This window comes from Vulpes lagopus, chromosome 1, assembly GCF_018345385.1.
Source record: "Vulpes lagopus strain Blue_001 chromosome 1, ASM1834538v1, whole genome shotgun sequence".
NCBI lineage: Eukaryota > Metazoa > Chordata > Mammalia > Carnivora > Canidae > Vulpes > Vulpes lagopus.
In genome coordinates, this window is record NC_054824.1 from 169832884 (window position 1) to 169956159 (window position 123276).

The window sequence follows — 123276 nt, forward strand, 5'->3', positions numbered from 1 at the left end:
TTCTTCAAAAAGAGCTTAAAAAACAAAAGCAGGACACAGAACAAGTATCAGGGAGTCAGTACGCACACTGTCAAAGTTTGAAGATTTACCAGAATGTCACGTTTGTGGTTAAAGAAGTGTTAGACCAGAGAGAGATGTGTCTGAGCTTGTCTGCTAGCAAGGTGGTGTGTGGTGTGATGGTGTGATCCTGAGTCAGGACGGGAGCAGCCTGGGCCTAAGGCTTCAGGCTTCACCTGGCTCTTTGGATTGGAACCCTTACACGGCCCCAAAGCTCTCCAGTGCCCTCCTCTGGCAAAAATGAAGAGTTACCTGCTTCCAAGAGAGCCTGCTCCTGTCTGGTCCCACCAGAGTATTTGCTGACAAAGTTAAGGTCAAAGAGTCAAGGAAGAGGGAAAAATGTGTGTTCTAAGAGAGGAAGAATTAAAGTTCTCAGCAATAAATTGCTGACTTATTACTTATAAGTAATAAGTATACTTATTTACTTATTTATTCAATTGAGAAAACCAAGCGGAGAAACAAATAGAGCAGCAGTACACAGAATCCTACCCAAAACGTTAGAAACCAATCTCCACCATACAAAACTTCTAAAATTCCTAAACCCCCAGATGTACTCATTTAGTGCTTTCTGACCCATGTGAGCCTTACTTAAATGCTTATCATGTAAGGAAATGTGAAAATAATATGCTAGTAGTATTATGGACTTTCTAAAACTGCAGTTGTTCCTTATTTACCTGAGTTCCTTTTATCTGAATTGTCCTCTGGAAATAACTGGATGATAGGAAAAAGTTTATTTCCCTTGCACTGTCAAAATCAAGATTTTCCTCTTGACTCCCTTTAGATCTTTACTCATTCAAATGTCCTCTATGGGATCCCTGGGTGGCTCAGCGGTTTGGTGCCTGCCTTTGGCCCAGGGCGCGATCCTGGAGTCCCACGTCAGGCTCCCGGCATGGAGCCTACTTCTCCCTCCTCCTGTGTCTCTGCCTCTCTCTCTCTCTCTATGTCTATCATAAATAAATAAATAAATCTTTAAAAAAAATGTCCTCAAAAAAAAAAAAATGTCCTCTATGGGTAGGACTACCCCCACCCCATGTAAAATCTGTATCACCAGCCCTACCCTCCAAAAACTCCCCCATCTCTATTCCCTGTCATATTTTTATCATTCTCATAACACTTACCAGTATAAATTTTACTTTTTCTTTTCTTTTTTTAAAGATTTATTTATTTGTTTGTTTGTTTGTTTATTTTAGAGAGAGCCCGGGTGCACACACCCATGAGTGCCAGGGGCAGAGAGAGAGAGGGAAAGAATCCCAAGCAGACTCCCCACTGAACACAGAGACTGATGTGGGACTCAATATCACAACCTTGAGATCATGACCTGAGCCAAAATCTAGAGTCAGTTGCTTCACTGACTGAGCCACCCAGGTACCCCTAAATTTTACTTTCTCAAATTGTCTTTAATTCACATACCACACAATTCACCCATTTAACACCTATAACTAAATGATTTTTGGTGATTCTCAAAGTTGTGCAACCTTCATTACAATCAATTATAGTAGGGTCTCATCACCCCTAAAAAAATCGGGGACCCAGTAGCATTTAGCAGGACTTCTTTCCCCTCAAGCCATCCCACTGCCTCTAATCCTAGGCAATCAGTAATCTGCTTCCTGTCTTTATAGATTTGCCTATTCAGGATATTTCATACGAATGGAATCATATGCTCTGTGGGCTTTCATGACTGACATCATTCGCTTAGCATGTTTTCAAGGTTCTTCCATGTTGTGGTATCAGTACATTATTTCTTTGTGTGTGTTTTTTTTAAAGATCTTATTTATTTATTCATGAGAGACACAGAGAGAGAGGCAGAGACACAGGCAGAGTGAGAAGCAGGCTCCATGCAGGGAGCCCGACTTTGGACTCCATCCCGGATCCTGGGATCACACCCTGAGCCAAAGGCAGGCACTCAACCACTGAGCCACCCAGGTGCCCCAGTATGTCATTCTTTTAATAGCCAAATAATATCCATTGTATGGATTATACCACATTTCCTTTTTCTGTTTATCGACTGATGGATGTTTGAGTTCTTTTCATTTTTTAGCTATCATAATGCTCTGAACATTCTTGTGCAAGTTTTCCTGTGGATGTGTTTTTTGTTTCTCTTGGGAATTCTACTTTAAAAATGTTTATTGTCTATCTCCCCATCCAGAAAGCAAGCTCAGAGATTTTGGTATATTTTGTTACATCCCCAGCACCTAACACCATGCCAGCACAAAGTAGGTGGATGACTCATATCTGTCAAGTGAAAAACTGTTCTCCTCTTTTCTCTTTGCTACATGAAGTCCCTCAGGTCCTCTTAATTCCCAACTCTTCCCCTAAATTTAGGTTACTTATCACTAGGAGAAAACGAAGGTGTATCCTCCTGGTATCTGCTGTCTCTCCCGTACATCTGCCCAGTCCCAGAGCTGGTTTTATTACACTCCAGCCCCTATTTCATCTCTGTACTTTTATTGAATAGACGTGTCTGCTCCTGACCCAAAGTCCCTACTCCAGAAAATAATGAAAGCTCAAGGAAACTCTGAGTCTGGGTAGATCTCTGAAATGTCAGTGACTCTTACTTATTCTTTTTTTTTAGATTTTATTTATCCATTTGAGAGAGAAGAGAGAGAGAGAGAGAGGCTGAGCAAGCTCAGGAGCAGGGGGCGGGGCAAAGGGAGAGGCGGACTCCTTGCTGGGCAGGAAGCCGAAGCAGAGCTCCATCCCAGGACCCTGAGATCCTGACTTGAGCTGAAGGCAGGCGCTTAACTGGCTGAGCCACCCAGGTGCCCCGAGTCTTATCTATTCTTGCTTTGTCTATGGCCAGGTGTTGTTACTCATCAGTGCTTTGCTCTTTCCCTCTAAGAGCAAAAGAGGAGGAAAAAAAAATCCCAACGACTTAATTAATGTTCAGGGATTGGAAGACTGAGTTTATAAGCTTACTTTCTGCTTCACAGTGACCTAGGAAGAAAAGAAATTTTAATCAGAAATATTTTTCAGATAGACAATAATGAGTTCTAATTTTTAAATAAGCTGCTGTAATTTAAATCTTGTGTGTATTGGAGACAGCCTCTGGATTTAACTTAGAGCTCCCCAGATAGCCCCACCTGAGGAGAATAAAAGCCTGTGAATATTCACATTAATTTGCAGAATTTAACCCATGTGCTAAATAAGTTCTGCAATGGCCATAAAAATGAGTAGACCTGATCCTGGGTGAGCATCAAGGAAGGAGCATCCTAGGGGACAAGGAGAACAGATACACATTTCAAATTAGAAAGTGGAAAAAATATTTATTACACTCCTATAGTGATACAAGTTACTAGTTATGTGCCAAGGACTGTGCTAAGTACTGGGGTTAAAATATATCTGTCCCTACACATGAAGTGTTTTCAGTGTTTATAATACTGTGCAGGAAGTACTCTGAGAACACAGGGGAGAAAAAGGTTAGTTCTGATGAGGGATGTATATTGGAATCTGGCCCAGGAGATTGTTGACAGAGACAAGCAAGAAGGACATTTTAGGTGAAGAAAACAGCATGAGCAAGGGAGGACAATGGCTACTGGTCATTGTATCCCTGGAAACAAGAGATAAAGATACCCAGGACATCAGATTTCTCAAGTTCAATTCTGCAATAGCCAGGCATCCTCTTCAAGGTCTTTGTGAGAAATAAGACAAGGCCAGCAGGTTTTGGCCACAAAACCCAATGTGGAAACTAGCCTGTGTATGCAGGAACCACAGACTCTCGTGTACCACTGAGGCAGGCCTGAGTCCTCCTAGTGCCCACACTGCCAGGCAGCAGCCTGCCCTCTGCCTGGGGCCCTGCTCAACAATCAACCTCAAGTATTTTACTGCTTCAAACGGAAGGAAGAGCCAATTCAAGGAAAAGCCTCCAAAGGAAAAAGAGGGAAGATGAGTTTTTCCACCCCAAGAAACAGAAGAGAGCTGGCCTCATTTAACACCCAGGACGTGCTAATTAGAATCACTAATCAAATGCAAGAATTGTTTTAACTGCTGTGAGCTAGCAGAAGCTGATTTAACACTGATGGGGTGTGCCTCAGGCGCTACTTAAATAGCAAAACACCGAGGGCCCAGAAACTCCTTACCACAAACTGTTATTTAAGTCCCATTTTACTGGCTAGGAAAAGACCTTAAGGAGGGGGAGACATTTACATCATAGTCAAGCCATAGAGCCCAGGCAGTCTGGCCAGAGTCCATGCTCTTGACCTTTCATTTTACAACATGACTTCACCAAAGAAATGAATGGAGAGAAAGTGCTGGAGGAAAAGAAGGCTCAAAGACAGGAGCCTTGTGAGATCAGCTACTATGACATTCAGAAACTTCTCAAGTTCTCTGCCTATCTCCATTTCTCAAGTCCCTTGAGTTCCAGCCTTGGGGAGAGGTGGTTAACACTTTGTATGGTTTCCCATCAATACCCAGGGCTAACACCGATGGACTTCTAGACAATAATCTCAAATGCTAGACTCACACTGTGTTCTAGGCCAAGGGCTCTGGTGAGTCAGCAGCAAGTCCACTTTGGTAGAGTTCTGTTCTAGCTTAAATGGCAGTCTGAGAACTGTGTGTAGTGGATACTATGGTTTGCTGCCTTAATCCTCTTTTTGGAACCAGGACATTCATTCTCCTGGATGCTGGGAGTGTTGGCTGCTGAAAACTCACATTTAAATCCCTCTGTGGGAGTCACTCTCAGCCAAAATGTGCTGCTGCTACTACACGTTGATTAGAATGGCCATAACACCAACACCACCAAATGCTCGTGAGGATATAGAGCAACAGGAACACTCATTCTTTGCTGGGGGAAACGCAAACTGGTACAGCCACTTTGGAAGACAGTCTGGCAGTTTCTTACAAAGGGAGTTGCCGCGTCAAGGTAAGGCCTCTCTCTGTGGGCAACTCACTTCCAATGACTGGAGGATGCATGAATGTACAAAGGCCCACCCATTGCCATAACTCTAAAGGGCCACCCTAGTCCAGAGCTTCCAGTAGGAATGGCTGAGAACTGTGCTATAAACACATCACAGTTCGTAGTTCTCTTTGCCCATTCCTGATTCCCTCATTCCCTTATAGATGATGTTCCCAAAAGCACCTCCCCCACAAAATTCTCTTTATGCAAATCACTGCCTCAGGTCCTATTTCCCAGGAGACCCAACCTAAGACAAATGGTATGGAAGCAGATCATAAAATGACAGGTTGGAGCCGAATCATCTTCAAGCCAGCTATCGATGAGGACGCTGTCATTGGTGGTGAGTGGAATCCTAATAGTTCCCAGCAGGCTATGCCGGTGCAATTGTCAAAACTTCCACTGTGGGTGAAAGGGAAGAGAATGCACTGGTGGTGCAATGTCAGGAGTTTGAGAAGTTTGGTGGACATAGTAATTATAAGGCCTGTGGACTCAATTGTGTCTTGCTGAGCATTATGTATTTACTGGCACAAGACAAAGACATGCCGAGGTAACCAATTTAAGGTGAAGTGTCAAAGCCAGGAGGCCTCCATTGCAGCACATAAAGAGATTTGTTTCCAGCTGAAGGGCAGAAAAAACTCCAGGTTTTTTACAAGAGTAAGGAAGTTCTAGGGGTGCCAGGGTGGCTCATTCAGTTAAGTGTCTGCCTTCAGCCCAAGTCAGATCTCAGGGTCCTGGATTGAGCCCCACATTGGGCTCCATGCTCAGCAAGGAGTCTACTTGACATTCTCTCTCCTCCCCTCCCACCACTTGGGCGCGCTCTCTCTCTCTCTCTGTCTGTCTCAAATAATAAAATCTTAAAAAAAAAAAAAAAAAAGGGAGTTCCAGAGAAGATTGAGTTCTCAGGTGCAGGATTACTAAACCAGTCAGGCTCTGATTGGGAAGGAGAGATCCTGAGATCTGGCATGAAGACATCCTGTTTGATGCACTGGGAGATACTGAACCCCCAGAATCCCCTGAACCCCCTGAGCTCACTACTCTGCATTAAAGGCTAGAGTCCCCCATGCTTACAGATGATACATAGGTTTCTGCCTTGGAAGACTACAGGCAACACCCCTGAAGACCTACCCGCATCCCCTCCTGGCCACCAATCCAATAAATAGCGTTAAGAGACAACATAACCCAGCCAGAGATGCACTGGGTCCCCTAAGGGAGAACGAGGACTGGCCAACCTGTACTGGCATGACCTGGGAAAGTTTCTGCGGGAATCGATACTGAGGGTGTTAGATCAGAGAGTAGAATATAAAGTTGGGTAAGGAAGCATTTCTCAATACGGTTAGAATTCAACTCATTCACATAACATATATGACCCTCCGTGAGGCAGCTTTTTGAGATTTTGTCCCAGTTTGCTCCTTCTTTTTTCAGTCATAACAAGCTACCTAGACCAAGTTATTTTACCCTTCTGTAAAATCACTAACGACTCTCTCTGCCCGGAGTGTTTATCCTATTCTATCTCCTATCCCATCCCTGCCTTAGGTGCCTATAGTCTACTTGTATTTCATAACACAGCCCATCTGGAAATTATATCTGCTAATGGAAGTAGAAACTCATGCACATCCTTTTTGGGAAACAACTTGGCAATACTAGCAGCCTAAAAATGTTTACACATCCTGACTTGAGAATCCCACTTTTTGCTGGGGATGAGGGTGGGGGATACAAAATACAGGCAAAACTTATGCACAAATATATAAAAATGGCATATTATTATAAAAATTAATGTACCCCCAACATCTGAAAGTATGGGTTTATGGAAATTATATCCATACAAAGGAACTGTATGCAGCTATTGAAAATAACATATTTAAATAATTTGTAATATGAAAACGTTTATCCTAAATAAAAGACTACACTAAAAAGTTAATATGATATAAACTATGTAATAATGTGATAGGAAGAAACATCGAAAGGAAATGTTCCAAAATCTAACAGGATTTAGAAACAGCATTTCTAAATCCAAAATGCTTATTGCCAAGCATTGGAAGTACAATTGTTTTAAATTTTCTTCTGTTTCAAAACAGCACAGATATTGCTTTCATAATCCAGACTCAGCTTATGTATCACTTCTGGTAAGAAAGGTCTCTTTTTCCCCATAAGAGGGTTAAAGTACATGTATACGCTCGCAATATATAAATATTAAGTCAGAGTCCCTACCAAACACAATCATCTATCGACCTATCTGCAGTCTTCACCAAGATTATGAGAATAAGAATTATTTGTATTTCTAGAACTTTAGCACCTGTGCACTGCCTAGCACATACCAGGTTCCTACCTGTTTTTGTTTTTGTTTTTGTTTGGGAAAGAGGCTGTTGGTTGCAAACTTTCAACTAGGACAAATGGTCTCTGTTAATTCTGAATCTAAGAACAAGAAACCCCCACACTTTATTTAAACACACACACACACACACACACAACTTTTTGAAGAAATGCTAGACTAAATAGATTTTACTTTCGGTGAGTGAAATCTGTGGCTAGCACAATTTTAAACAAAATCCAGGACTCCTGACCAAAGGCATAAACTTAGGGTCAAAACGTGATAAATGTCGTAATTATTCCCTGACATTGAAATGAAGACTAATATTTTCCTCAAAATAAACTCAAAATGTAACACAGTGTCCTTCCAGAGGGCTGTGAAGGGAGGCAGGTGTTTTCCCAGCGCTGCTCTGTGGCAGCTGGGGGCTCCCACGCAGCAGTCACAGCTGGGGTGTAAACAGAATTCATCCCAACTGGCTCCGCGCACACTTAATAGTCATCCAACAGACACCAGGGGGCTCATTTCTTCTCCAAAATGTGTTATCTTGAGCCGACCTCTACGGTGAGGGAATTCGTAGTTTGCACACAGTACGCCCAGCTGGAAATCTGAGTCCAGTTGAGAAGTTACATAAATCAGAGTCTTTAAGGGGAATTCTGAGCAGCACAACAGGGACCTGAATGTAGACTCACCTACCGTTTTTGGCACAAAGTGGCGTGTTCAAAATGGAAAGGAGGTTTTATACTGGGAGCCGTGTGGACAGGCTGGGGGAAATCTAGGTGGCCGCACCTGTTCCTGGGGGTCCCTGGTCCGGAGCAGGGGTGCCAGCCGCCGGCTCCAGGGGCAACCCAAGGTTCTCTCCGATGGCGTCTGTGGGTGCGCGCGTCAACAGTGGCAGGCGGCGCAGGAGTGCGGCACGGCCACCTGAGGGCGCCCCACAGCCCCCTGGGGACCTCGGGGCCCCGGGGCAGAATAGAATTGTCTCCAGGGGGTGCCCAGGGCAGCGGCGGGGCGTTCTGGCCGGCGCCCTGCCCGTGCGCGCCACCTAGTGGGTGCGCCGCTCTGAGCGCCACACGCCCCCGCCCCGCCCCGCGCCCCCCACCCCTCGCCCCCCAGCGCCCCCACCCCCCTCACCCCGCCAGCGCCCCCATCCCCTCGTCCCCCAGCGCTCCCACTCCCTCGTCCCCCAGCGCCCTCCATCCCCTCGCCCCCCCAGCGCCCCCACCGCCTCGCCCCCAAGCGCCCCCATCCCCTCGTCCCCCCAGCGCCCCCACCCCCTCTCCCCCCAGCGCCCTCCATCCCCTCGCCCCCTCCAGCGCCCCCACCGCCTCTACCGCAGCGCCCTCCATCCCCTCTCCCCCCAGCGCCCTCCATCCCCTCGCCCCCCAGCGCCCCCACCCCCTCGTCCCCCCAGCGCCCCCATCCCCTCGTCCCCCCAGCGCCCTCCACCCCCTCGTCCCCCCAGCGCCCCCACCCCCTCTCCCCCCAGCGCCCTCCATCCCCTCGCCCCCCCAGCGCCCCCATCCCTCGCCCCCCAGCGCCCCCACCCCCTCGTCCCCCCAGCGCCCCCATCCCCTCGTCCCCCCAGCGCCCTCCGCCCCCTCGCCCCCCAGCGCCCCCACCCCCTCTCCCCCCAGCGCCCTCCATCCCCTCGCCCCCTCCAGCGCCCCCACCGCCTCTACCGCAGCGCCCTCCATCCCCTCGCCCCCCCAGCGCCCCCATCCCTCGCCCCCCAGCGCCCCCACCGCCTCGCCTCCCAGCGCCCCCACCGCCTCGCCCCCCAGCGCCCCCATCCCCTCGTCCCCCCAGCGCCCCCACCCCCTCACCAGCGCCATCCATTCCCTCGCCCCCCAGCGCCCTCCAGCGCCCTCCATTCCCTCGCCCCTCAGTGCCCTCCATCCCCTGTCCCCCCAGCGCCCCCACCCCCTCACCAGCGCCATCCATTCCCTCGCCCCCCCAGCGCCGCCACCCCCCTCGCCCCCCAGCGCCCTCCAGCGCCCTCCATCCCCTGTCCCCCCAGCGCCCCCATCCCCTCGCCCCCCAGCGCCCCCATCCCCTCATCCCCCCAGCGTCCCCCACCCCCTCGCCCCCCAGCGCCCTCCATCCCCCTCGTCCCCCAGCGCCCCCACCCCCTCGCCCCCCAGCGTCCCCACCCCCTCGCCCCCAGCGCCCCCACCCCCTCGCCCCCCCAGCGCCCTCCATCCCCTGTCCCCCCAGCGCCCCCACCCCTCGCCCACCCCAGCGCCCCCCGCCCCCGCTCCCCAGCGTCCCCCACCCCCTCGTCCCCCAGCGCCCCCCCCTCCCCAGCGTCCCCCACCCCCTCGCCCTCCTCCCCAGCGCCCTCCGCCCCTCGCCGCCCCCAGCGCCCTCCATCCCCTCGTCCCCAGCGCCCCCACCCCCTCGCCCCCCCAGCGTCCCCCACCCCCTCGCCCCCCAGCGCCCCCACCCCCTCGCCCCCCAGCGCCCCCACCCCCCCGCCCCCCCCCCTCCCCGCCCCTCCCCCCCCCCCCCGCCCCCCCCCCTCCCCCCCCCACCCGGCCCCCCCCCCCTCCCCCCCCCCCCCCCCCCCACCCACCCCCCCCCCCCCCCCCCCCCCCCCCCCCCCCCCCCCCCCCCCCCCCCCCCCCCCCCCCCCCCCCCCCCCCCCCCCCCCCCCCCCCCCCCCCCCCCCCCCCCCCCCCCCCCCCCCCCCCCCCCCCCCCCCCCCCCCCCCCCCCCCCCCCCCCCCCCCCCCCCCCCCCCCCCCCCCCCCCCCCCCCCCCCCACCCCCCCCCCCCCCCCCCCCCCCCCCCCCCCCCCCCCCCCCCCCCCCCCCCCCCCCCCCCCCCCCCCCCCCCCCCCCCCCCCCCCCCCCCCCCCCCCCCCCCCCCCCCCCCCCCCCCCCCCCCCCCCCCCCCCCCCCCCCCCCCCCCCCCCCCCCCCCCCCCCCCCCCCCCCCCCCCCCCCCCCCCCCCCCCCCCCCCCCCCCCCCCCCCCCCCCCCCCCCCCCCCCCCCCCCCCCCCCCCCCCCCCCCCCCCCCCCCCCCCCCCCCCCCCCCCCCCCCCCCCCCCCCCCCCCCCCCCCCCCCCCCCCCCCCCCCCCCCCCCCCCCCCCCCCCTCTCCCTGCCTGTCCCTGCTTCTCTGTGTCTCCTGAATAAATAAATAAATAAATAAATAAATAAATAAATAAATAAATATCTTTAAAAAAATTAGAAACTAAATTTCTGACTGTGGGGGTAGTAAAGAATGTGTGGTGGCAGCATATAGTGGAGAGACCCAGGCAGAGTAAAAATGAGGTTTTCAAGAACGTTAGTTATGCTTATCCTTTAAGGTTAAAAAACATGCCCCAGGAGACAAAACCAAACACGATTTATATGTATGGATGAATACATACATAGAAAAGTGACTGGAAGGAAGTAGCAGCAATGGTTATTTTGGCTGTCAGGATCAGAAGTGGTTTTGGTTTTCCTTACATTTTCTGCATTTCCTTACATTTTCTGCAGGTGAACTGTATTTTATAATTGGACGAAAAATTTTTTAAGAACACAGTTACCATAAAACTAGGACAGTATTAATGGCCAACTTATATCTGATACTGAGAGTTGGAGGAGATGAAGTCTCCAAAAGGCAACTGAAAAACGTTTATGTAAATTTTTGTGCCATTAATCAGACAGGCTCTTAAGGACTGTGTTTCACAATAGCTTACATTATTATCCTTGAGGTAGCTGGATTTAAATTTTAAAAATCAAATGGGCAGTATTTGTTGAATGCTTAGCATGCTCATTTGCTTTATACAATGAGGTGCTATTTTAAATTTTTATGTAGTGTCTTATTTTTTTTATTTTTTATGTACTGTTTTAAATAGTTATCTTTAAAGTTCAGAAAAAATAATTGCTGTTTTTAAATATTATAATTACCATTTTTTAATGTATAATTACAGTTCTTTCTCCTCAGTGGATTAATAAAACAAATTACTTAAATATAAATAAGTACATGTCTTAGCACTGAATTACTCTGTTGAGTGAATGGATCTCTTTTAAGTTTTTAATGTTTATGATATTTTCCAGCAAACATAGATTCAATTTATAAAAGTATATAATTTTATACAACTTACCTATATTTTTTTCTTTTGCTAGGCAGAAGATGCTGATGAGGCTATGAGTAAATATCTATCAGAAAAATTAAAGTTGAAAGACAGATGGCTTGGAGTCTGGAAGACTAACCCTGAGTTATTCTTTGTGAAATATGAAGAAGCTTCTATCCCTTTTGTTGCTATACTGGTTGAGGTAAATAATTTTTACCTGATCTTTGTTCTTTTGAGTGAAATTACCAGTTCTTTTTAACACTAAAATATGGCATTACTGATTTGGGGCTTTGACTCTTAAACGGAGATTGATTGACAAAAGGTTATGTCTATTTTAAGTTTCTAAGCAAATTAATAGTGTAAAAAGAAGGGATATTAGCATCCATTTACCTGTGCACAGTTAATTATTAAATGGAATCTAGTGTATCAGACAGTATTTATTAGTTTAATTTTAGTTGCTCAAATAACAGAAGTATATTTCTTTAAAATTAGTAACTTAGGCTTTAACAGACTTGGGGCTTCTTTTTCTATCACTTTAATCTTCATTTATCTGTGAAGATAAATTACCAGGTTTAGTTAGATTAAGACAGAAAAAGTGGATCAGAAAACTATTGGTGGGTGCCTGGGTGGCTAAGCAACTAAGTGTTTGTCTTTGGGTCAGGTCATGATCCTGGGGTCCTGGGTTGAGTCCCACATCAGGCTCCTGCTCTGTGGGGAGCCTGCTTGTTCCTCTGCCTCTCCGTCTCATGAATAAATAAATAAAATCTTAAAAAAAAAAAGAAGAAGAAAACTATTATTTTCTTTCCATGAAAATATCCTTTTAGTATAATACATCAACTTTCAAGCATTCATCCTATAACATTTTACTTTTTTAGGTCTATAGGTTAAATGTGGCATATTTAATGTCATAAATTTGATTCCCTTAAAGATTAATTATCCTTGTGTATACATTAATATCTATAATCACAAATGGTATCCCTGCCACAGATATCTCAAATCTGGTCACAAGAAAAATTTGAAGTTTTGGTCACAAGAAAAATTTGAAGTTCATTACATTGCACACTACCTGAAAACAATTCAGTTCCATTTCCGTGGAAAAGTAAGTTAGTGGTATTTTTACAGATAAAAATTGGCATATTTTTGATCATAGAGACTATACAAAAAATATAATAGAGACTTGAGATTAGTTTTTCAATAATATTCTGTGTTTAGTGTTTCTTTGAGGTTTGCTCAATTTCAGGTTTTGAGTAGCCTTTCCCTGGAACTTTCATAACTTCTCTGGACCTTTTTTCATGTAAGAGGAGGTGTAGTATGTGGGTATCTTTAACATTTGGGGGGGGGATTTTTTTAGTCAAGTTTTATGTGGAAGCCTGACAGACATAATACGTTAAAGCAGGACATTTCTGACTGAAATGAAGGGAATGGGTTTTCTCCCAATACCTCATGATAGCCCCTATACTCCATAAAACATTAAAAGATCCTTAAAGTTGTGTGAAAACTCACTGGATTAGATTATCTAGAAATTCTACCAAGTTCTAAGATTTAATATGCAACATATTGATTATTTGCTCTTTCTTACTCCTAAAATAACAAGATTACAGATAGATTGCTTTAGAATCCTCTAGAGATTGCCAATGTTCTTTAAACACTAGAAAGGTAGGAAGAAAAGGGGTGAACAGAGGGAAAATAGTATATTGGTAGATTCTAATACTTTGAATTATGTGGCAGTCAAACTAGCTCTTTGGACCTCTGAAGGTAGCACTGCACAATTCAGACATTGTTTTGTCTGCCTCTGCTTCTGAAGTCTTACTTGGATTAAAGTATCAGCAGTTGCTATATGATGCTCCTTGTTCTGAAGTCACAATAATTTATTTCTATGGACCTCATTCTCTTTTTATTTAGGTCCTCAATTAGTTTTCTATTGCTGTTGAAAGAATTTACCATAAGGTTTGGTGGCTTAAGCAATACAAAATTTATTATCTTACAATTCTATAGAAAAAAATCTGACATGGGCCCAGTGAGCTAATATCAAGATGCAGACAAGGCTGCATTCCCTTCTGGAGGCTCTAGGGGAAAATCTCTTTCTTTGCCTTTTCTACATTCTGGCCCCCTTCCTCCATCTTCAAAGTCTGTCTTTCTTTCTTCTTTCTTTTCTTTCTTTCTTTCTTTTTAAGATTTTATTTGTTCACGAGAGACACACAGAGAGAGAGAGAGAGAGAGAGAGAGGCAGAGACACAAGCAGGCTCTACGCAGGGAGCCTGACATGGGACTGGATCCTGGGTCTCCAGGATCACACCCTGGGCCGAAGGCAGGGGCTAAACTGCTGAGCCACCCAGGCTGCCCCAAAGTCTTTCTTAGACTATCTGTCTGGTTCTTTGCAGGCTGGAAAAGTACATGTCTTTTAAGATTCATGATTAGAATGGGCCCAACTGGGTAATTCAGGATAACTTCCCATCTCAACTCCTTAACCTTAATCACATCAGCAGAGTTCCTTTTACCATGTCAAATAATATTAATATATTCACAGGTTCCAAGGCTAAAGGCATGAATATATTTGAGGGCCATTATTCTGCCTGCTGCAGGTTCACAACAATAACAAAGAAAAATTTGGAAATATTTATTTGGAAGGAAATCTAGCATATCCTTAATCTTGGTTACAAAGTGGTCCAGAAATTAAGGAAACTTTTTATAACCTCCGTAGAAAGCAGTTTGCCAAAATACATTAGGAATTTTAATGTAGTTCACTCATTTTATGTCAGTTATCTCAAGTAAAGCTTGGAAAAAAAATAAAAATAACAAAAATAGACTCCCCTGCACAGAATAATAAATGAAAATGGAAAAGTTCACTTAATTTCTAGAAATTTATTCTACAGAAATCAGAAATGCAGAAAAAGATTTATATATTGAATGTTCACAGTGATATTTATAAAATTAAATATTGATAATACCATACAGCTTTTTTTTTTTTAATTTTTATTTATTTATGATAGTCACAGAGAGAGAGAGAGAGAGAGAGAGGCGCAGAGACACAGGCAGAGGGAGAAGCAGGCTCCATGCACCGGGAGCCTGATGTGGGATTCGATCCCGGGTCTCCAGGATCGCGCCCTGGGCCAAAGGCAGGCGCCAAACCGCTGCGCCACCCAGGGATCCCACCATACAGCTTTAATAATGAGATGCTGGTCAAATAAATGATGATATATCCAGAAAATAGAATATTATATAGTCATAAAACTTATGTTAAAAAAACTTTTCATGATTAAGAAAGTGCTCATTGGGGCAGCCCCAGTGGCGCAGCGGTTTAGTGCCGCCTGAAGCCCAGGGTGTGATCCTGGAGTCCCGGGATCGAGTCCCACGTCGGGCTTCCTGTGTGGAGCCTGCTTCTCCCTCTTCCTGTGTCTCTGCCTCTCTCTCACTCTCTCTGAATAAATAAATAAATAAATCTTTTTTAAAAAAAAGGAAAGTGCTCATTGTGTATGTATTTAATAAAAGATTATAGAACTAGATATGCAGTATGATCCAATTATGTAAATTATATAAGTACATAGGAATAAAACTGGAAGATAAAAAGGTTAAGGTTAATGGTGGTTGGCTATTCTGTTGATAAGATTATGGTTGATTTTTAAACATTTTTAAACAAAGAGCATGTTTAGTTACTATCAATAAACTTAGAGAATCTATTTTTTTTAGTTTTATTCAAATTCTAGTTAGTTAACATTTAGTGTAATATTAGTTTCAAATGTACAATGTGGTGATTCAACACCTCCATACAGTACCCAATGCTCACTACAGTGCACTCTTTAATCCCCATCACCTATTTAACTCATCCCCCCAGCTACCTATCCTCAGTAACCATCAGTTTGTTCTCTATAGTTAAGAGTCTGTTTCTTAGTTTGCCTCCCTCCATCTTCCCCCACCTCCTTTGCTTGTTTTGTTTGTTAAATTCCAAATATAAGTGAAATCATATGGTGTCTTTCTCTAACTTATTTTACTTAGCATTGTGCTCTCTAGCTTCATTCATGTCCTTGCAAAATGGCAAGATTTTGTTCTTTCTTATGGCCAATGTGTCATTGTGTATATATACCACATCATTTTTATCCATTCATCAATTGATGGATGCTTGGGCTATTTCTATAATTTGGCTATTATAGATAATGCTGCTGTAAACATCGGAGTTCGTGTATCCCTTTGAATTAGTATTTTTGTATTCTTTTGGGTACTTAGTATTATTTACTAAATTACCCAGCAATTGCTGGATCATAGAGTAGTTCTATTTTTAACTTTTTTGAGGAAACTCCATACTGTTTTCTAGAGAGGCTGCGCCAGTTTGCATTCCTACCAACAGTGCACAAGGATTTCCCTTTCTCCATATCCTCACTAACACCTGTTATTTCTTGTGTTGTTGATTTTAGCCCTTCTGACAGGTGTGAGGTGATATCTCACTGTAGTTTTGATTTACATTTCCCTGATGATCAGTGATATTGATGAAAAGACACATCTTTTCTGTTGGCCATCTGGATATCATCTTTGGAAAAACGTCTATTCATGTCTTCAGCCCGCCCCCCCCCCTTTTTAAAAAGATTTTATTAGTCATGAGAGAGAGAGAGGGGCAGAGACACAGGCAGAGGGAGAAGCAGGCTCCATGTAGGGAGCCCGACAGGGGACTCCATCCTGCCTTCTGCCCAGGGTGTGATCCTGGAGACCCGGGATCAAGTCCCATGTCGGGCTCCCTGCATGGAGCCTGCTTCTCCCTCTGCCTCTGTGTGTGTGTGTGTATCTGTCATGAGTAAATAAATAAATCTTAAAAAAAAATTTTTTTAATAAATAAAAAATAAATAAAAAGTCCCCCACTCCTAAAGGCCTGCTTTCTCTAGTCAAAGGACCAGGAAAGGGGCAACACCACAGGAAAAAAAAAAAACCAAACCTGCTGTCCCTCTTTCCCCACTGCAGGAAAAGACCAAGTGAAGAACCTAGGCTTCCACTCTTGTTAAGTTGTAACAAGGCACACTAACCCCAATGCCAAAGTGGTGTTAGAGAAGACCTAGTGGGGAGAAAATGGGGAGCTGAGTGATAAAGAACTTCTCCCACCCCCCTGTTATCAATGTAGACTACATGGGAAGACTGGACTACCACCCCCACCAGTAAGGGGAGACTCCTTCCACTTCCTGGAGCAGTGGTGTCAGAAAAGATCTAGTAGAGAATCAGGACTCCACCCTACTGTGATGTCAATGGAAACAACATGGGGAGCAGAAATGAGATGCTCCTCTCTCTCCAAGCTAGGGGGAAGTATCAGTAGAGATCTCATGTTGAACCTGAACTCCTACCCCAGAATAGCAGTAAAGAAGAAATACCTCTCCCCATTCCTACAGTCAACAGACACTGGAGAATCTGGACTTCACTCCCCATCTGGCAGTAACAGGGTGGGAACTTCCTTTTTATGCCATATTGGTGTCAGAAGAGGACTGATGAAATAAAAGATTTAAATAAGGTCAAGAATCTCATGACATAATATTCAAAATGTCTAGATTTAAATAGAAAATCACTTGTTATCTCTTCTCAATCCCTTGTAAGAGTTAGAATAACCTCAACTTGAATGAGATAAAACAATAGACACCAACACTGAGGTAACCTAGATGTTAGATTTACCTGACAAGGACTTTATTATTTTTTTTAAGATTTTATTTATTTATTCATGAGAGACACAGAGACAGAGAAAGGCAGAGAGACACAGGCAGAGGGAGAAGCAGGCTCCATGCAGAGAGTCCGACATGGGACTCCATCCCAGGTCTCCAGGATCACACCCTGGGCTGAAGGGGGTGCTAAACCGCTGAGCCACCCGGGCTGCCCACTGACAAGGACTTTAAAGCAACCACTATAAAAATGCATTACTGAGCATTTATGAGTGCATGTGAAACAAATGAAAAAATAGGAAGTCTCAGCAAAAACAAAGTTTTAGAACTAGAATAATACAGTAACTGAAAAAAACTCAAAAGGATGTGCTGAACAACAGAATGAAGACAGAGGGAACAATCAGCAAACTTGACAATAGAAAGTTAGAAATTATCTAATTGAACACCAGAAGGAATAGACTGGAAAACAAAATGAACAGAGCTGCAGGGACATGTTGGGCTATAACAAAAGACCCAACATTCATGTCTTCTGAGTCCCAGAAAAAGAGAAGAAAAGATGTGGCTGAAAAAAACTTTTGAATAAAATAATGGCTGAAATATCCTGAATTTGGCAAAAAGACATAAAATGTACAGATTTAAGAAGCTGAATGGTAGTATCCTACTGAGCAGGGAGTAAGTCAAAGTTTACTGGTACTGAATGTTAGGATCCTCTTCCTTCTATTCTGACTCTGCTTCTAGCATACAGGCAGTTAAGGCATATCCCTTTAGGCATGAGATTTGGAAGATTTTTCTATGTTCAGCTCAAAAGAAAAGACCTAAAGATAATTGGCATATTGAGTTCCCATGGAAAGAGCCAGTGCAGAATATCCTGCATTTACAGATAGAACATCCATACTTGTTCCACCCATATACACAGACCTCTTTTTTTTTTTTTTAAGATTTTATTTATTCATGAGAGAGAGAGAGAGAGAGAGAGAGAGAGAGAGGCATAGAGAGAAGCAGGCTCCATGCAGGGAGGCCAATGTGGGACTCGATCCCGGGATTCTAGGATCACGCTCTGGGCCGAAGGCAGGCGCTAAACCATTGAGCCACCCAGGGATCCCCAGACCTCTTTTTTAATGCTCCACCTTTTAATATGAGCAGACAGCCAAGGATCACCAGATATCTAAAGAAACTCTAATAAAAAAAATAGTTAAAACAGCAGAAAAGGGATCCCTGGGTGGCGCAGCGGTTTGGCGCCTGCCTTTGGCCCAGGGCGCGATCCTGGAGACCCCGGATCAAATCCCACGTCGGGCTCCCGGTGCATGGAGCCTGCTTCTCCCTCTGCCTGTGTCTCTGCCTCTCTCTCTCTCTCTCTGTGTGACTATCATAAATAAATAAAAATAAAAAAAAATAAAATAAAAATAAAACAGCAGAAAAGACATTTTGAAGAAACAAATGATAAGGAGAAGGAAATGTGTATATATATATATATATATACACACACACACATATATTAAAAACCTATTAATATTCTCAGAAGTAAAAGACAAGTCATCCATGAACTGGGACCTATTCTAAAAAAATAGAAGGAGAAGGAAAGCTTTCAAATTCGTTCTATGAGGCCAGCATTACTCCAATACTAAAACCAGCTACCAAAACACTGCCAAAAAAGAGAGGGAGAGAACTGTAGGCCAATATCTCTGATGAGCATAGATGCAAAAATACTCAACAAAATTTTAGCAAACTGAATCCAACAGTACATTAAGAAAATTACTCACCATAACCAAGTGGGACTTATTCTTGGGATGCAAAGGTAGTTGAGTATTCACAAATCAATTAATGTGATACATAACATCAACAAGACAAAGGATAAAAACCATATGATCATTTCAGTAGATGCAGAAAAAAAGCATTTGACAAAGCACAACATCCATTCCTGATTTTTAAAAAATACCCTCAACAAAGTAGGTTTGGAGGGAATATCCTGTAACACAATAAAAGCTATATATGAAAAACCCAGAGCTAATATCATACTCACTGGTGAAAAACAGCCTTTCCCAACTAAGGTCAGGAGCAAGACAAGAATGTCCACTGTCACCACTTTTATTCAACATAGTACTGGAAGCCCTAGCCACAGCAGTCAGACAAGAAAAAGAAATAAAAGGCATCCTGGGGATCCCTGGGTGGCTCAGCAGTTTGGTGCCTGCCTTTGGCCCAAGGCACGATCCTGGAGTCCCGGGATCAAGACCCACATCGGGCTCCCTGCATGGAGCCTGCTTCTCCCTATGCCTGTGTCTCTGCCTCTCTCTCTATGTCTATCATAAATAAATAAATAAATCTTTTAAAAAAATAAAATAAAAGGCATCCAGATAGGTAAGAAAGAAGTAAAACTTTCACTATTTGCAAATACTGTGTATAGAAAATCCTAAAGATTTCACCAAAATACTAAAACTGGTAAATGAATTCAGTAAAGTTGCAGGATACAAAATCTGTATGCAGAAATTCATTGCATTTCTATACACTACTTAGCAGAAAGAGAAATTAAGAAACCCCTTCATTTCAATTACACCAAAAATAATAAATTCCTTAGGAATAAACTTAACCAAGGAGGTGAAATACCTGTACTCTGAAAACTATAAAACACTGATGAAAGAAATTGAAGACAACACAAAGAAATGGAAACATATTCCATGTTTAGGGATTGGGAGGACAAATATTGTTAAAATGTCCACACTATCCAAAGCAATCTGCAGATTTATTGCAATCCCTATCAAAATACCAATAACATTTTTCACAGAACTAGAACAAATCATCCTAAAATTTGTATGAAACCACAAAATAACCCAAATAGCCAAAGCAGTCTTGAAAAGGAAGAACAGAACTGGAAGTATGACAATCTAAGATTTCAAGATATACTACAAAACAGTAGTAATCAAAACAATGTGGTACTGGCACAATAACAGACACATAGATCAGTGGAACAGAATAGAAAACCCAGAAATAAATCCATAACCATCTGGCCAATTTATCTTCAACAAAGGAGGCAAGAATATGCAACAGGAAAGAGACAGTCTCTTTAATGAATGGTATTGGAAAAACTGGACAGCCACATGCAAAAGAGTGGAACCAGGCCACATTCTTACAGCATACACAAAAAGAAATTCAAAATGAATTAAAGATCTAAATGTGAAACCTGAAATCATAAAAATCCTAAAAGAGAATACAGGCAGAAATTTATCTGCTATCGCCATAGCAACATTTTTCTAGATATGTCTCCTGAGACAAGAGAAACAAAAGCAAGAATAGGCAACTAGGACTAAATCAAGATCAAAAACTTCAGCACAGAAAAGGAAACAAGCAACTAAAATACAACTTGTAGAATGGGAGAAGATATTTGCCAATGATATATCTGATAAAAGGTTAGTATCCAAAATAGAAAAGAAATTATACAACTCAACAGCTCAAAACAATCAAATTTAAAAACGGGCAGAAGACATGAACAGACATTTCTCCAAAGAAGACATCCAGATGGCCAACGGACACATGAATAGTTGCTCAAACTGATCATCAGGGAAATGCAAATCAAAACTACAATGAGATATCACCTCACCTTGGCTAATGGCTAAAATGTCAAATGGCTAAAATAAAAAACACAAGAAACAATAGGTGTTAGTGAGGATATGGAGAAAGGGAAACCCTTGTACACTCTTGGTAGGAATGCAAACTGGTACAGCCATTAGAAGACTGTATGGAGGTTCCTCAAAAAATTAAAAATAGAACTAGTGATCTAGCAGTCACACTACTGGGTATTTACTCAAAGAATACAAAAATACTAATTTGAAAAGGATACATGCACCCTATGTGTATTGCAGAATTATTTACAATAACTATAGAAGTAGTCCAAGTATGCAGTGATAGATGAATGGATTAAGACAATGTGGTATATATATTTACAATGGAATATTGTTCAGCCACAAAAAAGAATGAAATCTTATTTGCAACAACATGGATGGATTTAGAGAGTATAATGCTAAGTGAAATAAGTCAGAGAAAGACGAATACTACATGATTTTACTCATATGTGGAATTTAAGAAAGAAAACAAAAGAGACAAACCAAAAAACAAACTTTCAAGTATAAAGAATAAACAGATGGTTACCAGAAGGGAGTTTGGGTGGGTGAAATAGGTGGAGAGGATTAAGACTTATCGTGATGAACTCTGAGTAATATATGGAATTGTTGAATCACTGTACTGTACAGTGATATAATGTTAGTAACTACACTGGAACTTAAAAAAAAGGAAGATAGAAATAAGGTTTGAAAAAATTGTGTTATTTTAATTAATATTGATCTATAATTACTTTGTGGTAAAGAGATCTTCAAATTTAAAAGAAGAAACTTTGTAGATCATGTGTGAGGAAAATATCTTTGTCGTTCATTTTGATTTGTAATTACAAATTTTATAATATTTATCTTAGGTAACTTGTAAACCACGCCAAAGCTCATCATCTTGTTTCAAAGTTAGTGTATCTCTTGCTGAGCCTTTTTCTTCTAACATTGCAAATATTCCAAGGGGTTTGGTCAATGAGATTTTGGAAGAACTGGAGCATAGTGTGCCTCTCTTGGAAGTGTATCCTGTTGAAGGACAAGATTCCGATATACATGATATTGCTTTGGCCTTGGAAGTTGTAAGGTATTAGACCTTTTCACCTCTTAAAGTTATAATATTCAAAAAGTTAATATGTAAGTATACAAGCACTTTATAAATAGTTATAGATTTAATTTTTCTCACTGCTGAATTCAATTTGTCCTTTTTTAAGTTTATTTATTTATTTTAAGTAATCTCTACACCTAACATGGGGCTCGAACTCATGACTGAGATCAAGAGTCACATATTCCACTGACTGAGCCAGCTAGGTGTCGATTTTAATGAACATATTTATAACTCTTAACATTCTCCTGCAGAAGTATTATATATGGGCAATGAAAAGTTTGCCATTTTTTGATCTTGCATTTTCAAAAATTGATTTAAAAAGTTCTAGAGATAAGTAACACTAAATTTTGTTCATATTTAAGCATCTTAAATATATTACATTTTATGTTTCACATGTAAGGACATTACAAATACTAGATGTCATCATCCACATTATGATTGCTTCTTAAGGTGATACAATTTGAGAGAAGTTATCCATAAACATAATTCAGAATTTTAGGGGCATCTTTTTTTCTTTTTCTTTTCCTTTTCTTTCTTTCTTTTTTTTTTTTTTTTTTTTTTTTTAAGATTTTACTTATTCATGAGAGACACACAGAGAGAAGCAGGAGACATAGGCAGAGGGAGAAGCTGGCTCCCTATGGGGAGCCTGTTGTGGGACTTGATCCCCAGGCCCCAGGATCATGCCCTGAGCCAAAGGCAGACACTCAACCACTGAGCCTCCCAGGAATGCCCATATTTTTGTTTTTCTAATACTTCCCCAGAATATACAAATTTGATTATACCTGAAGTATTATTTCTGGGGTGCCTGGGTGGCTCAGTCGGTTAAGCATCTGCCTTTGGTTAGATCATGATCCCAGTGTCCTGGAATTGAGCCCCACTTCAGGCTCTTTGCTCAGTAGGGAGCCTGCTTCTCCCTCTTCTCCCTCTGTTCGTCCCCCACCTCATCTCTCTCTCTCAAATAAATAAATAAAATTTTAAGTATTATTTCTTTGTTGAACAAAACAGCCAAATCTATGAAATTTGGAACCTGCATTTTACATTCCCACTTCAAGAAACATGATCTGTAGCAACCTTCAATAGAATGTAGGTCATCTTGGGATGCCTGGGTGGCTCAGCCATTAAGCATCTGCCTTTAGCTCAGGCCATGATCCTGAAGCCCCAGGATCAAGTCCCATGTCGGGCTCCCTGTGAGGGAGCCTGCTTCTCCCTCTACCTGTATCTCTCTGGGTCTCTCATAAATAAATACACAAAATCTTAAAAAAAAAAAAAAAAAGAATGTAGATCACCCAATTTTTAAAGGTTTGATTTTAATATTAGTTCACTGAAAGGTCATTTACAAATATTTTTCTTAGAATTCATATAAAGAATTCTGACATGAGAATGTCTTTAATTATATACATATTATTGGCTCTTTTTGATCACTTTTACATTATTTTCATTCATCATAGGTTTTTTTATGACTTTCTTTGGAGAGACTGGGATGATGAAGAAAGTTGTGAGAATTACACTGCTTTAATTGAAGAAAGAATTAATTTGTAAGTATAGTTAAAAGCTAATTTAGCACATTTTATAAGATAAACATGGTAATTATATTGATACTTTTCAGGTGGTGTGATATACAAGATGGAACCATACCTGGTCCTATTGCACAACGTTTCAAAAAAACTTTGGAGAAATATAAGAACAAGCGTGTTGAGCTCATTGAGTATCAGAGTAATATTACAGAAGATCCATCTGCAGCAGAGGCCGTTGAATGCTGGAAAAAATACTATGAGATAGTAATGCTCTGTGGATTATTGAAAATGTGGGAAGATTTACGTCTCCGGTAATAATACTCTATTTTAAACAAAAAAATTACATGGTTATTTTTTTATCATATTACTTAACTTAGGATATATGTTACCCTGACTGAAGTAGATTATAAAAATAGATGTCCAATTTTTGAGATAAGAACAAAGTGCAACTATCAGTATTAGAAAATCATTTTTATATAACTGAATTCAATGAAATCATTGGCTTTTTGGATTAAAAAATATTATCAATCTAGTTCTTTCCTTATCTTTCATTTTTACATTCTTGATTTTGGCCAAAGCCTAAGAAAAGAGGAGGGAGAGCTCCACCACATATAATATACAAAGTAAAGAGAAAGTTGAATAATTTGGCTGCCTCTTAATTTCTTTTTTTCTCACAGATATTGATAAGTTGTTTTTATAATAAATAAAACAATGTGGATTTAACCAGCATCATTCTCCATAATACTTCAAAATGTCTTAAAATGTTTTTACATTACTATGCAGTAAAGTATATATTTCTGTCTTTGTTTTAGATAGAGAGGAAACAGGAATTCTTGCCCATGGTTTCAAAATTAAAGGAAAATTTTGAATGGAGCCAAAGGACATCTGACTATTTCATACTAGATTGTTAAACCTCTTTATGTTCCACCTATACACGTTCTTTGCCTTAGGAATTCTGAGCCACATTTTATTTGTCCAACAATTAACTGTTAGCCTAAATCTTTTCTTTTTGTATTTTCTTTCAAATTTCACTTATTTTTTTAATCATTAAGAATCTCATTTCAGTGCCTATTTTTGATGTTACTGGGATTCTTGTGTAATGAAGCCTTGGGATTACTTTGGGAAATCGGTATAGATAAGATTTTTGAAATCTATTTATCTAGAAATTCAGAGTCAACAAAAGTTGAATTTGAATACAACTTATCATTATTAGACTTCAGATTCTAATAGCATGGGACAACGTGGGGTTCTCTCATCTTAAAAGTTAAATCACAGAGAATCTAGGTCTGGGAGTAGTAGAGTAAGGTAACTGGTCAAACCTTTGCATAGATAACAATTATAAAATTTGAACAAAAATATATTAAAAGCATCCAGCTATTTGAAGGCACTGTAAAATAACCAAAGTAGGCAACAAGCCTTGAAATATATCCTTGGGTAAGAAATGGGAATTTGTGGCTTTTCAGTATGAGAGTGATCACCAGGTTTTATAGCTTTGGTAGCAAAAAATGCAGTCCAACTATTTCAAGATGGCAAAGCACAGAGTTCAAAGCTGGCAGAACAGCTGGAAATATAGGCGGGGTATCCTGAAAGAAGACAGTTGCAAAAAGGGCCAGATCCAGAATTTGAGCATAAACTCTGCTCAAATTCTTGACTGACCACTAAACTATACTAGCATTGGTGGGGGGGGGAGAAATTGGGGAACGATGCTTTTTTAAAAAGTCTGTAGTTGAAGCGTGGAAGTTGAGAGAACTAAACAGATATATCAGCTGATTTTGAGCCCAGACAAGTTACCTGCCTGCTAGAATACAAGACTAACAATCCTTAGAAGAACACAACACAATCTAAAGTTATGAGAATGTATTTTCCAAAGTCTCCAGTGTTCAACCAAAAAATTTATGGGCATGGAAAGAAACCAGAAAATTAGATCCATTCCCAGGGAAAAAGATAGTTAATATAATCTGACTCTGAGTGGGCTCAGATGTTAAGATTTCAGACAAGACTTCAAAGCAGCTATTATAAATATGTTCAACAAATTATAGGAAAATTTGGAATTAATAAATGGACAGAGAATCTCAACAGAGAAATGGAAACTAAAAAACAAATACTTTCAGATGCAGCTCTGACATGTAAACAGCTTGTTAGTTATCACTCACATCCTTAAGACAAGAAAAAAGGTGAACAAAACTTAAAATGATGTTCTTGGACCCATAAGAAAACTAAGGTCATAGGGCAAACTGCCACCTTGAAATCTGGAGAGAGAAGTAAATTCAGAATCACAGCCAGGATCTCCTTACCTGGAACAGATAATCCCCTAGAGCCATAAACTGTAAGAACACAAATGGTAATTTTGATAAACTGCTGGAGGTTGAGTATGGACTAGTATGCAAGTGAGAAATTCCTGGAGGGATGCATTTCCTAGCGAGACACCCCACATCTCTGTGGGGTTTTTGCCTCCAGGAATCTCTCTAGGTTCTCTGGTGAGAGCCAAGAAAAATCCCATTATGCCTCTAGTTGGGGATGGGAAAAGTTAATATTGTGAAATATACCCAGAGCATCTCCATGACAAAGATTCATTCACTAGAGGAAAAGATTACCATAGCATCTTCCCATCTAGGGGAGAAGGGTATTTCCTTGACTCCAGCCTCTTCTAGCCTTCCTTCCTATCTGGGAAGAGGAGGGCACTACGAAACTTGTAAAGATCACAGTCCAGGGACATAGACGCACTAAAAGACTAATAAGAACAATTCCTCTCCATTATACCTTCCAACCACACCAGTTAGGCTCCAGTATAATAACTGGATTATAGCTAAAAGAACAAGACACAAAAGGAGGAGTTTTTAGGGAAGCTCAAAGGCAACAGAGGAGACACAAATAATGGAAACCATAGGAATGTGAGGTGTCTGACACCTACAGCTATAACAAACATTAAACACAGTTTACTTCCTGGCTAGATTAATATAAAACCTCACTCTAAAAGCCTGTTTACTTTAGTTTCTAGTCAATGCGTCATGGTTGGCTTTCCACAAAATATTATAAAACATACTTGAAGGCAAGAAAAAAACTAAGCTTAAAGAGAGAAAGTAAGCATCAGAACCAGACTCAATTATGATTCTGGAATTAGATGGAATTTAAAATACCTAACTGATGTTAGTCTAATGAAAATGGGACACAAAATGTAAGAACAGATCATGTAAACATAAGATGGAAACTCTAAGGATGAATTAAAAGAAACTGCTAGCGGGATGCCTGAGCGGCTCACCAGTTGAGCCTCTGCATTTGGCTCAGGGCGTGATCCTTGGGTCCTGAGATAAAGTTCCACATTGGACTTCCTGCAGGAAGCCAGCTTCTCCCTCTGCCTATGTCTCTGCCTCTCTCTCTCTGTCTCTCATGAATAAATAAATAAATAATAATAAATGCTAGAAATAAAAAACACTAAATAAAAATGATACTTTTGATGGGTTAACTAATAGATGGAATGAAACTGAGGAAAGAATCAGTGAGCTTGAAGGTATGTCAGCAGGATCTTTTCAAACTGAAATGCAAAGAAAAAAAAGAATGAAAAAACAAAACATCCAAGGACTGTGGGACCATTTCAAAAGGTGCAGCATATGTGTAATTGGAATGCCAAGAAGAGAAAAAGAGCAAATGCAGCCGAAGAAATATTTGAATTAATAATGGTGAGAATTTTCCACAATTAAACGCAGACAACAAACCATAGATCTATGAAGCTCAGAGCACACCAAGCAGGATAAATACCAAAAAATTCTATACATTAGCATATCATATTCAAACTGAAGACAACTATAAAAAAGGAGCGGGGGGGGGGGGAGGAAATGCTTATCTATAGGTGAACAAAAATAAGAATTACAACAGACTTCTTATAAGAAACTATGCAAACAAGATGAAAGGAGTGAAATATTCAAAGTGTTGAAAGAAAACTACCAACCTGGAATTCTATGTATGCAGTGAAAATATTTTTCAAAAGTGAAAGGGTAATAACTATTTTAGACAAAAAGGAAAAAAAATAAGGGAATTTATCACCTTGCAAGAAAAATGAAAAATTCTTTAGAGGAAAATTGTTAAAAGTCAGAAACTCCGATATGTGTATAGGAAGGAAGAGCTTTGGATAAAGAATAAACAAAGGTAAATTAAAATATTTTATTTTTATTTATCTCAATTGATTAAAAATAGCTGTTTAATAGTATTTGTGATGGTATTGGTTGATAATGTATGGATTGGTAAATTAAGTGACAGTAATATCATACTGAGAAATGGGAATACTCTGTTAAAAAGTGCCTGCACTATATATGAAATATGATAGTGTTATTTGAAGGTGAACTAAGATTAACTTTAAATGTATATTGCAAGACTCTAGCCACTAAGCATGTGCCATGCAACTGATTTTCTGGGATAGAATGGTACCCACCCAGCTGCAAGTCTCTCCTCTGTGGGAGGGAAGCAGTCCTTGCCTTGCCAGGTCCTTTAAGATTTGGAATTTTGAATCTCAGCCATATGACAGAGATGAATACACAAGAGAACTGGGGTGTCAAGCATGCTGGCGGCTGGTCACAGGTTGAGAACAGTATTCTGACAAAAGCCTGGGACATAGAAGAGGAGATTGTTTGCTTTTCTGTGAGTGCCTCCTGAATAGCTGTGGCCACAGGTTCCCCTCCCTGAAGACAAGGGGGGCAGGATGATGCCATCTCTCCCCCCACCCTACAGCATGGTTGGACTTCAAAGAGAAGCACAGCACCTCCAGTGGAGGGTGGAGCTGCTTGCACAAAACCCTGCCTCCTTTGTGCCCAGGAAGGGCATCTTTGCAAAGGCAGGTCTGACTGTGAATGAGCTCAGAACACCTCCATCAACCTTCCCACCCTCGCATATATAGATCTGCTGATCATAGAGTGCTCCAAAGTGTCAGTTTCAGTTCTCATGGAACTGGGACCAGGCTTGCTTGCTTGCTTTTTATTTTATAACTTTATTTTTTTATTTTAATTTTTTAAATAATTTTTTCCTTTGGTATCAGACTTATAGGTTTTTTATTCATTTGTTCGTTTCTTTTTCTCCTTTTTCTTTTCTTTCTTTCTTTTTTCTTTTTTTTTTAAATCAGGATTTTTTTTTTCCTTTCTTTTTTCCTTCTTGTATTTTTTGGAATTGGGCTTATAGTTTTTTGTTTTTCTGTTTGCTTTCTTTGTTCCTTTTCTTTTTCTCTTTTCTTGCTTCAAGTTTCTTTAAAAAAAAAATTTTTTTTAATCAAGCTTATCTCAACAAATCAAAACATACCTAGTTAAAGGTCTGAACACTCCCTACTGCAAGCAAAGAGGAACTCTGTGGAGGACTGACCTGTGGGAAAGAGCAGCCAAAACACAACAGCAGAGAGCACACAACATACACAGAAACACTTCTTGAAGCACTGGGTTCTGGACAGTGTATGACCCCTTCTTAATATAGTATCATTCTCAAAAGCAGAAACGTAAAAAGCTTTCATAATGTGCAAAAGATAGAAACCTCAACATAATAAGATGGAAGAATTCTCCCCAAAAAGAAAGATCAAAAAGAAACCAAAGCTAGGGATTTGCTCAAAACCAATATAAGCAAAAAACAAACAAACAAACAAACAAAAAACAATATAAGCAATATAAGTGAACAAGAATTTAAAACAGTCATAAAAATACTAGCTGGGCTTGAGAGAAGCACAGAAGACACCAGAGAAACCTTAGCTGCAGAGATAAGACCTAAAAATTAGGCAAAATAAAAAATGCTTTAACTGAGATGCAAAACCAACTGGATGTAATCACAAGAATGGAAGAAGCAGAGGAACAAATAGGTAATACAGAATATAAAATTATGGAAAATGATGAAACTAAAAAGAAAAGGGAAAGAAAACTATTAGATTATAAATATAGACTTAGGGAACTCAGTGATTCCACAAAGCACAATAACATCTGTATCGTAGGGGTCCCAAAAGAGAGAAAAGGGGGCAGAAGGTTTATTTGAACAAATTACAGCTGATAATTTCTCTAATTTGGGGAAAGAATTAGGCATTCAAGTCCAAGAGGCAAAGAGAACTCCCCTCAAAATCAATGAAAACAGGTCAATACCAAGACATATTCTGGTGAAACTTGCAAAATACGAAGATAGAGAATTCTGAAAGCAGCTAGGGACAAAAAATCCTTAACCTACAAGGGTAGACACACAATGTTAGCAGCAGATCTGTCTACAGAAACTTGCAGGCCAGAAAGAAGTGGCATGATATATTTAAAGTGCTGTATGGGAAAAATATGCAGCCAAGAATACTTTATCCAGCAAGGCTGTCATTCAGAATAGAAGGAGAGATAAAGAGTATCCAAGACAAGCAAAGACTAAAGAAGTTTGTGAACACTAAACCAGGTCTGCAAAAAATATTAAAGGAGACCCTTTGACTAGGAAAGAGTAACCAAAAGCAATAAAGACTAGAAAGAAATGAGACAATCTTTAGGAAGAGTGACTTTACAGATAATACAATGGCACTAAATTTGTATCAGTAATTACTCTGAATGTAAATGGACTCAATACTCCAACCAAAAGACATAGGGTATCAAAATGTATTTTAAAAAATCCATCGATATGCTGCTTACAGGAGTCATTTTTAGACCCAAAGACACCTCCAGATTAAAAGTGAGGGGGTAGAGAACCATCTATCATACTAATGGACATCAAAAGAAAGAGGAAGTAGTCATACTTAGATAAACTAGAGTTTTAGAAAAGACTGTATAAGAGATGAAGAAGGACTCTATATCATTTTAAAGGGGTCTGTCCTCAAGAAGACCTAACAGATGTAAATATGTATGCCCTCAACTTGGGAGCAGCCAAATATATAAATCAATTATTAACAAACTTAAACTAATTGATAATAGTACAATAGTAGGGACTTTAACATCCCATTCGCAGCAATGGACAGATATCTAAGGTCAACAAGGAAACAATGCCTTTGTTTTTTTGTTTTTTAAAGATTTTATTTATTCATGAGAGACAGAGAGAGGCAGAGACACAGGCAGAGGGAGAAGCAGGCTCCATGCAGGGATGTGAGACTCGATCCCGGGTCTCCAGGATCACACCCTGGGCTGAAGGTGGCGCTAAACCACTGGGCTCGCAAGCTGCCTGGAAACAACGCCTTTGAATGACACTCTGGACCAGAGGAACTTCATAGGCATATTTAGAGCATTTTTTCATCCTAACCCATCAGAATATACATTATTTTTTAATGCACATGGAACATTCTCCAGAATAGATCACGTACTGGGTCACAAATCAGGACTCAACAAATACAAAAGGATTGAGATCATACCATGCATATTTTCAGACCACAGTGCTATGAAACTTGAAGTCAACCATAAGAAGAAATTTGAAAAGACCACAAATACATGGAGGTTAAAGAACAGCCTACTAAAGAATGAATGGGTTTCTCATGAAATTAAAGAAGAAATAAAAAAAATACATGGAAGCAAATGAAAATGAAAATATGACAGTCAAAAACCTTCTGGAGGCAGTAATGGCGATCATAATAAGGAAGTATATAGCAATATAGGCCTTCCTCAAGAAGCAAGAAAAGTTTGAAATACACAACCTAATCTTATACATAAAGGAGGTGGAAAAAGAACAGCAAATAAAGTCTAAAACCAACAGAAGGAAATAGTTAAGATTAGAGCAGAAATAAATGATACAGAAACTGAAAAAATAGTAGAGCAAATCAATGAAACCAGGATCTGGTTCTGTGAAAGAATTAACAAAATTGATAAACCCCTAACTATACTTATCAAAAAGAAAAGAGAAAGGACTCAATAAAATTAGGAATGGAAGAGGAGAGATCACAACCACACCACAGAAATACAATTAGAATATTATGAGCAATTATATGCCAAGAAATTGGGAAATCTGGAAGAAATGGGTATATTCCTAGAAGCATATAAAGTACCAAAACTTAAACAGGAAGAAATAGAATATTTGAACAGACCTATAACCAGCAAAGAAATTGAATCATTAATTAAAAAGTCTCCCAACAAACAGGAGTCCAGGGCCAGATGGCTTTCCAGGGGAATTCTACCAAACATTAAAGAAGGATTAATACCTATTCTCCTGAAGCTGTTCCAAAAACTAGAAATGGAAGGAAAACTTCCAAACTCATTCTATGAGGCCAGCATTATCTTGATCCCAAAACAAGACAAAAGACCCCACTAAAAAGGAGTATTATAGACCAATATTCCTGATGAACATGGATGCAAAAATTCTCAACAAGATATTAGCTAATTGAATCTAACAGTAAAAAGGATTATTTACCATGATCAAGTGGGGTTTATTCCTGGGCTGCAGGGGTGGTTCAACGTCCACAAATCAATGTGATACATACCTTATATTAGTGTGTTTACACTAACATTAATAAAAGAAAGGCTAAGAGCCATATGATCCTCTGAATAGAAGCAGAAAAAGCATTTGACAAAACATAACATCCTTTCATGATAAAAACCCTAAGGAAAGTAGAGATAGAAGGAACATACCTCAATATTATAAGCCCTATATGAAAGACCCACAGTTAATATCCTCTGAGAGTTTTCCGCCTAAAGTCAGGAATACAGGGATGTTCACTCTTACCACTGTTTTTCAACACAGTACTAGAAGTCCTAGCCTCAGCAATCAGACAACAACAATACATGCAAAAAATGCATCCAAGTTAGCAAGGAAGAAGTAAAATTTTCACTATTTTCAGATGACATTATACTCTATATAGAAAACCCCAAAGACTCCACCAAAAAACTGATACATTAATTCAGCAAGTTGCAGGATATAAAATCAACGTACCAAAATCTGTTGCTGTTCTATATACCAATAATGAAGCAGAAGAAAGAGAAACCAAGGAATCAATCCCATTTACAATTGCACCTAAAACCCTAAGATACCTAGTGATAAACCTAACCGAAGAGGTGAAATATCTGTACATTGCAAACCATAAAAAACTATGGAAGTAATTGAAGAAAACACAAAGAAATGGGAAGACATTCCTTGTTCATGGATTGGAAGAACAAATATTGTTAAAATATCTGTACTATCCAAAGCAATCTACACATTCAATACAATCCCTATTAAAATAATACACAGCATTTTTCACAGAGCTAGAACAAATAATTCTAAAATTTGTATGGAACAACAAAACCCCCAAATATCCAAAGTAATTTTGAAAAGTAATGGCAAAGTGGGAGGCATCACAATTCTAGACTTATAGCTGTATTAACAAAGCTGTAATCAAGACAGTAGGTACTGGCCCAAAAACAGACACATAGGTAAGGAGGAGGATAGAGAACCCAGAAGGGGACTCACAACTGTATGGCCAACTAATCTTCGACAGAGCTGGAAAGAATATCCAGTGGAAAAAAGATAGCCTCTTCAACAAATAATGTTGTGAAAACTGGGCAGTGACATGTAGAAGAATAAAACTGGACCACTTTCTTACACTATACACAAAAATAAATTTAAAATGGATGGAAAGGGCAGCCTGGGTGGCTCAGCGGTTTAGCGCTGCCTTCGGCCCAGGGCATGATCCTGGAGACCCGGGATCGAGTCCCGCATCAGGCTCCCTGCGTGGAGCCTGCTTCTCCCTCTGCCTGTGTCTCTGCCTCTCTCTCTCTCTCTCAAATAAATAAATAAAATATTTTTAAAAAATAAAATGGATGGAAGACTTAAATATAAAAGACAAGAAACCATCAAAATCCTAGAGCAGAAAATAGGCAGCAACCTCTTTGACTTTGGCTGCAGCAACTTCTTACTAGACAGGTTTCCTGCCTGTGCCAAGGGAAACAAAAGCAAAAGTGATTAGGACCTCATCAAGATAAAAAGCTTCTGCATAGTGAAGGAAACAATCAACAAAACTAAAAGGCAACTGACAGAAGGGAGAAGATATTTGCAAAGGACATATTGTATAAAGGGCTAGTATGCAAAATGTATAAAGAACTTCTCAAACTCAGGGCACCTGGGTGGCTCAGTCAGTTGAACATCCAACTCTTAGTTTTGCCTCAGGTTATGATCTCATGAGTCATGGGATCAAGCTGCAGATCAGGCGGCTCCATGCTCAGTGGGGAGTCTGCTTGAGGATTTGTCTCGGTCTCCCTCTCTCCCTTCTCAGATAAATAAATCTTAAACACACGCACATACACACACACACATCAAATTCAACACCCAAGGAACAATTCAATTAGGAAATGGACATGAATAGACACTTTTCCAAAAATGGATAAACATTCTGAACAAACATCTCAACAGAGAAGATATACAGATGGTTAAAAAGTCTATAAAAAGATGCTCAACATCACTGTCATTAGGTAATTGCAAATTGAAGGAATGAGATATCATTACTTATCTATTAGAATGGTTAAAATCCAAAAACAAAACAAAAGCAGAAATAAACAAACAACCCCCCCCCCCCCGCCCCAACAATACCAATTGTTGGCAGGGGTGTGGAAAAACAAGAACTTTCATTTATTCTTGATTGGAATGCAAACCAGTGCAGCTTCTTTGGAAGATAGTTTGGCAGTTTCTCAAAAGCTAAATGTAGTCTGAGCATATGAATCAGTAGTAGTGCTCCTAGTTGGCATTTACTCACCTAAGTTGAAAATTTACATCCACATAAAAACCTACACAGAAATAAAAAAAAGAGGGCAGCCCCGGTGGCTCAGCGGTTTAGCGCCGCCTGCAGCCCAGGGCGTGATCCTGGAGACCTGGGATTGAGTCCCACGTGGGGCTCCCTGCATGGAGACTGCTTCTCCCTCTGCCTGTGTCTCTGCCTCTGTGTGTGTGTGTGTGTGTGTGTCTCTCATGAATAAATAAAAAAAAATTACTAAGGAATACTCCAAGCAATTATATACCAGAAAATTAGATCACCAGATCAAATGGGCAAAATTCCTGAAAAGAAACTGACTAAAGCCAAAACAGAAAACCTGAGTGAACCTATAGCAAGTAAGGGGATTGAATTAGCAAATTAAAAACTATCCACAAGGGATCCCTGGGTGGTGCAGCGGTTTAGCGCCTGCCTTTGGCCCAGGGCGTGATCCTGGAGACCCGGGATCGAGTCTCCTATCAGGCTCCCTGCATGGAGCCTGCGTCTCCCTCTGCCTGTGTCTCTGCCTCTCTCTCTCTCTCTCTCTCTCTCTCTCTCTCTCTCTCTCTCTGTGTGTGTGACTATCATAAATAAATAAAAATTAAAGAAAACAAAACTATCCACAAAGAAAAGCCAGAGACCAGAATCTTCCCTGGTGAATTCTACCAGACATTTAAAGGATTAACATCATTTCTTTACACACTTCAAAAAAATCAAAGGAAACGCTTACCCAATTCATTCAGTAAGGCCACTATTGTTACCCTCATATTGAAACCACAAAGACATAACAAGAAAAGAAAACTACAGAATAATGTCCCTTATGAATATAGATGCAAAAATTTTCAATTATATACTACAAACCTGAGTCTAGCAGCATATTAAAAGGATCAGACCCTATGACTAAGTGGGATTTGTCCCAGGGTTGTAAGGTTGGTTTAACATATGAAAATGAGTCAATATAATACACCATATTAATAAATAAAAGACAAAAGCCACACCTCAATAGAAAAAGAATTTGGCAAAATTCAATGCTTTAATGATAAAAATTTTCAAAACTTTTGGAATAGAAGGGATATTTCTCAGCCTGTTTAAAGCCATCTATGGAAAACCTTTAAATCCTACTTAGTGAAGGAAAGGGTGTTTCCCCACTAAGATCAGGAAGAGGATAAGGATGTCCATTGTTACCACTTCTACTCAAATTGTACTAGAGGTTCCAGCTGGAGCAACAGGTAAGTAAAAGAAAAGCCATCCGGAGGGAAAAGAAGAAGTAATAAAATTGTCTCTGTTTGCAGAAGAGAGGATTTTGTTGTATACAGAAAATTCAGTAAAGGAATACTGCTCAGCAATATAAACAAAATGCTGATACACAAAATACCATGATGGATCTCAAAATAGACTGAATTTAAAAAGCTAGACACAAAAGAGTACCTCATATTATTTCACTTTAAAGTTTCATTTTAAAAATCCAAGAAAGGGAAATCTATGACAAAAAGTAGATCAGTGGTTGCATGGGAATAGTTTTGGAGGACTGACTGCAAAGATACATGAAGGAACCTATCAATGTGATGGGAATGTTCTATATCTTGATCATTGTGATTGAGTAAAATGGGTATACACATTTGTAAAACCTTATGGAATGGTTTACTTAAAATGAATGTTATGTAAATTATACCTTAATAAATTTGATTTTTAAAAAAACACTGATATATACTTTTGATTTTAAAACTAGGATTGCTTGATAAACTGTATTTCCTGAATTTAGGATGCTGTACTCTTTGAGCAGCTACTGATAAAGTATATGGTGAAGAAATGTGTGAGTAGTTCTCTTTCTCAAGATCATAACCACTTGCTTAAATAGGTATAAAAAATGCTGAATGGGTTTACTTTTGAAATGTTCAGTGGAAAAAAAAAAGAAAAAGAAATGTTCAGTGGAACTTTTGAAGCTGAAAAACATTGGTAGTAAAGCTGCATCTTATTAGCATCAAGAAATAAAGTGCTACAGAGAACCCAAAATATGACACCTAAGGAGATTATTAGTAAAGCTACATCAGTTGGTAAAGGAATCCCTTTCAGCTGATAATAATGATAAAATTTATACTCAAACTTTCTTTCTTTTGTTGACACATGATTAAGAGATAGGAAACAGGGATTGTAAGGAAGAGCAGAAAGAACAGAAAGAGTGGAATTAATTAGAAGTGCTCAACAGCAAACAATAATAATAAAAAAAACACAAGTCAGAGAGAAGCTAGAATTGTTCTGTTGGGAGGCCACAGCCAACATATCTATGGATACCATATCCTTTGAAACAAAACACTATTAGTTGAACACAGTATCTAAAATTGGCATGTCCCTAAACATTTTTAAGCCTCAGTATCATAGGCATAACCCACCTTTGCTTTGTTGTGAGTTCACAAGGCAATGGACTATGAAAGCACAATTAAGAAAATTTCCTACTGTATTTGAACAGTTGATGTGACAGGTATTGATTGTAATGGTTATGTATATAGATTTTCAGGTACAAACAATGAAAATGAAAAGATTTTAGAGTTTAAGGATTTAAACACATGGTCATCTAAAAGATTTTATTTTATTATTTTTTTTTAAATTTTTATTTATTTTATTACAGTCACAGAGAGAGAGAGAGAGGCAGAGACATAGGCAGAGGGAGAGAAGCAGGCTCCATGCACCGGGAGCCTGACGTGGGATTCGATCCCGGGTCTCCAGGATCGCGCCCTGGGCCAAAGGCAGGCGCCAAACCGCTGCGCCACCCAGGGATCCCCCATCTAAAAGATTTTAATCATTTCATTGCTCTCAAGTTGCTCATTGATCTCAAAGAGCTTAAAATTAGTGAAACCTACTTCTCAAAGATGGTTGGTGCCAAGTTTTATTTTCTAAGTAAGTATAGTTTGCGTCTTTTCCAGTTAACTTAATCATAATCAATGTTTTCAACTCTAGAGTTCATGGACCTTTCTTTCCAAGAATTCTGAGGCGCAGGAAGGGAAAAAGAGACTTTGGAAAGACTATAACACATATTGTGGCAAAAGTCATGACTACTGACATGGTAAGAAATACACTTTATCTCTATTTGTTCATTTAAGTTGCAGTTGTTTATAATAAAAAAGGAAGCTCTTTGAGGGCAGGGTTCTTGTCTGATATTAATGTCTTATTTCTCCTATTACATCCACTTCAGTGATTAACATAGAATAGATACTAAATAATAAATGTCAACAACTATTTATTGAGTACAAACCTTGTTGCTAGGTACTATGCTAGTAGTATGGGAAGGATAGGAGACAAATATGAGAAAGACTGCATTTGAAGGGGATATAATTTTGAAACAGATCCACAGTCTTGCTGCTTCATAGATTTGAGAAGTTTGAATTATGGTGGAGATATGGACATGGAAATAGGCAGTTACAGACAACACAGAATGATAAAAGTATGACAGGAATATGTACAGAATGCACATAGGACAGGTATATAAGTCAGAATGAGGAATTATGGTAATGCTAGAAGGAAGAAATAACTCAGCAGAAACCTGAAAGATGAGAACATAAACCAGCCCAAGAGGGAAGAATGTTTTAAGTCAAAAAGTAAATATTTCCATCTCACTTGATGGCTCATTAGTATTTCACAGCTCTCTCCTTGAAACATTCTTTTCTGTTGTCTTCTATTACTGTACTTTTCCTGATTTTCATTCTCTGTAATTTTTTTTTCTTCTTCTTTCTTCTAAATGCTTGGTACTTACTTTTTTTCTTTACACTGTATTACCCTTAAGTGATCTGATCTGATCTCTTCCCATTACTTTGATTATATATACTGATAATCTAAAATGTGTATCCACAGCCCAGATTTTTGTTCTTTTTTTTTTTTTAAGATTTTATTTATTTGAGGGAGAAAGAGCATGAGTGGGTGGTGGGATGGAGGTGGGGCGGAGGGAGAGGGGTAGGGAGAAGCAGACTCCCCGCTGAGCAGGGATTCCCTTGACAGGGCTCCATCCCAGGACCTTGGGATCATGACCTGAGCTGAAGGGAGATGCTTAACTGAGCCACCAAGGTGCACCTAGATTTTTGTTCTTAGCCCAAAACGTTCATGTCCCGCTGCCTATTGGTCATCACCACTTAATTATCTCACAAGTACATCCTCTTCATGCTAGTAGTATATTACATTCTTTGTTGTTTTTTTTTTTTTGTTAAACTACCCCTGAATTCCTAGAATAAATCCCACTTGATCAGAGTATGTAACTATTTTAGTATGCTGTTGAGTTTGTTTGCTAGAATTTGTGTTGTTCAAGACCTCTATTTCTTTATTGACCTACTGTCTAGATGTTCTAGTTATTACCTAAAGAGGAGTGCAGAAATCTCCAACTAATTGCTGTTGAATTGTTTCTCCCTTTAATTCTGTTTGCTTCATATATGTTGAGGCCTCATTGTTTGGTGCATTTATGTTTGTTATATATTTTTGATAAATTTTTTTGTCAATAAATAATGTCCCTTTTAGTCTCTGGTAACAGTTGTTAAGTTAAAATAAGTCTGTTTTGCTTAATATTAGTAAAGTCACCATAGTTTTGTTGTTGTTGTTGTTGTTTATTGTTTGTATGGAATATATTTTTCTATTCTGTCAGTACTAACCTGTTTGCATCTTGGGTTCCAAAGTAGATTCCCTTGTAGAAATCATATAGTTGGATCATATTTCTTTAGCCATTCTATCAGTCTCTGTCTTTTAATGATAATCCATTTACATTTGAAGTGACTACTGATATGGAAGATATAATACTGATATAAATACTCTGCTCTTATATAGCTTCATTTCCCCCATTGCTGTTGTCATAAATTACATCTTTATACATCATCTGTTCATTAACATATATTTATGTTTATTATTTAATGCATTGCTTTTTTAAATCACTAGGAGGGACACCTGGGTGGCTCAGCAGTTGAGCATCTACCTTTGGCCCAGGGTGTGATCCTGGCGTTCTGGTATCAAGTCCCACATCTGGCTCCCTGCGAGGAGCCTGCTTCTCCCTCTGCCTATGTCTCCACCTTCTCTCTGTCTCTCTCATGAATAAATACAATCTTTAAAATAAAGTAAAATAATCTAGGAAACAAAAAGAGGAGTTATAAGCCAAGATTACAATATTTCTGGCTTCGTATTTACCAATGTAATTACCTTTACTGGAGTTATTTCTTCCTATGATTCTGAGTTACTATCTAATGTCCTTTTCCTTCAGTCTGAGGAACTCCCTTTAATATATCTTATAGAGAATATCCAGTCTTCTTTTTATCTGGCAATGTCTTAATTATTCTTCATTTTCGAAGGATAGTTTTGCTAGATATAAAATTCCTGATTGATAATACCTACATACCCTTAAACATGCCATCCCACTGCTTTCTGACTTCCATGGCTTCTGTTGAGAAATCAGCCATTAATCTTACTGCCAATTGTTTGAATATACTGAACTGCTTCTTTCTCACTGCTTTCAAGATTCATTCTTTGTCTTGACTTTGAACAGTTTGATTATATGTGGTTTGGTTCTCTTTGTGTTTATCTTACTTGATGCGGATTAAGCTTCTTGGATGTGTGGATTAACATCTTTCAACAAATTTGGAATGTTTCAGCTATTATTTCTTCAAATATCCTTTTTGTTCCTTACTCTCTTCTCCTTCTAGGACTCCTATAATACATGTTGTATTCTTGATGGTATGCCACTGGTCCCTTCAACATTGTTCATTTTTCTTTATGCTTCTTTCTTTATGCTCTTCAGACTGGATATTTTATTTGTCCTATCTTCAAGTTTGTTGATTCTTTCTTCTCCCACTCAAACCTGATATCTAACCTCTCTAGTGAGAGGTTTATTTCAGCTATTGTAATTTTCAACAATAGAATATCTATTTGGTTCCTTTTTGTGATTTTTATTTCTTTATTGATAGTCTCAATTTGTTCATTCATTGTCCTTTTGGTTTCTTTAGTTCTTTGTCCATGGTTTCTTTTATCCCTTTGAGGATATTTAAGACAGTTGATTTAAAGCTTTTGTTTGATAAATCCAAAGGCTTGTCTGGGCTTCCTCAGAGATGGTTTCTGTCAATTTTTTTTCCCTGTAAATGGGCCACAGTTTCCTGTTTCCTTGAATGTCTGGTAATTTTTTTGTTGTTAACTGGTTATTTTCAATATTATAATCTAATAACTTTGGAAAGTAGAGTCTACCCTATACCCAGGGTTTGCTGTATTAGTTGTTGAGGACTGCAGTTGTACATTGGGTTAGCAAATTCTCCAAACTATTTTTGCAAAAGCTGTATTTCTTTTTGTGTGTGGCTACTGAAGTTCCATTATGTTATCTCAGCAGGTAGCCAGTGACCTGACAAATTTCCATAAACACCTATAGCTAGAAAACAAAAACAAAAATCTCTGTTTTTGCAGATTAGCTTTGAGCTGAGGCACTCCTTCAACATTAAGCCAGGCTCCTACAACTGTGCCTTGGCCCTCACCTCTTGCTTGCATAGGGCCCAATTATCAGTGGGAAGCAAAGCCTAGAGTCCTTTCAGATCTCTTCCAAGCATGCATCCAGCCCTGGGCCTGTGCATTTCACTCTAGATGTCCTAGTTTATGAGGTAGCCCTTATTCTTCCAAGAATCTTCCTTCTAACCCTGCTCCATCGTGGACTTTTTCTCTGTCCCAGATAGCTATGTGTATTGTATGTCTTTAAATGCTTTCATCAAGTGATACCTATACTGCCACTAAATTCTGAGGGAGGTGTGAGAAAAAGGTAGCTTTGTCAGTCCTTCCTGTGAGATACTGACAGGTCAAAATGTACAACCACATTTTTTTCTTTTTCCTGAAAGAGAGCAAAGGAGGGGCAGAAGGAAAGGGAGAGAGAATTCTTTTTTTTTTTTCCTTCAAGATTTTATTTATTTATTCATGAGAGACACACAGAGAGAGGCAGAGACATAGGCAGAGGGAAAGGCAGGCTACTTGCAGGGATCGCAAAGTGGGATTCGATTCCAGGACTCTGGGATCTTGCCCTATGCTGAAGGCAGATGCTCAACCACTGAGCCACCCAGGCATCCTGGAAGAGAGAGAATCTTAAGCTCCACTGTGGAGCTTGGTGTGGGGCTCAATCTCACCACCCTGAGATCATGACCTGAGACAAAATTCAGAGTCGGATGCTTAACTGGCTGAGTCACCCAAGGGCCCCTCACAACCACACTTTTTTTTTTTTTTTTTTTAAGAATAAGGTTCATGGGATGCCTGGGTGGCTCAGCGGTTGAGCACCTGCCTTTGGCCCAGGGCCTAATCCCAGGGTCCCCGGATTGAGTCCCACACTGGGTTCCCTGTGGGGAGCCTGCTTCTTCGTCTGCCTTTGTCTCTGCCTCTCTCTCTCTCTGTCTCTCATGAATAAATAAAATCTTAAAAAAAAAAAAAAGGTTCATATTGCCACCACCCCATGCCTGCTCCAGCACCAGCAAGCCACAGAAACATGGGCTGTTCTTTCCACAGCTTCTGCCAAGCTGGGGAATAGGAAATGGTAGGCAGGTAGGCAAAAACAACACTTTTTTTTTGAAACCAAATTTTAACAACTTCTTCATTAAGCACTTCCTTGGTTGGTGTGTTTAATTAGGTTTCAGAGTTCCAAAAATGTTGATTATGGAGTGCCAGGGTGGCTCAGTCAGTTAAGCCATCTGCCTTTGGTTAGGTCATGGTCCCAGGGTCCTGGGATCAAGCCCTGCATCAGGCTCTAAGCTCAACCTGTTTTTCCCTCTCCCTCTGCCTGCTGCTTTGCCTACTTATGCTCTCTCTGTCAAATAAAATCTATTTTTTTAAATGCTGATTCTGTCATTTTTTCCAACTTATTATTTGCTTCAGTGGAAGAACCAATTTTTGGAGCTCTTTACTCCACCATTTCCATGACATTACCTCTCTTTTGTATCATTCTCTCTTCTATTTCCTTCTTAAATGCATTGAGATGTATTCAGTTGTTTTAAATAACAAAACAATGTATCCTAAATACCATACCTCCATCTCTTCTTTTGCACAGCAAAACCTCTTGAGATATTTATCTGTACTTGTCTCTTATTTCTTCCCAATCATACCTCTACTCACAGTGATCTTATTTCTGCCTCCAGAATACCAGTGAAAATGCTCTTGTAGCCAATGTGGGATCAAACTATGGCTAAATGCAGCAAGCACAACACAAAGATTACCACCATCTCCTTTAACCTTTCAGCATCTGACATTATCAACTACTTCTTCCTTTCATGACATCTTGGTCTCCTGATTTTCTCACTACCTCTCTGGTTACTCCTCAGCTTTAAGTTTGTGTTTTTTTTTTTTTTTTAAGATTTTATTTATTCACTCATGAGAGACACAGAGAGAGTGAGAGGCAGAGACACAGGCAGAGGGAGAAGCAGGCTCCATGCAGGGAGCCCAATGTGGGACTCAATCCCGGGTCTCCAGGACCACACTCTGGGCTGAAGGTGGCGCTAAACCACTGACCCATCCAGGGATCCCTGAGATATTCTTTTATTTCTATTCTATACATGTTCTTCAGCTTTTTCTCCTAGAGTGCTATCTTTCCTTCTTTATATAATCTTATAGCTAATCTTACCCGTTCCTATTTTATATGTAAACAACTCCAAGATCTTTATGCTTCGTCAAACCTCAGTCCCATATTCTAAGATTGTATTTATTTGACAGTGAGAGCAAGTGAGCACAAGCTGGGGGAATGGCAGAGGGAGAGTTCGGAAAAGCAGGCTCCTTACTGAGCAGGAAGACCAACATAGGGCTGATTGTAGGACCCTGGGATGAGCCAAAGGCAGATGCTTAACCAACTGAACCACCCAGGCACCTTCAGTCCTATATTCTAGACTCTAATGTACAGTCTACTAGATACGTTTACATAGAGACTCCACCAGTATTTTAAAATAAATGGCACCAAAACTAAATCCATGCTCTCCATCAAACTCCTCTATTGGGTTTCCTATTTTCATGAATAAGGAAAATGAGATGGATTCTAGAGTTCTTCCAAATTATTTATTTGCAGAGGGTAATTCTGGTAACCTCCGCCACCAAAGTGTTTAGAACACACACATGAATGAATATAGAGTTTGCTGATTTTTTAAAAATTTTATTTATTTATTCATGAGAGAGAGAGGCAGAGACACAGGCAGAGGGAGAAGCAGGCTCCATGCAGGGAACCCGACGTGGGACTTGATCCTGGGTCTCCAGGATCTCACCCTGGTCCAAAGGCAGGCGCTAAAGCACTGAGCCACCGGGGCTGCCCGGTTTGTTGATTTAATAAGGATTGAGTTTCAAATATATCTGGGAAAAATGTTCATTCTTGGTTATCAAAGGGAATTTAAATGAGGCAGTGAGGATTTTTGCCTATTAAGGTGGTAAACATTTTATAAAGTTATTATTTTTTAATAATAAATTTATTTTTTATTGGTGTTCAATTTGCCAACATACAGAATAACACCCAGTGCTCATCCCGTCAAGTGCCCACCTCAGTGCCCGCCACCCAGTCCTCCTCCCCTTCCACCACCCCCTAGTTCGTTTCCCAGAGTTAGTAGTCTTCTATGTTCTGTCTCCCTTTCTGATATTTCCCACTTTTTTCTCCTTTCCCCTTTATTCCCTTTCACTATTATTTATATTCCCCAAATGAATGAGACCATATAATGTTTGTCCTTCTCCGATTGACTTATTTCACTCAGCATAATCCCCTCCAGTTCCATCCATGTCGAAGCAAATTGTGGGTATTTGTCATTTCTAATGGCTGAGGAATATTCCATTGTATACATAAACCACATCTTCTTTATCCATTCATCTTTCGATGGACACCAAAAGATACCCCACACTGATGAGTTTGCAGCAAAATGAGGTCTCAAACCCAATGTTAATTGGTTAAACTTTTCTGGCAACTTAGCAATATGTATCCAAGAAACTTAGTCTTTTATACTTTTGACACAGTAATTCCCCATCTAATAATTTATCCTAAAGAAATAACTAGAGATATGTGTAAGGATTTATTTGGTGTAGTATTTTCATTTTGAAAAACTGTAAAGCATCTAAAGAGTAATGCAATCAATTATATTATGATATGTCCATATAATACATTTTATGTAATCATTAAAAATTAGGCTTTGAAAAATATTTAAAGACATGGGAAAATATGATGTAATGAAGAGTCAGGGTTCAGGGGTACCTCGTGGTGCAGTTGGTTAAGCATCTGACTTGGTTTCAGCTTAGGTCATGATCTCAGGGTTGTAAGATCTAGCCCCACATTGGGCTCTGCACTCGGTATGGAGTCTACTTAAGATTCTCTCTCCCTCCCTCTAAAATAAACTTTTTTTTTTTTTTAAGTCATGATTCAAAGCCATGTTCATGTATGGTATGATATGTTGGTATTACAACGAAGATATGCATGGGAAAAAGACTAAAAGGAAATATCTATATAAATACATATTTAGGTTCAGATTTCCACTTTTGTTATCTTTTCGTTTTTTATGTTTTTCTTATAACCACTTTTATAAGAAAAAGGATATATGAATGATAATGCCATTTGTATTTGAACAAAATAGTAGATATTTTCTCAGGATATATTTTTAGTTTTCAAATTTAATTTGAAAGGTCCTCACTCTTCCTAATAATGAAGTTCTTCTCCCCCCCCCCTTTTTAAAGATTTTATTTATTTATTCATGAGACACACACACACACAGAGAGAGAGAGGCAGAGACATACCCAGGCAGAGGGAGGAGAAGAAGGCTCTCCACCAGGAGCCCGATGTGGGACTCGATCCCAGATCCTGGTATCACACCCTGAGCCAAAGGCAGGAGCTCAACCACTGAGCCACCCAGGCATCCCTCTCTCCTCTTTTCTATTATCAGTGCAGACTCTTGGTATCTTTTTAGTTATACAATATTTAATATATAAAGTTGTATTGATTTACTAAAATTATAGGATTAGCTCGAGTTAAAGAAAATAAAGTAGTAGACTGGAAAGAGACCTGGTGTCATAAAGATCTGGATCTAAAAATTTGCTTAAGCACTCACCAATTCTATGTCCTTGGGCAAATCATTTCATCTCACTGAGTTTCAGTGTCCTTCACCTGATAACGGGATACTACTACTTCCCCTCCAAGAACTATTGTGAGGCTTGGGAGGTAATATGCTAAGTTCAAATTCTGCCTTCTGGCACACAGTCTTTAAAATTAAAAATTTTTAGTGTCTGTAAAATTATTAGTGATTGTAAAGAAAATCCCATATCACCATTTCCTTAGTTGATGGACTGAAGATATTTGGAACATTTAATGAACACAAATACATACAGTATTTACAGTGTATTACAGTGTAATAAACAAGGTAATTCTTTGAGAAAAGCACGTTACTGATAACTCAACTGATTAAAACGACCTGTTTCAGTTTAATTCATTGTTAAAAATGTACTATTTCTTCTTTTCAGGTAAAGGACTTATCTTCAGACACACTTCTCCAACAGCATGATGATTTAGATTTGGCTTTGGATAGTTGTTATAGTGGAGATACAGTAGTTATTTTTCCAGGAGAATATCAAGCTGTAAATCTTGCTTTACTGACTGATGACATCATTATAAAGGGTTAGCAGGGCATTTTTTGCAATCTTTTTATAGCAATGTATACGGGAAAAAATGTGCATTAGAAACATGATTTACCTAACACAAAAATCCCTACGTATCTTTTAAATTAAGATTTTCTCACCTGTTCATGAATACTATCTGTACAGGTGACCTCATTAGGACATAATGTACCAGAGTGAATCAATGAGATGACTACTTCCCCATGATAATGTAGCAGTATAAGCAGATTCTAAAAAGATCAAAACCAGAAAAAAAAAAAAAAAACTCTATTGGTAACATTTTTAATTTACTCCATCTATATTTTTATCCAAACTACTTTTTCTATCTCTATTGCACTTACCACTTTAGTAAGAAAACCCAAATGTAAGGCTATATTAAAATGTATTCAAACATTTTCTCCGGTCAATTCACACGCAAATTTGCTAAAATAGAAGAGTTTACTAAATTTCTTTTAGGTTCTGAACCTCTTTAGTAATTTTAATCCTGCCCTTTGACATTGAAGTTAGGATATTCCCACTGTCAGGCCAAAAGAAAAGAACCAGGTAACTTAGGCTTTTTTGCCCATCAATTCAAAAATTGAGCAAAAATTCACTAGATCTTGATAACTAACCAGTAGTATTTGCTGAACTGCATAGGTAATAAGGACTATCCTTGTCATTTTCAAATTTCATAGCTTTCTGGAAGATTCAATCCTTATTTTTGGGTTGATTTTATATTTAGATGATTGCTTTGGCTACTCTAGATCAAAATTGTGGATATGATTAATCTTGTAACCTCTAATTCACAAGTCTCTGACAATCTTTTTTAGTTATGGTAATTTACTATGGTTTTGAAATCAGGTTATGGTTAAGACAATTTTTATATCTTAGACATTTTGTAAATGACTGCTGATTATGTAATAGGAAATTGAGAAAAATATATTATGGAATGAGTATGTTGACTAAATACATAGGTACATTTGTATTGACAATAAACCCAGATTCTTCCATCATGGCATCAAAATATGGACAAAAGATTAAAGTATCTAATTAGTTAACAGGTAGATAATTACATATATTACTTATTAAAAATATGTGAAAAGGACAATTAGTAATAGCAAGTATTATTGCATGACTGAGGGACTTTAAACTTTGGGATTACTGACTCGTTTTTGTCTCTATGAATCAGGAGTTGGAAAGAGAGAGGAAATTATGATTACTTCTGAACCGTCTCATGACAGTTTCGTGGTGTCTAAAGCTGATAATGTGAAGCTAATGCATCTATCTTTGATACAACAAGGGACAGTTGATGGTATTGTGGTAGTGGAGTCTGGCCACATGACTCTAGAAAACTGTATATTAAAATGTGAAGGAACAGGAGTGTGTGTTCTTACAGGGGCTGCTTTGACAATTACAGACAGTGAAATAACTGGTGCCCAGGTATTTCATTTTATAAAAACAGCTTTACACGATAGTAGATAACTATGAGTGATCTTAATGTGCAAAGGACAACAATTACTTTATCTTTGTATGGAGTTACAATCAAGCTTAGAATCTGGTAAAGGACAAGTACAGAGCATCATAGCACATGTAGGAAAAATGAACTAAGTCCAAAGTAAAGAATCATTAGCTTTAAGTGTGATTTTTTTATAATCTAGGAATTGGCAGCTACAAAACAGATCATGAGTCAGTTAACTTGTTAACAGATTAGTTAAAAATAAAAGAGTTCAAGTCTTCAGATAAGAATCACAGAGCATTAAAAGATTAGAAAATTGAGGGATGCCTGGGTGGCTCTGTGGTCAAGCATTTGCCTTTGGCTCAGATCATGATCCTGGGGTCCTGGGATCAAGTCCCAGTATCAGGCTCCCTGTGGGGAATGGAAAGATTAAAGAATGAAAATAATAGTATCCTTTTATAGAATGAATTTCCACTAAATTGAGGAAGTAGATGTTAGCAGCATTAAGGGATTTAGAATACATATAAATACATTTTTATAACTATTTGAAAGAATTGCTTAAAGAGATTTTTGTCTCCCTTCTGGAGATTTCACTTGGGTGGGAGAGCAACGTGACTCAATGAGACTATGTGACCTAACACTCCTTCTAGGCCCAATGATCTTCTAACACAGATAATACTAGTTTTCAACATTTTTAAACATTATTTCTACAATAAATCATTACCTGAATTATATTTTTGTGTAACTTAGTGTTTTGTGAGTACTAATATAGAATTACAATGTTTGTATCTAAAGAAAATTTTGGAGAGGTACATGTGTGTTTTGAGATTGTTTTATTTGCTTTTAATTTACAGGGTGCTGGTGTTGAACTGTATCCTGGGAGCATAGCCGTTTTAGAAAGGAATGAAATTCATCATTGTAATAACCTCAGAACCAGTGACAATTCAAAAAGCACCTTAGGTGGAGTTAATATGAAGGTATTCTCATATTTCTTAATATACAGTTGTTATAAGAATTAGAATTATCACAAAAATACTAAAGTATTACTTTTAGACAAAGTTTAGTTTAAATGTTATCATTGATTTGGAAAATAGTAAAGATAATTAAAATATGGTTTAAATGATGGCTGCTATAAAACAAGTTTAACCTTCTAATTTAATAGTTTCAACTTAAATTCTTAGTGAATAGTTTTGCTTTTATAAAAATGTTTTAGATTTTTCATTGGGTGGATCTGTGTATTATGTTTTGGGAAGTAAGGCAAATAAAAAAATAATGAATATATTAAGAAATATTTGTCTTACTTTCAAAGATTATAAGCTAGCCAGTTAAAACAACCAATTATAATAGCAATAATTTATAAGTGAAGTGCCTTCCAATTCCTTTCTACTTCTGTAAGTTCTACCTTTCTAGATTCCTTTCTAGACTTAATGTAGTTAATGAAGTTTTTCCCTAGAACTGTAGGTTACATATAATTATTTGAAATTACTTTTGAGATGCAGTTGTTTTAAATGTGTAAACCCAAGAATTCTAGAGTTCATATCTTATTTTTATAGAAATTATTGAAAAACTAATTTCCTTGAATAATTTAACAGGTTCTTCCAGCACCAAAATTGAAGATGACTAATAATCATATTTACAACAACAATGGCTATGGTGTAAGCATTCTTCAACCAACTGAACAATTTTTTATCGTAGCAGAAGAAGCCCTCAACAAAGGGGCAGCTTCAGGGGATAAAAAAGAGGACAGTATGCTCTCCAGGGTAATGCAGAATCTGAACCTAGAGATGAACAACAATAAGATAGAAGCAAACTTGAAGGGGGATATCAGAATAGTCACAAGTTAAAGCATCTGGATTTATGTTATGTTTTATATTTCAGATATTTGTTTAGTAAATAATTCTCATATCCCACAGAAATGGTAGCTTTAATTAAATTCAAACCCTATTAAAACTATTAAGCATTCTAAAGCTTTCATTGGATGATTCATTTTAACTTTTTAATATAAGTTTTGAGATATAATTCACACACTACAAAATTCACCCTTTTAAAGTATATAGTTTAACAGTATTTACTGTTTTTAGTTATATAGACCCCACCATCATCACTATTTAATTCCAAAACAAATGTGGTCTTATTTTTTTTCAAATGTGGTTTTAAACATTGTTTTTGATACTCAGTCCAGTAAGAAGCATTAGGTGTTCTATGCAGATAATAGGAAAAAATTAAATTTATAGCCAATTCCTGATTCATTCCCATTTATCTGTGTTAGGAACTGGAATTAGGTAAGAAAGCACTGTAGCACTCACTGTATTTATGCAGAATTAGGTTCAACTGTAGGAAACAAGGAAATCCAAAGAGAGTTAAAGAATATAGAAACAGATTTCTTCCTCATATTCAAGAAGGCCAGAGGTAATCAGTATAGGGTAAATAGATGTTCTGTGTTTGTACTTAGTGTAGGTAGCTGTCCATGTTAGAAATTAAAATGTTTTCTATCTTGTTTTACCACTGTAGGGTTTCCCATTCAAAATCACCACATGGGCCAAGATGGCAATTGTTGCTCAAGCCATTATGTTTAAATTCCAGCCAAGCAGAAGGGATAGGACCTTCCTACAAAGTTACATTATTCCAACTTTCATGCCTCCCTCCCGCCATGAGCTAATTACATGGCTTCACCTAATTGCTAAGAATTTTTTTTGAGTCTTTTAATTGGACTGCTGTGGGTCCTCTAAAATAGGGTGTTTGTTTTCTAAGATAAAACCAATGGTCTTTTTCACAAAGAACTCATATACTGATTTTAGCACACAAAAGGAAATAAGCACTCAGGCTCACTTATTTTCCTTCCTCAATTTGCCTTTTACGTCATGTGATCCGTAGCTTAGCAACATGTAACTCAGGTAACACAACCTAACATGTCATGTTATCTAAGTTGCAGGTCACTCTGTGTTGCCATAGAGAATCTGTTGAGGCTGGGTTGAATGGTTGTTTTTCAGTTTCATCAGTGGCCTTTTCATGTATTTTTTACACAAGGTCTTGTTAACATGAGATAATTTTACTTATTGTCATGGAGGCTTTAACAAGAGTAGTCTTTCTATAATGAGTTTAATGAACTGTAAGAGGGGGGATTTTCCTTTCCAGTCTTCTCCACCTCCCTGTTTTTGGCTTCAGGAAGAGGCCATAGACAAAAATAGGATCTTTTGAGAGGGAGCAGAAAGAGCAAGAGCTTTGCATGAGCATACTGCTCACTCACAAGTCATTTGCCTTTTTATCTGTTGCCACCGTTGTTTCCGATTTCTCTTTTTCCAAGGCTCTCTTCAGAGCAGGTTTTTTTCTTTCCTATTCTCTCGAGAATGAAAAAGCATTTTTTAGATTTTCTAAGAAATTTGATCTGTTTTCTCCCTCCCTCACCTTCCATCTCTACTTTCCCCTCCAGTGTACCAAATTATCACAACTTTAAAGATGTAACACCAATTTATTATCACACAATTCTGTAGGCTGAAGTTTGACATGGCTTCCATGGGGCTAAAATCAGGCTGTTGACAGGAATTTTCTTTCTGGAGACTTCAGGGGAGGAGCTGTTTTCCTGTGCATTTGGGTGGCTGGCAGGATTGCTTTCTGCAGTTGTAGGATTGAGATGTTTCCTTGATGGTTGTCAGGCAGGGACTGCTCTCCCAGCTTCTAGTGGCCAGCTACATTCCCTGGGTTATGGCTTCCTTCCTCTGTCTTCTGAGGCATTAACAACTGAGTCCCTCTCCTGCCTTTTTCAGTCTCACTGCTCTGACCTACTCTTTTACTTTTAAGGACTTGGCGGTTAGATATAGCCCACCTGGATAATCCATAAATTCATCTCAAGGTCTTCAACTTTAATCACACTTGCAAAGTCCATTTTGCCATGAAAGATACATGTACATAGTCCCTGGTTCTGGGGATTAGGATATGGACATATTCAGTGAGGGGCCATTATTCTGCTTACCACTTATTTTAACCCATTTTCTAGGTCAGGGGAAGACAAATCCAAATTCTATTCCTCAAATGGGATTTAAAATGTTTCCTCCACCAGGATTAACTAATCCATGCATAGCTTGCGTTTCCCTATTTCCGTTCTGTCCTTCCCTTTTATTCTTAAGAGTATTGGCAATGGGTTTTAGGAACATTACATCCCACACTGTATGTGCATTCCAAGTAATAACTGCTAGTTTTAAAGTGATACTAAGGGGTCTCTGCCTATGCTAAAGACTGAAATGAGATTTACAATCCAGGATTTTTAAGGACATCTCATCACAGTTGCTGGAAATGGAAACATTAGAATTCGGAAGGTGAAAACTGTACAAATCAAGATTAGAAGAGTGGACTCTGATGGTAAACAAAAAGGGATGAATTTTAATCCTTTTTTGCTTTTTTATAAGACTGGCAGTGGGAATGGACTTTCTTTGTTCCGTTACTCTGCCAGCAGCAGCTAGGAAAGAGCTTCAACTGAAGAGAAGAATGGGACCCACAATGCTAGTGCATGTTTTCAGTTTATGAAGTAAAAGCAGTGAAAGTAGCAGGTGGCTACAAATCAAAGGACTGAAAGGCATTCCTCTGGCAGCACAGGGCACAGAAAAGCTGCTCTGATTATTGGAGCAAGTTGCCATTCTTGGTGAGACACCCACCTGAAGTGCCTAAGTATTATCTTCTAGACTGAACAGTTACAACCAAAGGCATTGCATTTGAGGAGAGGGGTCTAATTTTTCTAAATTATTAAGGTGAAAAATGAGAAAACTAAATATACTGTATACTTTCAGGGACTAAACCAAATTAAGTTTCTTAAACAAATCTATATATAGACAGGTTTCAAGAGTCTGTGAAGTACTGAAAAAATAAAAAAATAAAAAAAACCTTATCAATGAGAGAGAGGCGCAAAGACACAGGCAGAGGGAGAAGCAGACTCCATGCAGGGTGCCTAATGCGGGACTTGATACCAGAACTCCAGGATCACACCCTGGGCCAAAGGCAGGCACTAAACCGCTGAGCCACCCAGGGATCCCCAGTACTGAAATTTTAAGTAAATTTTGTGTACATGCCTTTTGGTGGACAGTCCACAGCTTTCAATTTATTCTCAAAGGAGCCTCTTAGCCAAAAAGAAGCTTACGCCCACTGATTTGGGTAATATTTAAGCTTCCTTTCACATATTCTTCATTGTTTGGTCAAAGCCTTAAACACTTGTTTTTAACCAAATGTTTTTTTCTACAAAACACTGACAGAAAACTCAGGCAACTTTATAATCTAAATAAAAAATTTAGATTTTATTTAGATTAGGTTAAACAAATCCTATTATTTTAAAAAGAGCTTTACATTTTCAATCATTTGAATAATTACTAAAATATTAAAAATATAGTTATTTTACAATTTTATAGGTTAACATGGAAAACACAGGTGTTTACCAGCTAAAATGAGAAGTGTTAAACACTGGATTATGTAGACAATTTCCTTTATTGCCTCTCTACTTAAAATTTAGTTCTAGTTTGAAGGAAATACGCAGTTTCAAAGTTTGGAGATTCCTGAATGATCGCCCATTAAGATTAATTCTAGGGTGACCAACTTGTTCCAGTTGGCCACCCTAATTAGTTCCCAGGAAGAGATTCTTTCCTAAAAGCTAAATTATTACTGAAGTAATCTGATAACCTCAGTTAGCTCTGAAAGATTCAATAGTAAATTTTCCCCACAGGAGTCAGCTTTTACACTATACCTAGTAGGACAGTCCACTAATATCTAAGGCACGCAAACACACTTTTAATAAATTTTCCTGTCTCCCGGCCAAATCTTTCAGGTAAATCCAGTGGAATTCAGAAACCTTATTTTCAATCAAAACCAAAACCCGTCAGTTTCAGTGCAATTCAGAATTCCATTTTTAGTGTCCTTACTGTCCTACAATCCAACTCTGCTTCTAGAATTAGAAGCAGGGAAACTAGCTTTCAAATAGGTGCTTTAGGGCAGCCCGGGTGGCTCAGCTGTTTAGTGCCGCCTTCAGTCCAGGGCGTGATCCCGGAGACCAGGGATTGAGTCCCACGTCAGCCTCCCTGCATAGAGCCTGCTTCTCCTTCTGCCTGTGTCTCTGCCTTTCTATCTCTATGAATAAATAAATAAAATCTTAAAAAATAAAGCTCTTTAAAAACAAACAAAAATAGGTGCTTTGCCACAGCTGATGTCCTTCCTAGCTGTCTGTGCTGACCCTAAGCTGATCCACTGTTTATGTTGTCCTGGTCTGTTCCTTTGGCATAGGTGATGTCCAGAGGGTTTTGTATGTGCAGCTCCATAACATGGGAGATTCCATCAAATTGTAGCTGTTACTTAACACAGTGCCAACAGTTTCCTGACTGACAGCTCTTCGGCACGGCTTCCAACAGATTCCCCCGGTTACCTTTTTGGCCTTGCTCTGGGCCCAGCAGAGTTTTATAATTCCCTTCTACATCACCCTCAGTCTCAGAGAAAGCTGCTGAGTCATAACTGCTACAATCTTCCAGCTTCTACACAGTAAAGATGTCATCATAGACAGAAAAGGTCTATTCTCTCATTCCTGCCTAAATTTCTAGAAGGGCAGACTCAATTTGGTCAGTGCCAACTCTCATACTTCCAAACCCTTATGTATGTGTGTGGTGGTCTACATATTCTCTCTCTCCAAATTCTCTCCTCCTTACTGTGTCTAGCTACTTTCCATCTCCTGAATGGGAAAGGGGTTCAATCAGCTCTCATTTTGGAAACACTTTCCAGTCACCTTGCACCTGCTGCAACATCCCTTATACTGAATATTCTCTTTGGTCTAGGCAGACTGTAGAAGGATGCTTGAGAAAGGAAACATAACACATTGGTTGCAATCTCCACACGTCTGATAATTTTTTCAAAGAAGTTACTTCTGGATATGATGTTATAATGGACTGACAATTAAAATGGACTTGACTTTCACCTACAGCTATGACAGTCTGACAGTTGATTTTCCTTCCCACTCCCATGGAAACAACTAGAAAACCAAATGATCTATTTTTTAAAAACAATCTCCACACAGTTATACGTATCTCTGCATGTATATATATATATATATATACCTGAATCAACAGCTTTCACCCCTCAGACAAGCAATGCAGAACTGTATAATCACCAAAATAAGGGAAACAAATGAGCCCTAAGATCACTCTGCCTTTCTGTGTGGAGGCACTTTGGTAGATCATGGCAGAGGAAGAAAGAACCAAGCAAAGCACACACAGTCTCACAGAAAAGAAGAGACAAAGGCCGGTTTAGGGAGGATAGCTACAATTTATAGGGCAGAATACAGACAGGAGGCAGCCACAAAGAGAAGGGTTCTAGAAATCTGCATAGGCATTTACTTTGGTTTTTAGTTAAAGACTAAAAGATTATTAAAGGTCTTGAAGTGGTTCTTTCAACCTTTAGGGGATGTAATTTGACATCTCAGTCATTCTTGATCATCTTGATTTCTCGTTTGTGGTTGAAGTTTGTGGAGAAATTAGTACCAGTTAAGCGAGGCACTGAATTTATACATTCTGTGGTACAAGATTTCACAACACGTGCAAAAGGCAAGAGAAAGCATGGTCCAATGACAAGGCTAGAAGTTCAGTATGGTCGGTAAGGAGGACTGAGGCTAGAGTAGAAGAGGTGAGAAGTTTAGCCTCTACTCTCAAGGCTCTAGGAATCACTGGTTAAAGGTGGGAGTGGGTGGTAGTGGTATTACATTTGAATGGGAATGTTTATTCTGGCTGTAGTATGGAGAATGGATTGTAGACAGCAGGAGGACTTCCAACAGGAAGATCAGTTAAGAGGTTGCTGCATCACTGTACATCCAAGTTATCGATAGCCTGAATAGAAGAGGTAGTTGGGCTTACAAAAGTACAAATGGAAGGTGTTTTGGGAGAACTAACTACATGTGGCAATTTATAAAGTTTTGAAAATTAAGTAGCTGAAACTCCTGAGACTTAAACAAACAAACAGGGAAGAGAGTATAGGATAGGGCACAGGGTGAATTAGGTGGTTTTCTTCAGTCTGGTAAAGTGCTGGGTGAATTAGGTGGTTTTCTTCAGTCTGGTAAAGTGCTGAGTTCTTTATTTCTGTGGGATACCTAAGCAGCAATGTATGTCAAACTGCAAACAGTTGTTAGTATGATCTGATGCCCAGAAAGGAAATCTCAGCTGGATACAGAGTTGAGACTCTAAATAGATAGGAGTCATCAGATAATCAACAGCAGGTGATCTAAAGCACATAAATAGAGGGGATTCCTGGGTGGCTCAGTGGTTTAGCGCCTGCCTTTGGCCCAGGGCGTGATCCTGGAGACCCAAGGATCAAGTCCCGCATCAGGTTCCCTGTATGGACCCTGCTTCTCCCTCTGCCCGTGTCTCTGCCTCTCTGTCTCTCAAGAATAAATAAAATCTTACAAAAAAAAGGGACATAGAGAAGATTTTGAAAAGGGTACTAATGTAAAATATAACCTGCCCAAGATCACTCATGGGCCCTAGAGCAGCTTTAAGATAGGAGTCCAGTTCTATTTAATCCAAAGCCTTTGTGATCTCTACTGTACTGTGCTATATCTCAAATAAGCGATGTAAAAATTTATTGAAAACCTAATATGTTAAAAACATAAATATCTCTATGAAAATAAACTTGATGCATGGGTGAAGCTTTACTTACTTCATTCTTTGACTAAATACAACCTTAATTCAAGAATTTTGTAGATTAATTTTAAATTCTAATTAAAATTAATTTTTACACTGCAAACTAACTTAGAAAAGAGAATGTGGATCTTGGTCTCAGATTATTTCAAAGACAAAACTGGGGAAAAAGTCAAAATGTTCAGCCCTAGGTCCAAAGTTTTATTCAGGGATCAGAGGCTCATGTAAAATTGTGCACTGACCAGTATTTACTAGAAGAACAACAATTCCATTTCAAGGCTATTTATTCTAAATACAAGTAACAGTATCACTTGGTATACTTTGAAAAACAATACAATTCTTCCTGTGATGCATAAAACTAAGATGTAACTGGCATTGCATAATTATTCTAATGTGTAATGTCAACAATGAACTACATGACCAGTATTTGGTATAATACTTTATTTTCTATTGTATTAAACTAAAGCCAAGAAAATATCAAGTTAATTTTAAAGGCAAATCTTTACTCCTTAAAGAAAAGAATACAAACTGGTAGTTTCAGAATCAGTATATTTTACATAATATAAACAAAACCACTAATGTATCCATATGCTTGGTTTCCTTAAACTATAATGAACCACAAAATGGGTGGAAAATGGGTTTACTTACTGGCATCAAATAAACAACTTGGGAAAACAGGTTGCATGCATTTTTTAACTGTCTATGCATAGGCACTGACATAACAAGTTTTAATAGCCACCACCTCCTCTTCCTTGTCCAAAGTAACCACTCCCATAGCCCTCTCTGACACCTCCTCGCTGGAATCCCCCAGAACCTCTGTAGCCTCCTCCACCAGATCCTCTATAGTCTCCCCCAGAACCACCTCTATAGCCACCACCGACAGCTCCTCTATAGCCTCCGCCATAGCCTCCCCGATAGGAGTTGGAGCCACCAGCATAGCCACCGCCACTGTAGCCTCCGCCACCGACATAGCCTCCACCACCTCCATAGCCTCCGCTGCCATAGCCTCCACCACCATAACTAGAACCTCCTCGTCTATATCCACCTCCATTGTCATATCGAGCCATCTTGGGAGGACGTGGACCATCTCCATACCTAGGAAAAGTACAAAATCACCACTTTAGCAAAGCATCCTTAATACATCTCAACTAGTCACAAAGCATAAACATTTAGTCATATTTGAAAATTTAATACATAAAGGAGATGAAGCCAAGTGCACAAATACAAAAAGAAATAAAATCTGACTAAAAATAAATTCTCCACAGAAGAATGCATCGACTGTAACCATCTGTTTTTCTAAAATTCTTTTTGGTTCATTCTCAAAGATCTTACATTTTGACAGTAGGTCCTTACAGCTTTAGATGGTACCGAGGCTTTTAACTTACCGAGCCTCAGCTATATAGCATTCTACAAAAGCAGTAATATGTAAGAGGCTCCTGGAGTTGGCAGTTTGATCTTTATCACCAAGTACTTTTTTGCATTAACTCTGAAATATGTTTTTGAAAAATGCCTGTGATTTATTTACACCTAAATCTGATTCATGTGGCAAACAAAAAAATGAGGTGTAATGAAAAACTGCATAAATCAAGATGTCTCACTTGTTAACAACTCCAATTCAGCATACCCTTATTCTTCCTATGCAGCTTTTCTTATAGACTAACACTATGAAATTCACAGCTTTTCAAGTCAGAAATATAGCTGGGATCTAACTTCACTCCTTCACCGCTCCTCTGTTCCCACCCTCCCATTTCAATCCATTACCCATTCCTCCCAATTGTCCTACAAACCTGTCTAATCTACTCCTCCCCATTTCAATTCTCCCTACTGTACATTCAAGCCACCATTATATTCATGCATCCTAAACTCTGATATTTATCCCATCCTTTGTAGGTTCTGGAATTTTGTCCTTCAGGGATTATATGTGAAGCTTCCTTAATCACCATCCTTCCTGCTGAAAGTAATCTCTCCTATTCTAAACACCTACAATTGTTATCTACCCATGACACTTCTTTATCTTTCTTTTTGAAGACTCTCCTCAATAATTCTATATATCTGACCCACTGAGAGAAGAAAGTATACACAATAAATAAGTGCGCTGTTTTAGAAGCTATTTACTGCCTTAGTTTCAAATCCAGTTCTACCATTCACTGGCTGTATAGCCTTGGCTCTTAATGTCTCTGTGTTAGTTTCCTTACTCATATTAAAGGGGAAAAAGATCTACCTACATCACAGATAAAATGTTAAAATGAGTTAATATCAGAAAAGCACTTGGCACAGTGCCTGGTACACACTGAATACTATGTGTATGATTAATAAATTTAAAAAAAGTAAACTAGTTATAGCAAAATGGGACTCAGAATTCACACAGGACACAGTTCTATATAATAAAATTATTAACAGTTTATAACCAAATGCAGTAAGTGATCATTGAAAGGAAGATCAAAGAATTATTCTTGGATGATTAGAAAAATTTTAGTATGTTTGTAATATTAGATAGGTTAATATTTAAAATTTTGGGGTGTGATCATGGTATTGCTATGTGCTTAAAAGATGCATGAAGTATACTGATGTAAAATGTCCTAAGCTCTGCAACTTAGTCACAAATGATTAAGCAAAAGTAGGTGTGTGCACACACAAATGTATAAAAGCAGGTGTCACAGAACGCTGACAATTAGTGAGTTTAGGTTCTAAGACTTTATTGGTGTTCACTGTACTATTCTTCTGCCTTCTCGGCAGATATCAAATATTTCCAAATAAAAAGTTGTAAGCAAAGAAAGATTAAAAAGGTGGGAAAAGTCAACCAAATAAGACATTTTAAGAATTAAGAGAAATTTCACACTTAAGATATTTGCATTCTTGCATTCCCCTACTAAGATGAACCTTGAGGCTTTTCATTTGAAGAAGCTCCAATTTAACCCCTCAATCAACACTTTTTCATTGGAGAAAGCAAAAGAGTACCGTGGAAAGAGAATGGTTTGGGCTCTGTCACTTTCCTGTCATGTGACCGACCCTGGACTTTCTCTGACATGCACTGATACAATATACTATTAACACAGACAAAAGTTAGTAACATCCTTTTTTCTGAATGTGTTAACCCGCATTAAATCTCATATTCAGTGTTTGTCTAGAATTTTAACGTAAATAAACAAGGCCTCTATTAGCTAACTGTGAATTTTAGGCCAGTATAAGATTACTGTCTTCTGCTTGGTTCAAAGAGAAGTTACTGTGGTACTCACCGTGTACTGCCAATCATGAGGTTGATACCAGCAGCTGAGGGCCTAGAGATTTGGCGAATCATGTTTAGCATATGTTCATTAACAGGGTCCAACTGGCTAATGATATTAGGCTGTTTGGTTACTTCAACAACCAGAGCTTCCATGGCTGCCCGGAGAGCAGTGATACAGGCAGCAGCTTCATGAGATATTTGCAGTCTGATCCTAAAGCAAAGAAAAACGGTAAGGTAAAAGAAGGGTATATATAGCAAAGACTACTATCTCTCAATTTCACACATGGTTAAGTGATAGAATAAATTTAACTTCTTACTAAGTACCAATACTTTCAACTCCTGCAATGAACCCTACACTTAGGCAAACACAGGTATGAAGAATGGTAACAGTTTTTAAGATCCACTGCAGGCTACTGGCAGGTATTGTAAACCAAGAAGTCTATCAAGCAAAATACTGTAAGCAATATAGATCATTCATTTCCAATAAAAGAATGAAAGAGACTCACATTGCTGGAGTTGTCAAGAATATGACTGAGCCTACTGACTTGTCAACTAAGATCTATTCCCTTTTCGTCAAGTGCTTACTACATGTTTACCAGTAGTCTTTAACCAACATACAGAGTACATGAAAAGGTACCCAAGTTTCAAGTAGATTCCAATTCCCTAGGGTAATATTCATGCGGGGCAGATGTAGCTTCAATGTCTATGCAATTGCTTCCACTGGTATGACTATCAAGTATGAACTGTACTACCAAGATATACCACTCTCCAAGAAGAGACAATGTTATAAAACACTTCATTTTTGCCATGAAATTTTGTCATGTTTATTCCACAAATAAAGTTAGATTAGCAGCTAAATCCCATTACACCTCAATTCTAAGAATGTGGTTTGAAGTTCACATCTGAAAATCCATACCAGTCATCTACGAGCACGATCTGCCCATCAGACTGGACCTTCTTGGAGGCAAAGAGAAGCAACTGCAAGGGAGTGACTAAGGTCATGCCCTTAGCAGAGATGGCTCGGGTTCGAATCTGCAGATGGAAAAGGAGGCAAGAGGAAACAGATGACATTCCAGGTTGTCAAATGCCATATAATTTATTGAATTATGCTTTAAAAATAAAAACTCACGTTCCCACTGCGCATTAATAAGTAATGACAACGTAGATTTCTAATGTAAATTTTTTTTTTTGAGGTTGGGGGAGAGAGAGGAAGAGTGTGCTGGGCAGAGGGAAAGGGAAAGAATCTTAAGCAGGCTCCATGCTCAGCAAAGAGCCCGACACAGAGCCCTGAGATCATGACCTGAGCTGAAATCAAGAATTGGACACTTAACATACTGAGCCCCACGCAGGCGCCCCTCAATGCAAATTTTTCTAAACTAATCTTTTCTTACCTTTTCACCAAATACAAAGAAGGGAGATGGGTACTTCATGTCTTGGCTGCTAAAAGGACAATTAACAGACGACTTGTGGATAAGGGCATTACGCCCTTCAGTGGTGAGAATCTTTCTTTTTTCCTTATGATAGCACACATTAGGGTACACACCAAAAGCCAGAAGAGAGATAACAACATCCAAATTATTATCTGGTCCAGTGTTAGTAAACACTTGGGTCAACAAGCAATCTGTTAAGAGGAATGGGGTAAAAACATCAGATTATCTGGCTAATCCTCGGATTGCATGTAAACTTGTTAAGAAAATTAGGACTGACTCCTTCCCACCTCTTTTTTCAGATTTCCTGTCTTCTCAGAACTTTTGCACCCACATTTTAAGTTCAAGGAGAAATTCTGAGTCTCCACAACAAAAAACTAAAATACTTACATTCTCTTATAGACTCAACCATAAGAGTTGAGTGATTACTTAAAGACAAAAGCCAACTCCTCACTCTCAGGTTATCATCTACTTGCTAAAAGTGAGCCAGACCTAACAGGTGAGTAAAGTGGAACATCTACTGTTCCTCAATAGCTGTTTTTTTTAGAGAAGAAGGACAGTTCAAGGGGAGCCCACTGGAATGAGGGCTGATGTTTCCACCCACACTATGCTTTAGAAGTACTTCCTCATGGTTGAGAAGCATGACAGTGACCACTAAGAACATGGAAATATTCTGTGCTGGACAAACCTAAGTTCTAGTCTCATCACTTAACTGAATGAGTTTATTTTATTTTTTTTTAAATTTTTATTTATTTATTTATGATAGTCGCAGACTATCGCAAATAAAGTCACAGACTTATTTATTTATGATAGAGGCAGAAACACAGGCAGAGGGAGAAGCAGGCTCCATGCACCGGGAGCCCGACGTGGGACTCGATCCGGGGTCTCCAGGATCGCGCCCTGGGCCAAAGGCAGGCGCCAAACCGCTGCGCCACCCAGGGATCCCATTAACTGAATGAGTTTAGACAAGTAATTTAAACCTCTGTGTTTCCTCTTCTATAAAACAGAGTAATATCTGTATCTTGGGATTATTGTGAGGATTCTATCATATAAGATATGTTCTTCCTTTTTTCCTTTGATTTTGACTTAAAAAATTACAAATTCAGTCCACTTACAACAGAGGAAAACATTTGTCTAGTTACTTAGATTATATCCTTTTGAAATTTGCCATCTTGCCCAACTATGTTCTCTGTCTCTCAACTATAATACAGCTATGTCCAGTTGTGTGCTTCAATTCCCAACTTTAGGAAATGATGCTCTTTTAATATAGTTGGAGAACAAAAGTTTAAAAGCTCAACTAATATAAGAAATAAACAGCTAAATTACTCTCTCTCCATTAAATATCGAAGCCTCCTTACTCTCCAGCACACTTAAAGGCACTTAAAATTTAACATGGTAAATTTCATGTCTAAACACAAATGTGGGCAGAATGATCAATCACTTCACAAAACACTATTTGAGGTTATTCAACGAGCACAGGGTCTAAAGTCTGAAGCTAAAAGATACTGCACTGTCAATGTGCACATGCTACATAAATGTCACTTTAGATAGATCCTTAGAATTTGAGAGTCATACCTTCTGGAAATCCAGAATTAATCAGAATCTCTTTGAGCTGAACTTTGGCTTCCCAGGTCATTCTTAGTGTAGCCATATTGAGTCTCTTGTGCTCACAAAAACGTATCTCTGCTTCTTCTCCACCCATTCTAAAATAGATAAGAGTCATTCTTTTTTTAAGAGTCATTCTCAAAGCCCCAAAACACATTAGAAACTAAAGAGAGTTCTCACAGCTTTACAACTTTCTGCTTTCAAATGCATACCTAGCATCATCCCAAGCTTGGAAGACCGATAAAAGGGCCACATGATCAGAAAATCTGTTTCCAGCAAAATTTCGATGAATATAACCCAGTCGCTTTCCTTCACTAATGAAAGGCTCCGGAAAGCAGGTTGCAGCAGAGATGGTACAGACGGCGTCTCCCACACTGAAATAGACAGGAGAATTCAGTCTCATACTTTCTTTCCAGCAGTTCACGAGCCGTACTGTCACTGTGGGTCAGTCTTTACTGGCTGTGATACTGCTTTATCAGCACCAAGACTGGCTTAACAAAGAACTTTTACAGTTGTTCCCTCCAGAAGCAGAAAGAGAAAAAAAATGAAGGAGCCCTGATATTAATGGATGAATATTTACCATAAATTATGACCAAGTATTTTATTTTTCCTTTCCTTATTCTCTTCCCCATCTTCTCAAATCTCTTAATTAATCTTCAATATTTCCTGATAAAGTATACCTGTTTTCCTAGTTCCATTTCTCTTTTAAAGACAACCACTATGCTCCTCAGAGGAACTGCGCTTCCCTTCTGAGAACCTTGTGCTCTTTCCCCTAAAAAGCTGGGCCCTGGTACCCATCTACTGCTATCATGCATTCTCATTTCATACTTTGCTTAATATCTGAAGTATGCCACTTCTAAGAATTTAATTTTTTCTTCTGAGCCCATCCTGTTTTTTATGGTAAGGGGAATAAGATCCTGAAATTGTTTTTCTACCATTTAAGTATCAGCAATAAAACAAAGCACTTACTAGAAAATACATCCCATTATCATCATTTTGCCAAAACGAGGCTCAATGGGGAGTTTAGCCAGGATTCGTCCCAGAGGAGTCAACTCATCATTGGCATCTAACGCATCAAGTTCTGTGGGGAAATATTTCTTTATGAGCAGAAACAGTAATGAACACTCCTTTAACTGAGGCAAAGATGAAAAATTTAAGGTTAATTGAGTTTTTAATATTTGTCAAGTCAACTGCCAGCACCATGCCCATAGCCAATAATTCTCTTCACTCAAAAATAGAAAAAAACCAAATTCTGGAGCACCTAATAGGAAGAAGGTACTAGAATTAGGTCCTGTAAGCTGTAAAGCTTGAATACAGCCCATGCAAACTCTATAGATAAAATAAAAACTAAAATAACAGCATAAGTACATATGCCCTAAACAAGTCTCATGCCATCTACAGGTAATTTTTAGAGAGAAATGAGATGCGAAGAGCCAAAGTCTAAAGTTCATATAGCAGATGAGTACTGGATTCAAAATCAGATTCCCTTGGCCAATGTTCTTAGTTTTTCCCATGATACTACACCACTTCTATGACATGATTAGAAAATACAAATAGATATTTTAACAGATATACATAAAATACTAAATAGTGAGTAATTCATATTTTAATTGTTAAATACTGGTGAAGAGTTTTGTGGGGTTTTTTTTTTGTTTTTTTTTTCTTTTTTCTTTTTCTTTTTTTTTTTTTTTTTTACCAAAAGAAGACTCATGTTACCCCTTTCTTACCCCATGTTGCTCATTTTATAAAACTGACCACACTAAATACATAAGGTAGCACTGGAAGTCTTACCACAGCCTGCCAAAAATGTATCTTGATTCATCTGTTACATGTTAGTTGCCAGGACAAGACAAATGGCATAATTAACATGTGTTAGGTAGGTTCTGTGTTTATAGGTACCTCTAAGGGTATGCTCTGCTTCGATCACAGCATCCAAAGGTGGAGGTTCAATCGCCTTGGCCAGAAACTGGCCAATTCCTCCCAGACGCAGAAGTTTTATGCTCAAAGCAATTTCGTGTAATGGTGTTCGGAACATCTCAGGTGTCATATGGGTTTCAAGTCTAAGTGAAGAAAAGCATAAAATAACCATCCATTCTTGTATATACACGTCTGTTTAACAAAATCTTTGCAGAGAGATAATCAGGTTTATAGAGCTCTCCTTCCCTCACCCTTTTATAATTAACAAAAAATGTTTTGTATTTACCACAAAGACTCTCTGGACAAGACCCTTTTAACTGCTTGAGCAGTGGTTTACCACTTACAGCTTGATAGCATTTTTGTCTGAAGAGTGAAGGAGGATGAAAAAAAGAATTCTTAATGTTTTTACCCATACCTATGACTTCAGATCTTGCCTGCTGACAAACCTGAGTTATAAACAATGGCTAAGAAGGGAGAGGGTGAGGAGACAGGCAAAAATGGGTGAAGGGGAGTGGGAGATACAGGCTTCCAGTTATTGAATGAATAAATCACAAGGGTGAAAGGTACACCCCAAAGAATATAGTCAATTATATTGTAAAAGTGTTATATGGTGACGGATGGCAATTACACTTGTGGGAAGCACAGCATAATGTATAGAGTTGTTGAATCACTATGTTGTACACCTGAAACTAATGTAATATCAGTTATCAACAATACTCAAAAACAAACACCTCTCACCCCCTCATACCCCTAAATGGTAATAAGACTTTCTGTGGAGACTTGGGCTAATATTAACATTTCCCCACGATCACCTTCCCTTTCTGGTTCATAAAATTTAGTGCCACCAGAAAGTATTTTACAGATCATCTAACCCTTAAAATTTTAGTAATATGTTACTATTACAAATTAATATTAACAATGATAATAGCTAACATTTACTGAGAGCTTACCATGTGCCAAGCACTGTTCTCAGTATTTTACATTAACTCATTTAGTTCTCAAATCTTGTGGGTTAGGTATTATCTATCTTCCTCTTTCAACTGAAGAAACAAAGTTAAGCAACTTGATCTCACTTTACAAAATGGGAAAAAAGGTCTACAAGACTGTAAATATTTAGGTTTATGTGATATAATAGGTATAAATGGTATTAAAATCCAGGTCTCAAATTTTTTTTTTTTTTTAAACTAGGGTCTATGCCTAGCAGGAGCTCAACATGATGGGGCTTGAACTCACAACTCTTGAGATTGAGACTTGAGCTAACATTAAAAGTTGGCTGCTTAACCAACTGAGCCATGACTCAGGGGCCCTCAGTTCTCTACATTTCTAATTCACTTCTTGGCTACTATTCACTGTTCATGATGAAAATTCATGGAACAATTTACAGATGATTCCAACACTGCTGGCAAGACACTTAAGTCAGCTTAAATAAAGTTTACATAAATGTAGATAGCAAAAAGAAAAAAAAAAGCATACAGTGTTATCTGTTTCTTATCCTATAGAGAAAAGAACAAAAATTTTTATTATGGGTTCATGCCATTGCTAATTAGTAGGTGATTTTCACTAAGATGTTCAAGTATGGCACTTGTTTCTTCAGTTCAAAGGACAATTTAGGGCAGCCTGGGTGGCTCAGCGGTTTAGTGCTGCCTTCCGCCCAGGGCATGATCCTGGAGACCCGGGATCGAGTCCCATGTCGGGCTCCCTGCATAGAGCCTGCTTCTCCCTCTGCCTGTGTCCCTGCCTCTTTCTCGCTCTGTGATCTTAAAAAAAAAAAAAAATTTCAAAGGGCAATCTAACCTTTAAAAAGTAGGTATCTTCCAAATGTTGCAGCCAGTCTCCTGAGCCAACTTCTGATGCTCAAATAAACCCACATTTACAATTTACCAGGGAGCCATTTAAGTTACCAGGACAAAAACAAGTCAAAGTTTCCTTGGTTTCTCTTCAGTGCATTATATACACATTTGGCCACCTAAATTAAATCTGTCCCGCAATTCTTTATTGTGATAAATATACACATGTAGAAAAGCCCTAACTCTATCTTATGGTTAATCAGTTAAAGCTAATGCACACACACACAGATCTTCAGAAACATATAACTATGCATCTTATTTAAATCTGGAGTTCAGGGCAGCCCGAGTGGCTCAGTGGTTTAGCGCCTGCCTTTGACCCAGGGGGTGATCCTGGAGTCCCGGGATTAAGTCCCACATCAGGCTCCCTGCATGGAGCCTGCTTCTCCCTCTGCCTGTGTCTCTGCCTCTCTCTGTCTCTCATGAATAAATAAATAAAACATTAAAAAATAAATAAATAAATAAACCTGGAGTTCAGAGATAAGGATTTTTTTTAAATCAACAAGTCCCAACCACAAACATTCCCCAAATGGCATACAGTATTTTTTAAATGTACAATAAGTTAACCATTCCGTAAGTATCAGTAATCCTAAAGTGACCTATGTGGAGCCAAAATAATGATTTGTAGTAAGGAGGAAACAGTATCAAACATGCAAATCACTGACAATCTCATTCTTGGACAATCTTGTTTTTTTTTTTTTTTTTTGACAATCTTGTTTTTTAAGCCAAGTATCTATCCTCTAATATATATAACCAAAAGCATTTATGTGCTGAGTTTATTAAGTTCATAGTTGGTAGAGTGGGGGGATATATTATATGAAGGGGTAAAAAAAAAAAATCTGTAATCTTGATTCAAGAATTAGTCTTACCTCTCAAAACGAGCTCGGCTACAGAGGTGAAAGCAGAATCCAGGCCGCACGCGGCCAGCTCGTCCTTTCCGCTGCTCAAGGTTTGTTTTGGATGCCCATACTGTAGCGTAGTTGGTCATATTGTTGTGAGCAGTGAACAGCTTCACTTTCTGCCTAAATAGGGAACAGTGGCTAATTCTAAGATTCACATGTATCACCCGTACATAACTATGGTATTTCCACTAGAGGATGGATACTTTTCAGGTAGCTATGCTGACATGAAGCCTGAGCAACAGCAGGAAGAATGGGACTGCACTCTGAGCGGTCAACCTCCTAAGAAGCAGTTACAACACGTCTGTGCCACTTACCAGCTGGACAGGTCCTGGACAAGTTATGAGTTTCTGTGCCTCATTTTCCTCATCTGAAAATGGCTAACATACTCTTACTGACCTCATAGGGTTTTTATTTATAAACATTAAGTGAGTTAATGAATGGAAAGCAAATAGGATTTAGCGCATATATTTAAGTAATCAGTAATTACTCAAGCAAAATTTATTTCAAAATTTCGTATAACCTCCAGCATATCTATGATCTAAAAGTTAGGTGATAAACCTGAGTATGTGGCACTTCTGATGACCTCACCAACCAGTGCTCACACAGTTATGCTGAACCCCTAAGGCAACCTCAGAATCCTTCAACGTTCCACATAGGCAGCTGGCACTAAATGACTGGAATTGGCACAGACGAGCTGCCTGCTATTCACCATTCCCTATAGTGGGCACTGGTAGATCTTTCTCAATTACCCCGGGAGGCTGAGGTACTATGTAGAAAGACACAGGGCACAAGCTGGCCAGACAGAACAAAGTTCTGACTTTTCTGTCCTCTCGGTGTATCAATTACCATGTAATTGTGTACTTTTTATCCCTACATAATGCATCCGTGTGTATTTCCCCAGCTCATTGCATTATCGAATATGAATCCTTTTAATTCTTGAGTGAATGTCCCATAGGTGGGATATTTGCCATAAGATAAATATTGATCTTTATACACTGAACAGTATACTACCATATGGCTGTGATCAATGGAAACACCCAATGAGAAATGAGCAAATATCCACTAACAAGAGCAGTGAGAAAGCTCAAAAGTTAGTGTTAAGCTTGGTCACTTTCTATGATAGCTGATTTGTGATAAATCAACACCAAGTATTAGTAATTAGCCTATAACCAAGTATATATAGTCATAGTAATATAGACACTACAGAACACAGGATTTCAAAAAAAAAGGTGTGATTTTTGAATGGAACATTCTAAAGATTTATTCTAGGCAAATAGGTTCCTTGGAAACTTACTTGCAAGAGTCAATGACATAAACAACATCATTTATGGTAATGCTAGTCTCAGCAATATTTGTGGACAAAATAACCTGTGAAGACATATTAAGAAAAATTATACCTCAGAAAATATTTTCCTCTTACGCACTTAAAAGAATCATTTGCTCATGTAACAAATGATGAGAATTCCAGGAGCATTAAAAAAAAAATTCACCCACTGCCTAATAAAAAACTTAATTATTATTAGTAAGCTCAGGAAGAGAAGACCCTTTCTTTCCCTCCTCAATTTAGATGAATTACAATTTTGAGGGAGGTAGCTCTCTGAAGGCCTCTAATACCTGCTTAATATCAATGTAACTTCTAACCCCGTAAGTGTAAATGTTTATACTTACCTTGGTAACTCCCGCTGGTACTGGGTCAAATACTTTGCGCTGTTCCTCGCGAGGAATCTGAGAATGCAGAGGTAGAATCTGATACCTGTGGCTTCCTATAACAATAAGGAAAGGTAAAGGCCAAAAAATAATAGTCTATTTGAAAACTGCTCTACATTATGCACATTTTAATTCAAATATTGACACAACACTACATTTTTTCACATGCTGCCTAGGGCACAAGCAAAAATACTCATACCAAAATCTGGATTCATCTCCAAATGCTTCTGCATAGTATAAATCAAATTCCAGCCAGGCAGAAAAACCAACACAGCTCCAGGAACATTAAGGGTCTCAATGTACTTAAGTAGAGCTTCAATGAGTTCAAAAGGAGTTTCCTTTTCATTCAACTGAGCCATGCTCGTCTTTGTTTCTGGACCATATTCATCACCACATATCAGGTTGCAATTTGCCTGCAAATAAACAGGAGGACATATTTTGAATTGTTTTAATTACTACAGCTCACGAGATGTCTCTAGATTTGTTCTTAACATTCAAATAACACCTAATGCTCTTATTAATTCTGCTGATTAGTCATATCTGGCATATAGAAGAAACAATTTCCAAAAATGTAGAACCTACTACATGTTGAGATACTGAATTTTTCTCATGACCAGTATTTCCCATAAGCAATGTCTAAAATTCAAGCACAAACTTTTAAATTTGACTCTGAAACTTCTAATGGCTTCTTCTACCAAGTCCATTTCTCTTATGACCATACTCCACTGGTTTCTCAAAAATATTCTTCTGATTAATGAACTGCTCCTATAAATCCTGCCTGTGTATCAATTAACTGCTTTATCTATACACAAAACCTGTGTAATTCCCAGGTTCATCACATACCAAATATGAAGTCCTTTAATTCTATTTTTTTTCTTTTAAAGATTTTATTTATTCATGAGAGACACAGAGAGAGAGAGAGAGAGAGAGAGAGAGAGAGAGAGAGGCAGAGACACAGGTAGAGGGAGAAGCAGGCTCCATGCAGGGAGCCTGATGTGGGACTTGATCCCGGGATTCCAGGATCATGCCCTCGGCTGAAGGCAGGCACTAAACCGCTGAGCCACCCAGGTGTCCCAAGTCCTTTAATTCTTAAATCACTGTCCTGTTGGCAGCTTCATTTGATCATCTATTTCCAAAATAATGTGGTCTGTATTTTCTAAAAAGTCTGCCTTAGGGGCAGCCCAGGTGGCTTAATGGTTTGGCGCTGTCTTCGGTCCAGGACGTGATCCTGGAGACTCGGGGTCGAGTCTCACGTCGGGCCTTCTGCGTGGAGCCTGCTTCTCCCTCTGCTTGTGTCTCTGCCTCTCTGTGTCTCTCATGAATAAATAAAATCTTTAATAGCTAAATAATAAAAACATGCCAGGTTCTTTCCTATCAAATTCTGCATTGCTGTCTCATGGTCTGTTCAAATTTCCATATACAAGATGTCTTTTTATATTATTATTGGTCCACATCTCAAAGTAAGTGTCATTTTCCTTTATGGTCTTCTTAGGAAATCCCTCATGACTCCCTGGTTTAATACTCTCCATCTGATGCCACCACTACACAGGCTCTATAACCTAGGAGGGGAACTGCTGCTTCGAAAACTTTATTGTACATATCAATCAAGTGGAGATTTTGTTAAAATGTACAGTGATACAGTAGATCTAGGGTGGAGCATAAAATTTTACTTTTCTACCAGCTTGTTAGGTACTGTGACCCATGGAAAACAAACCCTTGTAAAATTGGGAGTTATTTCTAACCACATGTGGCCTTTAAACATCTCTTTCTTCCTTCTTCTTCTGACTTTTATCTAGAGAGGATTTAACTTATAATATGAAAAAAGCTTATCACCCGACATGGACTCCTTTGGAGTAAAATATATCAATTAAAAAAAGACACGATAGTCACTTTTTAGAGAAGTTTTTTAAAAAAGATTTTACTTATTTATTCATAAGAGACATAGAGGGGCAAAGATATAGGCAGAGGGAGAAGCAGGCTTCCTGCAGGGAACCTGATGCAGGACTAGATCCCAGGACCCCGGGATCACGAGCTGAGTAAAAGGCAGATGCTCAACCACTGAGCCACCCAGGTGCCCCAAAAAAGTTTTCTATAATGCTAACTCACTGCATGTTTTTACTAAAATCATTGTTTGTGATAATATCAATTTGTCACTAACAAAAATTTTCAATGAAGATTCACTTACATCATCATCCTCACCACCATCGTCTTCTTTATCTTTCTTCTTTTTGTCCTTTGGTGGAGGAATAAAGTGGGTCATCTGAATACAGTCTTCCAAAAAATATTCTGCCAAGACAATCCAGTAGGTAAATATCATTCAAAATCAAAATTACCTTAAAACCCTTCAATCTGATTCTTCATAAATAGCAAAAAATTCCAGTCATAATAAAAAACCTTTTTTTCCAAACTCAGTGTTCCAATAACTTGGGCTTTGAAAGAAGGTGAGATATCTGTCCTACATGGTCCCCCTAAGCCAGATAAGGTACCGTCTGTATACAACACTCAATCATTTGTGGAATGTCTACAAGGTATACACTATGTATACACTGTATACACTATGCCAATACACTCCCATGGTATGGCAGTTAGGCAAGGAAACAATGTGTATATGGTAACATACTGTAACCCATCCTTCCTCTATCAGGATGCACAAATAAAATGGGTTCCTTTTAGTCACTACTATAAAAAAGGACATCAGCAAAGCTGGAATATCTGATCAATTTTATTCCTGTGGTTCTCTGCTGGGCCCAGAAATGTCTCATATCTATAAACAATACTCCTCTATATGCAAAGAGCCCCACAAAGTGCTACTCATCACATTATATCAAGGGTACACACAACCAATATGACTCATCACTGATGATGTTAAACTTGTTCACTTGAGGTAGTGACTGTCAAGTTACTCCAAGTTACTGCAAATAGTATATACGAGAGTATACAAACATACTCCAAGTCACTGTGAAGTTATTATTGTTTCTCTTTCCATACTTTACTCTGTGGAAGCAAATCATTAAACACAAGACACTCCAGAACAGGGAGGTAAGCCTCACTTTTCTGAGGTATGAAGGAGAATATCTACATAATTTTTTTGAAATTATTCCATATGAGAGATCTGTATTACCCGTTTATTTATTCAACCACCATATAGACTCATGGGTATTTATTTTATCCCTAGGGTTATAGTCCAGTACTATGTTTTATTTTTGCTCAAATTATTCCAGCTCTTTCAGGTTGGCTCCTGTGTCCATCTCCATCACTGTGGTCAGCAGACAGAGCTAAGAAATATACACATGCACTCTTACCCATGTATTCATACATATCTGTAATGATTTCTGTATCTATTCCCTGGTATTGGAACTTGGACTTCTTACTGACGTTTCCACATGTAATTATATACCACATGGTTCATTCAAGCTTTCCCTCCTACTTACCTACAGCCTCTCAATCCAACAGTAAACGTGGCTCCCCCATCTGCCATCCACTTATTTTATCAATCTCAATATACATGTAAACAGTTTTAAAACTGTCAACCTATACCCTCATAAGATACAACTGCAGTTGGCTTTTACTGTACAGCTAGAGCTGACCTTACTTCTGAATTTCAAAAATAGCACCCCCATGTAGCCAATATTTATAATTTCATATGCACACAGAGAATTTTTTAGCTCATTTTCATGCCCTCAATTTGACTGCTAGATAGAATATATTTTTTTAACCAAGCTATTAGAGGACTGTCCTTAAAAAATGGTGAAGGTAAAGAAAGTAAAGGAACAGGCTGCCTGGGTAGTTTAGTCACTTAAGTGTCCTATTCTTGGTTTTGGTTCAGGTCATTATCCTTGGGGGAGATCAAGCCCTCCGTCCTTAGGCTCCTAAGGCTCCACGCTAAGTGGGGAGCATACTTCTCCTAGCCCCCTGCTCTCTCTCTAAAGTAAATAAGAAGAAGAAGAAAAAAAAAAGAAAGTAAAAAAGCTAAAAAATACCCTTATCAGAAATACTTATCGTGAAACACCCATCTTAATGTCATTTTAAAACATGCCTGCTCCAACTCTAAGAAAGATTCTCTTATAATTTGACTCTGGCTGCTTAAACTTTCTAGTAGTATTTCCCATAAACATCTACATGCTATTATGATTTACACTTGACAGTATGTAATTCTGAAAGTTATCTTTAGCTGTAAGGAAAAGGCAAGAAATCTATTGGATATGCCAACTCCTCAAGTAGTGAATGAAACTTGTTCTTGTTCCTGAGACTATACTCATTACTGCTGGACCAAAAAGCCTGAGAATGCTATAATGTATTTGATATTCTACTCTGGCCTGTATTTTAAATATCTTTTGAACTATGACTCCAACCTCTGGGATTAAGAAAATCCAAACACAATGAAATAAAAGTTGTTCACCTTCCCATTCCACCTCCAAACTATTTACCTTGAACAGGATAAGTTCTCCCATAAACTTCAATGATGGGGCAATTGAAGAAATATTCACAGAACATACTGGTGTCAATAGTAGCAGACATGAGAACAATGCGAACTTCAGGATAAGCCTGAACCACGTCACGCAACACTACCAAGAGGAAGTCAGTCTATTAAAATACAAATGAAAAAACTGCGTTAAGAAATTCATGCTAATCAACACCTAAGAGATTTCTTGTGTTAGGCAGACATCAGTGAAATTCTTTGGTGGCTTGTAGAAGTAGAAGATAAAGGGTTATGGTGGGATTCAATTGTATTTTTTTTTTTTGGCGGGGGGGGGGGGGATAGTATTTTTAAGAACAGCTGTAGCCTAACAGCTATGGGAATTAGAAATAAGTGCTATCTGGGTAGGAGAAGGGAAGAGAAAAAAAAATTAATGACAGCAAAGAATTCATCTCAAAATTTTCATTGAACTTTATTATCTGTACACATACATACTTTAGGAAAGAGGGAAAAGTCATGATAAGCCAAAACGCAGTTATCCGATCACCTGCAAAACTAATCTCTAAAATGCTGAAAAGGTCTTATTTCTGGACAGTGCTGTCTAGATGCTTATTTATATTTTTTACTTAAGATTTTTTAAATTGCTTTGGCACTTAAGTCTTTATCTATCTGGATATGATTTTTGTATCTGGACAGAAGGCAAGGATACAAATGCAACTATTTCCTTATGATGACCATTTGTTTATAGCTCAATTTATTGAAGAACCTTCACCTTTCCCAATGACCCAACATATATCACCCTCTTATACCAAAGCTCCATTCAACACACCACCTATTTCTACACTCTGAATAATTCAATGCTCAAACTGTCAATCCATGTACTATTTCAATTATTATGATTTTGAATTAAGTCCTGATATCTGTCAAGCCAAGACAATACATTCTGCTCTTCTCTAGAAACCCTGGTTATTTTTGGCCATAAATCATCTCCATACATATTCATAATCACCTTACTAAAAGTCTATGAAAAATTCTGATGGGAATTTGATTAGACCTGCATTCAAACTGGCTCAATTTGGGGAGAATTAACATCTACAGGATTGACTTATTCTTAAGTATTTGACATTCTGATTATTGCAATAGGATCTTTTGAGTGGTTTCCTAGCTGTGTTTTTTTTTTTTGTAATACATAAAACACAACTACTGACTTTATGAAATTCTAGTTTCTTCCTAATTTGTCATGATTATCATTAATATTGGAAAAGATCAGAGCTGCAAACATCCAAAAAGACATTACTAATCATATTGAATTTATAACTTACAAAATTTATCCCAGATAAATCTCCAGTTCAAAGAAAAACTAATTATTACAATTCTATGAATGATTCAATCATCAACTGTTCAGCTGCTGAATTATGCTACCTCTCACTGTAATGATACTTAATGAGAGGACTTTATTTTCAGAATTCTGGGCTAACAAAGAAAAAAAGGTTTATCTGCTTGCTAAAAACAAGTATCCATTATCTTAGTGACTGAAGTTCCTGATTTTGATAAAAGATGTAAAAAGTGGGAAAAGGGAAAGAAAACATTGTTTTGATTTTTTTTTATTCAGAATATTAGGGGTTTGCTATAACTTTCAATTTACTTACGTTTATGTCCCTTTCGTGTATTTCATCTACAATTACGTGACTGATTCCTCGAATGCCTGCTTCTAATTTTCTTAGGAGCACACCTGGAAAAAGAAATGAGCCCACTAACTGGGGTTGCATTTCTATGTTAATTAAAGTAGGGAGGTATAAAAAAGTGCAAAGGAACAAACTTCTAGACAATTAACTATGCTTCAGTTAATATAACCCCAGCATTATTTTAGGGAAGAAATAGTAACCTGCTGTTATTATTAAAAAGGTAACAGCGTGCTCTGAAACACATTTGAAATAGAGTATTAAAAGACATAACTCTAGTAACTTAAGCAGATTTAATCTTCTCTAAGCTGCAACAATCAATGGGTAACATCATGCTCTCATCATGAGAGAAAAGTGCCAAAAGTTCTACTGAAATTAGAATTCTGAGACTGGCTCCTTGCCTTTTTATTTCTTGTCACTCTGCACTGTTACCAAGTTTCTTCATAAATAATACTATATAAATCCCAAGTGAAAGAACAAAATAAAACATACTACTGACCGACAGTACAAAACATTATACTGGCATAAGGACGAGGAAGGACAGACTCAAATCGAACACTATAGCCACAGCTTTTTCCAGGTTCTTCTCCTCTCTCATAGGCAACTCGCTCAGCCACAGAAACTGCACTTATTCTCCTGGGCTGAGACAAGAAAAAAGAAAGTGATTCAAGACACAAAATTAGTTACACTTATTAGGGTTATTAAATTACTATAGTAAATCTGTCCTACTCCCAGCTTGTCAATCAACACCAACAATAGTAACGATCTTTTTTAGCAAGCTCTATAATTTATTAGAATACATCAAAACAAAAAAACTACCACTTAATTCTATGGTACAGTCTTAAAAAGTTTTTCATTTTGTATATTAAAATAATTCTTACTTTTTTTTTTAATTCTTACATTTTTATAGAAAATAAACTCTTCACCATTGGCCAAAACTCTTAATATTCAGAGTAATTTTCCAGTAAACAGATTATGTATTCGGAGCTTGTTCTTATAACTGCCTACCAAAGTAAAGGCACATGTTTAAAAAATTATTTAACTGAGCTGTATAGGTATTAGGAAAGTTAGCTTCTTCTTTGCCATATCTACTATGGCCACCTTTCATTTAATCATTTTATTAACTCATAAAGTAACTCTTCATGCATATTTATATCAGGTGCTATAGATAGTGCTAGAGACAGAAAATTGAATGAAATCACTCTTGTTCTTGATGAGCTTACATAGCGAGGAAAATAGAGTGTTTATTACTATTTCCAGCAATAAAGACGTCAAGCCCAAGGAGAATGTCATGTTAATGTTTTAAGTGTTGGACTTTAATTTTTCTGAAAATAAAATTTTCTAAATTATTTCACATTCTTATAGGTATACAAACAATACTTATGTGGTGGATATGATGGCTATTATTATGTCCTAAAGGTAAAGATACAGAGGTAGATGGAGATTTATAAACACTGAATGTTAAGTTGCCTTGAATTTGATTTTGTAAAAAGTTCTTGATAACAGGTTGTACTTTAGTTCCTTGCTTAGAGAAAACTTTTCTGAGTTTCATAATTAAATACCAATGTTATTCCAGGTTAGGACATGACTAGGAAATCTAAGACTAATAATAATCTTTAAAGAAAAAAAAAGTCCAAAACAAAACCTCAGTGACTTCACTAAAGCTATTAATTATCTTTAAATCAAAATAAGACATGATCTATTCATTTCCATAACCCTAATTTAAGAGTCCTTTAGGGAAGGGATTAAAAGATACCCCCTCGAACATGGTGTTGGGTTTTCTCGAGCTTATTTTTTTCGTTTTTTGCACCTTGACTTGCCAAGTTATGCTAGCTTTTACTACTGACCTGTACTCTGCACCTAACTATGAATAAGTGTTACATGAAGAATTGAGCTCTGTATGTATCCTGTAAGAGAAGAGTTTGACTATATACTTACATCAGGAAATGTAAAAATGATATTCCACAAAAGGTACAAAAATACATTGTTTTCTGGGACCTTTCAAGTTCACAGCTTTCTATAATCAGGTAAATTCTTGACCCCATTATTGTCTCCTTGCTCCATTTTGGTCTTTCCTAAAGTTTTCAACATTCCTACTAAATAGATAGCTTCTAGAAGAACTTCAAATCTATTAGGTTATTTGACTCTTCAGAGGAAGTTACTACTGGGTACTCAGGGGTTGCTTTTATCTCCTTGGGGCTACATTCAGGTCTACTATCTTTATGTTTCCAGCCTTCTAAAATAACCATGGACAGCAGATAGCCTATTCCCTAAGCAGTACTTACTACAGTTCTTAAGTATATGGCCTCCAAATACAATGGTCTTAAGAGACTCAAGAAAGGGGCACTAACTAGGTGGCTCAGTTAAGCATCTACCTTCAGCTCAGGTCATGATCTCAGGGTTCTGGAATCGAGCCCCACGTCAGGCGGGAGCCTGCCTCACTTCTCCCTCTGCAACTTCCCCTGCTTGGGGCACTCTGTCAAATAAATAAAAATCTTAAAAAAAAAAAAAAAAAAAAAAGAGAGAGACTCAAGAAAGCCATCCATGGGCGAGGTTAAAAATTAACATAAGAGGTTCTAAAACCATTTTCAGAAGCACTACGGGCCACATTTCCTTGAATATGCACACAAATCAGCATCAAGATGACTATTCATTCAAACAGCTAAAGAAACAAATGACTCTGCAATCTTCCCATATTTTTGTATGCTTCTCTGACTTTTCAGCTTCTAGTATCCTTAACAGCTCTGATTTTAAAACAAAAAACCCCTTTAGCTACATACTGAAAAGAAACATTTCTTTTATTCATAAATAATTTGATGGGATTTTTCCTAAGGTGAGTATAGAGCCAAGTGCATTAAGAGTTAAAATATAGGGGCAGCCCGGGTGGCTCAGCGGTTTAGCGCCGCCTTCAGCCCAGGACATGATCCCAGTTGGGCTCCCTGCATGGAGCCTGCTTCTCCCTCTGCCTGTGTCTCTGCCTCTCTCTATCTCTCTGTGACTATCATAAATAAATTAAAATTAAAAAAAAAAATTAAAAGAAAGTTAAAATATGTATACCATCTGACCCAAAAATTCCATGTTTGTGAATTTATTTCAATGGAATAATCAAAGGAATACATAAAGATTTAGGTGCAAGTATGTTCATCTCAGTATATATAATACCAAAATGTTAGAAACAGTCTTTAAAAATCTCCATCCTTTAAGAATAACAGCATGTGCATAAAATGGAAAATTATTTTTAAAGATTTTACTTGTCAGACAAAGAAAGAGAGAGCACACACAAGTGGGGGTAGGAGGGAGTGAAGGGAGGGCAAGCAGAGGCAGAATCAGACTACCCAGTAAGCAAGGAGCCTGATGCAGGACTCAATCCTGGACCCTGGGATCACCCTTGAGCCAAAGGCAGAGACACTCAACCACTAAGTCACCCAGGCATCCCACAGATGGAAATTTTCAAGCTTAAGTTAAGTGACCATCTATAATAAACATTCCACCCAGAGAAAAAGATGGAATAATTCTCCAAAGTATCTTTCAACTTTATGATTCTATCACTTTATGAAAGAATAAAAGAGGACTAATAGAAGTGAAAGCTGTGTGTTCCTATGCAAAGGAGAATACCATTCTGTAACTCATTACTTAACATTTGTTATAGCCTATATATTAAAACCTGTGCATTTCACAGATAAAACCAGTGGAAATGACCAAATTATTTGGGAAAGGACACAACCTAGTGAAAGTTAAAAAGTGTTTATACAAAAGCCATTTTTGGCTAGATCAACTTGGCTTTGATATCTATTAGATGGCTAGTGAAAAAAACAGCTTCTCACTTCAACAGGAAATGACTTTTATTTTACTCATGACATGTGATCAACTTCTGAGTGAGAAGACAAGTTTTCAGCTCATCTGCTGAATTCTGCATCTCCTTCTATATGACTGAACTGTTTTTTGAGATGAAAAGGGTGAGTGGCAGTAAGGAAGGAGGGCAGAGCAGAGTTCAAGACTCCTCTTCTAAACAATACGCCTTCCTGAAAAATATACCTCCTATAAGACAGGTAAGCATTAAGAGCAAAGATATTAACAAAACAAACAACAAAACATTTTATTGGTCACAGTACTGGGTGCTGGAAATTTCACTATCAGGCAAAGGATTCATAGCCAGTTTTGGGAATGGGAAGGGCATTTTTTAAAAGATTTTTAATTTTTTTATTCATGAGAGATACATAGAGAGAGAGAGGCAGAGACACAGGCAGAGGGAGAAGCAGGCTCCATGCAGGGAGCCTGATATGAGACTCGATCCCGGAACTCCAGGATCATGCCCTAGGCTGAATGCAGGCACTAACCCGCTGAGCTACCCAGGGATCCCATGCAATCAAACATTTTAAGAAGAAAGTTAAGAGTCCTTTCCCAGGGGATCCCTGGGTGCTCAGCGGTTTAGCGCCTGCCTTCGGCCTAGGGCGTGATCCTGGAGTCCCGGGATCAAGTCCCACGTCGGGGTTCCTGCATGGAGCCTGCTTCTTCTTCTGCCTGTGTCTCTGCCTCTGTGTGTGTGTGTGTGTGTGTGTCTCTCATGAATAAATAAATAAATAAAATATTTTTTTTAAAAAAAGAGTCCTTTCCCAGAACAATGTAGACCTATGATACTTTTTAAGCCTAAAATGTCATTGATTTAAATGCAACATCCATTCTTTCAATAATTTAGTAATTTTTTAAGTCAAAAAGCTCAATTCTTTTTTTTTTAAAGGTTTTTAATTTATTTATTCATGAGAGACAGAGAGAGAGGCAGAGACATAGGCAAAGGGAGAAGCAGGCTCCATGCAGGGAGACTGACGTGGGACTTGATCCCAGGACTCTGGGATCACACCCTGAGCCAAAGGCAGATGCTTAACCAATGAGTCACCCAAGTGTCCCAAAAAACCCAACTCTTATATCAAACATAAGACAACAATCAAGATCTACATCAATTTCAAAAATTTTAAAAAATACGGTGTGTACATACACATAAATGCATAGGTATAAACAATTTTTGCTATTTTGAGGTTCACAACTCCTCCCCAAGTATCAGTTATGTGTCCCAGGTTAAGAGTCCCTAAGTCAAGGTCTGAGGCTGCCTACGAGGTGGTATCTGGCTTCTTTCTATACAGTGTTCTCCTTCTAAGTGCCAGAAGTACAGGGTTAGAATGGACGGGAACTGCTTCAACCCAAGGCTTGAAAGGGCTAATTAGTTCTTCCCTAAGCTCTGGGACAAACTCACAGGCATCACTTATTGCTGGTAAGGTAATACAATGTAGTAGTTAAATGAAGAATCCTGAAGGCAAATCGTTTGGTTTTGAATCCTAGTTCCACTACTTCCTGTGTTAATAACTTGGGCAATTTATTTAGTTCTTTGTGCCTTAGTTTAATGAAGGAGAAATACTAAATAAGATAATATGTATGTACATCTTAGAGTCATAATAAACTTCAAATGAGTTTAAAAAAATACCAACTGTTTCAAATAGAACCTGGCATACATAAAGCATTCAGTTAGAGTCAACCATTACCTGTTTTGTTGGCTTGCCTACTCTTGCTCTGAGTAGTAAGGTGGATCTTAAGATGGAGAGGACCAACATTTACATATTAACTTAAGGAGAAAATATTCTCAGTCTTGTCTGATTCTAGGACCAAAGATTACCTCTAGCCCAGACAAGAATGATTTACATGGTTCAGTTCAGTTTATCAGTGAAGGAGATTAGAACCAGACTTCTTTTTTTAAAAAAATAATTTTAAAGAGCCTAATGTGGCTACAAAGGGGAGTTACAAAGTAACTAGAAATAGCCTGGCCTCTAGGTGTTTCCACCTCTCAAACTCTATCAACACCAGACACCCCCCTTGTAAGCTGGCTCACTACTTACCTGAGTTACTACAATGTTACACTCTGCTGCTCGGTCATTCTGGATGAAGTCATCTAGAATAAACTGTGGAACCTGTGTGGTTTTACCACATCCAGTAGCACCTCGGATAATGACAACCGAATTTTGACTAATTGCTTCCAGGATTTCACTTTCAAATTTCTTCACAGGCAGCAACTCTCTCTCCTGTAAGATCTTTTTTTTTTTTTTGGGGGGGGGGGAGTGAGAGAAAGAGAAGAGAGAGAAGAGAGTGAGAGAGAGAGTGTGTGTGTAGGTGTGGGGCTGGGGAGAGGGCAGGGCAAGGGGAGAGAATCTTAAGTAGACTCCGTGCTGAGCACATAGCCCAACATGGGGCTCAGTCTCATGGCCCTGAGACTGTAACTTGGGCTAAAACCAAGAGTCAGGACACCCAACCAGGTAAGCCACCCAGGCACTCCCCTAAGATCTGTTTCAGAAAAGCTCCACAGCAGTCGAAGTTTATATACATTAGAAGCGACTGTCTTAATCCTAAGAAAAGTTTCCCATCTCTATGAAAACATTCCTTCCCACTGGCTTCATACTCAAAAATATATATTTTCATAAAACAATGTATATATTTATATCTCTAACAGAATATATGCTCCTCTTCACTGAATTTGTGAAGACTCTCTTTTGTGGCTTTGTCCACATCCTTATTTTCCTCCTTTCTCCCTGGACATTCCATACATTCCCCTTCTTACAACATTTTAATATTGTTTTACCTTAAAAATAGTGAAAAACACCAAAAAAACTTATCTGAATCTCCATTACATTAAGAATCCCAGGCCCTTAACTCAAAAGCAATTATCTTCAGAGGTACCTACAATTAGAAGTTTGGTAAATACCTTTGATCTACCTCCCTAGAAAGGGCAAAATGTATTTTTCACTATTATTTTGCCCATACCTAGAAAGTTCTGAACTCTGGGGACCTTATGTCTAAATACTTCAGTGACTTACTGCTGGCAAATCATGATCCTGTTCCAGCTGGTACATTAACTCATTCTTGAGGTCCATGCTTATTTGTTCTGGAGTAGCCTATAAAATCGTAAGGCAACAGTAAAACAAAAGCACATAACAGCTTCAAATTGAAAACATTTTTAAAAATCTAGAGATCTTAATGAAATATATTCAAAAGTAAAACACAAGGAGTCTGAGCTCAAAAACAATGATGGACTTACATAAGCCAGGGGCCCCTCATCAATGTTGCTACTAGTCCAAGGATTCCAATTAGACTGTGGAGGTGACCAAGGAACCACGCCCATTTGGTTTTGTCGCTGAGATGGCTCAAAGTGAGCCAATTTGCCAAGGTTCAGTACCACAGGCATAAAAGGATCATCAGGCTATTAAAAAATAAAAAACAAAAAAAGCAATACCAGTTGCTTGTCTGACTAGGAATGTTCAATACAAAGGTGAACTAAATAATTATATGCTTACTGGGGGCACGATCTCAAGATTTAGCTCCTGAATGATGTTTTGCAGCTGATGTTCTAAGTCTTGTGAGAGATTAACTTTGTAAGGCTCCACCTACAGAAAAAGGATAGCCATAAGAATTACATAACAAACATATGAGCAGTACTCAAATCTACCAGAGTTAAGGTCATGTAGTCAGCATTAAGCCTCAATATTCCTAAAGCCAACAATGAGTCAGTTCCCCATGAAAAGTTTAATAATTATTTACTTATTGCCTACTCTGAACACAGTATCATGCCAGACAGATGATCATTCCATTTCCATTTCTTGAAATAAGATTCTAAGAATTATGAATTAAACTTCTTTAGCCAAATACTAATCAAAAGCTAAATGGAATTGCAAAATATCCCTCTGGGCTACTAAGTCTAAAGACTCACTGTCTCTCCTTCTTTCTTCTTTGTAAGTCCAGAGTAAGCTTCAATTACTCCAAGGTGGTAGAGTTGTCTGACAAGTGACAGGGCACAGGACTGTGCTGCCAGTTTTTTATTTGATCCATGTTCACGTGCGAAAATCCCTATAATTTAAGTTCAAGATTACCAAAGACGATAGGATAAATCATCTGAGCAAAGAAACATCTCATCATGGCAACTAGGGTCTTAGGTACAAAAGTCTCTCTAAAATACAGAGTATATTACAGACTTTCTCATGCTAATTGCTAACCAAAAGCAATTCCATTAACAGCATATTAAATAACCATCTTGATTATAGGCAGATACTAAGATATGGACAAATCATTATAAAAGCAAAAAACTTATTTCTACCAAGTTGTCATTAATATTGCCTGGTGTTAAAACAATGAAAAAAAAAATGCAGTTTAACTTTTGAAAAGCAAAACAAAGAAAGAAATGAAAATGGGTCCAAAGTAGTTACTGAGACCAGGAGTTGGCAATCTTCTATAAAGAATCAGATCATTAAAAAAAAAAAAAAAAAGAATCAGATCATAAATAGTTTAGGTTTGGCAGGCCACATAGTTTGTCACAGCCACTCAACTCTGCTTAAAGCATGAAAGCATCCATAGACAACATCGTTTTACAAACGATGGGGCCAGGAACTAAAAATGGCTTATATATTTTTAAAGTGTTGTAAAAATAAGACAAAAATAACAACGGGTGATATGTATGTGACCCGCAAAGCTTAAAATACTTACAATCTGGCCTTTTATCAAAGTTTGTTAGCCCCTGACATAAACAAATAAGCGTCGCTGTGTTCTAATAAAATTTTGTTTATAAAACAGGTAGTGGGCTATATTTGGCCAGAGTCCTACAGTTTGCTGATCCTGGCACCAGACTGAAGCCAACAAAACTACTACTCAAATTCTTAAAGAAAATGCCAATACAAAGTTTTTCTCCTCCAGTATCATTCAACTTTAAGAGATGGCTTAAGGCAAGGAAAGGGCACAGATACCTTCAGGCCTACTAGCCAATTTAGTCAAATTAATTCTGAAGGTCAGATCAACTGCTCAAGTTGGACTGTCTTTAGCTTCTTTCCCTTAACATCCCACCCAAAGTCTAACTTATTTATAAAGTCTAGGATAAAAAAATTCAACATCAACTCCTGATGATTCATTTGAACGTTTGATTTTATGAGGAAAGTCTTTCACACATTATACATTTAAATTCTTAGTGGCAGTCGCAGAATTCTCAATCTGAAAAAAATCTTAGGCCATTTCTCTCAATTTGCAGGTAAGTAAATGAAGTCCCACCAACGTCAGTAACAAAACCAGGTACAAAGAGCCAGTTCCTTACTTTCATGCATAACACACTGCCTGCTTTAAATTTACTGTCTAAGAACAGCAAATACCTGATCCTATCTTTGCCTTTTCATTTCCTTTATGAATAACCCCAATCCATTCCTGTTTTCTCGGGCTAACTTTTCCACCTCTTCTTGACTCTGTGACTCTTAAATGCACATCCACCTTGAGGTTTCAAATGTTATCATCCAGTATATTTCTTTCTAAATTTCACCTAGCTACCTGAACAAATTCAAAAAAGACTTTTATGTAGAGAGATTTAAAAAAAATGCTCCCTGACACTAGTGGGCTCCTAAGTAGTCTACCTGCCATCTCTCACCCTTTGAAATACACTACCAGCAATGATCCTTTTTTTTTTTTTTACATGCAAACTGGGAAACCGGGCCCTCTAATTCATATAACTACTAATATTCTAAAAAACCCCAGGTTGCTACCTTTCAATTAATACTCCAACTAATAAAGCTTATATTTATGTGGCTGAAGACTATAATGTATTACTCCACTATATAAGATTCAAAGTAGCAGGGAAACAGTAACACTTACTTCTGCCCAGCTGCTTGATATAAATGGTCATTTCTGCAATAAAGCTCCTGTAAGAACATATACAAACAAGGTTAGGAATTTCACTGTTAGAAATTTCTAAATCCAGGACTCCCAAATCAGGCAGGCTTTCCAACTGCTTAGGCAAGTCACAGCAAAAAAACCATTGTAAACACTTATTTCTGTTCAATCCTAGAACAAATCAAGTATATGTGAACTTCAAATAATGTACATGGCACAAGACAACTATAATCAAAGTTGACAAGCCAACTGTTCACGAAAAGAAAATGTTAAGGTTTTAGATTCTGTGTTTACTTACTCCAAAGGTTGCAGTCTCAATAGCTAGAACACAAAGGAATTTTCCATTTAGCCTGGGGCCAAGAAATAACACAGGCCCCAAATTCTTTAAATTACAGTTTTGATTATTTTATTGCTTTGCATGGGCCACCCATTAATGACTTCTTTCTGTTAAGATAAGCTAAATATATGCATGCATGCACACATACACATGAACATACAAACACTAGGCTTGTATCTGTGGCTCCTGAGGCAGGGGTCTGCTATCTGCCTGCAGTTGGAAGCAGCCCTTGATGACAAAAAAACTTAGCTTATTTATATCACACTTATTTAAATCAGAGAACAAAATGTTTTTGGAAATCGCTAGCAGATTCTAGGGGATGAACTTAGGCCTCAATAAAGCATAAACTGTCCTTTGAAAACTATATGCTTTCTGATCCTTCCACTGGTCAGGTACATTCTAGCCTTGACTTTGTGCTGTGAATAAAAGGTTAGGTAAGGCTTAAGAAAAAAATAAATGTTAGACTCCTTCCTATACCTCTTGTGAACTGACCTTCAGGCACAGCGGCTTCAGGGGTCAAAGGCCACTGGCTTTCAGGGGAACAACATCCACCCTTTCATTAATGACACCGATGCCAGTATGTTTCTCAGCCAGGCTTAAAGTCAGCACTCAATCTCATTCTCCTCCACCTAGGGGGAACAGCGACACCAGAAATCAGTTTACAATAGTTTTCCATGTGATTGCTTAGTTCAGCCTAAGCAGCAGCACATGTGTGTATGAACACAGACCTCTGGTGTTGCTGTCTGTTATGCCTTTAAATAAAAGACATACAAGGAGATGCTGTGTCCTAGCTCCCCCAACTGTCTCTGCCTCCCTCCCTGTCATATCCTGAATTCTTCATTTCTTTGTATCAGGAGTCAATGATAAAACATTGGTATCAAAACATGTTTACAACAAGCTCCAGATACATTTATCTGTTCTTAAAATCACCAGGTGCTACTAATAAGCTAAATCAGTTCAGAAGGACAAAATATTAAAGAAAAATCAACAAATGGATCCTTCCTTTATAACCCCTGAGGGTTTTAAAAAATCTGATGTCATATTAAGTATCTGAGAATTCAGGAATGAACAAGTAGTAGAAGGCAGGGGGAGCCATGCTCTGAACATCATCTTGACCATAGTGTCAAAGTTTTATTTTAGTAGTAATGATTTTAGGATTACTAGATGTATTGGAGGGAGAACACTCTGATTTTCAAGGAAAATACTTTTAATGTATTTTGAGTAATTTTTTATAAATAAAGGACAGCAAATTAAATCATCCAGAAGGTTTCCACTGTAGCCTTCTTTACCTTCCAATAAAAATACAGTGCCCCCAGAAGAGTCTAATCCATATGAGCCTTCCTGGGAGTAATAATTACTACACCCTGGAATGCTCTCAGGAAGAATAGCAAGCAGGCTGAGAAACATACTGTCAACTATTACAATGACCTCCTTTTATGTTGTTTTATATATTTAACAGAATAAAAGTAGGCTAATTTAACTCACATACAAAGACTGAAGGTATCCTTCAGCTTTACAGTAAGTCCTTAAGCACTTCAACGGAACTCTTAAGAGTTGGCAACTTTCAAAGCTAAAGAAAATATGGATCTAGATGCAATACAGTCTACCTAAGACTTTGGAACTGAAAGGTCTAACCTGACCCATTAAAGAAATAAATCCTTGTAACTACCTTCAACAATACCACAGTGAATAAACTCACCACCTAGGGCTGATTTTTAAATCACGGACAAACCACCACTTGTGGCTATGATTTGCCTCTCAGATACAAATGAGAACCTCAAAAGTCTAGCAACACAAATGACAGATTTTGCAGGACTAAAAATCATCCTAAGTGAAAATCATGGTAAACTACTAATTACAAATCAGTGACAATTTTTCTTGTGCAAAGTATCTTCTTTTCACAATTCACTGCCAATCCACAAACTGAATCAGATAAAACATACAAAAATAGAACAATGACTATACAAAACAACTCTAACTTACTATAGAAGGAAAAGACTGAAACAAGCAAACCTGTTGTGATCAGGACCCACTTGGGTGTACTTATATTCTCCTTGGATCTTTTCCTTTTGGAAATACTGGTTCAGACGAGCCTTAGCATTTTCCAATGTCCAGTTTCCATGAAGTCCAGCATTTAAATCCACTTCTTCTGATTCTAAAGTCTATGGAATCAATAATTACAGTTGGCTGCATTAATTTTAGTTTTGTTATGCATGTCTAAGGTATAAAAATATATAACAGTATCTTCTTTGTATCATCCCCTTATAATGCAAAAACTTCTTTTTTAGGATTTTATTTATTTATTCAAGAGACACACACAGAGAGGCAGAGACACAGGCAGAAGGAGAAGCAGGCTCCATGCAGGGAGCCTAATGTGGGACTTGATCCTGGGTGTCCAGGATCAGGCCCTGGGCTGAAGGCAGCGCTAAACCACTGAGCCACCTGGGCTGCCCACAAAAACTGTTTTTAATGCTCCTATTCCTAGTCAAAATTGAAATAGAATTAGTTTCTGCTGCATCTGGTGATCCTATTATATAAACAAGCTATTAGTTAATGTACTGTGTATTTACATTATTCCTAAGAAACCTTGACAAATTTTCTTGTGTTGGCTTTAATACTTAATAAGCTTTTCTATGAAGACATATTTACTCTGAGTGCTCAGGAAATGAAGTTTACTAAGGTAACTAATTATATTTCCTGTAAAACAGTTGGGGACACATTGTACCACCAGAAAAATATGGTTTTATTTCATAGACAGTTCTAGTGATCAGTTATAATGTGTAGCTTAGGGTTATGTTGTCTTGTGTGAACAAGCAGCCTCAAGTAATAACTTAAAGAGAATCACTAAATTATTAAGTTGTGAGTATCTTAAGCCTTGCAGTGAACCAAGTACTAAGTCACAATCCTGGATATGTGACAAAGAGTGATATGATAATCTTACCGCTTGTACTTCTTGTTCTTCCTTTCTTGAATAATAATCTTTCAAGTTAGCTCCTCGATCCCAGGTGGGCCCAGGAGGACCATAGCCAGAGGCCCCGATTCCAGAATTATTTTCTATTAGGAAGAAAATTATTGTATTCTTAATTAACCAAACTGTAGGAAGATCCAAAATATTTTAAAGAATATTCTTAGATTTTGGTATTCTGTAACTAAAAAGCCAAAATTTCAATTATTTGGAAATGTGCCCCAAATCTTTATGATTTACTTGAAAAGTGTTTCATGATTGAAATAGAGGTGTAAATTGATAATCCCAAGGCTGATATGTAGGGAGGAGATACTAGCAATTATCCTAAGTGACTGACAATCTAGCATACATTTTCAAGTTCATTAAAATTAAGTTCATTAACTGATTAAATTTGTTAAAACCACTTCTTTGCTAAATATGACCTTGAGAGAAACCTGTTAGCGCTAATGATGGGGATAAGTAGAAGCTAAAAAGGTGTAAGAAAGTGATGAGTCTTGGGAAGAAAGCAGAGTAGCTAAAAACAGCTAATACGGCCTGATTATTAACTCTACTAAGTCTATGACATGCTTTTTAAAAAATTCATTCCTCACAACAATCTTATGAAATAAATACTGATATTTTCATTTCATAAATACTGGATCTGAGACTTAAATAACTTGACAAGAACCTAATCTATCCTATGCAGACCAGACCAATAAAAGCTTTGATAATACACAGAATTCAGAAACACTTTGGATCCACAAGGTATAAATCTACAATATATTTGATAGGAATAAGTTAGAAACAAGAAAGGATAATAAATAAGACCCTTTAATCAAATGTCCTAGCTTGTACAAAATCTATCCAGAAATAAAAATTAGTAATGACAGCAAGGAATTAAGCTATGTCACACTTTGTAAGAGAAATCACTGGTGATATTTGTAAATTTATGAAGGCCTTGGGTTGTCTTGACATTAGGAATTTTACTGCAGTTTTCTCTATCCAAATGAGAAAGAGATGAGGACCAAGAAGGATCGTGTGTATCTTACCACCATCATATGCACACAATCAAGTCTCTCACCTGCCTTAAGAGCCAAATGTGGAGGAAGAGGCCCTCCCATGGTTGTTGGTAAACCTCCACCCATAGTTGCTGCGGAGTCAGGTGTATCAGTAAGTGGAGGTGGAGGAGGTGCTACCTGCAAGAGGAAAAGTCAGAACAGGGTGAGTAATTTCACCCTCACAGACTAGTAAATTTTTTTATATTTAAAAGGAGGCCCATGAGTCACCCCTTCCTAACCCTGTAATAGTAATATGTTTTCAATAATTATAAAATTATGTTCTGACTTGAGGCAGAAAAGAAGGGTAGTAAAAATTACTTGTTAATTTGCCACCTGGAAATTTTACATGTGTAATATATAAACACATACAGTTTTTTAAAAGAAAGTAGGATTGGTTTATGGTGTATAGCTAAGTTTTTTCCATTTAGTAGTTTTATAAATTCATTCCACATTCATTAAGTATCTGTTAGGAACCTGCTATAGAGTCGACATTGTTCTGGGTACGGAGGATAAAATGAACAAAAGAGATGGATGTTCTGTACTTAAAGCCATATTCAAATATTCTAATTCTTACAGAACTAAATAATGAATAAAGTACGTCAAGTATAACAATACTATAGAGAAAAATGAAGTGAAAAAGAGAAATACGGACTGTGAGAACACTAAAGTGAACTGGCAAAGCCATACTTATAGGTTACACATGAAAAAAAAAAAGTGAAACGAGTGAGGATACAACCAAGAGTATGGGGAGGTGAGATTACCTGAGATTATGTTCCAAGAAAGATATAAAATATTTTATGTACATCTTCTACCTTTTTTTTTTTTTAAAGATCTGAGAGTGAGCATGCTAGAGAGAGAGAGAGACAGACAGACAGACAAAGAGCACACACAGAAGCACAAACAGGAGGGAGGGGCAGAGGGAAAGGGAGAAGCAAATGCCCCGCTGAGTAGAGTCAAGAAAGGGGCTAGATCCCAGGACCCTGGGATCATCACCTAGGCTGAAGGCAGATGCTTAACTGACTGAGCCACCCAAATGCCTCTCATCTTCTACTTCTTTAAAGATTAATCTAGATGAATTTTAGTGACTTACTATTCCATTGTATGGATGTAGTACATATAACTCAAGCTATACCATGTTGATGAACATTTAGCTTACAGCCAATCTTAAATTGTGAAACAACACTGCCATAAGCCCTTTGTACTTTGGCTTATTCCTTTCAGGAAAGATTTACTTAAGTGAAATTCCTAGGTCAAAAGCCATCAACATTTTAAAAAGCACCATAGTGCATTACTGAAAGCTTGGACTTCTGTATGTGCTCCTGCACTATATATCTGACAATCTATTTCTTCACATCATCTCCAATTCTGGGAATTACATCAAGTGTTTTACATCTTTACCAATATTAGTTTAGCTTTTTGTTACAGTAGCCTATCATTTTAATTTATTTTCTCTGCCTTTTATTCTATCTGGATATTTGTTATTCTAATTTCTAAGAATTTAACATTTCAGTGCTATTCATTTCACTCTTTGTTAAAGATACAAGCTGCAAATAATTTTTGCTGTCCTTTTCCAACTTTGTTAATGCTGCTTATTGACCAAAAGTTATTTTGTTATTTTTTTAAGATTTTATTTATTTATTCATGAGAGACACACAGAGAGAAGGCAAAGACATAGGAAGAGGGAGGAGAAGCAGGCTCCATGCAGGAAGCCCAATGTGGGACTCAATCCCAGGACTCCAGGATCACGCCCTGAGCCAAAGGCAGACACTCAACTGCTGAGCCACCCAGGCATCCCTTGTTTTTGTTTCTGTAGTCAAATCTAGTTTCTGCCTGTGAGATCCTTCATAATATGGCCTTTCCTGTCCAAGACCTATTCTGCAATATTTTCACATGTGTTTATAAATATTTTTCATTTGGAGATAGCATCATGTAAATATAGTTACTGTTATCTTACAATAATTAGAATTCTTTATTAATATGTGGACCACTTATTCTAACTTTCAAAAATTCTTCTTGGTTATTTTTCAGCATTATTTTTCCTAACTAACTTCTCTAATTTATCACATAATGTTAAACGTATAAAATTTAGGGCTGTTCTCAGGGAGAACAGCCTTTCTTACAAGAAGTAATTGATATCTTACGATAACAGAACTCCCACTCAGAAACAGTGTATGGCTCTACATTTCATAAAGTCTTCTATCTGTTGAGACAATTCTCCATAGATATCTTGTGGTTCTCTAAGTCTTACTTAACATCTTTTCGAGAATGCCTGAATAGCAAATAACCTTGGAAGGTAAAGATAGTATTTTCCTCCAGGGTAGGAAGCAGATTTGTTTCCTACTGAGGATGGAAAAGGTAGGGAGGGTGGCAGGTTTGTCAGCAGCCCCTTTCTAAGACTGAGGGTTTCTTAAACTCAGAAGTACCTCAAGCGTAATATATACTCAAAGTGCCCTCAGTATCCACATGGATCTGCTCCATATAGTCCCCAAAAGTTTTAGGGATACGTGGGAACCAACACAAACATGGAAGTACACGCTGCCTGCTATTCTATGAGTAATAATACCCTTTTGTCTCTGACTCAGAATCTTGTGTCTTCAGTAAGCAGGCTGAAATCATTAGACTGCAAGTATGGTAAAATCTCAGGGCTCTTTGTAAGACTTCATGATCTATCCTTCAATAAAAATCTGTTATACTGTTCTTAAAGGTCCATGATTTTCACTTAGGACGATTTTTAGAAGTTCTGCAATTTAATTTTTATATTTAAACTACATAGTCTTAAATTCTTTGTGATTTCACTATTACAGTGAATAGGATTTTTCCCAATTAAATTCTTTATAATAGTTCTACCGATTTTTTTTCTCTTATATACCCCTATTTTTTATTTACTGCATGACACTGAGATTGGTGGTGACCGTGCTTGGTCTTTGTCTTAACTTTACAGAAATTCCCCTAGGGCAATGCATCTCAAACTATCTGTAATGAAGAACTGGGTTTTCCCCCACCTAATCCACTGGAAACAATATTCTTGTATATATACAAAAAATGGACTCCTACTAGAATATAAAACACATACAAAATACAAGCCCAAGTTTTCTAATTATCAGATTCAACAAATGTAAAATTGCTGTCACAATTCCATTAGTATTTTTAAATGTGCAGGCATTTCTGTACTTAATTCCTTAACATTCTGAACAGCACTACTCTATGACTTGTTTTTAGTACAGGGTATACTATTATTTTTGTTATTTATTATTATTTTTAAAGAGATTTTATTTTAAGGAATCTTTACACCCAATGTGGGGCTTTAACTCAGAAACCTGAGATCAAGAGTGTGTGCTTACCAACTCAGCCAGCTAAGCACACCTATTATTTACTTTTCAACATTTATCAATGAAGTATTTTCCTACTCCATTTCCTAAGTACTTTATTGGTAATAAGCATTTGGTTTTATAAAAATTTTTAAAAAAAGATTTATGAGAGAGGGGGAGAGAGAGAGAGAGGCGAGCACACGAGTGCATGAACGAGGGGAGAGGCAGAAGGAAAAGTGGAGTGGACTCCCCACTGAGCAGGGAGACTGAGTGGGGCTTGATCCCCCTGAAATCATGGCCTGGGCTGAAGGCAGACATTTAACTTACTAAGCCACCTAAGCAGCCTTCAAATGCCTTTTTTTTTTTTTTTAAAGATTTTATTTATTTATTCATGAGAGACACAGTGAGAGAGAGAGAGAGAAGCAGATACATAAGCAGAGGGAGAAACAGGCTCCATGAAAGGAGCCCGATTTGGGATTTGATCCGGGGACTCCGGGATGACGCCCTGGGCCCAAGGCAGACACTCAACCACTGAGCCACCCAGGTGTCCCCTTCAAATGCTTTTTAAAAAAAAAGCTCTATTAAGTCAAGCACTGAGTAGATAGGTATTTTTCTCTTATGAACTAATTAAGGTGATGTAGCAAGAAGTTTGATTACCAGATTTTGCTTCAGATTTGCTGGAGGTGTCATATAAAATATGGAATGTGCACCATATTACTTTAGTAAAATATGAAAAATCCTGAATTCTCAAACCTATCTTACCACATGGATTTTTTATAAAGGACTATGAATCTTTAGCTTTTTACTATTTTCTTAATTAGATATGGGATAGACCTTTTTACAAAGATATTATTCATAATTTTTATTACCTAAAATTTTTACTCATCACTATTTCTAATTCTACAATTTGATTTTATCTCTATTAATTTCTTCCTGTTATACTTGTTTCATTTTACGGAGTTGAAAACTAGGGACCTCTGGGTGGCTCGGCAATTGAGCATCTGCCTTTAGCTCAAAGCGCGATCCAAGTTCAGAGATTGAGTCCCACGTTGGGCTTCCTGTGAGGAGCCTGCTTCTCCCTCTGTCTCTGCCTCTCTCTCTCTCTCTCTCTCTCCTCTGTCTTTCATGATTAAATTAATAAACAGGGTCTTAAAAGCACTACCAGTTTATTCATCTAAAAAATAAAAAACTATGTCTTGTGCAAAAAGTATTTGATATTCTTCTGAATAAATGACAATTCCTTTGGCCTTCCAAAGTTTTGACCTTGTTCTCTAAATAGTCTATAATTTTTAACTTTCATTTAAAATCAATGTTTAAATTCCCTAATGTTTAGGGTTTTTGCTACTTTCTCACATTACCATTTTATTGGGCCAGTATACACAGGAGCATTTCTAATACTAGGTAGGATGGGTATATTGTGAACTAATATTTGTCTTTTTCTTTCTTCCTCAAAGTTTATTTTGATACTGATACTATTTTATTTTGTATGTCATTTGTTTGCTATAGCTTTACTCATGTCTTTACTTTTAATCTGTCTAACTGAAAGATTTTATACAGATAGCATATAACTTGAAGCACAGTGCGTTTTCAAGATTAGGGCTACAAAAGCAAAGTACTCCTTATTCTAAGGACACCCTATTAGCCAAGTCACAGGAAAAATACAAAACAAAACAGTGGGTAACAATGGTGCTGCCCTCTCCTTTCCGCCACCTTGCCTACTCCAGGTCCCAAATCCTGTTCTAGGGCAGCCCAGGTGGCTCAGTGGTTTAGCGTCGCCTTCAGCCCTGGGTGTAATCCTGGAGACCCGGGATCGAGTCCTACGTCGAGCTCCCTGCATGGATCCTGCTTCTCCCTCTGCCTGTGTGTCTCTGCCTCTTTCTGTGTCACTCATGAATAAATAAATAAAATCTTAAAAAAAAAAAAAAAAAAAAAAACACCACACCAAAATCCTGTTCTACCTATTTTCTTTCAACATAAACTTAAGAAACAATTTCTTCCTCAAGTCTTGGTTGTTTTCTTTTATCATGAAAGACACACAGAGAGAGAAGCAGAGACACAGACAGAGGGAGAAGCAGGACTCCGTAGATCTGGGTCTCAGGATCATGCCCTGGACTGAACATGGTGCTAAACTGCTGAGCCACCCTGGCTGCCCCAAGTCTTGAGGTATTTGAATGGGATAACTTCTTGGTTTTCAGTGACCAGGAATATAAGGAATGGAATGCCCAAAATTAGTATTTTGAAATTCTAAACTCCAATGTGATAGTATTAGGAGGCAGGTCTTTGGGAGGTGATTAGGTCATGAAGATGAGGCCCCCATGAAAGAAATTGGTGATTTATTAAAATAACAGAGAGATCTCTTGCTTTTTCTGCCATGTGAGGATACAGTGAGAGAATCTTTCATGAACCAGGAAGTGGGCTGTCACCAGTCACTAAATCAGCCAGAGCCTAGATCTTATACTCCCCAGCCTCCAGAAGTGTGAGGATATGTTTCTGTTGTTTATAAGCCACCCAGTCAGTGTGTGATGGTACTTTGTTTTAGCAGCCTGAACTAAACAAGGAGGATTTGCTTTTTTATATTTATCAATTAAGATGAAGGCAGAGGTAAAGAGGTTATTAACCTCCAGACACTCTATGGAGCACCCTGGCTAGCTTGGTCTCCATTATAGCTGCGCATCCCCTGTGAAGAAGGGTCAGTGCGACCTAGTTAAAAGTATACATCCTGCCCATTACTTTGAAGATCAAGAAATGTAGCTGACTCTCCTAACACAAAGAAACAGAGTTAGGTAAAACAAGGACATAAACGAGTACGTCACAAGTGAAACAGAACAAAACCACAGCAAGAGACACGAGCAAAACAGATATAAGTAACATGCCTGAAAGAGACTTTAAAGTAATGATCATAAAGATACTCAACGGACTTGAAAACAGTGGAGGAGGGATCCCTGGGTGGCGCAGCGGTTTGGCGCCTGCCTTTGGCCCAGGGCGCGATCCTGGAGACCCGGGATCGAATCCCACGTCAGGCTCCCGGTGCATGGAGCCTGCTTCTCCCTCTGCCTGTGTCTCTGCCTCTCTCTCTCTCTGTGACTATCATAAATAAATAAAAAATTAAAAAAAAAAAAAAAAAAGAAAACAGTGGAGGACATCAGTGAGACCCTTATAAATATGCTGAAAGAAGCAGAGGAATGAACTAATGAACTAGAAGAGAGTAATGCAAATTAATCAAGGTGAACAAGTGAGAGAAAATTATGCAAAGTAACAGACTCAGGGAACTCAATGACTTCATCAAGCATGATGACATTCACATCATAGAAATCTCGAGGAGAGAAAAGTGGGCAGAAAATTTACCTGGAGAAATAAAAGCTAAAAACTCCCCTAATCTGGGGAAGGAAACACATATCTAGATCCAGGAGACACAGATCCCCCAACAAAATCAACCAAAGAAGGTCCACATCAAGACACAATAATTAAAATGGTAAAAAGTAGAGATAAAGGAAAAAAATGTTAAAGTAGCAAGAGAAGACAGTTACATACAAGGGAAACCCCACAGGGATATCAGTGGATTTTTCAGCAGAAACTTTGGCAGCCAGAAGAAAATGGCAATATGCAAAGTGCAGAAAGGGAAAAAATCTAGTCAAGAATATTCTATCCAGCAAAGCTATCATTTGGAATAGAAGACCTAAGTGTTTCCAAAACAAGGACAAGCTAAAAGAGTTCAGGATCATTAAACCAGCCCTACAAGAAACATTAAAAAGGACTTAAAGTGGAAAGGAAAGACCGTGAGAGCATGAAAAATAAGAAATACAAACTAGTAAAATGTATTTCTGTAAAAAATAAGTCAATCCATCCACAAAATAAAAAGATGTAGTAAAATATGATACCATATACATAAAACACTGGGGTGAAGAGGAGTAAGAATGGGTATAAACTTAAGTAATCATCGACAAATGCAGACTGCTACATACAGAGTATGTTATACACAACGTAATGGTAACCACAAATCGAAAACCATTAATGATATGCAAAGAATAAAGAGAAAGCAATCCAAGTATATTAATTACAGAAGAAACCCAGCAAATGATGAAAAAGAATCAGAGAAATATGACAAAAACAATCACAAAATAAGTTAAAAAAAAAAAACGATATTTATCTATCCTAATTACTTGGGTTCAGTGTTCCAATCAAAAGAGGGTGACAGAGGGGCACCCGGGTGGCTCAGTGGTTGAGCACCTGCCTTTGGCTCAGGTCATGATCCTGGGATCAAGTCCCACATCAGGCTCCCCCCGGGGAGCCTCCTGCTTCTCCCTCTCCCTATGTCTCTCCCTCTCCCTGTCTCTGATGAATAAATAAATAAAATCTTTAAAAAAAAAAAAAAAAAGAGGGTGACAGAATGGATAAAAAAACAAGACCAAAATGTTGCCTACAAGAGACCCACTTCAGATAGAAAGATACCTGCACACTGAAAGTAAAGGGATGGAGAAATATTTAGGTGTCAAAAAAAGCTAAGGCAGCAACACTTCAGACAAAACAGACTGTACCTATATATGTATATATATATACTGTACCAATAATATTACTAAATATTAATACATTGGAAAATCCAATAAGAAGATATAACAAATATAAATATTTATGCACCTGGCATGGCAGCATCCAAATACTTAAAGCAGTTAATAATAAACATAAAGGAAGTAATTGATGGTAATTCAATTAATAGTAGGGGACTTTAACACACCACCTACATCAATGGACAGATCATTCAAAAGGAAAATCAACAAGGAAAGAGTGACTTTCAGCGACACAGTGTATCAGACAGATTTAACAAATTATTCTGAGCATTCTATCCCAAAATAGTAGAATACACATTCTTTCAAGTGCATATGAACATTCTCCAGAATAGATCACATGAAGCCACAAAACAAGCTTCAACAAATACAAAAAGGTAGAAGTCACACAAATTTTCTGACCATATGCTATGAAATTAGATATCAACCATAAGAAAAAATTTTGAAAGACCCAAATACAGGGGGTTAAATAATATCCATTCAATAAACAATTAATGGATCAACTAACTAAGAAATCAAAGAAATCAAAAAGTACGTGGGAAAAAGTGAAAATGAAAACACAACAGTCCAAAATCTTTGAGATGCAGCAAAAGTGGTTCTAACAGGGAAGGTTATAGCAACATAAGCCTACCTCAAGAAACAAGGAAAATCTCAAATAAACAACCTAATCCGGGATCCCTGGGTGGCGCAGTGGTTTGGCGCCTGCCTTTGGCCCAGGGCGCGATCCTGGAGACCCAGGATCGAATCCCACATCAGGCTCCCGGTGCATGGAGCCTGCTTCTCCCTCCGCCTGTGTCTCTGCCTCTCTCTCTCTCTCTCTGTGACTATCATAAATAAAATAAAAATTAAAAAAAAATAAAAATAAAAAATAAACAACCTAATCCTACACTTAAAGGAGCTAGAAAAAGAACAAAGAAAACCTAAACCAGCAGAAGAAAGGAAATAAGATTAGAGCAGAAATTAATATAGAAACTAAAATAATAGAACAAATCAATGAAACCAGATGCTGGTTTTTTGAAAAAGTCAAGAAAGTTGATAAACCTCTAGCCAGACTTACCAAAAAAGAGAGAGAGAGAGAGAGAGAGAGAGAGAGAGAGAAAGGGCCCAAACATGACCACAAACTAAAGGAGACAACAACTATTACAAATAACAACTATAAGAGAGTATTATAGAACGTATACCAACAAATTAGACAAACTGGAAGATATAGGTAAATTCTTAGAAACATATAACCTACCAAGCTGAAGCAGGAAGAAATACAAAATTTGAACAAACTGATTACCAGCAAGGAGACTGAATCAATAATAAAAAGAACTCCCAAAAGGGATCCCTGGGTGGCTCAGCGGTTTGGTGCCTGCCTCTGGCCCAGGGCGTGATCCTGGAGACCTGGAATCAAGTCCCTCATCGGGCTCCCAGCATGGAGCCTGCTTCTCCCCTGCTTGTGTCTCTGCCTCTCTCTATGTCTATCATGAATAAATAAATCTTAAAAACAAAACAAAACAAAACAAAACAAAACCTCCCAACAAACAAAAGTCCAAGATCAGGTTTCACAGGCAAATTCCACCAAACATTTAAAGAGTCAAACTATTCCAAAAATAGAAGGAAAACTCCAGATTCATTCAACAAGGTCAGTATCACCCTGATACCAAAACCAGATAAATGTTACAAAAAAAAGGGAACTATACGTCAGTATCTCCAATAAACAAAGATGCAAAAATCCTCAACAAGATACTAGCAAACCAAATCCAACAATGTATTTTAAAAAATCATTCATCACAATCAAGTGGAATTTTGGGGGGGGGGGGGATGCAAGTATGGCTCAATATTTGCAAACCAATCAATGTGATACATTAATACCAATAAGAGAAAGGATAAAAACCGTATGATCATTTCAATAGATGCAGAAAAAGCATCTGACAAAGTACAACATCCATTCATGATAAAAACCCTCAACAAAGTAGGTTTGGAGGAAACATATCTCAACACAATAAAGCCATGTATGAAAAATCCATAACTAACATCATATTCACTGGTGAAAAACTTGAGAGCTTACCCACTAAGGTCAGGAACAAGACAAAGATATCCACTCTCAACACTTTTATTCAACATAGTACTGGAAGCCCTAGCCACAGCAATCAGGCAACAAAAAGAAATAAAAGATATCTAAATTGGTATTAAGAAGTCAGATTTTCACTCTTTGCAGATAATATATTACAGATACAAAACCCTGATGTTTCCATCAATAAACTTCTAGAAATGGATATAAAACCAATATGCAGAATATAAAACCAATATGCAGACATCTCTTGCATTTCTATACAATAATGAAGCAGCACAAAGAGAAATTAAGAAATCCCATTTACAGTCACACCAAAAATAAGATACTTTGGAACACACCTAAGAGGTGAAATACCTATACTCTGAAAATTATAAAACGTTGATGAAAGAAACTGAAGACACAAATGGAGATACTTCACGTTCGTGGACTGTTAAGAACAAATATTATTAAAATGTCCACACTACCCAAAGCAGAATCTACAGATTTGATGCAACCCCTATCAAAATACCAACTGCATTCTTCACAGAACTAGAACAGTCTTAAAGTTTATATGGAACCACAAAAGACCCCGAAAAGCCAAAGCAATTTTGAAAAAGAAAAACAAAGCTGGAGATACCACAATCAAAACTTTAAATTATATTACAAAGCAGTAATCAAAACAGTATAGTACTGGCACAAAAACAGACACAGAGATCAACAGAACAGACTGTCTTCAAAAATGGTGGAGGGCATCCCTGGGTGGCTCAGTGGTTTAGCGCCTGCCTTTGGCCCAGGGGGTGATCCTGGAGTCCCGGGACTAAGTCCCACATAAGGCTCCCTGCATGAAGCCTGCTTCTCCCTCTGCCTGTGTCTCTGCCTCTCTCTCTCTGACTCTCATGAATAAATAAAATCTTAAAAAAAAAAAAAAAAATGGTGCTAGGAAAACTGATCATGCAAAAGAATGAAACTGAACCACTTTCCTACACCATATATAAAAATAAAAACTCGAAATGAGTTAAAGGCCTAACGTTTAAGGCCTAAAACCATAAAAATCCTAGAAGAGAGCATCAGCACAGATATCTCGGACATTGGGTGGAAAAACATTCTAGCTCTGTCTCCCAAGGCAAGGAAATAAAAGCAAAGTAAACTACTGGGACTCTATCAAAAAGCTTCTGTACAAATAAGAGACAACCTAGTGAAATGGAGACGGTATTTACAAATGATCTATCTGATAAATGGTTAGGACCCAAAATATATAAAGAACTTATACAGTTCAACACCCAAAAAACAAATAATCCAATTAAAAATGGGTAGAAGTTGGGGCTCCTGGGTGGCTCAGTCAGCTAAGCACCTGCCTTTGGCTCAGGTTGTGGCCCCAGGGTCCTGGGATCAAGCCCTGAGTCAGGCTCCCTGCTCAGTGAGGAATCTGCTTCTCCCTCTCCCTCTCCCCCCCACAGCCACTTCTGTAGCCTCTCAAATAAATAAAATCTTAAAAAAAAAAAAAAAGGACAGAAGACATGAACACATGAACACGTATTTATCCAAAGACAAACAGATGGCCAACTGGCCTATGAAAAGATACTCAATATCATCCATCATCAGGGAAATAAAAATCAAAACAAGGGTATAAGATAGTACCCCATACCTGTCAGAATGGCTAAAATAAAAAACACAAGCAGCAACAAGTGTTGGTGAAGATGTGGAGAAAAAGGACCCTCATGTACTGTTGCTGGGAATGAAAATTGGGCATCCATTGTGGAAAATAGTATGGAGGGTCCTAAAAATTAAAAATTACAAATACCCTATGATCCAGTAACTCCACTAGAGGGTATTTACCCAAAAGTATATGAAAACACTAATTTGAAAGGATATTATGTGTCTGTAGGTATGTTGCAGAATAACTTACAATAGCCAAATTATGGTAGCAGTCTAAGTGTGTACTGATAGATGAATGGAAAAAGTGGTATATATACATACACACACACACACACACACAATGGAACATTATTCAGCCATAAAGAAATGAAATCTTGCCATTTGTGACAACATGGATGAATCTAAAAAGTATAACGGTAAGTGAAGTCAGAGAACGACAAATACCGTATGATTTCACTCATGTAGAATTTAACAAAGGATAAAAAGAAGGGGAGAAGGACAAATCAAGAAACAGACTCTTAACCATAGAGAACCTGATGGTTAACTGATGGTTACTAGAGGGTAGGAGGGTGGGGGGATGAAATGGGTGATGGGGTGAGGGAGCATACTTGTGATGAGCATTGGGTGATGTATGGAGTGTAAATCATTATATTTTACACCTGAGACATTGTAAACTATACTGGAACTAATAAAGAAATAAAGAAGGTATTAAACCTGTGCCATAGTGAATAACTTTGGCTCTAAGGAAGATCTAATGATCTGAAAAATTGTTTATGACTTTAAGTGAAATAAACAGGTTATGAAGTAGTATATGCAGGATGCATTCTATCAATTAAAATTCACATTTAAATATCTACACAAAAATCTGATAATAGGGCAGCCCGGGTGGCTCAGCAGTTAAGTGCCTGCCTTTGGCCCCAGGGCATGATCCTGGAGTCCCAGGATGGAGTCCCACGTCGGCTCCCTGCATGGAGCCTGCTTCTCCCTCTGCCTGTGTGTGTCTCTGCCTCTCTCTGTCTCTCATGAATGAATAAAATGTTAAAAAGAAAACCAACTGGGGATCCCTGGGTGGCGCAGTGGTTTGGCGCTTGCCTTTGGCCCAGGGCGCGATCCTGGAGACCCGGGATCGAATCCCACATCGGGCTCCTGGTGCATGGAGCCTGCTTCTCCCTCTGCCTGTGTCTCTGCCTCTCTCTCTCTCTCTCTCTATCATAAATAAATAAAAATTAAAAAAAGAAAACAAACTGATAATAGTTCATTCATGCTCTTCTTTACAATTTGTTTTGCAAAATTTCTGCAATTATTATGTATTAAACACTGTAAAAATGTGTAATTCTAGAAAAATTAATATACATAATAAAACATGAGCTACTGACAAATGGATAGACAATTCAAATGAAAAAAATGAGGGGTACCTGAGTGGCTCAGTTGGGTAAATGTCCCATTTGATTTCAGCTCAAGTCATGATCTCAGGGTTGTGAGTCTGAGCACTATATCCAGCTCCACTCTGGGCATGGAGTCTGCTTAAGATTCTATCCCTCTGCATCCACCCCCTCCCCCTGTCCCACTCCTGTGCTGGCTGTCTTGGGGGTGGGGGGTGGGGGACAAAAAATATTAGAAAGAGTTAACACATAAAAGAAATATTCCATTTATTGAATAACTAAAGAAATGCATATTAAGTCAAACTATTATCTTTCATCTCATAAATTAGTAAATTTTAGAGCCAGGTGTGAACTCAACCTGGAACTCCTCCCTGATAAGCAAAGATTTCAACTCCCACTGGGCACCCCAAGTTTTAAGACAAACACTTGAAACAGGCCTCCAAAACACCTAATTTTAAAAACCAACAGTTTATATTCCAAGACCCACAAAACAGTAGCAATCTGTAAAATGTCTTACAGGGCTTGTGTGTTGGATTCCCCTGTCCCAGGGCCCAGCTCAGAGCAGCCAACTGCACCCAGACTTAAAGTGAACAAAACACTGGCTTGCATTAAATCTTGGTCCAAGGGATAGGCATCTACTTTAACACACCCATCTACAAGTCTGTTGGAACACCAATCAGGAATAGAAACCAGTAGGTTCTACCTTTGCATGCTTCAGAGCACCAAGATCTCCTAGAAAAGAACCTTTATATGTGTGTGGTGCCCCAGATTTTGTGGCTGCTGCAAAGGGTATACCTCTTCATCACCTGGCTCTCGAGGGCCAGGGAAACTTGTATTCCTGGTCACACAGAACTGTAATTATCAACATCACCCAGAAAGGAGTTCAAAACCTGTCTGTGGCCCCTTATTTCATGACTGCTGCCAGGGGACACCTCTACTTTGCGTGGGTCAGGTGGCCACCGTGACTTACCCTCCGGAGTCCCACAAGACGGCAACCAATGGAGAAAGAGTTCTTTTTCTTTTAATTTTTGAGTAAAATCAACACACAATGTGTCATTAGTTTCAGATGTACAACATAGTGATTTGACAAGTGTGTATACTGTATTATGCTAACACACCCATGGCACGGGAAGAAGTAACAGATCCAAGAGCAGTCTTTCTGTGGAAGGAGCCCTATTAGCTAATCATCATGACTATGGCCTAAGTAGTAGGCTTCTAATTAAATAGGAATCTAGGGGCTGACTGTAATCTTTTCCAGAGACCTCTGAGTGAAGGCACTACCTTCTTCTACTGTGTTCCAGAGTGCCAGTGTCTCCTGAAGGAAAGCTTTACAGGTATCTGGATTTTGCAGCTAATACCCAGGGATGCCCCTCAATCATCTGGCTCTGGTGGCCAGAGGGGCTTGCATTCTTGGGTTCCATGGGGTTTTGTCACTTGGAGCAACAGTCCTTGTCAGACTACTATCCCCGGAGCATTGTGCACTAAGTGGACTGAGGCACATCTCCAATCTTTCTGTGAAGGAGGTAACTTCATTTGTCCTAAATCTTCAGACAGAGGCAGGCTTCAGGTTTGACACACATTACCTATGGAGCTGCTCTGAAGGAACATATACAATGGATGCCATCTTAGTGCTCTCCTTCTGCCTTGTTTCAGCTTGTTGGTATCTCCCCAAAAGGAGCTTATACACTCATTTAGAGCCCAGATATCTGCAACTGCTGCCCAGGGAACACCTCTAGATTAACTGTCTCTGGTGGCCAGGAGCTTTTGGCACCTCAGAACTAAATATATTTACAACTTTTCAAAGCTGCCACCTGAGGGTCAGGCTTCTAATCTACCTGAATCTAGGTGCTGAGATCTTACCCTTTGGGATATTGAGTTGTCTTAGCATATCCTCAACTACTAGGAGCTATTAAAAATATAATAGATCTGCTTGGACAAGCAAAGAGGTTTAAGAAACAATGAAGAGCTGGGGCAGGGCTGATTGAAAAAGTTCATCTCCTACGTGAGGTCTCTTCTTCAAGACTTGGAAGAAGTAGTTGTTTCATCTACTGTACAGAAACCAATAAAGTCAGGCAAAATTAAACAGGAATGTGTTCTAAATCAAAGAACCAGATAAAACCTTAATGAAATGAACTACAAAGTTTATGATAAAAACGTTAAAATAAAGGTCATAAAGATGCTCACCAAACTGGGGAGAAGAACGTATGAATAAAGAGATGGAAAATACATGAAAGTGCCAATTAGAGAAGTTGCAGAGCTGAAAAATACAATAATTGAACTGAAAAAATACATTAGAGGGTTAAACAGCCAGATGGAAAAGAAGAAAGGATTAGTTAACTCAAAGCCAAGGTAATGGAACATAACAATCAGAACAGGGTAAAAAAATGTGAAAAAATGTAAAGACAGTTTAAGGGACATACAGGAAAACATCAAATGGACTAATGTTCCTATCACTGGGCTTCTAGGAGGAGAGAGAAAGGGGTAGAAATCTTATTTGAAGAAATAATTTGCTGGAAACTCTCCTAAACTAGAAGACAACCAAATCCAGGAAGCCTGGAGGGTTATAAGTAAGATGAATCCAAGGAAAACCAAAAAGACATTATAATTAAAATGTCAAAAGGTAAAGACAGGAGAGACTAAAAAGCAGCACAGGAGAAATATCTCATTACACACAAGGGAACCCCAACCAACCAATGAGTAGATTTTTCAGCAGAAACTTCATGGGATACAAGGGAGTAAAAGGATATATCCAAAGTGCTGAAAAAAAATTCCAATCAAGGGAGCCCGGGTGGCTCAGTGGTTTAGCGCCGCTTTCAGCCCAGGGTGTGATCCTGGAGACCTGGGATCGAGTCCAGCGTCAGGCTCCCTGCAATGAAGCCTGCTTCTCTCTCTCTCTCTCTGTCGGGCCCTGCATGGAGCCTGCTTCTCCCTCTGCCCCTCTCTCTCTCATGAATAAATAAAATCTTAAAAAAAAAAAAAATCCAACCAAGAATAAGTTACTGGCAAAGTCATCATTCAGAACTGGAGAGAAATAAGTTTCCAGGCAAGCAAATGCTAGAAGAGTTCATCACCACTAAACTCGTCTTACAAGAAATATTAAAAGGATTTCTTGGGGCCCCTGATGGCTCAGTCAGTTAAGGGTCACCATCCCAAAGTCCTGGGATGTAGCTCTGCATCAGGCTCTCTGCTTAGCGGTGGGCCTGCTTCTCCCTCTCCTGCTGCTGTATCACCTGCTTGTGCTCTCTTTCTCAAATAAATAGAATTTTGTTTAAAAAAAAAAAGGGGGGGTGGGTGGGACATGAAGGAATAAATCTCACCGGAAAAGTTTATATAGTAAAAGTAGTGAATTAATTACTTATAAAGTTAATATAAACATTAAAAAATATAGTAAACAACTAGAATTATAATAAAGAATACACAAAATAAAAAAATGTAAAATAGTATATAAAAAATAAAACATGGTGGTGAGGGGAGTAAAAATGTTGAGCTTTAGAACTTAAGTTACTGACTTAAAAATACAAAGAATATGGGCATACCATTAAAGAAATCCTCAGACCACAGAGAGCAAAAGAAAACAGAAACTAGATAAACATATAGAAAACCATTAACAGAATTGCAATAAGCACATACCTATCAATAATTACTTTAAATGTAAATAGATTAAATTCTCCAATCAAAAAACAGAGTGGCTGAATGGATTAAAAAAAAAAAAAAACATGAACCATCTATATGCTGCCTACAAGAGATACAGTTTATTTTATTTTTTAGTAGGCAAAGAACTTTGTTAACTTTGTTTCAAACTTTATTCCCAGGATTCTTCAGCTTTCAAACTTTATTCCCAGGATTCTTCAGCATAATTAGAATTATGTATAAGCAAAAACTGAAAAGAGCTGTAGTGTCATCCTAGGAGCTTGGGCTTAAAAATATTAGAAATCTAGATTTTATCAGATCCATGAACAAAATTTCAAAAAGCAGTCATAATATAAAATAATAGTTCCCAGTAACTTCAAGTTTTATAGTCTTCAGAAGTTAATTCAGTTTGCTTCATTCATGGAGCTTCATCAAAATTCCCGTAAGATCTGGAACTTCATCATCCTCTCTGATAGCAAGTGGGGCTTTTCCTTTTTTTAAGATTTATTTATTTATGAGTGGCAGATAGAGATCCAGGCTCCTGGTGGGGTGTGTGAATTGGGACTTGATCACAGAACCCCAGGATCACAACTGGAGCCAAAGACAGACAATCACTGAGCCACCCAGGTATCCTGCAGGTGGTGCTTTTCCATCCACATATGGTTGGGACAGAGCTTCAGTCAGTCCTCTTAAAGGTGTCTGACTGTCTCCACCAAGTTGGTTTAAGATACTGGGTAGCGTTTCTGTCAGCTGCTTTGTCTCAGCATGGCCCGTAATGGTGGAAGTGTTTGCTGCCAGAGTGCCTGAAATTTAGGGTTGTTAAAGTGGATCACTGCTTCCTAGTTTGTGAACATGCTCACTTTTTCAATACCAGAGATACTGTTTGTCTCTAACTTCTTTAAAGAGAACTTAAGTTTTCTATCATCTGCTGTAGCTGTTCTGTGAATTACCTTCTTTTGGTAAGCAGTTTCTTCCCACCAATGTGCATGTGTGCTTGCAGTTTGGCAAGTTTCTCCTGGTTCATGACAGTTTCTTCCATCTTGTTGGAGCGGAAATGGGACAATATGAGGGAATAGGGTTGGCATTCAGGGGGTCTTGGGTGGACCAGCTAAGATTAGGTACACACATGTGGGGATGCAAGATAGCAGCCAGAGGGAGGCCAGAAGTGATCCAAGAGATACACTTTAGATGGAAGTACACACAGATTGAAGTGAAAGGACAGATATTCCATGCAGTGGAAATGAACATTTCCATTTGTCTGGGGTAGTAACCAGACCATACATTGAAATAAAGTGTAGTAAGAAACAAAGAAGGGCATTTCCTAATGATAAAGGGGGTCAATCAGACAAAAGGATACAGCATTTGTAAATACTTAGGCAACTAACACAGGAGCACCAAAATATATAAAATGCAAATATGAGAAACAGGTAACAGTAGGAACTTTAAAAATCTTTTTTTTTTTTTTTTAATTCTTATTTATTTATGATAGTCACACAGAGAAAGAGAGAGAGAGGCAGAGACATAGGCAGAGGGAGAAGCAGGCTCCATGCACCGGGAGCCCAATGTGGGATTTGATCCCGGGTCTCCAGGATCACGCCCTGGGCCAAAGTCAGGCGCTAAACCGCTGCGCCACCCAGGGATCCCCAGTAGGAACTTTATACCCCAAATCCATCCAATGGGTAATCATCCAGACAAAAATCAGTAGGGAAACACTGGATTTAAATGACTTGTTAGAGTAGATGGATGACAGATATTTAGAGAAAACTGCTAAATAAAATGAAAAGAATCAAACATCTCACTTTCCCTGTTTGAACTCTAACTCAGGGTGACTAAATTATTGATAAAAGAGGTTTCTTGTTATAAAAGTATTCTAACAAACCATGAAAGACTCCTAACTCTGAAAAATAAACCAAGGGTTGTGGAAGGGAAGATGGGTTGACTTGACTGGGTGACAGGCACTAAGGAGGGCACTCAATGGGATGAGCACTGGGTGTTATACTACATGTTGGCAAATTTAAGTAAATTTTTAAAAAATAAAAATAAATAAAAGTATTCTAGCTCAAAATCAAAGGACACTGCTAATGAAATAAATCTACACAGTGATCATCAACCACTGCTAATATCACATTACTACATGTCTGCCTCCTCCTGATAGAATAGAACATCACCTTTGGTATTTCCTTGTTCTTGTCCCTCTACCCTATTCAAATTTGAATCTAATCAAGTCTCTAGATCTAACTACCAAACATGGGAAACAGAGAGGCAGAGAAAAATTTTATGATACCACAGGATTGTAATTTGCAAATTCCAAATTCTGGAAAACTAAAGAATAAATGATGTGCTTTTTTTTCAACAAATTACAGAGAAAAAAGAGAAAGAGGGTAAGAGAATATAGTGATTAAATGAGACATTCATCACTTGCTATATAAATACAGACATCATTTGGAACATGATTTAAACAAAATGTAAAAATTGGATTTGTGAAACAGGAAAATTTGAATACTAACTGAGTATTTGAGGACATTAAGAAACAATTACTAAAATTTTTCAGATTTGATAATGGAACCGTTTTTAAAATGGATTATCTTTACAAGATACTAATTGAAGTAATAATAGATGACTCATAGGATGCCTAGAATATGCTTCAAAATAATCTGAAGAAAGCAGAGAAAGACTAGAGATGAATCATTACTGGCCATATTGTAAAATATTGCAACTGGATTATGAAAACATGCATTCATACTATTATTCCTATTTCTGCACACATTTGAAGTTTCAATAAAAAAATTATAAAGTATCCTTTGCATTCAGAAACAATAAAAAAATTATAAAGTATCCTTTGCATTCAGAAACAGGTTACTTTCAGCAAAAGCAATTTGTGGAATTAAAAGGGCAAGTAAGTGACATGAACAAGGATTTGGCAGGGCTGAGGAGGTGAGATAAAGATGGTAGCTAGGGGCACCTCATGGTTCAGTCGGTTAAGCATCTCCTTTTGGCTCAGGTCTAGATCTCAGGATCCTGGGATTGGCCCTCCCTGCTGAGTAGGGAGCTTGCTTCTCTTCCTCTCCTTCTGCCTTGCCCATGCTTGTGTGCAGGCTCACTCTCTGATAAATAAAATCTAAGAAAGAAAGAAAAAGAGAGAGAGAGAGAAAGAGAGAGAGAGAAAGAAAGAAAAAGAAAGAAAGAAAGAAAGAAAAGAAAGAAAGAAAGAAAGAGAAAGAAAGAAAGAAAGAAAGAAAGAAAGAAAGAAAGAAAGAAAGAAAGAAAGAAAGAAAGAAAAACTCGCTCTTATGAACTTTTATTCTTTATGGAAGTCTGGGGGGAAATGAAGTTAGAAGAGGGTTTTTTACATTCAGTACAACTGACATTTTGGGCTGGTCAATTCTTTGTTGTAGGAGGCTACCTTGGGCATTGCAGGATGTTTAGTAGCATCCCTAGCCTCCAACTATTTTGGGTAGGTATCCCTAACACCCCCTCCAGGTTGTAAAAACAAAAATGACTCCACACACTACCAAACATCCCTGGGAGACAAATCACCTCTAGCCGACAAGCACTGTGTTAGAAGTGCTACTAAGAAAAATGAAACAATGAAAGGAGATAAGAAATACCAGGTTAACGGTAGTTAACAAGGATTGCTGTGAAGAGCACTCAAGAGAGAAAGGATACTTATATACAAAAGTCTTGAGTTAGAAAAGTGTTGGCATATTGAGAAATGGCAAGAAAGCCAGTGTAGCTGGAACAGAGGAATGGGGGGGAAAATGGCAAATGCATAGATTAGACTGACCTTCTCGCAAATAACATGAAATCTAGGGGAAATACAAAAACACTTGCCCAAAAGACCCCCAAGCTATATGCAGGCCTATGAACAAAAGCTGGAAGATTCTGAAGGTGTCTTGAAATGAGAAAGCAAGGAATAGAAAAGGCTGTACGTGTCTATTAGGGCTGTTAGCCTGAAGAAGACCATGTTAAGCAGTTAAAACTTCAAAAGAAAACCCAGTCTTTCTGGCCTGAACAGAGAATATGAGCTTGGGAAACAAATGCTGCTAGAATATAAGAAGGCAATCCTGGAAGGGAAAGAAGGAAGAACCTCAAATTCTGTTTTTAAACTCTGCCTAACACTGAGGGGGGCACTTGACAGGATGAGCACTGGGTGTTACACTATATGTTGGCAAATCGAACTCCAATAAAAAAAATATACCAGGGATCCCTGGGTGGCGCAGCGGTTTAGCGCCTGCCTTTGGCCCAGGGCGCGATCCTGGAGACCCGGGATCGCATCCCACGTCGGGCTCCCGGTTCATGGAGCCTGCTTCTCCCTCTGCCTATGTCTCTGCCTCTCTCTCTCTCTCTCTCTCTCTGTGATGACTCTCTGTGATGACTATCATAAATAAATAAAAATTTAAAAAAAAATTTAAAAAAATATACCAAAAAAAAAAAAACCACAAAAAAACAAAAACCTCTGCCCAAATCACTGGATAACCCCTGAACAACACATGTACAAGACAAACTTCAAGTTGCCTAGCAAGCATCAGAAAACTGAAGTGAGATTTGAGCTATTACCCAAAGATAGTGTCTGTAGTAGGAGTCCAACCAAATTGCTTAACAGTTGAACAAAATCAATAATCTTTTGAGAAATATAACATGATTTAGGGTCTTTACAACATAATTACCGTAACACCCAAATACAATCCAAAATTACTTGACAGAGAAAAAGGTGAACAAATCTCAAGAGAAAATACAATCCACAGAACTCAACCTGAGATGACCCAGATGTCAGATTTAGTAGTCAAGAATTTTAAAGCAGCTACTGTAACTATGCTCAATGACATAAAGAGAACTCACATATTATGAACACATGCTTATAATGAATGAAATGGTAAAAAATGCCACCAGAGAAATAAAATCTCTCTTTTTTTTTTAAGATTTTATTTATTTATTCATGAGCAACACAGAGAGAGAGAGAGAGACAAAGAGAGAGAGGCAGTACACAGGCAGAGGGAGGGTCTCCAGGATCACACCCCGGGCTGCAGACGGCGCCAAACCACTGCGCCACCGGGGCTGCCCTAAAATCTCTTAAAAAAAAAAAAAAAAAAGAAAAAACACCTGATAATTCTGGAAATGAGAAAGATAATATATGAAATAAATTCACTGGATGGACTGACAACAGCAAAATGGACAGAACATTCTGCAAACTCGAAGATAATCAGAAGTCATTCAATCTGAAGAACAGAAAAGAAAGAAAAAGAGAAAAAGCCCCAGGGACCTTTAGGATAATATACAAAAGTTTAATATGAGTCCCAAAGAGAGAAGAGAAAAAAATGAAGTGAAAATTTTTTTTGAAAAAATAGCCAAAGATTCCCCAAGTTTGGTAAAAGACATAAATTTACAGATTCAAGAATCTCAGCAAATTCCAAATGGAGTAAGTACAAAGAAAACCACACCTAGTCACCTCATAGTCAAACTGCTGGAAACCAAAGAAAAAAATAAATGCAACCAAAGGAAAAAATACATTACACAGAGGGGGAAATGATTGGATTATAATGGACTTCTCATCAGATAACAATGGAAGAAGATAAGTGCTGAAAGAAAAGGAAACTGGCACACGAGAATTCTATGTCCAGTGAAAATATGCAAGACAAAAAATAAAATAAAAAATATTTTCACATAAAAGAAAATTAAGAATTTGTCACCTGCAGACCTACACTTTGAGAGGAAGAGGCCAAAAGATACAGAAGTCATAACAGATGGAGTAAATCCCAATGTTCCAAATATTTGGAAGATATTTGCAACATTCTTTTCATAGATGGAAAGAATCTCTAAGATCATCTCGTCCAATCCCTTCATTTTGCAGATAGGCCAACCATTTGCAATTATCTAGTGGTACAATATTCTACAGAGTGAGTCCCTTAACTTCTGGGTCAAAGCAATGGAAGGAAATAAAACATACACATTAAGCTTTATAAATAAGTCAGAATACAAACAGTGAAAATAAATTGTTAAAATACAGATTTTTTTTCCTAAAGTTTTGATAAAAACTGAATCTTTTAAGTTACCTTAGGTATTTACTTAAATCATAATGTGAATCTTCTTATATTGTTATGAATTCCTCTATTTTTGTGAAAACTCAATTTTCATTTTTAATTAAATGCAAAATAAAGTGTATCAAAAACACTAGAAGGGAGTCTTTGTTGCATATTTACACAATATAAATGAAGTAATCACAGTATCAAAAACACAAGAATGGTATGCCATTGCACAAAACAGAATTTTTCCTCTGCTGTAACAAGGAACTGTCAATGGGGGTATATGCTGTGTCCTAAGGTATTTCTGATTTTTATAGTGTGTGTGTATATAATGTTCTCTATATTTTATTTTTATGTTCTGTATATCTTTTCAAGTATACAGAACTGAAAATTAGCTCATGAATGAATGAAATATATAAAACCATAAGACACACAGATAAAGGAATTTCCCAACCCCACAAGTCAGGTACATAATGAGAATAATATCCCAATCCTCAGGAACTCATCCCAAGGCTCTGAGAAAACAAGATTCTAAGGTTCACCAAAGAACACATTAATATGTTTAAAAACATCACTGAAAAATCATCACCCTGTGTCTTTATACATAGGGTTGGCATGACCTTGTGACATATATTTTAAGTGCTGGACCATAAGCACTTACCCCAATAGCTGGGACTTCCTCACTCTTTACTTCATTTATCCGAACCAAATAGTTAACAAAATCTCTGGCAGCATTGCTCTGTGCATCTTTTTTATTGGTGGAATTGCCCATGCCAATGTAATTATAACCTTCCACTCGAACCTTTAACAGTCAGAAAAAAAATGTATTAGAAGAGACTAACTCAGGTAATTCTGGGATTTAAAAAATTTGTAATTCAATAGTTCATTAAGAGGTAATAGTCAAACTTTGAAGACATACTCTATAAAAACATTGAAAATAACACATCCAAAAGAATTTACAAGCTAACTTATAAGAAAGCTTGAATTGTTTTCCACTGATAAATATAAAAACAACAATATTAATTTATATGGCTCAGATATTCTCTTCTGTAACAGAATGTTCCACATTAAAATCTGATTTCATAAGACTCAAGAACAAGCTCCTCATCTGTATTTAAACAACTTAACTTGAGGCAATCAAGAATCTACTTTCTACAGGAATTAGTAAAACTGCAAATAGCAGTACTGGGGAAGATACATGTTCTAACCAGAATAATTCACCTTTCAGATTTGTTTTAAAAGTAACACTCACTTGAAAATGATTTATAATGAAACAGAATAGCAGGCAAGCGACAATAAAGAACAAACAACACATTACTCTTTCCAAACAGAAAATACTGTTCTAACACCAAAATAAGTGTCAAAAATCACATAAATGTAAATTGTATTCTGTAGTACCTCACACATGAATTTCTGCCTGTTTTTGTTCCCCACTGCTCTAATTTCATAGGATGGGGTCATCTTCCTTTTGCCACACCAGGCATACAGAAAATTTTTAACATCACCCATGATTCAAGTGTCTTCTTCAGACCTAAGAAAACAAAAGTTACATCACATTATTTATAAGAGCAAACACTGCAAAGGACCAGTATCTTTGGTTAACTAAAAATCTAGATTAAACACAGGATATTCTATCAGGCTATTAAAATTGCCTATGACAAAATTTTAATGACATAGTTGGAATGCCTACAACATGTTATATGAAAGGCAGGATACAAAACTACACAATTTGAACTATATAAAAGGATATATGCATAAATCAAGACCAAAAAAGAAATATCCTTCAAAATGGTTACTTTTGGGTGACTACAAGTGATTCTAAATCGCTCTTTTTATTCTGAGAGAGGAAGAGAGCTAATTCTAAGCAGGTTCCAAGCCAACACGGAACCTGTAAAAGGTCTCTATTTCACCACCCAGGTACCCTTGACCTTTCCTTAAAAACATTTTATGAGGTGCCTGGATAGCTCAGTCAGATGAGCAGGTGATTCTGGATTTCAGCTGGGGTCATGATCTCAGGGTCCTGGGACTGGGCTCTGCATCAGGCTCTGTTTGGGCAATGGACAGAGTCACTTGAGGATGCTCTCTGCCCCTCCCCCACTCGTGCATGGGCATGTGCTCTTTCAAATGAATCTTTAAAAAAAAATTTAGGTAATGTCCTCCTTTTTACAATAGGCACCTTATGTGTTTTAACTCATTTAACCCTCAAACAACGGGAGATAATTATATGGTAAATACTATACTATTATCACCTCTATACAAAGGAAGAAACAAGACAATAGAAAGTTTAACTTCCAAATCACCCACCGTGGAGGCATAAATTCAAACTACAAGATTAAGAAACGGTCATCTATCATGTGTGTAAATCAGAGTGTTTATTCTCATTCTGAGGTGTCTCCTAGCAGACTGTCCTCAAAGTTGTAGGTTATGTATCACACTACTAAGCCCAAATACAACAAGTATTCAGTACTTAGACTAAAAACACTAATCTGGGGCAGCCCCGGGGGCGCAGCAGTATAGTGCCGCCTGCAGCCCAGGGTGTGATCCTGGAGACCCTGGATCCCAAGTCAGGCTCTCTGTATGGTGCCTGCTTCTCCCTCTGCCTGTGTCTCTGTCTCTCTCTCTCTCTGTGTGTGTCTCTATGAACAAATAAATAAAATCTTAAAAAAATAATAAAAATAAAAATACTAATCTGTTAAGTACCCAATCTCTCCTTTAGGCCTTTTTATTCATTATAATTTGAGGATGCTATGTTTTCTTGATATGCACCATACCATACTTGTTGGCACTCTCCCTCTAAACTAGTTTATAAATACACCAAATGATATGGAGCCTATAAGTCTAAAATCTGAATCTAAGGATGCCTGGGTGGCTCAGCAGTTGAGCACCTGCGTTTGGCCCAGGCCATGATCATGGAGTCCCCGGATCGAATCCTGCGTTGGGTTCCCTGCTTGGAGCCTGCTTCTCCCTCTGCCTGTGTCTGTGCCTCTCTCTCTCTCTGTGTGTCTCTCATGAATAAATAAATAAAATCTTAAAAAAAAAATCTGAATCTAAATCAAAAGCAAGATATATGAAGGATGCCTGGGTGGCTCAATAAAGCCTCTGACTCTTGATTTCGGTTAGGGCCACAGTCAGGGTCATGGGATAGAGCCCTGAGTGGGCTCTGAGCTCAACAGGGAGTCTGCTGGAGATTCTCTTTCCCCCTCCCTCTGCTCCTCATTGCACATACGTGCGTGCATGTGCGCTCTCTCTCTCTCAAAATAAATAATAAATATTTTTAAAAAGGCAAGATATCTAAGACCAAATTTAATCTGGAAAAAATATGCAAAAAAAGTAGTTTGTGTGTGAGAAGAAACCCTATTACTTCTTCTGTTCAGTGCATTTTGTTAGCACCTAAATCTAACGTCATGATCCCGGACCCTAGTATAAGGTTATTCTGTAGCGACAGGTTAACCTGGGTAAATCCTATTGACCGAAAAGCGGCGGAAAGCTCCCGATGTCCATCTGTAAATTCCACCCCTGAATAATCAACTAAAACAAAAACAAAAACAAAAACAAAAACCAAGAACCTCAGGGTGAAGGAGTACCATGAAATATGAAAGACTACACTATCAAATTCCTTCCTTAGGCAGTCTCAACGAACGCCATTATACTCAATTATCAACTATATGCTGATCGCGCCCAAATATATATTGAAATAGTCTTTTCAAAGCTCCAAAATCAAGTATCCTCCAACTACCGCACTCATGTGCAAACGCTAACCTGACATCTCAGTAAAAACAGACGTTTCCTTTCCACACCTGCCCCTTCCTCCCCGCAGTCCAAGTGTTTCCACCTCCTGAAATGGCACCGCCAAGTTACCCCCGTCACAACCTGGGAGTCCTACGCTCCCTTAATAATGCCCTCCACAGCCATCCCTTGGAGGACTCTCCGTATGCACACCAGGCAGTAAAGCCTTAGGGGATCATCTACACGTAAACGACTTTTCCTGAACCTACAATAATTATACAGATGAGAATACTTATTCTCCCCGTTTACATACAGATGAATAAACTGAGACAAAAAAAAAACAAAAAACAAAAAACAAACAAAAAAAAACCCCCACAAAAATCCCAAAATCCTTTGCTCCAGAGAAGACAAGAGCTCTCAGCTGGGAGAAGCCAGACTTCCAAGCCGGGTAGGCGGACTCCTGACCTACACGCCATTCCGCCTCCAAAACCAGTTTTGCACCCCCTGCGCTCCTGTCCGTCCGTCCGTCCGTCCGTCCGTCCGCAGCCACCACTGCCGCACCCCCCGGCATCCTGCAATCACGCCCTGGATCTAGGTATCTAGATCGCCCTTTTCCACGCTGACCGTCCTGAAACCCATTCTCTTCACCCCTCAAAATATGCTCCAGGTAACAGGGCCTCCTTGCCCTTTCTTCCCCAAGTCCCGCTCTCAAGCGCTAACTGATCCCGCATCTCGGAGCTGACGCATCCTCGACCTCATCCGCTCGGGAAGTCCTCTCTCCCCCCGGCCCCCGGGTGAAACCAGCCATCCCCCTCGACGACCTTCCATTTCCTCAAGCTTCTGACTGCAGCCTGCAGACGCTGGTGCTGCCGGAGCCTCCTCCCACCGCCGAAACCTCCCGGCGGAAGGGGGAGGGACTGCGCCCCCACGTGCTCACGGCCCCGCCACCGCACCCGCAGGACAGCGCCCGGTCTTTGTGGCCGAAATGAATGGATGAAGGGCCTCGGGCGTGTGCGGCGTCACGGCGGCCTCGCCAGCCCCGCGATTCCGCCGAGAGCAACCAGGGCGTGCAGGCCGCGGGAGAAAGTGGGGCTCGGCGCCGCGGACAAGGGTGCGTGTGGGGGAGGGGTAACGGGTCCCCCGCACGGGCCCGGGCAGCGGAGGGAGGGGGAGGCGCGGCGAGCCGCCTGCAGCCCGTAATCCGGGAACCCGGCGGGCGCCGCGCCCCTTCCCCCACCCGCCAGCGCCGCCCGCGCTTCGCAACAAAGCCCGGCTACAGGAGCGCGGGGCCCCGCGCCCCACAACGGGTGGCAAAGACGTCTCTACCCTACCGGCGTCCGCCTTCCGGTGTCCGAGAACGCAGCCCTCTCAGAACCCTCCGTGGCCGCGGCCTCCCTCAGAGACGCCCGCTTAACGCACCGCAGCTTGCGCGGAGGCGGCGGAGAAAATGGCTCCGACGGCTGCGCCAGGGGGGCGGGGCCAGCGCGCGTACGCATGCGCAGGGAGCGAGCTCGGGGCCGCGGGCGCCCCGGGGGAGGGGCGGGGCCGCGGGCGCCCCGGGGGGGAGGGGCGGGGCCGCGGGCGCCCCGGGGGGGAGGGGCGGGGCCGCGGCTACCGTGCCCGCGCGTGGCGTCCGGTTGCCAAGGAGATCCAGACCCCATTCTTCCCGTGCTGTGCTACCTACCCTAGACTCCCTTGGATAGATATGGAGGGCTGTACATGATATAGATGTCAAGGGCAGATATAGGGTTTAGTTCTTACATTAATTAAAATAAATGTTTATTGAAGGATGTTTTGTTTTGTTTTGGTACTAGGCACTATTGGTACTAGGAAATAGCCATAAATAAGACAGATGTGAGATCCTTTTTTCACAGAGCTTGCATTTGGAGATGACTTCTGCGTATGATAGAGTAGCTTTTATCAAACCAATTCTCTTGCCAAAAGCAACTCCAAAATCTGAAGCAAAAAAAAAAAAAGTCAAAACAAGACAGCTATTTGAAGCATTAGAGGCAAGGCAGCTAATATCCTGGGGAAGGGGAAACATCGGTGCTTTTTTTAAAAAAAAAATTTTTTTTTAACATCGGAGCTTTTGTGTCACTTTTCACTTTGATGCATTTGCTGATTCCTAAGCTGCCTCGGGAGAGATGGAGAAGCCAAGTAGCAAACAGAGGCTGCAAGGCTGAAAAGCTAGGTAGAGCATTCAGGAGCCTCATGGTCCTGGAGAGACAAAACCTGGAGTTCACCAAGGCAGAGAGCCCAGACTTTCATCTGATACCTCCTGCAGGGGTACATTCTAAAAGGAAGGACAAACTCAGGTGAATGAAAACCAGCCTTGAATCATCTCACTTCCTCATTGGACCAAAGTGCTCTAGCTTTCTCTTTCTGCCAGAAGAGGAAGACAGAATGACCTATAACTTCTATAATTTTTTTTATAGAATCGCCCAAATTCAATTAAAAAAAAAGTCCCCAGGCAAGCCAGGAGACAAAACAAATGACTGAAAATCAAGAGGGAAAAATAGAACTATGATCATAAATGATTCAGATATTGAAATTATCAGAGACTTTATAAAAATTACAATTAGTATGTTCAAGAAAATAGATGAAAACACTGGAATAAATATGAAGTATCAAACAGAAATTTTAAAAGTGAAAATGGAATCACCAAAATTCTGGACTTAATTAATGGGTTAATAGATTGTATATAGCAGGAAAAAGGATTGGTCAATAGTAAATAAATAGATCAGTAGAAAATATCCAGTTGGACCTTGCAGAGAAAAGCAAATGATAAATACACGAAAGAACCTAAAGGATGAATAGAACATGGTGAAAAGATAATTAAAGTTTCAGTAATGGAGGAGAGATGGAATGGAGAAAAAGCAGTATTTGAAGAAGTATTACCTAAAACCAATGAAGACATAAAGCCACAGATTCAATGAAAGCTTGCATTTGAGCAGACAATAAAAAAGGATGCAAATAAAATATTCACTGGAAATAAGTTGCTATGCAGAGAATTAAGTGTAATGCTAATGCTGAGATAGAATTTGCCTGGGTGGGGATCCCTGGGTGGCGCAGCGGTTTGGCGTGCCTGCCTTTGGCCCCGGGCGTGATCCTGGAGACCCGGGATCGAATCCCACGTTGGGCTCCCGGTGCGTGGAGCCTGCTTCTCCCTCTGCCTGTGTCTCTGTCTCTCTCTCTCTCTCTCTGTGTGACTATCATAAATAATAAATAAAAATTAAAAAAAAAAAAGAATTTGCCTGGGTGGCTATTTTAAACTGGATGGTTAAAAATATCATCTCTGAAAAGTTAATATTTAAGCCAACATCTGAAAAGCAGACAAGAAGATAACCATGTGAGGATCAGGAGAAGAGAACTGCAGGCTCTTATATTCCCCTGTAAGGAGGAAAAGAGGTAACAAGTCAAGTCAGTTAGGGCTGAATAAAGTTTGAAACAGAACAATGTCTGTGTTCTCAAAGTACCTGGAGCACCATGATCTTCCCAGCCGGGCAGTTCCAAAGATTATCAGTTGAAGAACAAGACATTTCCAAGGGAAACTCTACCACAGGTCAAGGCAACTCTTTACGGTAAACACCTAAGCTCTTAGTAGGAAACGTCTGCAACACAGATAACAGGATATTTGGGAGGAGAGGATGGTGGGGAAATAAATGGCTGTTATTTCTTCATATGATCCAAATTCCTCCCTTGGAAGCAGAGCTGATGGCCACAGTTTTTGCATTTTATTTCATTCCTTCTGATCCATTTTTCGTGAATCCCCTATAAGAAAGTTCTGTGGTTCCCTTGACTGTGGGTCACAAGCATAAGTCTTTCCTGAACTCCCTCAAGGGAAGTGAACTGTTTTGGCAGGTCACCATGCTTTTAGTTATACACAGACTATACTAAAAGAATTCACCCCAAATTTTCATACATAATTAATTCAGTTAATTGTGGTCCCTTTCTTTTAACTGGGGTATTTACATATGTAAAGATGAACTACCCTTGAATGTACAGCCCCTCATGTTTTTGTTTTTTAGCCTGTGTGTACGCACACCAATAGAACTACCACCCAAATCCAGATATCAGCCATTCCTATTATCCACTAAGTTATCTTGTGTCCTGTCTCAGAGGAAACTACCATTCTGACTTTTATCACGATAGTTTTGCTTGTTCCTGAACTTCACAAAAGTGGAATCACGTAGTATGTACTGTTTTGCATCTGGCTTATTTCACTCAACATAATACTTTTGAGATTCATGCATGCTGTTAAATATAGCCATACTTTAAAAAAAAATTTTGCTATTAGTACCCCATCTTATTATCCACGATTTGTTTATCCATCCTCCTGATGATGGGGATTTGAGTAATTTCTAGTTTGGGCTAATATGAATAGAGTTGCTATGAACACTTCTGATTAAGTCTTTGGCCTCTCTGCTTTTAGTTTTAGTTTTTGTTTGCAAGGGGAGAAATGACAGCCTTTGAATGGTTTGCAGTACTAGAACTCCAACAAGGCAATATTTAATAATTGTATTAAAATATGGCCTCAGCTCTATAAACTTTAATTCAACTATTATTAACAATGAAGGCTTAGAAATAGTTGAGTTTTCTGATCATGATTTGAAAGAACTTAAAAGACTTTGGGCAGCTTATTAAAGAAGAAATTCAGAGGCTAAAGGAAAAGAAAATGTGGATTGAATGGGCCATTTCCACAAAATCATCTCAAAGTTTAGTTTTCTATTGCTATTTAACAAATTAGTATAAACTTGGTAACTTAACACTTGGTTATTATGTCACATTTCTGTAGGTCACATTCTTGGTAGAACATTAAAAAGACTGTGGTCCTATTTGCTTTAGGAAGAGTAAACAAATTTTATATTGCTAGGTTTGAAGTGTTTTAAGTGGCTGGTCTCATCCTACATTGGTCTAAGATTGGTCTTTTGGGGGAATTGCATACGGAAAGGGATGGTAGGTCACTCCTGAGATTGCTTTAAAAGACTATGATTTCTGTTTTGGGCTCTGGCACATTCTTTCTTTCTCTCTTTCCAGAGAAAGCAAGCTGAAGCCAACAGCCAGCAAGGAACTGAGGCCTGCTCACTACTATATAAGTGAACCAAGAAGCAGATTTCTCCAGCCCCAGTTGAACGCTGAGATGAGTGAAGCTCTGGCCTATAGCTTGACTGGAACTTTGTAAGACACCTTGAGCCAGAACCACCCAGTTAAGCTTCTCCTGGATTCTTGACTCTCAGAATCTGTGTGAGTTAATAAAATGTTTGTAGTTTTAAGCTGCTAAGATTGGGGGTGATTTGTTATATGGAATAAATAACAAATGCAACTATCTTCTATATCTAGGTTCTATTCTTCTTTCATTCCTTGCTACCACTTTCTTAGTTAGAGCTTCATCATTGGGTATTAATTGCAATAGACCACCAAATGGTTTATCTGTTTCTTGTCTCTGCTTTCCAGTCTACTCATCACACTGCTTCAAGAGTGAAATTTTTAATACAAAGTCGTGTCACGTACTTCACTATCTCATATGCACATCTTTTTAGTGATGACTCATTGTTTTCCCTTTTCCCATCCATGCATCTTTGATCTGCTTGTTCCTCTCAAATCACTTAGCAAAAGGCATCATCTCATTATATAAGTCACTGTTCCAAATAGTCACATGTGGCTCATTCAAGAGCCCACAGATATTTTTCATTTCCTACCCTCTATGGTTAGAGGGAAACAGTAAAAACTTCCCAACCCAGGAAACAAATCTGAGACTGGCACTATCATCTGGGCTCCATTAATAATAAATGCAAATTTCTATTGCAGTCCTTGCCTCAGGTTTAGTATCATTTTCTACTTTATTTTGCCAGCTATTAGTTAAAAGATTTAGCAGTGATGTAATGTTTCTCTGTTGTATAAAGAGCATATACTGAATGCCTTGGATAGCTCTAAAAACTAATACTTCACTGTGTTTATGCTGTGCCAGATACTATTCTAAGAACTTTATATGTATTATTTGGTGTAATCCTCATAAAAACCAGGAGATAGATAATAACATCAAGAGATAGGTATTCTAATTCTGTTATAGATAACTGAAAGACTGAGAAGTTAAATAAAATATTGTAGGTCAGATACATAGTAATCAGTGGAGCCAAGACTTGAACCCACACAGCCTGGATCTGAGCATATACTTACAACCATGAGGCAAATCTGCCTGCCATACAATATGGTATAGTGTTTGTCATTTCATACTATATCGAACCTGACTCTCCACTACATCAGTAGTAGGTCCTTGGGCTTGAATCTTAGGGAGAACACTAGCTAAGAAGTATTGTTTTTTTTTTTAATTTTTATTTATTTATGATAGTCACACACAGAGAGAGAGAGAGAGAGAGAGGCAGAGGGAGAGGGAGAAGCAGGCTCCATGCACCGGGAGCCTGACGTGGGATTCGATCCTGGGTCTCCAGGATTGCGCCCTGGGCCAAAGGCAGGCGCCAAACCGCTGCGCCACCCAGGGATCCCGCTAAGAAGTATTGTTAAAAGTAGACATATGGTTTTAAGATTTTCGGTGTGAAATGTAGTCTGGTGTCACCCAGTTAAGATTCATATTCTGGCTCTGCCACAGACCATGTGTGACCATAAGGTATTTAACTTCTCCTTGCTACAGTTACTTCATTTTTAAAATGGGAAGATGCTATGTTGTATCAATTCTAAAATACACTTAACAAGAAAAGTGTTAACTACAGTAACTGATGGCTTAAAAGCCAGGGAGGCTCTGAGTTAACATTAAGTTCAAACTTAATGCTACAGATCCAGAGAGAGATGCTGCTGAGTGGAATTGTGCATGCTCACTACCTGAGCAAACAATACAGACTTGGAGTGAGGATAGGGCTCAAAAGATGCTAAACACAGCAAATACAACATAATAAAACAAAAGTTCAATCATTTATTAAAAGTGGAATAAATAATGGTACTATTAACAGCTTGAGATTTAAAGGACTGATGACTTGTTTAATGTGGTGAATGTCATAGATGAAGTACATAATCCAGATTCCAACAGAAATGATTGTATAGGTTTTGAGGATGAAGAATGTAACATATCTGATACCTTTAAAATTATTCCCTTCCATGTCATGTAGTTATGGTATTCATGGATGCCAGTTTCTATTAGAATTCATTTTTGTGGCTTGCTGTGCATATTGATCAGTGAACACTTGCTTTTTTTTTTATAAGCAAACATGACATTGGAAATCGTTCACATGAGTTATTTTTCTATATCTGTTGTACCAGTTTCTATGGAGCCATTTGTTTATCTACAAGTTTATTCAAGGTCATTGGATTTTGCAACTTGCTTTGTTCTGCTTTTACAATTCTATTTGCTTTCTCTGCCTTTTTTCTATGGGAATCTGTTTATTTTTATTTTTATTTTTTTATTTTTTTATTTATTTATGATAGTCACACACAGAGAGAGAGAGAGAGAGAGAGAGAGAGAGAGAGAGAGGCAGAGACACAGGCAGAGGGAGAAGCAGGCTCCATGCACCGGGAGCCCAATGTGGGATTCGATCCCGGGTCTCCAGGATCGCGTCCTGGGCCAAAGGCAGGCGCTAAACCACTGCGCCACCCAGGGATCCCCGGGAATCTGTTTAAATTCAGTTAACAGTTTGGCTGCTTCTCACTTCTGTAGCCACTGAAACATCATATTAACATTTGCTTTAATGGTTCCCATATTAAGGTGTGGGGCTTATTTTCCCATGTATTGGAGCATTTTGTCATCTGCTTATATCAGCTTTCATGGATACTGATATATATCTATAAGATAGTGAGATTTTACATTTTTTCAGTGTTAGTTTCACATATCCAGAATTGTTAATTTCCCATTGGATACTACTGTATTGTCATTTTGTCATAACAAAATAATATGTTTCCCTCTGCAAACTACTTTAGAAAGACTTTTCTTTCTTTCTTTTTTTAAAGTAAGCTCCACGCCCAGCATGGAGCCCAGCACTGGGCTTATTTTTTTTAAGATTTTATTTATTTGTTCATGAGAGACACAGGGAGAGAGAGAGGTAGAGACACAGGCAGAGGGAGAAGCAGGCTCCATACAGGGAGCCCGACGTGGGACTCGATCCTGGGTCTCCAGGATCACGCCCTGGGCTGAAGGCGGCACTAAACCACTAAGCCATTCAGGCTGCCCCCAGCACTGGGCTTAAACTCACATCCCTGAGATCAAGACCTGAACGGAGATAAGAGTTGGACACTTAACTGACTGAGCCACCCAGGTGCCCTTTTAAAAAAAAAAAAACTTTAAATAAAAGTAAATGGGATAAACTCACCTATTAAGAGAAAATGACTCTTAGATTGGAACACATAGCAAAATATGTTTGCTCTATTTAGAAGAAACATCTACAGTGAAAGATTCCAACTTGAAAAAAAAAATGGAGATGTTCCAAATAAACCTAATGAAAAAATAACAAAAAAATGTTGAACATAATTTAAAAAAATGCATAGCTGTGCTGCCAAGAAAGTAAAGATATACCTTAAAGGTAAACAAAAGTGAAAGGAAAAATGAATCAGAAGAGGCAAGAGAACCCTGATGTAAGTAAGCATCTACCCTGAGGACTGCTCATCCCAGATGGACTTGGGCTTTCTTTCACTGAAAGCTGCCTGGGGCTTAGGAGAAAGGAGACAACGCCTGGAGGCTGCCTAAAGTGCAGATGCTGGGATGCACTCAGAAGTCAGAATGCTTTACACCTGT

The 123276-nt window shown here is 38.8% G+C and overlaps 3 protein-coding genes across 4 annotated transcripts; 2 read left to right on the top strand and 1 right to left on the bottom strand.

Moving 5' to 3' along the window:
* Nucleotides 1-5227: 5227 nt before the first annotated feature.
* Nucleotides 5228-10346, top strand: LOC121487813 (basic proline-rich protein-like; the record flags this gene model as incomplete). Its single annotated transcript, XM_041749836.1, has 3 exons — nt 5228-5288; nt 8444-9086; nt 9491-10346. Coding segments are annotated over exons 1-3 (1560 nt in total), but the record flags the coding sequence as incomplete, so codon positions are not given.
* Nucleotides 10347-10807: 461 nt separating this feature from the next.
* SHCBP1L (SHC binding and spindle associated 1 like) lies at nt 10808-48663 on the top strand. Its single transcript, XM_041749847.1, has 10 exons — nt 10808-10879; nt 11370-11519; nt 21404-21618; nt 23088-23174; nt 23246-23464; nt 36733-36838; nt 45232-45385; nt 46553-46803; nt 47674-47796; nt 48412-48663. The coding sequence occupies exons 1-10, from the start codon at nt 10808-10810 to the stop codon at nt 48661-48663; spliced, it is 1629 nt and encodes a 542-aa protein (XP_041605781.1).
* Nucleotides 48664-55650: 6987 nt separating this feature from the next.
* Nucleotides 55651-116008, bottom strand: DHX9 (DExH-box helicase 9). Of its 2 annotated transcripts, XM_041760448.1 has the most exons (28): nt 115871-116008; nt 112212-112344; nt 111475-111615; nt 88241-88355; nt 87157-87269; nt 86229-86377; nt 83861-83907; nt 81945-82081; nt 81532-81621; nt 81276-81437; nt 81055-81132; nt 80083-80274; nt 74697-74838; nt 74165-74247; nt 72526-72682; nt 70284-70384; nt 68298-68511; nt 68060-68154; nt 67686-67759; nt 66359-66511; nt 63628-63788; nt 62698-62809; nt 61941-62102; nt 61699-61826; nt 60088-60317; nt 59613-59728; nt 58707-58907; nt 55651-56565 (listed from the first exon to the last, which is right to left on the bottom strand). In XM_041760448.1, the coding sequence occupies exons 2-28, from the start codon at nt 112320-112322 to the stop codon at nt 56199-56201; spliced, it is 3831 nt and encodes a 1276-aa protein (XP_041616382.1). In that variant the 5' UTR covers nt 112323-112344; nt 115871-116008; the 3' UTR covers nt 55651-56198. The 2 variants fall into 2 exon arrangements, with proteins under 2 accessions (XP_041616382.1, XP_041616388.1); XM_041760454.1 differs by lacking the exons at nt 86229-86377; nt 87157-87269; nt 88241-88355; ... (1 more) ...; nt 112212-112344; nt 115871-116008 and adding an exon at nt 84708-84844.
* Nucleotides 116009-123276: the final 7268 nt, after the last annotated feature.

Excerpts from the sequence above, each read along its gene's own strand:
- DHX9 (XM_041760448.1), bottom strand. The coding sequence starts at position 112,322 with ATGGGTGATGTTAAAAATTTTCTGTATGCCTGGTGTGGCAAAAGGAAG. Across the intron at positions 87,270-88,240 it reads ACATTTGGCTCTTAAGGCAG|AAAATAATTCTGGAATCGGG; the intron begins GTGAGAGACTTG and ends TCTTCCTAATAG. Across the intron at positions 81,438-81,531 it reads ATCTTGAGATCGTGCCCCCA|CCTGATGATCCTTTTATGCC; the intron begins GTAAGCATATAA and ends ATTTTTTAATAG.
- SHCBP1L (XM_041749847.1), top strand. The coding sequence starts at position 10,808 with ATGGCCAACTTATATCTGATACTGAGAGTTGGAGGAGATGAAGTCTCC. Across the intron at positions 23,175-23,245 it reads ATTGAAGAAAGAATTAATTT|GTGGTGTGATATACAAGATG; the intron begins GTAAGTATAGTT and ends GATACTTTTCAG. Across the intron at positions 36,839-45,231 it reads AAGTCATGACTACTGACATG|GTAAAGGACTTATCTTCAGA; the intron begins GTAAGAAATACA and ends TCTTCTTTTCAG.